At 40.0% G+C, this 130,475-nt stretch overlaps 7 protein-coding genes across 15 annotated transcripts in view; 3 read left to right on the top strand and 4 right to left on the bottom strand.

Moving 5' to 3' along the window:
- The window catches only part of LOC124270487 (vacuolar protein sorting-associated protein 26B-like), a 20,625-nt gene extending 17,670 nt beyond the window's left edge, over window positions 1-2,955 (bottom strand). For both annotated transcript variants that reach the window (XM_046705490.1, XM_046705491.1), the window contains exon 1: window positions 2,894-2,955. In XM_046705490.1, coding sequence (XP_046561446.1) covers window positions 2,894-2,896 — 3 coding nt within the window. In that variant the 5' untranslated portion in view covers window positions 2,897-2,955. The remainder of the gene's footprint in view (window positions 1-2,893) is intronic.
- A 148-nt stretch (window positions 2,956-3,103) lies between these two features.
- On the top strand, window positions 3,104-8,111 carry LOC124270489 (U1 small nuclear ribonucleoprotein A-like). 3 transcript variants are annotated; one of them, XM_046705495.1, is made up of 7 exons: window positions 3,104-3,237; window positions 4,324-4,403; window positions 4,753-4,925; window positions 6,318-6,445; window positions 6,570-6,589; window positions 6,843-6,957; window positions 7,561-8,111. In XM_046705495.1, exons 2-7 carry the CDS (start codon window positions 4,340-4,342, stop codon window positions 7,718-7,720), a joined length of 660 nt encoding a protein of 219 aa, XP_046561451.1. In that variant the 5' UTR covers window positions 3,104-3,237; window positions 4,324-4,339; the 3' UTR covers window positions 7,721-8,111. The 3 variants fall into 3 exon arrangements, with proteins under 3 accessions (XP_046561451.1, XP_046561450.1, XP_046561449.1); XM_046705494.1 differs by having other exon boundaries at window positions 3,104-3,218; window positions 4,326-4,403; window positions 6,559-6,633; XM_046705493.1 differs by having other exon boundaries at window positions 3,108-3,237; window positions 6,559-6,633.
- Window positions 8,112-15,729: 7,618 nt separating this feature from the next.
- LOC124270490 (transcriptional activator protein Pur-alpha-like) lies at window positions 15,730-59,717 on the bottom strand. 6 transcript variants are annotated; one of them, XM_046705496.1, is made up of 9 exons: window positions 59,533-59,690; window positions 36,808-36,914; window positions 28,167-28,269; window positions 27,575-27,589; window positions 24,282-24,400; window positions 21,998-22,127; window positions 21,196-21,302; window positions 19,919-19,960; window positions 15,730-19,284 (listed from the first exon to the last, which is right to left on the bottom strand). In XM_046705496.1, exons 1-9 carry the CDS (start codon window positions 59,582-59,584, stop codon window positions 19,171-19,173), a joined length of 789 nt encoding a protein of 262 aa, XP_046561452.1. In that variant the 5' UTR covers window positions 59,585-59,690; the 3' UTR covers window positions 15,730-19,170. The 6 variants fall into 6 exon arrangements, with proteins under 6 accessions (XP_046561452.1, XP_046561453.1, XP_046561454.1 ...); XM_046705497.1 differs by having other exon boundaries at window positions 22,007-22,127; window positions 59,533-59,673; XM_046705498.1 differs by lacking the exon at window positions 27,575-27,589 and having other exon boundaries at window positions 59,533-59,711.
- Window positions 59,718-59,912: 195 nt separating this feature from the next.
- Window positions 59,913-72,854, top strand: LOC124270492. Its single transcript, XM_046705502.1, has 5 exons — window positions 59,913-59,962; window positions 69,831-70,206; window positions 70,750-71,081; window positions 71,286-71,526; window positions 71,769-72,854. Exons 1-5 carry the CDS (start codon window positions 59,958-59,960, stop codon window positions 72,081-72,083), a joined length of 1,269 nt encoding a protein of 422 aa, XP_046561458.1. The 5' UTR covers window positions 59,913-59,957; the 3' UTR covers window positions 72,084-72,854.
- A 9,986-nt stretch (window positions 72,855-82,840) lies between these two features.
- Window positions 82,841-110,057, top strand: LOC124270493 (SPRY domain-containing protein 3-like). Its single transcript, XM_046705503.1, is given in 13 exon segments — window positions 82,841-82,917; window positions 84,746-84,933; window positions 85,244-85,359; window positions 85,798-85,885; window positions 92,286-92,349; window positions 92,352-92,441; window positions 97,450-97,635; window positions 98,184-98,333; window positions 105,151-105,208; window positions 105,316-105,378; window positions 105,973-106,160; window positions 107,786-108,394; window positions 109,912-110,057. Coding segments are annotated over 11 exon segments (1,278 nt in total). The 5' UTR covers window positions 82,841-82,917; window positions 84,746-84,793; the 3' UTR covers window positions 107,921-108,394; window positions 109,912-110,057.
- LOC124270478 (galactose-specific cell agglutination protein gsf2-like) lies at window positions 109,866-111,897 on the bottom strand. Its single transcript, XM_046705477.1, has 2 exons — window positions 111,892-111,897; window positions 109,866-110,585 (listed from the first exon to the last, which is right to left on the bottom strand). The coding sequence occupies exons 1-2, from the start codon at window positions 111,895-111,897 to the stop codon at window positions 109,866-109,868; spliced, it is 726 nt and encodes a 241-aa protein (XP_046561433.1).
- A 12,301-nt stretch (window positions 111,898-124,198) lies between these two features.
- Window positions 124,199-125,949, bottom strand: LOC124270473 (beta-2 adrenergic receptor-like). The gene has a single exon (XM_046705474.1). It carries the CDS (start codon window positions 125,457-125,459, stop codon window positions 124,482-124,484), a length of 978 nt encoding a protein of 325 aa, XP_046561430.1. The 5' UTR covers window positions 125,460-125,949; the 3' UTR covers window positions 124,199-124,481.
- Between the last annotated feature and the right edge of the window lie 4,526 nt (window positions 125,950-130,475).

Consider the following 130,475-nt stretch of genomic DNA (forward strand, 5'->3'; position numbering starts at 1 on the left):
TGAACATAACATAATTTGTCGACTGATGATATCAATGTGGTAGTACCAAATTAAAACCCTGTATCCTACAGGTAAAATTGTAAATGTATACATGTGTTTCTTCTGTATTTCTGTGTAAAATACAATTTACTGCACATGCTCTAAGAAAGAGGATATTATTCCAGTATCACCTATCAACATGATCAAATGTGTTTCATAATGCAAACCAGTAGCAACTAGAACGCCTTGCATTCAAAAATTTAGTTTCAGGTTTTGACCTATCACTTTCATCTTCCTCCCACCTGAAAGTATGTGTGAAAAATGTCCAATCACTCTTGATTTTGCTTTGCATGAGGGGGAATGTGTAATTATGGGGAACAATTTGGTTGAAAAGGAAAAGACTAACATGCTGTTTGTAACAACCAACTTCCCTGCACGAGTACCACAACTAACATGGAGATGCACCTCAATATTGACTGACTGAGTTTGGTTTTACGCCTCTTTTAGCAATATTCCAGCGGGGTACACCAGAAATGGGCTTCACACATTGTACCCATGTGGGGATTCGAACCCGGGTCTTCGGCGTGACGAGCCAACGCTTTAACCACTAGGCTACCCCAACGCCCCTGCACCTCAATAGAAATCACTGGACAGTGATCATGGTGATAAATGGTAGAATTACACATCAGATGCATCAGATTTTAAATGAATAATAAAGATTTGATGAAACAAATAGGTAGGGTTTTTACATATATATTGAGTAGGGCTGCAACGAATACACTATGTGGCGAAGATGATATGTATCATGAATATTGGGTAACGAATACGAATAATTATTCATGAATACAATATTATAGTTAAGTGATTGATGTCCAATATGGAAGTTGGAACGCTCATGTTGACAGTTTTGATTTGTCACAGCAATAACCAGTGATCTCATGACACTCAAATTTGGTTATAATCGTTATAATCGACAGTACCATGTGCAGTCTTGGCAAACTAACATGACTTGTACTACTGCAATGCTAGTACATGTTCCATTCTTGCATATCTCGGGGCGGTGGGGTAGCCTAGTGGTTAAAGCGTTGGCTCGTCACGCCGAAGACCCGGGTTCGAATCCCCACATGGGTAGAATGTGTGAAGCCCATTTCTGGTGTTCCCCCCACCCCACCCCACCCCCCGTGATGTTGCTGGAATATTGCTAGAGGCGGCGTAAAACCAAACTCAGTCAGTCAGTTGCATATCTCACTTTGGAAAGGACATAAGGGTTCTAGTAAAACATGCTCCCTTAAAAAAATCGCAAATATTTGTTAATATTCGGTTCTGGTGACCATGAATAACTAATTGAATTCATGAAGGGCTACAGTTCGATTCACCGAATATGCGAGTGAATCGTTACAGCCTTAATATTGAGACAGAAATTTGTAGCAGCAAGAAAAAATCATGAAGCACCGACTGTGTGTCAACTTGATGAGTGAGGAAAATGACATGAAAGATGAAGATTGTGCTGTGACTCCTAAAACAAGCTACAGGAGGAATGGGACCTGGGGATCATACTCATGGGTGCTCATAAGGAGGTATTATACATTAATCATGTTAATACACTAGATAATCAATAGTATAATTCTCTATCACACTGACTAAAACCTGTTTCATTATTGGTTGATACATCTCGTTTCACAAATGTCAACTTTCAAAATTCCAGATCCCCTCCAGAATATTTAACATTTGTCATTAACAAACTCAATGTCCTTCTCAAATGATTCTAAACTGCATGGGGGCGATAGGGTAGCCCAGCGGTAAAGCGTTTGCTCATCACACCAGGTTCAATCCAACACATGGGTACAATGTACATGATGTGTGGAGCCCATTTCTGGTGTCCCCGTCGTGATATTGCTAGACTATTGCTAAAAGCAGCGTAAAACTAAACTCACTCGCTCACTAAACTGCATGATCATTTATTTGAGTACATTCATGGATGTTCATACATATGTAAGACATTTCTGTCAGCATGCTTAGACTATTTGTTACACAGGGATGTTTCTGTTTAATACCAGTTGATCATGGCCATGCATTGTGTGGATTAGAGGAAAATATCTTGCACAAATATTGATCCTGTTACTAGCGTAAGCAGCTATACTTCCTACTTTCTCGTGTTAACCAACGATTACCATAAACATGGGTAGCACAGTATGAAGAAGTCAACCAATGACCTGAATATCTCTAATTATGAATGAACTTGAAGAGGGTGGCAATATTTGCATTAAACTCTGTTGGAAAGCAGTCATATGTTAGTGTGAGAAGTACTACAGTTCTAACTATTGCATATTATCTGGATATGATATTACTGTCTACACGAGTGAATACACGATCTTTTCGATCACAAATGACAAGGCTTACACGAAATGAACACAAACCGTGTTACAGGAGTCGAACTCATGATGAACTGACTGGCTCCAAACTAAAATGCATACCGATGAATTGCAACACCCAGCATGTACATAGGATTGTTCAATGCAATCGTACCATCATTAGGCCATCTTCTAACACGGAAGATCATCATGAGCCTTGACCTAAGTCAGTAACGACAAAACACCCAACATTTCACACTTAATTTGTATTCTAAGCACCCAGAGTACATGTTGTTGCATACATATGCGCATGCTTTTAGTCCCTCGTGCTGGTAAGCATTGACAATGCCATTTTGATATCTGTAATATCGTCGACTGCAAGGCAATCACATGACCAAACACCACCTCCTTCACTCAACCTGACAAGCTCCGCAACCTCAGCTACGTTCAAAACAGCAACTGTCGTTAATCTAGCTCAACATACACATTTACAGGTATTATGTCATGCCTTCAGGGTGGTTATTTCGTAAGTTCTTTCGAAGATAAGTATATTAGAAACGTACCATTTTGCGAAGTGAGCCTCCCCCGTCCTCCTATCAAAATAATATGGCGGACGAAGTCACAGTCATCCGTGATCTTCAGAAATTATTAAATAAATTGAAAATATTATAACACTGAACGCTGTTTATGAACGTTTTGACTTTATGCGTATCATTATCAAATACTATTTTAAAATAACACGATAATACATGAATATTAATTAACCGGAAGTTTACGATATTTGGCGGAAGCTGCCATATTTTCAACTCATCACAACGTGAGAACAACGACATCGTTTGGTGAAATCGGCGGAATCCAACGCAAAGATCTCGTTTGGAGCTGGAATAGGTATTTGTTGTTTGTTAAAGGTATTTACATTAGTTGAATGTGGTTCTATTTCTTAATTTGTGTGCTGCAGTTTCAGAGTAAATCTACTAATGCTAGTATGTATAATGTATGTGACTTACCATACTAAGAGTTTCAAGACTAATAATGACACCATGATGCACTTAATAGACTGCAGTTTCACAGGGTGCAGTCTGAGTCTCTTTGGTGCAGTCTCCAGTATGGTTTCTGAAAAAGACAATTAAGGAAATTCGTCTTGAACCAAGGAAGAGACACACTCCTGTAAAATGACGCCGGCTAAAATGATCAGTGTTCAACTAACGATTATCTATCTCTGATCAAGGTTAGGGCACTTGCATGGATAACAACCATTACTTTGTTTGAGGAATTATATTCTAATCTACATCCTACCAATTGAATGGATGATGCTACACATGTTGCGATAACAATGTACAATAATCAACCTATTGGCTTCAGGTAAGACACTGTCACTTTAAACGATTAATAATCACTAGGGCTGCAACGAATCCACTGAGGCGAATATGATACATATCATGAATACTAGGTAATAAATATGAATATTGGCTAACGAATACAAGAAGTCTGCGGTTGGCGTATTTAGTGAAACAATAATAAAATACGTGATTTGACAGTTTTTACCACCTTGACAGCCCTTGTTTATGATGATGACAAGTGATCACATAACTTTACCACCTTGACAGCCCTTGAATATACTTGAATATATTAGAGTGTTGACTATTAACCTTACTGTCGTGGATATATGCCATTTACATAGCTTTTACTAACAAATTAATGTTAGCACTCATTTAAAAAAAATTTAAAGTGAATATTCGTTTCTAGTCATCAGGAATAATAAAATTGAATTCATGAAGGGATACAGCCAGGTACAAACATGGGGAAGGCTGTAGCTTTGTTAACCTTAGCTTGGAGAAACATTGCAACTAATGTCAATTCATACCGGCCATTTTCTACAGCATGTTCAGTGTCATTCAGTGCAAAAAAAAATGTACCTTCTGACCCATATGTAAAATATGTTTTATGGTATTGCCAATTTAGAATAGCAGTTGAATAATTTGTTCTACTTTGCAGAAAGCAATAGCACGATGTCTGTTCAGCCCAACCACACTGTGTACATCAACAACCTCAATGAAAAGATTAAAAAGGATGGTAAGTATTAAGATTACATGTAAAAAATATTAACAGTACCAAACATCATTAGTCTTCTGATGTGTTAAAGTAAAATTGGTACCATTCATTTTAAAAGTTTTTTTCTCCAAGGTATTTGCAATGAAGCAAATTGATAGTCAGTATTTATTTTCCCAGTTGATACAGATCTATGTTGTGTAGAGCACATACTACCTTCATATTCAGGGTACTCCATGTGTGATAGTGATGAGAATGTGATGGTCAAGTAATCCATCAATGATGGGTCAGAAATGTAAGGACAGCACCAGTGTTGCTGTGAATAGAATATGTCTGCATCCTTGACGAATTTAGTATATTTTCCTGATTTCAGAACTCAAGAAGTCCTTGTATGCCATCTTCTCCCAGTTTGGTCAAATCCTGGACATAGTGGCTCTGAAGACCCTGAAGATGAGAGGACAAGCCTTTGTGATTTTCAAAGATATCAACAGAGCTGCTAATGCTATGCGATCAATGCAGGGATTCCCCTTCTATGACAAACCCATGGTAAAAACAGTCACATGATCCAAATGATGACTTCTCACTTTGGTCAGGGAGAAGGGGTACTCTGCAAATGAATCCTGGAAATGAACCCCGGAATAAGCTGGACTGCAGACAACCTTTTGTCACAAATCAGTTTTGGCATGGATCCATCTTTACGTTTTTTTATTATTTGTGTTGAAACATATTGCAATTACCTTCTTCCCCAGGGGCGTAGCTACCATTATTTAAAAAAAAGGCCGGGCTTTCACATGATTGTTGCTTTAAAGGTTAGACAAGCCCTCAATACTATCTAACTAGCTTTCCAACCCATCGAGCTTACACGAAAAAATTGGCTTGCTAGGTTCCTGTTCACTTTATTCAAATAACACAGAACCTCAAATTTGCTTCTTCCAGAAAGTCCATTTGCCTTTGGTTACCAATCAGGTGTATCTGTGTTTAGTCTCTTTCACACGTGCTTGGGCCATCCTTTTATCAACTGCATTGGTCTTATTAAACTTTCCTAATGAAAGTTCAGGTTAATTCAAAGAATGTCATACTTTTTTTTCAAATTTAAATTAGCATTTTATGCATGATCACCAACTGAAATTCCTGTACACCAGATGTCACATGTGGGAAGCAGCACAGGTACTGAACCATGTCAGAGTAAACATGTGATAGCTGATCCAGCATTAGCAATGAGGGCTTAATTTGGTGCTGGTTATCAATAAATGCCAACAGCAAGAAAGGTTATACATCGCTATAATTATGTTGTGAGGATAAGAATTTACATGACTTCCGATGTTCATGATGTAAGAGCATCCTTGTCCTCACACTGAATCTTTGGCCCGCCTATCTGTTATATCTGGATATCAGTCTTTGTAGTGATAATTTCAAAGGTCCTCACAGTAAAAACGTGGGTCTTGTGAACTGTATTGTTCTCTAGATTTAATGAATAAAAAGGACCTCCATATTTCTTGTGAAGAACTTGATACAATGAAAATTGCCCAATATGTTAGTTCTGGACAGTTTACGCTGGATTGCCTTTCTTTATCATGTAAAAACCTGTCAATGAAATAAATTTTGTCTAATTGCACTAATATCATGAATGTCCAGATTTGTGTGAAGTGTTCAATGACAATACAGTGTTTTCAGTAGTAGAAGATAGACAGAATGTGTTTTTCTGTATACTGTTATTATTTAACAATATTTATTAGATTATTCATGTTCAATGTTCATCACTTATTTCTATGTAAAAGCTTTCATTTTGAAATTCTGAAATTTCACATGGCAATCATTTCATTTTAAGAGGCAGACTATAGTACTGACTCCCGGGCTTTAACAGTGACTGTTTAAGTTCCTAAAATAGGATCATAGTTCAATTGAAGTCTTGAATATGGGTTATCTCTCTTATTGCAGAGGATACAGTTTTCTAAGCGAGACTCCCATGTGATTGCGAAGATGAAGGGGACATACGTTGAAGAACCACGGAGGAAGAAAGATGACGATGAAGCCCCACGCAAAAAGAAAAAAACTCAACAAATGAAGTAAGTTTCAGCGTATCATATGTTACAGCATAATATTGCCACGTAAATATAGTCTCAGAAAATTCAGGTTTTGTCCATTTCTTCCTGAATTATTGAGTCTTGATGTGTTGCAGAGTTGCACCAGCCCAACCCCCAGCAGCACCTGTTGCCCAGCCAATGGCTCAGCCCCCCTATGCAACCTGTTGCAGGTGAGTACTGGAGAAAATATCACCACTTGCAGTATTCCCAAAAAAATATTTTCTATTTTGCTTTGGAATTTAATGTTGGGTGGATCCATGGGTTTGTTTGGGTGTTTTTATCAATAATTTATGTTGGGCTACTCTATTAACACTTAGTATAGAGGGATGAGAGCAATAGCTGTTTCTTATGTTTCTCACATTGTCCTTCGCTGTTGCAGCTGCTCCTGCTGCCCCATCCACTGCCATCCCGGAACAGCCCCCAAACCAGATTCTCTTCATCACAAACCTACCGGAGGAAACCAACGAAATGATGTTGTCCATGTTGTTCAATCAGTGAGTACTCACTTGAAGTCAGTCACATGTCAACAGTACGTTTTATATGTTATTATCCCCCGCAGTACGTTTTGCGGACGGACGGACGGAGTCCATTTTAATCCCCCCCCCGCAAAGCGTGCTGCGGGGGGTATTAAAATGGACTCCGTCCGTCCGTCCGTGCACATTTGTCTTTTCTGGAGCAGAACTCTAAAACCGTTCAATATGTCTTCACCAAACTTGGCACATAGATAGATCTGGTGGTGGACTGGTGCCTTTTGGTAGTTTTGGATTTCTGAATAAAATATTTTTGGCATTTCCATGGCAACAAGTTTGACATAGACTGAAATTGGTGATAGTGCTCCTTTCTGGAGCAGAACTTTAAAAACCTTTCAATACTCTCCTTCCACTTTTCTATATACACACCTAAATATTTGACATAATCATAACTCGTAGACATGATCATGAAGAGTATTTTGCCATTGCGGGGGATATTGATGACTTTGTCTTCTTGTGATATTTGTGACAGGATATACATGCAGCTTATAACTGTCTCAAGACAGTTATTGAAAATGATCAACACATCTTGGAACATATAAAACTGTTTTCCCACCTATTTTTCAGATTTCCTGGGTTCAAAGAAGTTCGTCTTGTCCCGGGCAGACACGACATTGCCTTCGTGGAATTTGAGACTGATGTTCAGGCTGGTGCTGCTAAAGAGGCTTTGCAAGGATTTAAGATTACACCAAGTAATGCTATGAAAATTTCATATGCTAAGAAGTAAAACATCTTGAATATTTGACACCATTCTGCAATGGGACAATGACCTTTCTGACAAGACTTTCTTGGATTGTTGCCTATGTGAATGTACATTCCCACATAAACCGGCTATATGGAGTGTTTCAAACCCTGACTGAGGAGTAGTCTGGGGTCAGACAAGTGGGTTGATGGATGTTATTTCTGTCTCCATTACAAGTGTGGAAGGATGTGAGGTTGGTATGTGAGAGGTACAGTACAGACATTTTACTTGTCTGTTGTCAGCATTGCACCTTGGTTGGCGTCTGCTGGCATTGCACACCCCGCCTTCAGATGCCAGCATTGCACTCCAGCTGACAACCAGATGTTTCATGTTATTTTATCATTTATCATCATCAATAAAACATTTTTCACAATTTTGTTTGACATTTTGTTATTAATCTCGGCTTCATGTGGCTTCTGTGGTCTAGCCCAGACTTGAATGTCTGCTTGGTGCTAAATAGTGTGACTCGCTGGCGTTTCTTTTTCAGAATGATAGTAAACTCTTAAGTGTGACACAGGACTGAGTGAAAGAAAAACAAAACTGAAATTAAACTTTCATTACCATGAAGTTACAATCTGAAAGGAATACACAAATGTGACAATCAACAATGCTGAAAAGTATGGCCACACAGTTCTGCAATAATGATTGTTGTGACTGTATGAATCGCCACTGATGATGGTAATGTTTCATTGAGGTTATGCAATAGGCGATGACCCCATTTTTATTTAAACCCATACATACTAGGGGTGGCTAAGCTTAACAGTGAGGTGCAGAACTGAATCCTGTCAATAAGAGGCCATCAATACTGAACTGCCTAGATGCCATTGCTCTTGAAAGTTGTCTGTTCAGGAAATGACATTCGTCACCATTTACGTGGGTAGAAGGTTTGCCAGGAGGACAGGGTGGTGGTTCGATGACCAGCCACCCACCCGTGAAGGTCCGGGTTAGAATAGATCCTCAGTAACCCATGCTTGTCACACGAGGCCACTAAAGGGATCGGGTGGCCAGGCTCGCTGACTGGATTGACACATGTCATCGGTTCCCAGTTGCGCAGATCGATGTTCATGCTGTTGATCACTGGATTGTCAGGTCCAGACTCGATTATTTAGACCGCCGCCATATAGCTCGAATGTTGCTGAGTGCAGCGTAAAACTAAACTCAGTCACTCACCAGCCAGCCATCATGTACAAAAAGTTCTTAGAAGGTGGTATTTGTTTCCATGCCAAGTGCAGGGCATTAAAGTGATAAAGGTAGTTGGTGTATAGTCCCTATACTGTGTTGAATGGGGCATCTATATAAAAGTGCAACTTGGTATCCTGGTGGGCTAGCGTTCTACAACCAGCATTAGTCAAGGCACCTACATACAACCACACATTATATCAGTGCAAGAATCTCGACAACTCTTCACTCACCTCGCCAAAATGTTTGGTTTGGGATTGTTTGTTTAACGCCGCACTCCGCAATATTACAGCTATAGGGCAGCGGTTTGTAAATAATCGAGTCTGGACCAGACAATCAGCAGAGGCATCGATCTACACAACTGGGATACGATGATGTGCCAACCAAGTCCTGACCACCCGATCCCGTTAGTCGCCTCTTACTGGGTTGCTGAAGACCAATTCTAACCCGGATCTTCACGGGTCTCGCCAACATGAAGTCTGAAAGGAGGTGGGGAAACTGACGGTGCCAAGTCTTGTGATTACTGGGATGTTCAGTGACTCCATGCATTGCAGCCATGGCAAACGTCAGAGACAAGCAAAACTTCAGAGGTATATGTTAAAGGTAGCGTTAAACCTGCCTCGTTCTGATTATTATGAGTGAGGGTATGAAACCCAGCGAGCTTGCCCTTGTCATGGCCAAACCATTCTTCAGAATATTCTTGCTCGTAAAAATACCTAAACCTTCAACCCTGGACAAACCCGACCGAGACTGACTCTCCCCGTGGCACCTCCACCCATCTAACCCTGGACAAACCCGACCGAGACTGACTCTCCCCGTGGCACCTCCACCCACCTAACCCTGGACAAACCCGACCGAGACTGACTCTCCCCGTGGCACCTCCACCCACCTATTCCTGGACAAACCCGACCGAGACTGACTCTCCCCGTGGCACCTCCACCCATCTATCCCTGGACAAACCCAACCGAGACTGACTCTCCCGTGGCACCCCCACCCATCTATCCCTGGACAAACCCAGCGAGACTGACTCTCCCGTGGCACCCCCACCCATCTAAACCTGGACAAACCCGACCGAGACTGGACTCTCTCCCGTGGCACCTCCACCCACCTAACCCTGGACAAACCCGACCGAGACTGACTCTCCCCGTGGCACCTCCACCCACCTAACCCTGGACAAACCCGACCGAGACTGACTCTCCCCGTGGCACCTCCACCCATCTATCCCTGGACAAACCCGACCGAGACTGACTCTCCCCGTGGCACCCCCACCCATCTATCCCTGAACAAACCCAACCGAGACTGACTCTCCCCGTGGCACCCCACCCATCTAAACCTGGACAAACCCGACCGAGACTGACTCTCCCCATTGCACTTCCCCAGACTGTTGGAACTACTATTCTCCGAAGAAATGTTCGCTATGGATACCTTATTTTATTCACGCCTGACTGTTATCAGCAGGGTGGAATTGGCAAAACTTCAAGATGTATCGTCTGAGAAGCATCCCTTTCCCTTTACTCGTGTGGCGAGTAAGCGACTACGACCTACCACCAAGGAAGCCACTGGATGGCGAAAACTGACTGCTATAGGTCAGGGCGGTAGGATCCAGGATCCATCAAGCCAACATTCTCGACCGTCACAATCTGAAGAGAACAAAGAGTCCTGCTACCTCTCTCGACCTATGACAAACCTACTGTTACTAACACATGCGCTGCACCAACTGGACTGCTACTAACACATGCTCTGCACCAACTGGAAGGACTCTGTCATATCTAGCAGAGATGTAGCGAGTGCTCATCAAGCGGTTTTCCCCGAAAGTAAGCCTTCCGGCAAATCACGAATACAAATTCTCAAATGCATTCATATTTAGGTGAATTGCATCTTTTTCAGAAGAGTTTAATTGTCCTATTTTTGATCATGCCGAAATAAACCAACAACAGTGATTTCGATGTCCAAAAGAAAGGTTGAAATAAGATTCTGCTTTGAGACAAAGATAATACATTAAAAGTCACCATTTTTCAACTATTAAAACAAGAAACAACTGTTATAGAGTGTGTAAAATTGTAAAAGAATCATTCCTGTGATTTCAGTTTTTTAAATATTTACTGCTGATTTGCATTAATGAAAAAAAGTAAAACGTGTCTTTGATATTGTGAAAAAGTGTTTAGAACATTTAAAATTATCTTTGTTAACATTTTTGCTTGCAAAGTAACATTTTTCCGTTTTCTGTTTACACACAGCAATATCAGTCGCCTAAACGCAGCAATATTCAAGCAGTATTGGCATCAATTTCACGTGTAGAATTATTCTATAGAGTATAAAGATAGTCTAGAATGCATAATATGATACACAAGTACAAGAAATATGCCACGATTAACAGCTGAAGAGAGAGAAAGAGCCATTGGGATGGTGCAGATGGGGTCGACATACAGTGCTGTTGCCAACGCCCTCAGATGCCACCGTATCATGGTTATAAGACATATTCAGCGCTACAGACAGACTATGGTCACCGTAGACAGACCAAGAAGTGGACGTCCACGCATCACAACGCCAGCTGAAGATAGGTACCTCCGTCAATAAGGAAGGAGGGTAACGTTTCCTTTGGCGTTTAGTGTAGAGGATGTGATTTGGATGGGACAAGGGGTGATTTGCAAAGGCAAACGTGAAAGAAACCAGTTTCTGTTTTTTCGTATGCAGGACTTCTCGCAGAACATACATGTATATCACCGGGAGTGCTCAGCATACGTGAAATTGTTCGGGCACAAAATGTGTGTGGTGGGTAGGGAGATCATCGAAGTCATAGCAGGAGCAACTGTTCCTGTCTGAAAGCCTACCATAGTCACAAATCCCGAGTCAATGTTCACTACTGAATTTGTTTTATGGATTTTGATGGATTGAGCAAATGTATGTCATGCAACAGTGTCACAAATCCACAAATATATTATAGCTCAATGTAACACGTCATTTCAAAAAAGAAAATACCCAGTTTGGACTATCCTCGTGTAAAGGGAAAATAGCTTTGACAATTGTATGACTGAATCACATTAAGTTAGTGATGACACCAGGTGTTCGCGAAGGTTCATTCTAACCCGGACCTTCACGGGTATCTTCGTATATGCATGTATTTGGGTTGCTTGTAGTAGTGACACAAGCAAGGCAAGGCTGGAAGAAAAGCCTGGTTGTACACTTGATAAACCAATAATGGCAAATCATGTTCTTTTGGTGGTGTGTAACTTATTTTGAAACAAAACGTGGCATATTAACATTCAAATTCAGAATCTGCAACATGTTGCAATTTATTGCTTCTGTTATTGACTTTGATATCCTTTTTTTATACATCACGTCATGGAACTATTCTCAGCATATTTAACATGATCATTTCATGAATTCTTTTCTGCCTCTTCAATTCGTCACAAATTAAACAAATATCAACTTCTTAAAATATCATTTCCATCACCATTGCTGACACACCTATGGGCATGCATTTGAAATGAAATAGTTAAGGGCAATGACATTAAGTGCAAAAATGATGCCTTGAACAAACTTGGATTTTCTTAAAGTCATTAGCATTCACGTGACGTTCACGCCCGTTGTATTGTGGCAGTGAGTTTAGATTTACGCCGCTTTTAGCAATATTCCAGCAATATCACGGCTGGGGACACCAGAAATGGGCTTCACACAATGTATCCATGTGGGGAATCAAACCCCGGATCTTCGGCGTGACGAGCGAACGCTTTAACCACGAGGCTGCCCCGCTGTCCCACCGCCCCAGTATTGTGGTAGAATGCAATTCATGTTGCAATTCATCATTTAGCTTCAACATTTTGTAAACAATGTCATTTGTATATTTCATTTAATGCAAGAACTAATTATTTATTGTATTAATTTCCGATTAATTAAACGGTCATATTCGTTGACGTTTGTACAAAAATCAAATTTCTCATTTCAGGCTGCATAAGGGCGGGTGGGTGTGCATTCAAGTGTAACGGCTGGTTCATTTGCAGATGCCCTCACGGCTCATTGTGTGTGTGTATATATATCAGGCTATACACCATAAACAATGTTGGGTTTTGTAAACACATTTTTTGTGTATAACATTTTGCAATCAACAGACATCATAACATGTCATGTGTTCAAGTATCACACCTGCCTGTCTGTGTAATTACATAATGTGACAGAGACCGAACTCGGGCCATAAATCAATGCGTTTTGTTTATGGTGTATAGCCTGATTGGTGTTAAGTTCAAATTGCATGTGGTCACTGATCGCAGTTGTGTATTGAATGTCATTAGCAGACAGGCAGGCAGACACACAGGTGTCAATAAAACAAGACATTGAGTTTTATCTGTGACAACGACATATCTATATCACAGTTAGAAATTCTGTCAACGCTAAATAATGACATTGCTTTTAAGTATCGAACTGAGAAAGTGACTCGGTAAGAAGAACGTGTGGTGAAATAGACAAATGAAATTATATAAACAGTTTATTTACTGTCATAACATATAAAAAGCTCGCGCCTGTGAGATATCAACAAAACATTATGAAAATAGCTCACACCAAAGCCTTCACCGAGTATTCACCAGACAGCCCGCTTCCAAGTTGCGTGAACCTATTTCACTGCGCACATGCTATGAGCGCAGCCCAGCTGTTGAAACCAGTTTTCCTCCGAAATTTTCAGGGGAAAATTAGTGAATCGTTTGAACTCTGATTTCTCGCGGTTTTTTTCATCGCGTTATTTTTCAACTTTATAAGTTGAATTTGCATTTTTGATGATTTGTTTCGGTACGTCCATACCGAAAGGTATCAGAATCTGCAAAGTTGTGTTTTACGTTGCATGTGACCTTTAACAGACGTAAACATTTGCATATTCCTGCGGTGAAGCAAAATGAAGTGTATGGCTGGACATTGGACATTCGGTCTACTCCCATTTGTGAGAACTCCCAGTTGTGAGACAGTGGAGTAGGTAATTAGCAAAGAAAACACACCTTACTCCCCTATCTGACATAATGGATTAACCCCAGCTAATTATGGATTAGCTATTTAAGTGAATCTTGTGGAGGTAACTTAATGAAACTCTAAAAGATAAAGTAATTAACCTACTCAGATAAATGGCTTTAAAAAATAAACATTTTGTGTAGGTAACTTCGTGATCATTTGAAAGAGAAATTAATTTACCTACTCAGATTTACATGTTTGAAATATCTAGCAATAACTGTTGTAACTATAATTAATCCAAATGTATTTATTAACCTTTGACTGCTCTTTCCGATCACCATTATGGCAGGCCTTCAACAAGTAGAATATATCACCAGTTCACGATAATCTTTTTCAGTATTTCAGTTTCTATTGAAAACAATAAATGCTCTTCAACGAACAATGTCTTCTGTGTTAATTAACTCATTAATGAACTATGCATCCTGCGGGTACTCTTCAGCAACAGGGCTGTTCCCACTTTCATCGTAAAGATGGGGAAGCACCACCTGTGTGCACTGAACCATTAATTAATGTGTCTCACAACTTGGAGTTCTCACAACTTGGAGGACACCGGACATTCCATAGATGCACCAGCTGAATATGCATTGGTTATTCACGAGATGTCAATCATGGATGACCATCCCATTTAAGTCGTGAGTGTTGACTGTACATAATGTCTTCAAACGGATGTTCGGTCTTGATAAAAAGTATTATGTCCGTTCATTTTCACTTTCAGGATACTGATCGACACTGATTTTCAGTTACGGTAGTCGTGGTTTTGCCCAGGATTTATTTATGGTTTCAGGAAAAGGTTTTTAAGAGTACCTGATAGCTGAAGTCATTACGTGCTGTTCAAATAAAAATGTTAGAATGGCCGTTTGGTCACTGAAGCATTGATTTGTGGAACAGGTTCAAGTTATCACAGACATACCAGTCCAATAACACCATAAAAGGACAGTGTTTCGTCAAAGGGTTATGCCAAGTATGCTTTTGGTTACGTCCACTTGACACGGGAAGGCAACGCGGGTTACGACTAAACGTGCTGGCCGTCCCACTATAACATAGTAGTTTTATGTCATGGGATAAAGTGTTGGGGACCAAAGGGGGCACTTGGTGTTTGACGACCTTCAAATAATGAACACTGTTGTGGTCTTGCTAGTCATCCAAAGGTTTTACATTTAGAGACTAATGATCCAGGCTGTATTATCAATTAAAACAGCTAATAGAATTCCAGTCTAAATGTTCAGCCATATTAAATGTAATTGTTCAATGTGCTGGATTATTTCATAGCCATGGCAGTATGTGGTATGGGCAATAACAAATGTTTCTCAGGTATTTCAATTCTTCACACTTGCAGAAGGTCTTCACTGAAAACTGCATGTAAATTTACAGGATTTTGACATCTAATCTGTTTGCATGACCATGAGTTGAGTTGGGCCAAAGGTCACATCGGCATTTTTCCAGGCACATAGTGACGAGAATAAGTCTGCTTTAATAAACTATGACCATGAGTAGTTTAAAATTTGCTAATTGAATCTCCTCAAAGTAATGGCCAAAACCATATTTTCAATATTTACAAAGTTATTTCTACTTATCTCAGAAATAGAATATTCACGCCGTATTGTCTTCTGTTGTATATTTTCAGTTTGTTTACTTCTGCTATGACCTCAATTTGAAGATGCAAATAGCCCAGAAACATCCAGGTAAGCTCAAGATCCCCGTGGATCTCCTTGTTTAGCTTCCTCTGTCCACAGTTCATCACTTAAACAATTTGACTTTTTCTGACCTGATGTCTGATGTCATAATCACTGATTACGAGTCCACATATGACAAACAACTGATCATGTCAACAGTATAGATTTAATGGTTGCACAACAATTTGAGAACATCTTTTCCATGTTAAGTAAAAGTACTGTACATTTTAAACTGCAATTACAACCTTGAATACCTCTAAGAACCTACCTAAAAAAATAACTTCTTTGGGCTTCTTTGGACTCTCCCCTCAACAGAGAACATGGTGGTACAAGCTAATGTATGAAATAGCCGGCTATAGTATAACAAAGTTTGCTTGTGTGTATTACAGCCTAGCTCAGGGAAAGGCAATAGGTGATAAGAGGCTAGCTCAATATTTGCCTCTTATAATGGACCAATGGCTGAAACACTGGTACATGCCTTTCTATGGCTAACCAGTGAATTCTTTCTGGTTAGAGTCTTAATGTCAACTAACCAGTTCTCATCAGATCACACAGTGCTTTTTGTTGCATAACCAGTTATACCGAGTGGCAATTTAGGTGACTTAAACAACTCTTTTTAGATCAACTGGTATGGAAAATTGATTGCCTTGTTCAGAAGAAAAACCAGTGCCCTTCAGCGCATCATTTACAGTGCTTTCAGCAAGTCATTTACACATCAAACTACAAAAGGAAGCACACTGAAAACCAAGAAGGATGTGGTATTGTGCAGGTTGGCCAACTGATGATGAATACTGGATAGTGTTGACATTCTGAGCAATATGACCACGAACAAGGAAAATGGCGTATACTAGCTGTATCAGGGAGGAGATGGTTAACAAGTCCAGGCCAGCCAACAGGCAGGCAGGTGATAAGTTTTAACACCTGGTAGCTACTAATCACAGAGCTTAGTAAGAGCATTAACAGTAGGTAAGGTATAACAGTCTAAAGGTCACAGTCTTGGTATTAACAACAAGAAGCCCAAAATATTTTTTTTTTGTTTTGGAGGCATGCAACATAACGAGAACAATGATAAGAGTTTGAATCAATAATAATATCTATAGAAGTGCAATAATTCATACATCAACATAAATAAACTCTTCAATTCGAAGACTTGAAAGGCTCTAAGCAATAACAGAGAAACAATTTATTTCTCTGGTTTCATAAATACTGTGTATTATCAATACATTAATTTACAACTAGTGATAAACAAAACGTTAAAATAATAGTAGTAGTTAAAACATGAGGATATTGGGGACACTGTTTGATCCTGGCAGAATGAGTCTAAAGGAAGCTACCATGATTGTGTGAGTGATACAGAGGTAGGATGAGCAAGATAATCAGCAATGCTGGTAGGGACAGAGAGGACTAGGCAACAACAGGGTGCCCTGCTCAAGCAGAAACAGTCAACATTACTATGTGCCTGGCACCATGTTGTATCTAATAACTGTTTCAGGTTATATTTCAGCTGTCAACCAACTCAACCAGTTGTCTTGCCCATCTAACCACTTGCCACTGGGATGTTGGCCCTATGCATTGTCTAGGATGGGGGACGGGGGTAGATGGGCGAGTGGACATGGGGATCAACACTCCCCAGGCTGGGGCTAAAAGAGGGGAGGATGGAGACCCACTTGTGATTTCTGTTTAATTTTCATTGCTTAATTTTCATCAGTATCACAATTTGATAATCCATGGTTATTTACATGCATGTTATCAGGTTGTCAATGATGTTATTATATTCTTTCTCCTTGAAGGCTTATGTTGATCTCATTTTTTTTGGAGTATTTTTAAAGACTTTTTTCCACCGGACAAGTATTTTGAGGATGATCTCCAACGTTAGACATTCTGCTAGGCCTATCAGGTTGGCCTCAAGGACCTTGCTCGGGACATTTTCGTCACCACCGCACTCAGAAAGCGAGCCAGAAACAAAACAGGAACATACATACATACCGTAGTCGAGAACAAGACCATACCAAAGTCCACAGGGTCAATCAACATAGTGGATGCTACCAGATACCATGTACACTGACAACAATAAATATTGCAACCAATTATCCACTAGCAAAACCATGTGAAAGAATATCAACACCTGAATGTAATGTGCCAACCAATCTATATCCAGTCAACAATGGATGACTGAGCTCTGCAGCTGTGACAGGCGAGAAGGCAGGCAGGCAAGCAGGTGGATGGATGAATGGATGGACGGACGGATAGACAGATCCACATCTGCTGCCAGCATACAACCGAACAGAGCTACATCCAACAAGCACTGACTGATGCACTGGCAGCGGACATCAGCATCTGGCTGACCGGCCATCCATACCTCCCCTAGTCAACAAACTGACCAATGCTTGTGTTTACACTATTTAGCCACAGCTCCCATCAAAGCAATGGTTCAGTCAGTAAAAGAGGGAGTGTTGTGATAGCCTCTATCCAGCAAGCCAACTGCCACGTTCTTTACATCTAGCAACAAATCATATCAAGTGTTTATAGCTTCCCATATATTAAGTCTCATTCTGTCTGTGTACAATAATTTACAAATCCCAATCCATCGTTCAACAACAACAAAGTAACAGGGTTGCTAAGAGCATAACAAGCATTAAACCTTGTCGTCCATAACCACACTATTTAAAACCAAGTATTACTACATAACTGTAGATACTCAAACAATGATGGGAAGATAACTCTCCTCGTAAGTCAGTCACCATTGACCAGTCCAAGTTGCAATGACCGGACAGATAGACAGAGCTGGTTGCCAGCCTGGTAGCGACAAAGGAAATGTGCTTAATAATCACCTTGAGTCCTACATGGATGATTTGGTATCAAACATAAAAAAACCACACCTGAAAACATGAGCATGACAATGGGCAGTGTAGGCAAATGATGAATGATCTCGCTGCAAGCCTTTTTGCCAACTAGGCACTCAATATGTTACAGCTTGGCTTGCCAAAAGTCAAACACCGTTAGTTGTTTCAGTGGGATGTCATTGTCATATGGCTTCTGACAGCAAAGGTTGAACCTTCAGCGGTGGTTAGAAGGTAGCCATATTCTTAGTTGTACTTGCTATCATCTCCAGGTGAATGGCTGCCTGTCCTGGTGGTCCAATAGACAGCCCATTGCCTTCAACTCTTCTTGGACTGAGATACCACTGCCGTTTATGTTGTTACTGCCGCCGACCTATCCATTTCTCTGTTGCTGCAGCTGCTGATGCTGTTGTTGCTGATGATGCTTCACGTTACTTCTAGTGGACACCAAATTAGAGCCAATCTTGACAGCATAAAAAACTTTATGAATGCATTATCAACAAATAGTGTGCTGTGGACCCCTGTTAAACTGTTCATGCCGCAAGTCCTCCTGCTCTCAGTAGTAAGAAAGGTCCACAAACGAACGACATACATACACATGACGTGTGCCGGTGCTGGCTAGATCTCTAGCCTGTACAGTAGTCTCTTGGACACTGACAATGACGGCTGACATGACCAAGCACATTCCCTCTGTCACACTGGTTGGTTAGCTGTTGAAGAGTGTAGCCACTACAAGCGCCATGTTGGCTTATTGGCTACCCTCCTTCTTCCCAGATTTGTCAACAAACTCAGACAGGGTGTCTCGAAACCTCGCCCAGGAGCGCTCTGGAATGGTGATGGCAGTGCGGAAATTGTTTCTCACCTAAAACAGAAAAAGTAAAACTGATGCATCATAGAAAGAGATTCTGTCATGGAGTGCACATATAAAAGATGAAAGGCTGCATGGTAGGTAAACATCAAGTTCCTGAAAATACTCACAAGCCTTCATTACAATTGGTGAACTAAAATCATAATGGGCATTTCTGAAATCAAAAACACAAATGACAGCTTCCATTTACCTTGTGAACTGTAGCAATTAATCCTTTGCAAGTGATATCTATCATACAATGTGAATGTGTAGAGCAACATCAAACTTAAAACAGAGCATGTGTGCATGAGATGTGTGAAAGTGAACACCTTGATGAACAACATGTAATGTGTTCTGTAGGAAAGAAGTAGTTCCTGTGATCATGCAAAGCAGGGAAGGGTACTGGGTCAAGTACAGGTGGAAGGAATATGAGAGTTAGTCTGTGACTAATGTGTACTGCTATCTACAGAGGACACTACATCAGCTTCCCTTCCTATGTTCCACTGGAGTATGTCCTAGCCACAACTCACTGCCAGGGTGTGAAACTGTTTGAACACCAGAAACCTGTGTGTGCATGTCAGCTAAGATGCATGATGAGACAACTAGAGGTAATAGACAGAGAGAAACAACCCAAATATGGCCTGGTTACCTGAGGGCTTGACCTAGACATGTAATTCCGATCAGGGACAACCTGAAATGAGATTAACAGCTTTTAGCACTCGGTCACAGACTGTGTCTAACTGAGTCCGCATGTTAGCATCATCACCTAGGCTATGTAAGTTGCCCACTGGCATAACATTAGTTGGGACTGTTGGCTATTAGGGGTTTCGTATCATAGCTGACATGTATACACTGGCTGTGTAGTGGTGCTACCACCAGCTCGTGTTCAGCACATGTAGAGCTAAATGGACCATGTGGACAAAGCAAACATATGACCGAGCTTATGTCAGGAGCAATACAGCAGAATTTTGGAAACAAAAACAACTAAATGAGATGGACTTTCATGCATCTAATAATACTGGCACCGTACACAAAGGCCCAACAATGATGATGAAGACAGCCATAAAATGGTGATGATATGATACGACTTGCAATGATGTATGATGATACTCAGATAGCATGACTCGCTGCATAGTGACCACAAAAATCATCAACAGGCATCAACACATGACTACAGTATAGGACATAAAGAATGAACAACCTTTACTGCAATCTATTATCTTCAAGTATATAATTCACATAATCCCTATATTAAAGGGTAACAACATTACTTGATTAGATCATTATTTTTAGTCTTCAAAGATTTCTTGGCCACGATCCAAGAGGTACTACTGATGGATAAAAATCATCAATATCTCTATTTGCAATAGAGGTAGTGTCTTGAGTAAATCTTAACCACGGCCATTATTAAACAGTGGGGGCTTGAAATAAGCACTTTGAAAAGAGAACAAAAGAAAATATTTTACTATTGAGATTTTAGATTAGCATCACCTGTAAAACAAATGACTGACTAAAAGTCAGGAAGTTAAAGAAGAAATTCCCATATAAATTTAAATAAAGAATCGTGAAAAGAATGGATAGATAGATAGATTGATACTGCATTAAAATAATGATCAGTGGAAGCATCTGGACTTCAACATAGACTTTATTAACCTTAGTTCACGTTGTTATTTCTGCTGTATATTTTATTATTCACTCATCTTTTTCTGATTTTATGGTCTGCCAATGACCAAGTCCTTCATTTAACAGTTTCCATTCTTTGTCATGACTGTGAACAAACAATAAAATGCCCAGGCTCACTGTACCAAGCCTTCATTACAGCCAAGAATATTCTAGCAGACCCCATCGTGACCACACCAGCCAGCCAGATTGCCATGAGCATGTAAGCTTGTCAGAATGTGGTAGGGATCTGTGGACGTTTCTTACCTCTGATACACGCATGTACACCCCTCGTCGGTTGGAGCCAACATCAAAATAGAACATTTTGTTTTCTACTCGCATAGACCGTGACTCTGGCAGCTCACTCTGAGGTTCTGCAAGGAAAAACCACTTTGATTTGACAAACACTGTGGGACAAAAGCATCCTTATGTCAAATAACGGACATTTCAAGTAGTCATGGTTGAAATGTGCATTTAAAGTCAGAATACCCAATTGTCATTATGCCGAAATAGATTCTTTTTATGGTGCCCCAGAACCAAGACTTTTATAGCATTAGTTAACATAAAACATTGGGCAGCGGAGAGGCAATACCCAATCTCGCCAGCATACACCTTCCAAAAAATACAGATTATTCTTATACAACTAACGAGATCCATGACATTAGACTATATATAATAGTGATTCTTTACTGAACACAAACCTGAAATATTACTTCCATGCTTTAATTGACACCAGTTAGTAACTCAAGTCATTCAACAACAATAGAAATACAGCAGGATAGAAAGGGGTTATTAATGTTAGAAAAGGATTACTATTGAGAAAGTAAGACACTGAGCTACAGTTAAAGAAATTGTTTACTATTTTAATGATACTAATTTAACATATATATTACATAGATAGATAAATCTATCAGGAACAGAAAACAAAGCCATCTAAAAGTTCAGTTACTTATATCAACATCATTAAGTGTTACCCTAGCCAAAGAAATGAAACATAAATAGTTAGTGAGGTTACTGGCGGAACTGTTGTGAGTTGGGAGGTACCTGTGTCACAGGAATGATCTCTTACCCTCCTCACCTTGATCGTCAGTACCGTACTCATCCAGGAGCTCAGTGAGTGCATCACGGAACTCAATCATGCCTTGGGCAGGGATCGCTATTTGCGACCGTGGACCTCCACGAGGAATTGTTTGTGAAACCTACAATGCAGACAAGATAGGGTATGAATTGTGAAGCAAGAGGCAATGGATATACCGCATATTACCGTCTATAAGCCGACCCCATAGATAAAGCCAACCCCCAAACTTGACACTTAAAATCAGTGTCAAAATGGTATGTTTCGTACATAAGCCAATCACCTGCGATGGGGTCCTAATCCTGGCAAACACAGACCACTGGCAGTTACCAATAATTATAACTTTGGTCCACATTATTCAAAGAATTCACAATCATATTGCGTCTACTCACGCATCGAAATGAGGTGAGGTGAAATTGGGTTTTACGTCGTGCTTGAGAATATTTCGCTCATATGACAACGTGCAAGCGTGTGTATGTGTATGTGCGGCTGCTTGTACTAGCCCAGACTTAAGCTGGGTTTATAGTGCTAGCCCACTGAGATACCATGCCGCAGTGAAGCATGAATACCCCACTAAGACAACATTATACTGACTCCGAGCCGACCAGTCCTTGTTGTACCCATTAATGCCGAGTGCCAGGCAGGAACCAACAAGTACCATATTTTAACGTCTTTTGGTATGACGCGGTCGGGGATCGAACCCGCGACCTTCCGCTCCCCGGGCGGACGCTCTAACCACTACACCACGGAGGCGGTTCGCATCGAAATGAAGTGTAGTTGACAGCAAATGGAAAATATATTTTGTTTCGCTAAATATCATACTTATTGTAGCTGGACGATCACATGTCAACAAACTGGCTTGCTTATTTTACCCCATTCCATGTGTGTACAACTTCCGCTTACCACGTTCGTTAGGGTACATTTTTTCGCTCCAACCGCGATAGCCAATTTCATATGTTATCAATAATCACGAACTGATTACCGCCTCGTTTTCCATGGACTGCTAGCTTACAGTAACATCGGTAAAAATGTGTGAATTTAAATGGCTTGCATATTTTACCCTATTCCATGTGCGTACAACTTCTGTTTACCACGTTCACGAGGGTCCGTATAACCTTAGTGTTGATTATATATATTTTAATCTATAGAACAAAAACTGTAATTAAAATTACGCAATGCTAGGATATATTTCTTTGGGTTAAATAAAAGTGTTCTGTATTATATTTTACTGATGACTGCGTCAGAATTCATCCCGTTATATTATTGTGCATGTTTGAACTTGATCGCCGGGAAATGTGCAGTGTTCACGAATGGTGTTTCAAAGTAACAGGACATTGGGTCCTGTAAGTTTCAGATATCTGTCTGACCCACTGAAAATTTACAGGACCCATAGAATAAAATTAAAAACACATTTCAGATTTAACATTTCTCATAATTGGCATTGAAATTATTAACACACATAAGATTTATAAACAGCAAACAAGTGTCACATGTCACATATAACAACTTCAGTCAAAGTCATTGTGAAATATACAGTCAGACACTGGGGCTGGCGGGTTGTAGACTTCTATCGGACCGTTGCGAATCTGCCGGATTTGTCAGAGGGTTAGACACTATTCGTGAACACGTTACGTGTGCCCAGCTGATTACTATTTCCGGCTCAAAACACACGGTAATCGTAATCCCTGCAAATATTACAATGCCCAGCAAAAACAACTTAAAAGGTAAATAATCTTGTCTAGTGATGTTTAATTGCAAATTTGACATCTTTACTGACAAAGTTGTCTTCTGTTTTTACGTGATACGATGTTTTCTTACCCCTGGAAAAAAGTTTGACGAAAGCGTAACTCATAGATAAGCCGACCCCCTTCTACAGACTGCTTTTTTTTTTATCCTCAAAATTTGGCTTATAGACGGTAATATACGGTATATGAGTAAACACCATATGTAATTATGCATCTCAAAGTCAGATCAGCTTCCATAGCATCATGTTAGTGAAATAACTCCATTTCTTTCACATCATGGATCAAACTGAAATCACAGTTGTCTAGTAAGTGTACAGAGGGGTGAAGCAGAGAGTCGAGTAGCTGATTATTCTGTCACCAATTAAGGTACTAACCATGCTTATACCCATTGTGGACAAATGATCCCTTTTTAAATCAATAGGAAATTGATCTTATCAAAATCTTCAATTGCAAATATTCCAGATTCCAAGTGTATACACAAAAATCAATTTCTAAATTGTCTGTAAACAATAATGTATATAGTTCATGCTCACCCTGAGGAAGCGGCCTCGTTGGTTCTCCTTGAGGTCAAGGTAGTATCTCTTGTTGTCCTTGACAATCATTTCACTCTTGAGCTTGCCATCTTCAGGCGGGTTCTCTGTGTTTGAAGGGCCTGAAACATATACAGACACCTCCAAATTACATCACTGTTATATCACAGATAAGACCTTCTTGTCTGGTGCTTCTAAATACCTTAATCCTCATGTCAAGTTTGGCAGGATTCTCACTACCAGTATTGACATCCTTAATAAAATTGTTACATGAATCAAGGATGATAAACATGAAACTTATTAAACAAAATGCAGAGATAGTGTTTACCTCATGCCATGTAACCCTTCTTTCCTCAGGACCTGATGTATATTTTCTAGATTTAATTTCTAAATTTCTTCTCATCACAAAATTAATTATCTTAAATGTCTGACAAGAACATTTTCAAACATTAGGTTTCATAGAAATATGTACCCAGTATTTGTGCTCCTGTGCAAATCTTTCCTTTCACAAGTAGAAAACAACCTATTAACTAGCCTTAGTCAAATCAGATTTAGTCATGATACATAATTGTTTGTTCTCCAATGACAAATGATACCTTAACATAAATTTTGCAGATGAAAAGGAAAAGTACCACAGCCCTTAAAGTGTGTGAAAACAGATTTTACACAAAACACATCTGCTTGTCATTATGAGATTTAAAATTTGTTAATGTCTGACCAGTATGTCTGACATTTCGGGAATAGTTTACAAACACAAACTCATTCTAAAACAAGAATAGATCTATAAGAGCAGTTGAATATTTGTGGAAGAAGTGTCTAAGCATTTTGTGATATATACTAAATATCTTCTTCAGATATCTAATCAAACTCTACAAAGGAATGTGCAATAATGTCCACAACCACAATGTACATCATCTACAAAGATGAAGGATTATGTATTGGCGTAAATAAGCATGCACAGACACCCAACAAAATGCTAGTATAATAGTCCGCCGCTGCTAGCACTGTCAAGAGTATGCTTGGGTAGGTGTGAGAAACAACAGTGGAAGAAGGGGAGCAGTATCTAGACAAGCATGCTTGGTGATGGTGTCTGGCCACAATACTGTCATGTCACCAGTGTCTCCAGCACGGGGGTCAGGCAGTGTCCTCCACATCACCCCCCCAGCTTACAACTACATGGGACTCCTGTTATAGTCAGCTCAAAGGACCAGTGGGAAATCTCACACTGGCGTTTGGGGGTTTGGCTACAATATTAAGCAACTAATATTATTTTCAGTCCATGCCCAAAAGTTCCTGTCTACCAGAACATACTTGGCTCTCATTTCTTTTAGAATTATTATATGGGTTATCATAAGTTAATCTTTACTAGACCTTACCAGAACTTTAACAGATTTTGTATTTTGCCAATTGATAAAATCACCAACTGAATTTTTAGTATTATCATTTATTAAGTATGACATTCCTTAAAAAACAGATAAAAATATGAGTGGTTACTAAACAGAAAATTTAGAAAAATTATAGTAATGAAAGTCTGAGGTAACAAGAGTCACTTGTGGTTGTATAAACGTCCCTTTTAGTCTTGATTTGTTCACTTTAGATTAAATTTTTAAGCTGGGCAGAAATATGAAAGAAAATAAAGGTCATGTGGTCTCATGGTAAACTGCAAATTTTAATTTAGTTTGGGCTCCTCACTAAAATACAAGATCTGTTTTTGAAGGTACCACGTGCAGAAGCCTTGGATCCTGAGTTTGAGATGTGGAAAGCTATCAAGTTAGTACTAATTTTACTGTAGCATTTCACCACAAACCATTTAAGGTTCTATTTGACCGTGCTGTAGCTCAAGTGTACACCTGGACATGTGCCAATACTGGACCAGCAATGGTAACCTGGATCTGGAGAAAACAACGTATGAGACAGGAATCTCTTCAAGGAGGTTGGAGATAAAATGAAATCTCATTAAAAGTCAGATCTTAGTTCTTGGTATTACTAAACAAAGACCTGAGGACATCCAGTGACAGGTCAGGTCAGAACAATCATAGCATTGCTTACCACACAGGAAAGTAAAAGTCAGTATAGGTGTTCTAATTACACAACCATGAAAAGGTTAACTTACAGTACAAAGTTACATGTGTATGATTGACTCACTAGACAATTTTTAAAAAAGGACCTTTTCAATAGGGCAAGGGAAGTACTGCAAAACATTGATAGCCATCTATTAGGCATTCTAGAATTTCTTCTGTTCTGATTTCAAAGTTTGAATGGGGTAGTCAAAAATGGAAGTCACCAATATAAGGATAGTGCTGTAAAGCTTGGGAAAACTGCTTTCTGATTGGCGGAAGTTGACTTCTTGTCAGTCATTTCATTGGTTGGTAGAAGTTTGTGAAAGGTTGTACTGACATGACCCATAATAGAATGTCCTCATATCAATAGTAGTAGGAACAAAGATCAGATTGTGATGAGATAGAGATAAAGAGGGAATTTCTGTCCATAGACGACTATTTTGTAAAAAAAATATTAAATGACTTAATGTTCAAGTGTTGTTTTTTTAGGAACCAAATTTATATCATATACGGATGATCTTATAAGCCATATGTCCTTCCTATGTCCAACAGGAACAGGTCAATAGAATAATTCCAGACAAAAAAGAAAAAGGTTACTGCAAATATGCATATCTACACATAATCATATCTTTGTTAATATTTAGATGACAGCAATGTTAGTAACGGCATCCATAAAAAATTAAAAATGAATAAAATATATAGACCTGAAAGCTGTTTATCTTATTTTTTTTTTCTACTTCCAATCATTAATATTTTTGTCTGGATTGTAATACTGCAAGCATCAAACTGTGTTAATATAGGAAAAGCACAGATGTCAGCATACATTGTTTTCCCAGTGGGTGCAAGACATTGCAAGATTAGCCTGTAACTACAATGTTAGTAAGGAGGTGGAAGGAGTGAACACAACATAGTTCTTCCATGTTTGTTACAACACTGCCTCTGGTTGCTCTGCATTTGAACTGATAACAAATACACACACTCAGAGAAGTCTACAGCTCAACAGAGCTAGCCAAACTCAAAACATTACATTGTCGCAATTCGGTTTCAGGTGCAAACATTCTCAGGTAAAACACAAAGGTGAGTATGGGACAATTTTCCCCAATTTCGAAAGTAAAACCAAGCTGCATACAGCCAGTAGCGAGTAGCAAGGACGGAGTGGATGGAGTTAACGGTGACCACGTTGTAGTGAAGATAACATATGGTAGAGAGATATCATAGCAATTTGGTAGTACTTACTCTCATCATTCGCATCTGGAACAAACATGAAAGATTGATTGTACTCAGACAGCCAGGACAGTAACACAAGGTAACCAAGACGACCACAACAAGCAATGCATGTCGGTCGTCCTTACACATAGCACTGGGCAATCTGTTGAGATGTGCGGTCACACCGTTAGATCAATAGTCCACTTTTCTTACTCAAGCCAGAGAATGTATACACATGCAAATTTGGCAACTTTGGATAGCAGCCTGTAACATCAACCCTTTCTTGTCGACAAAACATATGTAAATCCCAGTCTATATTTATGGTTAGCTTGAATTGCAATCTGAAAGTAAGAGAAATGCTCTGCAAAGTATCATTTTTCATTGGTTTAAGAAACCAATCATGAAAAATCAGTGTGGTCTGCCATAGAATATAGCTTAGGTGCTTTTGTTTTTCACCAGTCAATCCACAACAAAACAAATAAGGTTAATCCTTACCTACATATTCCACATGAGAAGGTTTGAAGAACATTTCAATCTAAAAAAACATTAGGGCCACAACTTTAAAACACTAAAACATTTGGACTTGGATGTTGATTTGTGTCCTGTACAAGCTGCAACCCACCTAATGATGCATAATGTTCTGTGAACTCCGTGAGATAGTCGCGGAACTCTGCAGCTGAGGACATTGCCAGTAGCAGACGACTCTTCTTGCCACCAGCACCAACCTAGAAGAAAATGCTCATCATCAATCTGGTAAAGAAAGCATAACGTTACAAACTACAGATGATCTTGCTTGAGCCAGGCACTGTGACTGACAGAGGAAACAATACTGGCCCAGGCACAACTGATGTAAATACACAATGATGATTTTGTTTTAAACATATTTTATTCACCAACGTGAAAGAGATTGGGGACAAGTTATCCAACTTAAAATATCTGCTCCCTGATATTTACATAAATGCATTTTCAATATCATACATCTTTGGAAGGAATAGAAAGAAAGTACAGGAAAGTTAGAGAGAGGAAGGGACAGGGCTCATGTGATCACTCAAAAACATTTTGATTGATAAATAAAATTTGTCCTATCTGGACTTCAGTGTAAGTAAACTTAGGCTCAGTATTATTCATTACACTGCTATACTGACTAACAAATCCTACAGTCCGTTTGAGTCAGAAACGGACCAATGAATTGCAAATTTTATCATTGCACAAAATTGCCACATAAATATAAATAGTACACATGTTTAGCATTTACTAATACCCAACAGCATTCTTATATTTGAAAATTTTCCAGACTCCACCAAAAAATGTTGTTTAAGAAACTATCATCATTGAAAACGCAAAAGTTGTTATGTTTCTCGGCGGGGTGAAACCGCAGAAACGGAACAGCCACTATCTCGTCGTGCACGGAATACACATGCCTGATGAAAAATGAAGTTGAATGCTGAAGCGAAACAGTTCATGATTAAAGTGTACGATTTTTTCCGTGCTGAAGCCAAAAGGGGCAAACCATTTTATGCCATTAATAAATTCCGTAAGCGGGCAGCAAAAGCTTTAGGAGTATCAGCAAGGGTACTGATAAATGTTCTGGAACACAAACATTGTGAGGGTGATGCGAAGCAGGTAGGGGTCGTGTCAACATCACACAAATTAAAACATTTGGACATCTTCCAAAAGAACCTTGTAAGGCAGTCTATCAAAAAGCTCTATTCTGAAAACAAATACATGTTGCTGAAAATTTTAAAAAAGCATTTGAAGCAAGAACACAACCTCAGAGTATCAAAGTACACACTCTGGCGACTCTTACACTCTTTCGGGTATCGTTATAAGAAAATTTCGGGGGATAATAGGTCAGTACTCTGTGAACGCCCTGATATCGTTCGCTTGAGAAATAATTTTCTTAGGGTTATAAAGAAGAAGTGCGAGGAAGGGTTCGAGCCAGTGTACTTGGACAAGACCTGGGTCAATGCCTCGCACACTGCCAGCAGTCAGTGGGTACCCGATGGGGGTGATAAGGGGTCACGTAGAAAGCTGCCTCTAGGGAAAGGAGAGAGACTAATCATTCTCCATGCTGGTTGCTCCAGCAAAGGCTTTCTCCCAGGCTGCGACTTGGTATGCAGGGCAAAGTCCACAGATAACAGAGACTACCATTCCGAGATGAATGGTGCGGTTTTCCTCGATTGGGTTAAAAACAAGTTGGTACCAGCTCTACCTGAGAAGTCTTTTATCGTAATGGACAATGCCCCATACCACAGCGTGCAGGACCCCGACAGTAAAGCCCCGACATCGAACAGTCGAAAAGGTGATATGATATCATGGCTCGACAAATTTCAGATCGCACGGCCTTCAAAGGCAATGACGCCTCAGCTATATGAGATCATAAAACCCCACAAAGGTGAACCTTTCTACAAAGTTGACAGTTACATAAAAAGTAAGGGTCATGATATTCTGCGACTTCCACCCTATCACTGTGACGTTAACCCCATTGAAATGATATGGGGTATTGTCAAAGGAGATGTTGCCAGATCAAACACAACTTTTAGATTACGTGACGTAGAGGTTTTGGTTAAGGAATCCCTTAACAAAATCATGACTGAAACTTGGCAAAACTGTGTCAACAAGGTAGCTAACGTCATTGAACAAGGTTACTGGTCTCGGGATGGCTTACAACAGGCAGCTGTGGCACCACTTGTCATCCCTTTAAGTCGTGACTATGACACTACGACGGACGAGGAACCGACACGTCTCCCGGAATAGATTTTGAGAAGTCCCCCGCCATGACTGGCTGTTCCGTTTCTGCGGTTTCACCCCGCCGCAACAGATAACACCTTTTGCATTTTCAATGATGATAGTTTCTTAAACAACTTTTTGGGTGGAGTCTGGAAAATGTTCAAATATAAGAAAGCTGTTGGGTATTAGTAAATGATAAACATGTGTACTATTTATATTTATGTGGCAATTTTGTACAATGATAAAATTTGCAATTCATCGGTCCGTTTCTTACTCAAATGGACTGTAGTAGAAGGTCGCAGCTGCTAACCTTTTGAACTGATCAATCAGGACACAGCTTACCAAATGTAAAATGTAACATTCGCACATACCATTTGAACTTTTACGTTGAAAATGTTTGTACTTGATCGATTTTGAATCCTATTTTCCCCACGATTGCTTCCGAGTGATACACATGGAGGACGCCATTATTCACAACAGTGAGTAAACAGTCGTTAAAAATTGTGGTTTTTTTCAATATTCCAGGATGTCATTTTGCGGAAATATAAGATTACATAAATCATGTCATCAGAAACCCCTAAGTGTATATACTGCAGGATCCGCTGTGTTTTATGCGGATTTTCGTTTGCCGACAGATCAGTGTCAGCGACCAGGGAAGAGAAAATCCATTTAGTAAGTCCTGCCAAACCCTAACGATTAGCCGTTGTCTAATTGGTTAAATCCTTTCATCTGTCTTGCGTTGGACTGGACGGTCATAGGTCGCTCAAAGGTTAGCTGACGCAACCTTCTAATAGGGTTTGTTATAGCAGGGTAACGACGTACTGAGCCAAAGTTCACGACAGATATGGACCTCCAAGTAACATTAACAATGTCATATGAGTCAAATTTTACAAATTTAACATTAATGTCTCTTTTCGAATGTTATACAGTTTAAATTCTAACAGGAAGTGATGCACATTTTCACATGCATTACCGTAGTAACAAGCAGCAGAATCTTTATGTTGATATAGGTCATAGTTTAGTTGACTAGTCATATACTGTAAACGTATTATATTTCGCGCAGGTTTTATTTTCTCGCTTTTCGCGCAAAACATTTTAGCGCGAAAATTTATACACCGCGAATAAACCTGTCATTCATTCAGTCTAGCCACGCTCGCCCCTGAGTTGTTACCATAACACATCACGTTTGAAGACAGAAATCAACGGGAATCTTAAATTGACGACTGATCATACTTAACTGTCGCTGTAATGGATTTCCCAAAACATAATTAAATAATGAGCCAAATCCCATTGCCGAATTAGCGAAAACAGCAATGTGTTTTGTGGCCGCCATGGAAATTGGTCACATGACATGGTTTGATACAAAACAGATTACCGTGAAACGACTCGGAAAGAAATAATACAGCAGTATTTTATTTATTCATTAAGATTTTATTCACCAGCACATCATGAAGCGAATAGTCACTAACACTCAATCATCTCATTCACAACAACCCGGCTTGTTTGAAATCACAGAGAGCTTCATATACAGTATAAGTTAATTCGTCAAATCGTCAGAATTCGGAACATAAGACTGATGTGTTTTTCATCTCTTCCGGGAGTAAACGGATTACTGTGTACAAGTATATCGCACAGATAGGGATTTCCTGTGAGTAAGCAATAAACGCCGCCTGACAGGTTAAGCCACTCTGTTTGTTTTCACTGCTATTAGTGGCGGCCAAAGAGACAGCTGGCAGTTCCGGCAATTACTGATTGCGCGAATAATTGACCGCGCGAAGTAGTCTAAACTGTCAATTCCGCGAAAATTGCACCACGCGAAAATAAGTACGTTTACAGTATCTCAACTGTGTGTATAATATCAAAGTTTCTAATTCCAAACAAGGATCATGATGGAGCTATAGGTTGCTCACACTTTAATATGACTTGAAGCTTTGTAATAAAGGCTGATTTCCTTCGGTATCAGTAATATTATTCCATAATCTTATAGTTGATGGAAAAAAGAAATCAAGTAGATCTTGATCCTACATTATCTGGAGTTATATCTTTTAAAGTACATAGGAGCTAAATCGTTTTGAATTTTATAAAATAGACAAAGTTTTCTTCTTTTCATTCGTTCATCCAGTGTTTCCTATCCTGTCTCATAACAGAATTTGTCATGATGCTATCTAGGAAGACCCGCAACTATTCTGGCAGCTTCTAACTGAACTGAAGTTTCTCAAAGTTTTCTTTCTGTTCTACAGAACAGCCATCCCATAATACACAAGCATATTCAAAGTGTGTTCTGATAAATATCTTAACAATATAGTTGACTGCATTTCTGTTAAGTAAATATTTCAATTTTCTCATTGATCATATAAGTTTTGAGCAAGATAATTTGATTAGTATGACAAGACCATTAGCTTCAAATTTCATTCTGAGATGTTTATAATTGTTTACCACACTGATTTGCTTTCCATATAAAAATCGTTTGAATTCTTCAGTTTCATCAATCATGGAAAACAACCCTTCTGTTCTTTTCAGGATTATGTGAAACCAACCAGTCTTTGCTCCAGTTATATAGAAATGTCTAAATTGGCATTTGGAGAAGTTTCGATTTCTGTAGTACATTTTGATGATTTTCCAAATGAAGTGTCATTTCCACGAAGTCTTGTTACACAATCTAAGCAATATCGTTAACATAAACCACAAATAAAACTGGTCCCAATACTGATCCAGGTGCATCTGTTGTCAATACACAATACTGCTTCAGTAAATGCTGCAGTAAATGCACCGAACACTGGTCCATACATGAAATACATGTACATTTAGGAAATATAAATGTCTTTATTCATCATGAACTATGTTAAACTGTCAAAATCAAACTGTTAAAACTGAGACCTAACTGTGTAAAATAAGTCGTACATAGATCTGGTAAGGGCTGTCTAACAGGAGTACCACCATTCGACTCAGCTGTAATTGAAGCCATGTTGGAAGTGTAGTTTCAGGTGACATGCGAGTGTTGTGTACTACGTCATGCATGTTGTACTCAGGCACAAATATAGGTTGTAAATTTCTGTTTGTTGATTGCAGTCATGGTATGTTCCAAAACTAAAGGAAACATGGATCTTGATTTCTTACCCGAGTTTTAAAAATTACTAATGTAATAAAATAATGTGGACAGTCCGACACATAGATGTTTCTTTAAACATTTACAAACAATCAGTTTAGTACAAACGCACTGCCAATTCACGAATACTCATATATTGAATTACGGGATATACATGTTTAAGCAAATTGCTGCTGAGAGTAAATGAACAGTTAAAGAGTGGGTTGCCACTTCTGACTAGAATTGGGAAATTCAGAACTGTGGTACAGGTGGACTTTTAAGCTGGTCATATTACCTGTTATGACCAATTCAATTGACTCAAATAAGTAGAAACCAAAATACTTCCACACCAGACTTCTCACTTTTTCCTCGAAAACTTAACGTTATTTTGATCAGTCATAATTTTGCTGATATATTCTAATATTTTTTTTTAAGTATGAAGTTAATAAAGTGACTATTTAGTAGTTTTTACTCATCCTGTTGTGGACCTTCTCGCTAGCGGACAGGGCACATTTGGAATTACTGAGATTTTCATGGAATGTTCCATAACAAAAAAGATCCATATTCTTTTATATTTCAACATTTATAAACTACATTCAATTTAACTTTCATCTTTATTTGCCTTATCATTTCTTGGTACTTCTATCATCTAACATATCAATAGGTCACATTCTATTTTCACGACCATGTATCTGGTTTTAAATGCCAATGCAACATTTCAAAACTACCGACTGTAAACACGAACAACCAGTTGAAGACTGACGTAGGCATTGTTTCATTTTCACTTTCTGTCTCTTGTTCAAGGTATTTTTAACCAATTAATAAATGACAAATAAGGAACACTGTTTTCAGAAATTTGCTTTAATAAAAGTATGATTTCTGAAAATTACAGAGCTAGTAGTCATCCAGTAAAATGTTACTGGCACATTGCATTTTGTCTGCACAAGTCAACGCCACCCTGAAATGACTGGTGTCTGCGTAATCACCGAATGTAGGATGTCGACATAAATGAAGACATTGGGTGCAATGTTTTATGAGATATTGCGTTTACATAAGTTTGAAAAGTGGTCAAAGTGTCATGGTGATCTTGAAGATAAGGTCAAGGTCACCCAAATCAACCAGTGTCTGCATAATTCCCCATTGTAGACTGTCGCCAAATTTGAAGACATTGGGTACAAAAAAGAATCAGGACGTATGAACGGATGGAGGAATGCTGCTGAATGCACAGTCCCCCGTTTCTTTAGTTATATTAACAATTTAAAAAAAGAGCCAGCTTTGCCTCAAGTTGTGAACATGGGTAATCTGTTCATGATTGCTATAAAAATGAGTAAGTTGGTACGAGTGAGGGAGTGAGTTGAGTTTTAAGCCGCACTCAGCAATATTCCAGCTATATGGCGGCGGTCTGCAAATAATCAAGTCTGGACCAGACAATCCAGCGATCAACAGCATGAGTATCGAAAGTTGGTACGACATCTGATTAGTTCACTGAAATTAATGAAAACAAGCATTGTCACTAAGGTGACATAATCCCCCGCTGCAAATTATCAAATCAAACTTAACAAAATAAAATAATGAAAGTGAAGGTTGTAATTTAAGATGAAGTTAAATGTCAACAAAAACATGACCAGTCAACCTCTCTTGATATCTTGCTCTGTAGTTGTTCAAACAAACAAATATTTTCAAGACTCAATTTGACCTGGACATGAATGTCTTCGTGTATGAAATATGCAAAAAATAGTAATAAAGAAATTGCTTATTGAAAAACATTCAAGGGAAGTCTTGAAAGTCTATGAAGAAAATGCAGTGAACAGTTCTTGAGATATCTCGCTGACAATCTTAACATGCAGTTTAACATGCTGAAATCTTCAAAGTGTCGCCGTGACATTGAAAATTATGTGAAGGTCACCAAAATCAACTGGATGAAGCTTGGTGTCTAATATGAAGAAAATCCAGTGAACGGTTCTTGAGGTATCTTGCTGACAAGGGTAAAACGTTAAAGTCCCCTTGTGACCTTGAAATGAAGGTCAAGGTCACCGAACCTGACTGGGACCTTTCTTTTACTGTGATGAACCTAGGTACCAATATGAAAGAATCCAATCGGCGGTTCTTAAGATATTCCAATTTGTAAGTACGGACGTATGTACGTACAGACGGGGCCTAATACTATATCCCCCGCTTCGCGCTAAATGCGCGGCGGGGGATAAACAATAATCGATGTTTATTATGATATCTTGCCATAAACATGTATTACTTTGTACTTTGCAAGCAAACATCTTATCATGTTAATCGTACCCCAGTTGAGTAGATCGATGATCACTGGATTGTTTGGTCCATACTCAATTATTTACAGACCGCCACCATATAGCTGGAATATTGCTGAGTGCGGTGTAAAACTAAACCATCTCACACACTTTTCATGTTGAGTTCCTTTTTCATACCATTTGACAACTGGACTTCGTAGAAAGTGCAGTATCCGAGTAAAAGACTTGTATGACAATACTCTTGAAGATTAACTTCAATATGTATGAGTAACATTAGAATAAATAAAATCTACTAGTCTGTCTCAGTCATCTCATTTGTAACAAGGCAACAAAGTCATCAACATCCCCCGCAATGCTAAAATACTTCCCATGATGATGAATATGTCTACTACTTACGATTATGTCAAATGTTTTGGGGGGATACAGCAAAGTTGAAGGAGAGCATTGAAAGGTTTTAAGTTCTACTCCAGAAAGGAGCACCACCACCAAATTCAGTCCAAGCCAAACTTGTTGCCATGGAAATGCCAAAAATATGCCATTCAGAAATAAAATAAAAACCTACCAAAAGTTACCAGTTCCCTACTAGACCTATCCATGTGCCATGCCAAATTTGGTGAAGAAATATTGTACGGTTTTAAATTTCTGCTCTGGAAAAGAGCACTACCACCAAATTAAGTTGAAGTCAAACTTGTTGCCATGGAAATGCAAAAAATATTTTAAGCAAATTCCAAAACTACCAATAGGCACCAGTAAAAGAAATAGTAAACGGAAAAGATCTCTGGAAAAGATCAATGCCACCAAATTAAGTCTTAGTTAAACTTGTTGCCATGGAAACACAAAAAATAGTTTATTAGAGTTCCAAAACTACCAAAGGGCACCAGTACAGCACCAGATCTATTTATGTGCCAAATTTGGTGAAGAAATATTGAAGAGTTTTAAAGTTCTGCTCATGAAAAGACGAATGTATATGAATGTACATGAATGTACATGAATGTACAAGAATGTGCACGGATGGATGGACAAAGTCCATTTTAATACCCCCCGCAAAATGCGTTGAGGGGGATAAAAAGGCAACAATGCTGTCAAGTAAAACAAAATATGCTCTCACAAATTTTCCCAAATCATTCAATATACACTGGAACCAAAGAACACTGTGCAGGAAGAGAAATATAAAATTAATAACTTACCTCAGCCACTTTGATAAAGCGACCTCGTCTGTTCTGTTTGACATCCAGGTAAAATCTCTTTGACTGGATGTGTAAAGTTCTTGTGGCAAGTTCCTGCTCACCAGATCCTGAAATTGTATGGAAATATATTCAGACTTCAGAATAACAAAATAGTTATACGGTTCCTATATGACACCATGTGTATCCATCTTACAATATGCAAGCATTTTAACCTCCCTGCAATGCAATAATTCCATGTGTTATATATTTTCACTGTGATGATGCTATCCGTTTAATGCTATCACCCTGCTCCCATCATCTTGGGGGTAATGGACAACTTACTGGCAGTGAATGTTAACATAAAGGGTTCCTTAGTTCAGAATATTGGTAATTAGGGATGTCACGATACTTAAGTTTCATGAATCTATACGTATCACGATACCCATGTCACGATTCGATACATATCACGATACCATTTTTTGCGGCATTATTGCGTACATTTAGTCACATTTTGAACATTGATATTTCATATTTTATAATTCTCCACGAAAAGATCAACATTTTTATTCTCAGAGATTAAAAAGTTCTAATTTCCCATCTTTGTGCATGAAAAATAATCATTCATAACTGTCAGTGTCATAACATAAAAAAACATGATACAATTGCAAAATGAAACGATACATAAACATATTTAAACTGATACTTTCAAAACTAAATATCAATACTGTTTTGAATGTTTTGATACTTGTATCGTCTAAGAAAAAGTATTGATGTATCGAGGCAACCCTATTGGTAATGGTTCCCATGACTCAGAAAGTCACTAAAGTGCCAGAGCAGTAAAGTAGACTTGCAAAGAAGAATATGTTTTCTGTTTGAGACTCATATCAAAGAAAAGTAAGAAACACAAACCTATGTGTTTTCAACATGGGAAGGTTAGGATAGCTTTTTACTTGTTTATCATACAAATACTTCATGCAATACTTGTTTTTGTAGGTAAAAGGTAATACACGACTGAGGTTTTGGCTGACACAGTGAAACCTGGGGAAAGAATAGACTGGGCAAGTAAAAGTGAGTCCAAAACTTCACTAAAGAGGTCACTGCTGTGAAAATTTTTGAACTTTCTAATGAACCACATACCTTCAACCACTTCTGAGATCTAAAGGTTACACTGCCTCTCTAATCAAGCCTTTAACAGCAAAAAAGTAAAACTTTATACACTGGAAGAGGTCTGAACATGAACATGTGAACACTCCTTAGAGGTTACTATGAAATTCAAGCAATGTCCAAGATGATGGTCAATATCAATGATGGGTCCATTTATTTTCTGTCATATTTTGCCATAAACTATGGTCAAGATCATGCTTTTGAAAACATCACACAAAGAGAAAGGGTCAAGTTTCTTCATATTTGAAGACCACACTGTGTTTAAGATAATATTTTGTGAAGTAAACACTTTAAAATCAGTCTTGTCTGAAGATGTTCATGTAGCAATATGATCACAAGCAGCATGACTAACGAAACTTACAATACTGGACACAACCCGTAGGTTCCAAACTTGTCATGGCAGTACTGTATCAGAGAAATGGAATTCAGACCGAAAGAAAACACCAAAATGCTATCCAAAGAACACAAATTTGAATTTATTTAAGACACAATGATTCAGATGCCCACTCATAACAGCCCACATTGCTTTATCAAACAAATAGGACCACTTCTGTCAAATTTTGATCATGCATACAACAACTTTTCTGCTACAACAGAATTAATGCCCGCAAAAAACATAAACAGCTTAAACTTGTCTTCTGTAAAATGTTCAGTAGCTTTTAGTCTTTTGATCATGTTAATATTGACTATCAACTGAACTTATCCAGGCTTTGTCCCTGTGCTTAAAGTCTGGAATACAAAGAGTATCCAGATATTAATGACTGAGATATATAGTGAGGAGAGTGGTAAATATTCTTACATAGGTCCATGCAAAGCTATTCTTTGAAAAAATAATAATTTGTCATTATCATGTGTATTAACATTAACGCACTTCATTCAGGTGTAACAATTTGAGCACAACGGGATCTATACTGATGACAAGATATGAAGGAGCAGCTATAAATATGACGAAATGAAGCACATAAAATGTATATGCCTTCCTAGAAAACAGGAAACTCTTTCAGTGTTCGTCAATATAGCGAACAAAACAGATTTAGAGGGTCTCAAGGACTATTGGACCTCCATGTCCCTACTGGGCTAAATTTACTGTGTTTTCTTGTCAGTAAGGAAAGTCTTTGCAGGCTGGACATTCTCCCCTCCAGGTAGCACACTTAAAATGTGTGACAGAGGGCCAATTTGTAATATAATTGAGCTTTCTCATGAGTACATTGCACATTTTTTCATAACAACTTTTTAGAGCTAATTCTTGCTCCTTCATCAGGTGAACGCTTTCTCATATCTGGATTAACTTTGTGTTTAGAACAAATGCTTATATTTTTCACAAAACAAGTAAAACTGAATGGATTAGTCAGTTCTTTTATCTATATTTTTGGACCAAACATATGTAGGGATACTTTGTACTGTTAATCTGGAAAATGTACATTAATACAAGAAACAACTATCGATCTTGCATGTGTATTATGACAATACAAAAACAGAATTACTATAGACACCTCTCATGCACACCACTCGTTAAACCTGGCTAAACCTATACCTGAATGTCCCAAACTTTTGCACTGGAAAAATTATAAACTTTACGAAATCAGGGGACATCTAACAAAATCTATCCTTGTGTTTATTTCAGTGATGCAAAATGGCAAAAGTCTGCTGTCATTTGTCAGTTCATCAAATGTTAACGGCCCTAGGAAGGGGCCTAGCAGAAATTCTGACCTCCAGGAGGGTGGGAGGAAAGTATTTTGACATTGTTACCATTCAGGCCAGTACACATTTCAGTTTACGTAGCATTAAAAATGGTTATGCCCAAATGCAGGCAGCTTTAAATACACAGTTTACTGAGAAAGCGTAATCCAAAATATAGCATATGATACAGTGCAACTTTGAGACAAATAATCGGATGCCTGAGGGAAGTGACCTTGACCTTTAATTTCTGCCAAAACAGTAAAATTCACACAGAAAGTGAAAGCACATATTATGTTACATAAACTATCAGTTGTATACTGACATGCTGAATAAACTGTCAGTTGTATACTGACATGCTGAATAAACTGTCAGTTGTATACTGACATGCTGAATAAACTGTCAGTTGTATACTGACATGCTGGATAAATTGTCAGTTGTATACTGACATGCTGAATAAACTGTCAGTTGTATACTGACATGCTGAATAAACTATCAGTTGTATACTGACATGCTGAATAAACTGTCAGTTGTATACTGACATGCTGAATAAACTATCAGTTGTATACTGACATGCTGAATAAACTCTCAAAATTGCATTATGCACCTGTCTTTCAATGTTTCAACAATCTCGACAAATTCAAAGTTAAGAAGCAAGTACTATAAATGTATCATAACATCATGAATAAAAGCACACATGAAGATCCGGGTTAGAATTGATCTTCAGTAACCCATGCTTGTCGTAAAAGGCGACTAACTGGGTCGGGTGGTCAGACTAGCTGACTTGGTTGACACATGTCATTAAATCCCAATTGCATTTATGGATGCTCATGAAGTTGATAACTGGATTGTCCGTTCCCAACTCGATTATTTACAGATCGCCACCATATAGTTGCAATATTGCCGAGTGTGGTGTTTAAAGTTGAAATTTACTTTAAATGTTTTGTTGGAAAAAAAACATTCAAGAGAAGTCTTGAAAGTTTATGAAGAAATTCCAGTGAACAGTTCTTGAGATATCTCGCTGACAATCTTAACATGCAGGTTAACATGCTGAAATATTCAAAGTGGCGCTGTGACCTTGAAAATTATGTGAAGGTCACCATAATCGACTAGGTCCTGCGCCTTTCCTAGATGAAGCTTTGTGTCGAATATGAAGGAAATCCAGTGAACAGTTCTTGAGATATCTCGCTGACAAGGGTAAAACGTTTAAGTCCCCTTGTGACCTTGAAATGAAGGTCAAGGTCACCAAACCTGACTGGGACTGTACGCATACTGTAATGAACCCAGGTACTGAATATGAAAAGAATCTAGTCAACGGTTCTTAAGATATTCCAATTCATACGTACATAGTATGGACGGAGCCTAATACTATATCCCCTGCATCGCGCTAAACGTGCGGTGGGGGGTAATCAAAGGTCATTCAAAAAATGCTCATGTGATTGAGCACAATTTAACAAGAATCTATCAAAACACTGCACTAACGAAATAAAATAAGTTGCTATCTATAACAAGAAAAAATTGTGTCCAGGGACATGGATGCCCCCGCTGCTGTAGGAAGAGTTCCCTACACTGAGTGTGCTCTGGTGATTAATTTCTACTAAATAAATATCATGGTTGATCATAACATAAATATATCCAAAGTGTCCAAGGTAAATACTTATTTGTAAATGTATGTCACAATGAACTTACCACAGTACAATTAAACCTATATCATGAAGGTTCATGGTACAAGGGTAAATAAACTAGCAAAAGCAATATCACTGTGGAGGCAAGAGAAAGCGAACCAATTCAAGTTCAAACATCTGTAGAAGTGACAAAATTAAGAAACTGGATGCACACCTTAAGAGTCCCAATGAAACACACATAAATTAGAAGGCCAATTCTTGGAGCAGCTTTTGTGGAGAAGTGGATAGACTTCATCCCCTATAACACCATATTCAGACAGAAATTCAACAAAATTTATGCAAGTTCAAATGTCTCTTAACATACAAAAAAAATTTATAAAATACAAAAACAAAATATGAGATGCACACCTTTAGAGTCTCTATAAAAGACATATGTAAGCTAAATGAGTTTTGTGCAGTGGTTTTTGAGGAGAAGTGGATAAAGTACACCCCCTGTTGTATGGGACGAACTGGATGAATAGAACCAAATTCAACTAAGTTCAAACATCTGTAGAAGTGACAAAATTAAGAAATTGGATGAACAAGGTATGAGATGCACACCTTTAGAGTTCCAATGAAACACACGTAGAAGCTCAATCAATTCTGTTGAGCAGCTTTTGTGGAGAAGTGGATAGACTTCACCCCCTACAACACTATATTCAGAGAGAAATTCAACAAAATTTATCTAAGTTCAAACAGCATAAAAATTGGAAAAATAAATAAAATACAAAATCAAAATATGAGATGCACACCTTTAGAGTCCCTATAAAGCACATGTGTAATCTAAATGAATTCCATAAAGTAGTTTTTGAGGAGAAGTGGATAACGTACACCCCCTGTTGGATGGAACAAACACTGGCTGAATAGAACAAAATTCAACTAAGTTCAAACATCTTTAAAATTGACAAAATTAAGAAATTGAATAAAAAATTATGAAATGCACACCTTTAGAGTCTCTACAAAAGACATGTAGAAGTTCATTCAATTCTGTTGAGCAGTTTTTGTGGAGAAGTGGATAGACTTCATCCCCTATTACACTATCATCATAGAGAAATTCAGCAAAATGTACCTAAGTTCAAATGTCTCTAAACTTACAAAAACAACCAATAAAATAAAAAAAACAAAATATCAGATGCACACCATTAGAGTCCCAAGAAAGCCCATGTATAAGTTCATTGAATTCCACAGAGCGGTTATGGTGGAGAAGTGGATAGAATACATTCCCTGTTTCGTAGTACGGACGGACACTGAGGGTAACCCTATATGCCCCAGCCATATATGGCGGGGGCATAAAAAATATTATTATTGCACTTTACATCTTCTAAAAGTCCACTCAAACAAGTGTTTGCCACTGATATGTCAATGTCCCCGCCGCTAAAGAATGGAATATCTATATTTCCTACTTTTTATTTTTGGATCACGTACAAGATGTCAGCATAATCACCCAATGTAGGCTGTCAACATACTTGAAAACATTGGGTGCAATGTTTTATGAGATATCGCCTTTAAAAAGCGGTCAAAGTGTCATGGTGACCTTGAAAATAAGGTCAAGGTCACCCAAATCAACTGGTGTCTGCATAATCTCCCAATGTAGGCTGTCACCAAATTTGAAGACATTGGGTACAACAGTTCATGAGATATCGCGTTAACAAGAATCGGAACGTACGGACGGATGCCGCTGAATACATAGTCCCCCGTTCCACTTTGCGGCAGGGGACAATAAGGCTAAAGCTCCTGTTATTGTCTACCCAAGCTTTTTTCGTTCCCTATTTGAACTGATACGTTTGTTGTTGTTTTTTGTGAAAAGTAACAAATGTCCAGCATTGAGAGTGTTATTTTAGAGTAGAATCATGACAATGAGGGTGTGTGCATAGTCAACATTCTTGTAGTATCTACTTTCTTCCTTCATGAATGTATTAAAACTGTATATACATCCTAATGTTTGGTGAAATCATGAAAGTGATCAACACTCTGTCAAATCACTGTTGTTTCCCTCACCCAGATCCAAATCTAACCACAGATCACTAGAAACCAACTTATGCCGTAACATTCTGAACCATTTTATCATGAATGCAATAGTTTGGTTGGTATTGGATGATAATAAGTCCATCAAACATTTTGACAAATACCACAGTACCGTACAAAAATATATTTTAAATAATAATTTAGTTAAGAGAGACACAAAAAAGACAAAAGTTGCTGGACTTTCAAATTAGATTTTTTCATCAAACAGTATACACCAAATTGGAACCACAACATTTGTACAATAGATACATGCATAATGAAAACTGTAAATTTCACCATGGTGAATTCTTAAGAAATGTTAGTGATACCAGACTAGTGGGACTCACGTTTGCGAGAAAATTGCAAGTCCAAATTTCAATACTGCTGACATATAGTTCTGTGAAATCATATGTGAAGTGATCATTCCGATTCACGATTATTTACAGCAACCATGATCAGATTATCAACATATCACCTGAAAATGGTTACGAATGTGGTGAAGGGTTTTTGATGCCATGAAACTCCAAAGAGAAAATATTGGGGTTTTTATGTTACGGTCAATCCTTCTAAAGTGTTAACCATTCAAATATACCTTTCATTTTCATATCGAACAACAACTTTTGATGACTTATCTATGCAAGTTGTTGCAGATAAATGTCAAGATGTTTAACCAGAGCTACAGATAACGTTTTGGGTCAAGTCCTCGCTTGTGTTCATCTCAATTCGGTGTACTAATCATGCTAATTTTCCTTCGAGTAAGCAAATAAATTGTACCCACCTCACTCAAACTCAATTGAGTATTTGGCCATTTTCCATTAATTGTAAAAATATAATACAGTTCAAATGTTGGTTTACATTTTTGTTATTCATATTTGATCTGTAATATGTGAAACCAGTGTTTGCCATGACGCAGAAAACCTGCATATCTGACTCCCAAAATGTTCATGACTCCCTTTCATGACAAGGAGTCATGATGACTAGTAAATTTTTATGCATGGATGCATGCTTATGACACCAGGGGGTCATGATTACACCTAAATCTTTATGCCTAGGGCAAACACTGTGTGAAACTATAAGAAAGACCGCAAGTTGCCAAGTTCATGTGCTGAAATTGAACCTCTCAATAGACCTCAGTTATTTTATCTGTTTTTGTGTGCATGCATGCAAGATCCAATTTATTGAGCATTTACAAAAATTCAAGCGTACTTGTATGCAATCGACTTATTTGGATATTACGTTTTCATAAAAATATTTGCGTACTTTATGCAGATATCCAGCTGATCTGTACCTCTGTTAACACAACTCTAGTTGGGAATATAGTAACCTGTGTTTATAACAAACACACTTTCAAAGAAATGATAGATACAACAATTTCCTTATTTAGTCCAGACCATTTGCTCTGTCTTTATCTTACCAAATTGATGGATATAACACACAACTGGGAATACAACTGACAGACATGGTGAACTCACTTTGTGGTAGCTTGTGTTCTCTGTCAACTACAATGTTTATGTTTAAAACAATCTGTTATTCTTGTGTTGCTCACATGACGCCAATAAAAACTTTGGTGGTCAAGCTCAGTTGTTCAAAGAGGCAAGAAACAATTTAGGCAAGTGATTAAATATATTCAGTTTTGAAACCTTGTCCTTAATTTACTTTGAAGTGGGTATATTTACTATAATCTGTGACGATTAGAGTTAGTAAATTTAGTATTGATAAAGTTAAGATAGCAGACAAACCTCAAACTTGTCACAAATAGTGGAATGTACACCTGTATAAAGCTTTCAAGCTCAAATACAATACATGCTGAGCATTTGTATGGTGATGTATGAACTTAATGATTAAACTGTGTATTTTTATATATTCAGTTTAACCTAATGTGTCTAATTCATTGTATTGTGCAGTGTATTATGGATACTGATAATTCCACCAAACATGTTCATTATACCCATCCCATTAAGAAAGAAGTATAAACATGGAGGTGTTTCAAAATTATTTATAAATAATATATGCCAAAGTAACTAAAAACAGTTAATATATCCTTCTGTTTTATTATCTCACTAAGACAACATTTTCACGAGCACAGCCATAGTTAAAAAACACTAGATTGAAATTAAGCAATTAAGTCTTCATTACGTATTAGAAAACAAAGGCATAATGAATGGCCTTTCATATGAACAAAATCCAGTGGCTAAACCCCTAACACCATTCATTTGTATCTAAATGTTTTAATCTAGCTATTTGATTGGGCATTCAAATAATATTCCTGCTAAACCCATCATAAAACATCGTAAAAGAGGGCATATAAATGGTGTCATTTGCAGCATCAAATTTACTTAAATGAAGATGTTAACAACTAATTAATTTGGTCGTTCAGTTCCATGTATTTTGTGTACACACAATTTTGTAAAAATAATGAGCTGAAATGAAATATCAATGCACATATTGGTGTTCAAAATGGGTATGTGTAATTATGTTACATTTCCCCCATGTAACGATGACTTCTGTGTCTCGAAACCGCATATATATTTGTTTGGCTCAGTGAAGCACCAGGGAGGCATACCCAGGGAACCTGGCTTGCACATGCTGTTCATTATGAAACTATATAATGCTGGAGTTTTAGTATTGATGATTTAGAACATTATAACAAAAGTATTCTGATTTGGTTAAGATCATTTATCTTACATCAAAACTTTTCTTGACATAAACAGTAAATCATTCAATCACTGTACATACAGTTTTAAGAGTCACTGCCCAAAGCCAGTTCCTCATTCTGTTTTGAATGAAAAGTGCATATGATAAAGCGCACACTTGCGTTATTTATAAAGTCAAGACATGGTCACATGACTGGATGAAAGATGTCTGAGAGTCAAAATCTATTTAACGATCAACGGTTATTACCTGTAGGATATGGTCATGATTACTTTTGCAAGTGGAGCTGTCTCAGTGTCGGGCTAAGTATGAGAACCACTTCCAAAACTAATCCTGTCTTTGAGGACCATATCAAACTTCAAACAAAGACTCCTTTAAAATACATGGTCAACTTATTTCCACCCAATACGCAGAAGCATAGATGCTGAACGGTTTGTTTTTAATGGTTTTTTTGCAAGTTTGCTTCTATTTGATTATGTGCATTCAAAGTAACTACTGGAGGGTGAACAGTTGAAAACTGTTAGAGGATGACTGTTCAATATTCAGAGAACATCTATGTCAGTTACATTTGAGTAACTGGAGGTTTTCATTATGAGCTTGACCAATCTTCAACTAACATTCATCTGACTTTGTTTCAAAAAGTAAAATTAAAGGTCCTTGAAAGTTTGCTACAGTCATAGTTTGCTGTATTTCCATAATGTTGACTGCTTGCTATGTTTGGTGATTATGTCATGCATGAATATTGAGTTTTGGAATCTTCAAAATAATTGAATGCAAGAGAGTTAATTCTTTGTCGTTTTTCACATGAACCTATAACTCTCACTGAGTACCTGCAGGCTTTAAATAGTTTCTAAACATATTACCGGTAAAACATACACAATTTTAGAAGTTCAAACTCAGTCATATTTACTGTTATGTAAGAAACTTACTAGCACTACAGTACAAAAATTAGAATAGTTGGACATACAGTCAAATCCCGATGAGTCGAATCTCTGGGGACCAAGTAATAAATTCGACTTATCGATGTATTCGAGACATAGGTATGTCTATGAGGGTAGAAAAAAAGATGATCCAGTTCTTCTCGAGTCATCGTGTGTATTTATGAGTCGCATTCGTGTAACCAGTATTCAAATAATGACAACTAAAACAGGGAATGGTCGGGACCGACAGGTACTTCGAGTTATGCATAATATTCGAGACACTGGCATTCGACTCATCGGGATTTGACTGTATATTCCAGTAGGTTTTGTTATGGTTATTAACTTGGTTCTTAAATCTTTGTCGATTCACTACATGGGTACAATGTGTGAAGCCCATTTCTGATGTCCCCTGCTGTGATATTGCTGGAATATTCCTAAAAATGGTGTAAAACTGAACTCACTCACTTACATCTTTGTGTCCACAAACTAAACATAGTTCTACTATTGTTAAAGCATGCGGAACACAAACATTATCAGACAATCCACTAAACAGTAGACTTTAAAAAAGTACAACCATTTACATTATCATGGTGATAATTAAGACTACAAATTATTCTTAACTGAACTGTTTAATGGAAAAATTTAAGAAGAAATTTAAGTTGATAATTTCTTCATGTCTCTGCTTTTTCTCCATCTTTCAACAGAGTGGACTACAAAAAGTACAACCATTTATTAAATCTATAACAGATACACATCTATGCAGGTTTAATTACTGCTGACCATTTGGCATCAAGTGCTGTACCTTTGTTTATAATTTTTACAACTTCCTTATCTTTCTATAGTATATGTTGGCGAGTTTTGTGACCTAACTGATATTTGCATATAACAGTGGGTTCTACAAATATTATTCACTGAGCAGTAACAGAAGCATTCTAAAACTGTTCATTGCTAATCAAGCTAATAAACCCCAAAGAAATACATTTACAGAGATGCGAAGCCTAATCATGTTGATAGAATCTTTGGAAAAATCAGTGAAAAAGAGTGATGTTGACAGTACCATAAGTCAGATTCTGGCTGGAACATTTCTGTTAAGCCTAAATATAAGTTAACACAGGTTCAAAGCTCCAGTCATTCATCCAAAAAATCATCTTGTGACACAAATCAACTTTTTCAGAAAGACAATATGGTGTTTTAAGTTCTGAAGTAATATTGGTGTTAATAAAATGAGTTCACTGTTTTCACCCTCAAAGATCAATCAACAAATGATTTTAGTGTGCTTTAGCACAATCATCAATCAGAGGCCTCGTAGTAACATTTAACATTTCTATCACTGTTGACCGGAGTTCCCTAAGGACAGCATCAGAGTTCATGTCTCTAAGTTCCTCTAGAAATATACATCTACAAAAACCTCCATACTGTGGACAAAACATCTGATCAAAATCCAAGCAAACAGCCTGAAATTCATCGGTGAGAGATCATAAAATATTGTTGCTACTTAGTGGTGGTCCGATTAATTGAAATAATCGAAGATTGGTCGCAATGACAAAACGACCAAGCAATCAATCATGTTTTCTCATAATCGAACACAATCAATTTTGGAACACTTGTTTGCAATAACAATATTTTTCACAAGGTTGGTTTTGTCTGTTAGATTTCATTAGCACTACAAGCTCTTCCAATTCATGATAGAATTTATTTTAAAGACTCCATGAAATTCATGTTCCTAACATGCTAGTCATCCTTTCAAGACGTGAAATTTGCCAATGCATTTTGTGCAATTTGCAAAGAAAACGAAAGAACTACATGGTTTTTTTCTTTATCTTTTGTGCATTAACAAACATAACCAGGAAAATTTGATAAATGACGCTAACCAATTATTTTCGATGATTGATCGGTTGTAATGAACTAATCATCAATTATGAGATTTAAACCAATTCCCAACACTATTGCTGCTACAGTAAGGCACCAACTGACACTGAAACTGAACCTGAAGCTATAACCAAACCTTCCATCATTCAAGATTGGACAGAAAACACAGAAATACTACGGCACTACTAAATTAAATATTCATGTTAAGTACTATGTAGTGCTGAGGGCATTCAGTTGTGAATGGAATTTGGGTCAATACTAATGCACTTATAAGATACATTTAGTTCATTTCTGAGTGAAAGTTGAGTTGAGATGGGTTAAAGAATTCCAGATATTCCTAGATAGTATTTCAGCGTCCAAGAGGTCATATCAACCACAACAGTGGACAGGTGACAAGTTGTAACACAAAAATACACAATAATTACGTTTTACTTTCATACTTCAAAATGATATACACATTCCAACTGAAAATGAAACCATTTAGAATCGAGAATAAACTGTAAATTGACCTTCACATTTGCCACAGTGCTATACTTCGAGTCTGTAGTATCTTTTAAAGCCCAAATCCTACCGAATACAGTACAACCAAAAATTATTGAGAATTTAAAGATTGTAATTATTTTTTAAAATTTCACTCATTACTCACGTATTAAATGTGAATATCAGCAGAACATAACTCCAGATTCAAAGACAGGTGAACAGTTAGTATTTTGTCAAGTCACCATGGGCAGCCATGCAGGCTTCAATGCGGCAGGGCATACTACTGATCACAGAAGTTAGAAAGTCGTGGTCCATGCTGTCCCAATATCGGACCACCTCTTCTTTCATTTCAGCAATATTTGTCAGATTTTTCTTATTGACACTTTCCTTCACAAGTCCCCAAACATTTTCTATTGGATTTAGGTCAGGGCTATAGCTTGGCCAATCTAATAATGTCATATTTTGGGTTCGAAACCAGGCCTGTGAATGCTTTGAACGATGTTTTGGGTCGTTGTTCTGCTAGAAAATCCAAACATTTCCATAGAACATGTGAGCAGATGGAAGTAAATGTCCCTCGACAATATCTGTGTACCGCTCACTGTTCATATTCCCTTCAAATACACAGAGGGGCGTTGCCCCTAACACAGATATGCCACCCCACACGAAAAATTTCGGACTGTACTTTGGGCGCTGATACAAAGGTTTTTCAGTTTGTTTGGTCCAGAATTTCAGTGTATTAGGAAACAGCCACACAGAACTTTCATCTGAGAAAATCACATTGTCCCAGTTAAAATTTCTATGCTGTAAGCACCAGTTCAACCTTCGCTCCTTTTGTTCAGGTTTCATGATCGGTGATGGAATTCCTCGACTTTTCTGCCAACCCATTGCATGCAGCTCAGTTCTAATTGTCTCCTTACAGACAGCCACAGTTCCTCTATCAAACATATCCAGCCTTAAGTTTTCTAAACTCCTTCGTTTGTTTTTAGAAACAAGAATACCAAGCCACCTCCTGTCACCGACAGTTAATTTTCTGGGCCTACCTGCACCTCCCTGGTGCTCAATGCCATATCCATTTGCAATATTTTTCAAAACACGATAAACAGTGGACAAAGGGATGCCTGTTCTACTTGAAATCACTTTAGCTGATCTGATGTCCTTGTTATAATACCCTAAAATCAACTTCCTCTTCTCTAAATCATCCATACTGAGGATCACTGAAAATGTCGTCTGCTAGCAAGTAAACAAAGGGGGATAACTTATCACAAACTAATGAAAAAGGATTAACGGAGTTGACTCTCTTGAATGAAACCAAGCACTTGATAGCTTTTCAAGGTTGTTTATACTAGAAATCCAATTAAACATATTCCTAAAATTCTCAATAATTTCTGGTCATGCTATAATTATGTGCACTCAGTGATACATATTTTTAAAGTTTTCACTTAGAGCAGGATGCCCCCTTAAATATGCCCTATCATCTTACCAACTGGGTGAATTTGTACTTACAACAATAGGTACTGGACAAGTGGGAAGATCCCCAATAAACCACCTGCGTCCCTAGCTCTCATTGCACACAATGAATTCCTGTCAGGGATTAATCTTGACATCTTCAATGTTGTCAGCCACCCAAATGAGCAGACAGAAAAGCCCTCAATTCAGACAAAAAACAACTGCAATGGAAGCAGGCAGATTGGACACTACGCAATTGCTGAAATTGCCCAATATGGGGAATCCCCTCAGTAGTGGAATTTTTCATTTAGGGACTGATTTCACCTGTCATTTCTTATTAGTGGCTCAACAATACAGTGACACTGAAGTGTATCTCTATAAAAGGCCCATACAATGCACTGATTTACAATCCATGTATTGCCATACATTCGATGAATTATATTGGCATAAAGAAATGTAAATAACAGAAACTGTTCAACAACCAGATTCTAGTATTTCCTAGTTAGCATATGTAATAGCATAACATTCCCAGTACCCTCTACCATATGTTTCTGCTATACAGTATCCTATCTGTTATCTCTGAAATTACAACAACCAAAAAAAATTAATGATTTGGGGTTGTGCATCAACACCAAAAAGAAAGGATTAAGTTACCAACTTAAGAAAGAGAAGTAATGTATCAGGATCCAATTTGTCTACCAATAATAGACCTGGATACTTATTCTATCATGATCCCGCTGTACTACTACATTTGCTTGGCAAATAAAAAAACAGCAATTGAACAAATATTTGACATACCTAAGCTTGGTATAACTATAAGAAAGAATGTGATATCCCTTGTTACAAATCAGGTGAAAAGAAGCCCCAAAATGTTCTTACAAAAAGGATCAGATTTAGAGTGTGGGAAGCAAAAAGGTTATTTCATCTTTAAAAAAGGAACAAAATTTATCAGCCTTCACAAGAGTGTGTGATTTCACATTCTTCAACAAGGACCATAAGCATCAAGAACTGCCTGCACATACGGTATGAGGTCTAGCATTGTCATGTTGAAACTTGGATAAGTTTTGCTCCGTCACCCTACTCTTCCAGACCAAATCAGACAATCTCTTGCAAAGACTCATGAAAAAGTTAGCAGCAAAATGTTCATGGGAACATAAGTACATGTTGGCTCTCCCATCAGCTCAAGGTAGTGTGAATCCGACAGGGATTACCAAGCATGACTGACATGACTTAAGTGGCATTAAGCAATTTTTATGTTGTAGAGGACACCGTTGTACAGGTGATGTTGTAGAGGACACTGTTGTACATCCTTAAAACCCAATGGTAAGGCATGACGGGTTAGGATAAGTCCTCAGAAACTCTTTGGTGGCTTTGGTTTAGTCCAAATGCACTGGCTGGTCACACTCAGTGACTTGGTCGATGGCTTGTCACCATACCCTGATGGCACAGATCATTGTTTACAATATTAAAATCACTGGATTGTCTGGGCACAGAACGGATTATTACAGGCCACCAACATACAACTGCCATACTGAGGAGTGTGGTGCTAAACACACAGGCAAAACACCTTTGATGCAATGACATAGCGATTTTGTCAGATCCCGAGCAGACAATCTGAATAGGGCCTCAACAAATCCACCATAAGGCGAATAAGATACATATCACAAATAGGGGTAATGAATATGAATATTCGGTAATGAATACAACAGCAAGTCAGTAGTTGATGGATATATTATTCATTATATTCACTGAAACTATAACAAAATAATTCTTGGACATGTTTTGACCATGTTGACGGTGCTACTGTATCATGACAATAACCAGTGACAACATTACTGCCAAACTGATCATATGAGTGTTGACTATTATAAAGCCCAGCTTGGCTATATTACATTTTGCATACATTGCTCTGATAAATAACACCCAAATTAAAGTTTAAATACTCTGTTTAAAAAACAGATCCTATTACATTCCAAGTCAGTAAATTAGCAGGGGTCTGTTACCTTTGAAAACTAGACAAACTTCCGGAATGTGCACTAATCAAGTACAGTCATCCCTTGCAATAACGCTCTTCGCGATACCGCGGATTCGGTTAAACCGCGGGGTAATCCGTGGCTGCCATAAAAAAGTTGCCCAGTGATCACACATATTCACGTCATCGAAAAAAGCACATCAACAAATCCGCTGTTGAGCTCTGGTTAATCACGTTGTAAACTAGTGAAATTCAGTGCAGATTACAATTAACAGTGTTTATCGTACATATCCATGGTTTTTCACATGCTTAAAACATGTAGGTTTTTTTTCAATAATAAAAGATGAACAGCGAAACATCGTAATAACTTTATCATAAAGTACTTACGTTTGCTATGATGGAACACATCGCGTAATTGTGCGGATAAACACCGCCATCCGAGAATGTATGATGTCAGAAAACACATTATATTTGATTAAATTCAATCCCATTTTCATTCATTAAAACTGTTTACAATAACAACGGAGAAACCGTGAGTGAAATGGCATTACCTCATTCCATACAACACCCGCTTACCACATTCGTGAGGGTCCGTTTTTCGAGCCTACCGCCATAGCACCAATTTCACATTTTTCTCAGCAATCACAAACAGATTACAGCCTTGTCATCCATTGACTCCAAGACCTGCGTTATTGACTCTTTGAAGTCATATTTGACAATTAATTGCCAACATTTTGTTTTTACAACCAAAGTGGCACGTACGGCGGGAAGTCAGCGGTGACTTGTCAAACTGTCTCCTACGTAAAATGTATCCAGCCAGGTAACCCAAAGTGCTTAGCAATGCTAATTATTATGTTAAATATGTTCACAGAAAACATGCATTATACTTATACGATAGCAATATATAAGATCTGTTAAAATAACTGCTTGACATATAAATTATTCTGATAATGGAATAGAAATTCTTTGATGTTATATTTTCGGATCATTTTTAACTGAATCACCGGTACATTGGACCAAAACATCGATCTGTGCCCAGCTGATTGCTATTTCCGGCTTAGTGGAATAACAGGTAGCATGACAGGAACAACAATTGAATTATCATGTCTTGTGATGTTTGATTGCAAGTTTCATGTACATACATCTATTTTCATTTACAAATTTTTGGGTTTTTTCACCTCTAACAATACGATATAGTTTTGACTGGGCACAATACATGAAATAGCAGTTTTGTTATGTCCATGGAAAATACGATCTTACTTGGCCTTTGTTCCGCGTTATGTAATTGTTACTATAACGCGGGTGTCTAATAACGCGGGGTGGGGCATCCGTGGACCCCAAGACCCACGTTATGGCGAGGGATGACTGTACTTGCATCACAACACTAAAAGCCATCCACAATGATACATGTACAAGACTAGTGAACTTATGCCATTGTAAAGATATGGACAGCAGAGTTTAAGCGTGGCAGTGGTAGCCTTGAAGAAGACCCTTGTCCTGTAATGTCAGCAACATCAGAAATGGTCCAGTAAATCCAAGATATGGCATTGACTGAGCATCATACTGCAAACTTCACCTTCAACATGAATGGTATCCCAACACGAGCTGAATTCGACGTTCTGGTGATTTCGACGATTGCATTGGTCTCGCTATACCGGGTGAGTACGTATGCGATCGGAGTGCACAAACAGTTTTACTGGTAGGGCGGGTGCCCAGTCGCTGTCGTGAGAAGTTTTATTGACAAATGGAAATCGGGAAGTAAAGTTATATAAAAAGCAAACAAACATCAATATTATTTACCCGAAATCATTAATACCACTTCAGATGCAAAATCAGTTGCCTTATAACAAAAAATAGCAAGCAATTCAGTAAGATCAGTCGTCTGCTGGTGACAGGCAATATATAAATAGGAATCCACATGATCACAACACTCCCTCACAGTGCGGAGCAAAAAATATGGCTCATCGTCGAAAACCCATACAAAATACCCGGATGTTACGAGCGGCTACTGTTTCGCCGATACGATGTCATCAACGCTATTTTTGTAGGAAACACTTGATATTTTTGTGTGAAATAGATGAATATATCCTTTATCACTCGAGGTTAGTAAAATAAAAACTTTAAATGATATTACAGATAAAAATTACGTTTTTGTCTTACATTGTCGAAAACCCCTGACACAGGGATATTCCAGAAGGTAACAGCATATGTTGCACTTTGGAGACAATTTCAGGATAAAATTAAGATCACAAGAAGTCAGAAGCTCAGAAAAGGTGTGCTCTCCCATTAGGAAAATACTTCAATACACAAGTGTAGCTCTCAACTCAATCAGTACCTCCCTCATTATCCTGATCAGGCGCTGTTAGACTTCAGTCTGTTCCCAAATATGGAAACAACTCTGGTTGGAACCAATTCAGACTTGAACAATGGCATGGAAAGTGGACTTCTGTGAAAGTTGGATAAAACATCTCAAACCAAAAGCATATCAATGTGAAAGGGAATTGTGTAGAAAAACATTTAATTTTAATGTCTTAACTAAGGTCAGCTGTATATAAGACTCAGAACTTATCAATCACCCTCACCCTCAAAGTTTTCCATTGTAACTAATTGAAAAAACAGCATACTTTACATACAATAAAACTTATAAAAAAGGAAAAACAACCCCTCAAGAACAAATCTAAATTCAAGATTTCTGTTATCACAACCATAACATTTCCTTTTAGGGCTTTAATACATAGAAAATAGACTGTGCATGAACAAACAATGTCACCAACGGTCAAAACTGAAGCTCCCAATATATCGCAATATGTATCTGAATCACAATATGTTACAATACAATTTATTTGCCAATACACAGCCCTAATATTCTCTAATCCTTTCACTGTTTAATATAAGTGTTTTATGACCCCAATATAGGCATTAAGAAAAGTCTGCCAATGTGAACGGGAAGATTTCCAGTGATTTCGAAAGACATGCACAAGGCACTAATTCATTCATAATTGTTAAAAAATGGCACTCAAGTAGCGCAAGGTGTCTACATGCAAAGAAGTTTCATACCTACAAAATTTACCATCACTGACAAATCTGCCTATTTGCCTCCAGCTTTGTTTAACCCATGAATATATACAGGTGATATAGGTTAGAACTGATCTTAGTAGCCCATACTTGTCGTAAAAGGCGACTACCTGGATCAGGGGTCAGACTCGCTGACTTGGTTGACACATGTGATTGTATCTCAATTGTGTAGATCGATGCTCATGATGTTGATCACTTGATTGTCTGGTCAAGACTCGATTATTTACAGACTGCTGCCATATAGCTGGAATAATGCTGAGTGTGGCATAAAACTAAACTCACTCACTCCAGCTTTGTTTACCGGTATGCTACAAGTATTCATACAAAAATGGTTAAGGTTTTTTCACTCCTCTTGAAACATTCTGATGCATAACTCATTGGAGTTACATCATGCATTTCTCAGCACTATTTACAGCAATTCTAGTTTCACCACACGCTTTATGGTCCTAAGTCCATGGACTATCATCCACACTAACAAACTTTGTTCAAGAAAATCAGAAATTCTGAAAACAATCTTGAATCAATGTTTGGAAAAACTATAATACAAAATATCTTCCAATATTGTTCTTTGTAATCAAAAGCTTTTAAGAGTTTCCATTCACCTTTTTGCACTTGCAATCTTCCTATTTTGCTCATGAAAATTATTTGTTCACATGTCACTGCCAAACTACAACAATTAGACTATAAATGTGTAAAGGTAGGGCATTTTGTAGATATGTATCCATTTTCTGACGAGGCTAATTTCAAGGCATTCAAACTATGCTGTTTACAGCTGGTGTGATCTGTTGATCAGTCCACACAATTTAAATAAAATATATATAACAATAATAATATATATAACAATAATAATATGTATAAGACAGCTGTAGGTTAGTTTGTTGGCAGCACAATATGTATGGATGATTGCATAGCATAAAATATTTTTTCAGCAGCAATCATCTTTAGTTATGTTATTAAGGCTAACAGCAATTATCATTGTCACAGGCCCATAAAGAAAGATTCCTTCCCAATCACTGATTTACAGTGGTCCCTCTTCCATTGGCCTTATTTCATACAATATTTACTAAAACTATCTTCTTCTCATCAATCACCTCTATGTATGTATGTTTTCCATTAACTCTGAAAGTGGACTCTTGATAGTAAACAAAATCAGGTGGTAGTTTCAATGGGTCTCTGTCTTTCTATCCAAAACCTGTACATGATTTTGTTTGCGAACTCTTGTCTATTGTAGATCTTCCAAAGACACTTACAGTATCGATTTAAATGGCTGAAATGTCCACTATTCTTAAAAACAGGATTTACGAGTATGCAGCCCTAACTACCCCATGCCTCTTGAGATTTTAGGTCAGAATTCTGAACATCCCCAGTACCTGTTGCTTGTGACTACTACAGAGATGGTCACACTCTGTAGTGCCGCTCATAACAAGTCACTGAGTAAGTGAGCGAGTTTAGTTTTACGCCGCATTCAGCAACATTCCTGCTATATGGTGGCGGTCTGCAAATAATCGAGTCTGGACCAGACAATCCAGTGATCAACAGCATGAGCATTGATCTGCGCAATTGGGAACCGATGACATGGGTCAACCAAGTCAGCGAGCCTGACCACCCGATCCCGTTAGTCGCCTCTTACGACAAGCAACAAGTCACTGAAATTTGATATTTATGCTGGTTGCTCATACTTTCACTCGCCACTCTGACTGGTCAAGACCGGCATTTTACAATAACAATATGTCACAGGACTAGGCTCCAACCAAAGGCACCATTCCACACCATACTTCCCTAAAAACAGATAAAGCATTTCCTTCAATAACACAAACTATCAGACCTCGGGGAAGCTACCATATAATTTATTCCAATTTTTTTTTATGTATTAAGATTACAATATTAAATTAAAAAGTTTGAATGAATAAATGCAATGTTGCATTAAATCGACTCTCACGCCCTCTACCGGCCAAACATTATTTCAAGCGAACACCATAGAGTTATGGCCCTTGGAGCACTGTTTATGAATATCCTATTCCTATGCACAACTTGTGATTGAAACCAGTTCAGCAAACACCATATGAGACAGTTTTCGATGTACAGAGCAATTGTTTACATTCCATATATGTCAAGTGTTCTGTTTTCAAGTTGTTCGCCTCAAAGTTTCAATTATCGATTTCAGGCAAGTCATATGGGATAAGTCTTTTATTGCATCAACAGGAAGCTAAAGTGTGTACATATGCCCCAGTATATATCATATAGGCCAAAATATTGTCGAAAATGTGCGACACTGTGCCTTTAAGATACCTATCCTGTGTTGCTACTCCTGACCAACGATGCCAGTATCAGCTTTTTCTTATCTGCATGAGAGGCTTACGTCATTCAACATCCAGCATTCTTTTTAACAAAATACAAACAAAACATTTTGTCAATCTAAGGCATGCCATTTTATAATAGTAACTGGTATATGCTCATTCATCACACAAGAGATGGTTAGGTCATTTGTAAAAGCTTGAGTATATCTTCCAGCAGCTTTTAGCAATATTGTACCACTGGTATACTGTATTTCCCTATGAGGACACCAAAAATGGGCTAATTTGGGAAATCGAACCCTTGTACTTGGCATGGCTACAGAAAAAATTTGACCAGTAGGCTGCCAGACAGCTTGCTAAACACAGGATATACATATCTTGGAATTGATGCTGACAGAACTGTGTGTGCAAAAACAAATGCAAAATATGAATGAAAGTTGCATCACTAGCCCACACAAAGTGTGCAATACATAGGACCAGATTTATTAAACACAAATGAATATCTAAGATCTTTCTTAATATCAACAAAAAAGAATGCAAAGAACTGACTCATCATACTCGTCACTGGTGAGTTTCTTACTAATTAAGTCATCTCAGTGGAGGCTGTTTTCATAAACAAGTCCACAACAAATGTAACCTTCTATGAATAGAATCTACAAGAAATATGAGTTATATGAAAAATACCAAACCAATGAAGCTTCATCTTATCAAAGTGCAAGTATTAAAATGATATTTGATGCTACTTACAGTCACTGCTACTGTCTAAAAACTACTTCCTCTACAACCACCTGTTCCCTTGAGTTTCTCATGGTGTCATGGTTATAGGAAACAGACTGACTCTCTATTTCCTTATTTTAAAAAAAACCTTCTTTCTACCTACAATGTATCAAAAGCTACATCTGTACCTACGCTAACAGTGCTGCATGTAGCGTATTTATCTATGGGGAATCACTATTTAGAGCTACCAAAACAAACCTGACCTAGAAAAATTGACAGCTTGCACTTCCGATGAGAAGGCAACCATAGTTGTCAGTTCAACTACCAAAGTAATCAGTTCGAAAATAATAACCGCTTCGTGAAGGGTATTTGCTTTGGCAGGTTGTCCGCTTTATTCATTGATGTCAGATAGAAAGCAACAAGTGATAATTAGGTTTCTGCAGACGAACTTATATTCAGGAACTGATGCCGTGCTCGCCATGTTGAATTTCAGCTGACCATAGAAAATATCAATACAAGGCTTCTGCGATCGCTTATTTTCGACGTGATCTGTAAATTAGGAAGCTGAGGACAAGAGTAGAACCATATGAATGAATAATGTACCCTAAGAAACCTTTTACTCGTGCAGGTAAACGCAAAATGACAGCATTTTCTCAAGGAAACGCTGACCCGACCAGTGGACAGAAGAAAACATGGACCCTGTCAAACCGAAACGCAGTCATTGACAGCGCATAATGGTGAGCAAAATGTAATGCCATTAACATATCGTATCAGCACTTATATTTAAAAAAGAAATTCACATAAAATTGTACCTTGAGCTTGCGACTGTTGCTGCTCGTCACCACTCAGCTCCCGATCCGACATGGTGCAACCCGTCCTGAGCAAGCCTCCTTCTAACACTTCATGAATAATTCATGAGGTCATACACGTATCTCGTGCGCTGTCAAACGAGTTTGAGATTTTTGTTTCGAAGGCGTACGTTCAACCTTGCAAACTTAGGAATGTGACAGGGAAATGAATATTTTTCAATGCAAAATTAATTTGGTTAACCCTTTCCTGTCGGAGAGCTCTATTTTCTCTCCATACCTTGTTCAGGTGGTTATCTAGTTCGAGGTCGATGTTTAGGTACTCGGAGAAATATTCTGATTGGTCACGCGCTTTGACCCGTTACGTCACAGAGGTCACAGTTTGTTTTCAAAATAGTGCATCCACGAGGAATATTGACAGGTCGAACCTAATGAGGTATGTTCATATCAGCTATCTTTAGAATTGTGTGTGTTAATCAAACAATAATAATAACACACATAGTCCCACACATATACATGTACTACCTCATATCAAAATTCTCGACAAATCTATGTTTTCTATATCAAGACGCAACTGTACAATGTCAGAATGTGGCAAGCAAAATGTTCACTCATACTTATTCTAATGTAAATCACGAGGTGCAAATTAAAATGTCTTATACGTCTATCAGAATTAATGAAACTAGTCATATGATCATAAAGGCACATACACAATACTATGCATTAACAAGGAAATACTTTGGGTTGGGTCTTTTGTTGTTTTTGTTTGTTTATTTTATTTTATTTATTTTTGTACTCTTTTTATGGGGACTGACTGACTGACTGAGTTTAGTTTTACGCCGCTTTTAGCAATATTCCAGCAATAATCGACATAATCGACGGCGGGGACACCAGAAATGGGCTTAACACATTGTGCCCATGTGGGGAATCGAACCCGGGTCTTCGGCGTGACGAGCGGACGCTTTAACCACTAGGCTACCCCACCGCCCCTTTTATGGGGGAGGAAGGGGGTTGGTTTATTTTATTTTAATTGTTTTTCTAAGGTTTTGTAGTAATTACATAGCGATTATACTCCACGAAAGCGAATTTCTTCTGACGTACAAACAATAGATATTGTTCATTGTAATAGCGAGCATAAAGTGGTGATTATGAGATCCCAGGGTGCTTATTTCGAGAGTGAAAGGTGTACACGTACTTGCGAGTTATAAGTCATAATAAGAGGCGTTTCCGTCATGCGTGCGAGTTAATGTCTAACACACGAAGAGAAGGTGAGATCGTCGAATGACATATGTTATTATAGTCACTGCCTAATATATTATCTGTGGGGAAATTGTAAATAATAATCCCATGTAAGACTAATATGAGAACAATATTACTACCTAAAAATCTTCAACTTCTGTCGTTATCTGAATATGACAGATATTAGTGCTTTCACATATCAGTAACACCTTGGATAGGATTTCTTTGTTTCCTATATGAATTTCTCTAATTTATATCGGCGTTGGTTTGCATTACATTAATATTTGAACATATATGATTTTCATAAGTTGCGTTTGATTTTTAATCTCCTTTCGGTTGGAAAAACGGAGGATATAGCGATCAGCTTGTCCGTCCGCCTGCCAATCGTCCGTGTACCGTTTCCTGGTCAGAGCTCATAAATAGTCAAATAATTCTTGTTTAAACATTGCTGTACAGTTTAGTGTAGTGAGGAACGGGTGCCTTTCGATGATTTAGAACTTTTATTTTTTAAATTTTATTTATGTTTTCATGATAAAAACAAGTTAGACCCATACTGAAAAAGAGGGTAATTTTTCTTAGTGTTGGTTTCCGGAGCCGAACTTCAAAACCGTTGAAAAGTAGATTTATCCGCAAAATTTAGGGTAGCCCAGTTTACACCGACTCGGACTGAGATTCGGGGAGGTGCAAAATGTCATTAACCTCTGCAACTGTTGTGATGTAGTACGACCGTATTGCTTCGAGAGATAATTTCCTGGTCCCGATCCACAAAACGTTCGTAGCGCTACGACATTCGTAAGCCTATGATAAACTATAGGGTTACGACCGCTTTGTGGATTGGGACTCTGATTTACAAGTGCTTCTTATGAAAGTAATGTAAGTAATATCAACCAATGTTTTTACGTTACTAACGAAGCAGATATTCTCGTTATAACGACTTTGTAAAATGCGAAAGGTTTAATTTATTCTGGTATACTAACGATTTGAATGAAATCATACTTACAAACTGATCCTCGTAATTACTAGGTTGTTTTTGTCTTTTTAAATGACAATGTAAAATAGTGCAACGGCATCCAGAGTTGTTAAATGATAGCCTGTGTAGATTTTAATTTAAACCATAAAGATAATCTCAAAAACTTTATACATGTTATTTACACAATATACCGGTTCTTAGAAAATATATTGCAATACCTATCGTTTGAAAAGCGTACAGCGATATACCGGTATACCGGTAATACCATGCAGTCCTAATTTTGATGCAATGATATAAAGAATACAACCACAATTTTTTATGCAGTGGTATAACGAGTAGAACCGTAAACACTGGATTTTGAAAGCCTAACATGCCGGACGAACATTTTTAGGTTTTGTTACATCCACCTTCCCACTTTTCATAGATTTAGAAATAAGGAGAAGCGTTATATTTTAGTTTTTATTGGATATGCGTGTACATGCATACATATATATTGCTGGTTGGATGCAAGGGGTTTTGTTTTATAAAAAGATTTAGTTGTTTGAATTTTTGGGTTTGTTTTTTTTAATTACAAACCATATGTCCTTGTGATTTCGAACCAATATACAAGTTCCGATCAGAAATGTTTAGAATCAAACTGTTTTAAAATAAAAAAATTCAACAAATTTCCCTTAGTCTCATGGCGTTCTTACAATTTCATAAATTCCCAAGACAGCAAAATCAGAATTATAATTTTTTTTATTAAAACAATTTAGAAGGGAATACGGTTTTTTAAATAATGAATTAGTGTTCTACTGAGGATTTCTGAAATGCGTTCATCGTTATCTTTTCGTATATGTAACAGCACTTGTGTTAAGGTCAAGGTCAATAGAACAACAAGTTTCAGTTGAAAACAGACAAGTGACAGTAACATGCCATTTACAAATCGTTTACAGCGAATGGCGTTTAGCGCAGCGTATAGTCCGTGGCGGTTCTGCCCGAAGGTCACCGGTTCAAGTCCCAGTCGCATGTCCATCATGAATGTAATTTGCTAGTCTGAAGCTATAATTGTTGTAGGGGTATCAATACATATATTCAAGTACAGAAAGTCAGCTGCTCTAAATTGACAAGAATTTTGGAGGTTCGACTAAATAAATACATGTATTACATTTGTGGAGGATAATATATTTGTCAGTGTGACAACGCATGGGATTAAATCCTTGAGAACTGGATGTGTTATTATTGGCTGATAATCTTTATAGGAATACATCTAGTAGCACAGCAAGTTTGAGATTAGTTCTGGTTTCAAAATCAATATATTGTTGGGGGAACTAAACTGCGAAATATCTGTATGGAACGCAGAAAGCACACTGCGCAGGAAGCTGAAAAGATTATGTAAATCTGTAGCTCAGCGTGTTCATGTCAGGGAGAGACGATTTTATTCTAATTGTCTGCAACAGACTTTAACTCAGTGACCATAAGAACAGGAGATCTTTAGAGGGAATGTTTACCCATACTGTGAGTTGTATGTCTTTTTGAGATGGAGATGCCAAAATCGAAATTATTATTCAAATGTCGAGTATGTTTAATTACCATCCGCACTCAATCAGAAACTGTTATACTTTTGTGATGGATACATAGATGTCTTATAAAATTTGTACCGTAATATTACTATTTACATACAAGGACATAATTATCAGAGCTGCATTATCGATTCCTATGTACATATAGATATCAACAGTCGCAAATTAAATTTCTCTGACGCATATTAGATTTATTTGATTGTTGTTTAACGCCATACCGAGACATATTCCAGCTGTATGACGGACCAGATACTCCAGTGACTGACGTCATGAGCGTCGATCTACGGAACTGGGATACGATGACATGTATAATAATAATACTGGAAATTTATATAGCGCTAAATCCAACCACTAAGTGGGTGCTCAAAGCGCTACAAAATAATAATAATGATGTTTGAATAGAGTTAATCTGACCTCCAGACCTCGATTTCTCGAAACAATCTTAAAATCTCAATTTTGAGAAAAAGCAGCAAAATGCATTTCCCGAAATAAACAGTAATCGATATTTAACTCAAATTTAGTAGACAATTTGAGATTGATAGATAAATTACTTTAGCTTTTTGCAATTAACTTTTTTTAGTGAAACGCGAATGAGTTAGAATCTCAGCAATTTTACTGTTACAAATTCTTAAACTTATTTTGAAATTTGAGTATAAACGTAAGTTTGTTTCCAGAAACCATGAACCGTTTACTTTAGAATTATGTGGGTGTTCCTAAGCTGTAACGATGACGTCACTGGGCGATTGCTCGCCTTTCAAAGTACCACACGTCAGGGCATGGGCAGCTTAGGTCTTAGCACTATATGAAAGCCATCAAGGTATATACTGTCACTAACGGGGTCTTAGCACTATATAAAATGACTTTTTATATAGGCAAGACCCCGTTAGTGACAGTATATACCTTGATGGCAGTTTTTGGCGTTACAAGCCCCTGTGATTATACACACCACATAAAAGATCAACATGACGTTTTGACGTCAACTGTATTGTGACGCACTAAACAATGTAAACAATGTTGTATGTATTATGTCAAATACGGCCTTTAGATTACATCAACAGTGTTTGTGTGCGCGTGGAATAATATATACGTGCTTCGCATGAGGTTTTATTACCCACATACTTAGAAATATCCGCGTTTATAAAAATCGTACGCGCGCTGGGCAAATAGCAGTTCACGCCTAGCAATGTATTGTTTACGTCACCCGAACAACATTGTTGACGTAAGGTCGAAATGACGTCAGAACTCGCAATATTTCATGTATTTCACTTGCTCAGGAATATTACAACCAACCATCCGTAAAATCACCATGACACACATGCTCGTATAATTTCTATAATGAATAGCATCATCGATCCGACAAACAAGTCTGATAAAGTGAATGTCACACACACTTCGATCCCTTCCGTAACATTCGAGATAAATTATTATTTCTTTGTGTTTTCTTTGTTTTTGTTCTTTTTGCGTTCCTTTTTTGTCATGGGATTGCTTCTACACGCAATGCTGCAGAATATTTGCCACTATATAACATGTGGGTGGATTTACTCATTGTGGTAATACGCGGTTCTTACAGTGAGAGACTGTCACCTTGGTGTAGTGGGCCAGAGCATGTGCCGGGAGAAGGGAGGTGGTTCGATCCCCGACCACGCCATACAACAAGACGTTACATGATGATGGTTGGTCCCTGCCTGGCGCTCGGTATTAGGGGAATTAATCCATGTTAACCTGCAGTCTGGTATCTCTATAAAAGCACTATAAAACGAGCATTAGTTCGGGCAACTACTACCGCGCTCCTCACTGGGTATGTGCAATAATCGCTGTTAAAATCAACGTTACGTCACTTCCTTCAGTGGCATGAAAACACCTCTGAAACTACAGTCATCCTAGAAATGGCATTGAGAAAGATGAAAAAATGGCAAACGGTCCGTATAATCCCAATTTAACTCCTTTAGGATTCGATTACACTTTCGGCTAATAATCTGTATGCATTACCTAATATATTATAATTGTATATATGATAACTAGGTTTGGATGTACGTGGAATTATGTCCAGGAGTTTTCCAGATTGTAAGGTTTGTTATTTGATGACCTTTGTAACATGATGTTAGGTGGACGTAATGGTCGTCAATCATTGGTCGAGCACGTTGGCGACGTTGCCTTCGACTCACAGACGGCAGAGCACGTTGGTGACGTTGTCTTCGAACCACAGATATCATAACACGTTGGTGACGTTGTCTTCGACCCATAGATGGCATAACACGTTGGTGACGTTGTCTTCGATCCACAGATGGCATAACACATTGGCGACGTTGTCTTCGATTCACAGATGGCATAACACATTGGCGACGTTGTCTTCGATTCACAGATGGCATAACACGTTGGAGACGTTGCCTTCGATTCACAGATGGCATAACACGTTGGAGACGTTGTCTTCGACCCATAGATGGCATAACACGTTGGTGACGTTGCCTTCGATCCACAGATGGCATAACACATTGGCGACGTTGTCTTCGACCTACAGATGGCATAACACGTTGGAGACGTTGCCTTCGATTCACAGATGGCAGAAAGCGCTGGCGATGCAGCGGCGAATGTGCAACATTTCCTGACCATGACCGGTGTAGGGGCGTCATGGTGTGTGTTGCGGTGTCAAACATGGCCAACTGATTTGGTAGTTGCCAATGGACATCTGACTGGCCATTTTGACAAGTTAACGAACTTCTGCGTCCTGATGTTGTTCAATTCGCTGAAATTATCAGCAGATATTTGAACTGCAAGATGAAAATGCCAGCTCACACCATTCGCTGGTCATCAACAATTGTCTCCTACAGCCCACTGGAGTTTCATGACGTTCAGAACATCTCAAGGATGTTCTCGTGCGGAGAATATACTTCATAGACCTTGTACCTACAAACGTGGTCATAGTTAGGTAGATCTCGGGTGGGAAACGGGAGGGCACACAAGAGTATCAGCAGTATACCATCAAGGCATCGTATCGCCCTGTATGATGGACACCAGATATTGATCTGTACGCCTGAAATACACTTTACAGACATGTATCCTCGTTACGCCGTCACTGTCATGTTATCTGTTGGGCTTTTTTTGTCGGTAGAATTTTTAAGAACGTTTATCCAAACGTTACTCAAAAAAGATATATACTATCCTTTATGCATTTTGTATAATTTGTGATCGCGGTGAGTGGCCGTTTTAGAGAGGTGAGGTGTCTGAGACGACAAAGTACGATGTGCAGAATTAGATCCAACTGGCGTGCCAGAAACCAATGACTCGAGTTTTCTGTTTGCTCTAGCCGTAGAATTAAATATAATATCCAAACTTGTTATGCCGCTGTGTGATCAAGTGATCGTTAAGTGCGAAATCAGCAAATCTCTCCAAGGGTGAGTGAGTGAGTCCCCAAGCGCAGCATCCTCGATTGTCCAGTGCATCTTATTGTGATTGTTTTAATGCCATACTTGATAATCAATAGGATCGTTACGTGAAAGATCAATAGCTGGAGAAAACCTTTACTAATAATTGCTCCCTATGTTTAACGTTATTAAAATGAATAAACATTCAAGCACACTGTGTGTTAAACAACACCTGGTAATGTTACTAAAGTACTGTTGGAAATAGAAAAAAACTGTTTTTTCACATATATATCTACAATTTATGAAGTTAAAATTTGAAAGTGTGAAATATCTGTGAAACTAAGTTCGGCCTAACTACAGTCTCAGTGGTAGGGAGATAGGAAACGTGAAAAAAGGACTTTACTGAGGAGAGATTAGTGCAGAAATGAGCAATGCGTGTTTTTTCTAAGTCCAAAGCAACTATTTAGAACAGACCATGGCTTTATGCAAATTAGTAAGCGATGATATTGTATTTCAAAGGACACTTTTTAAATGTCTATTTTGAAACTAGACTTAGCTTCATTATAAACGATAGCTGACGTAAAAAATAATAACTTTCATGCTGAAACTATTAAGTATGTAGCTACCATGGAGTCTCACTGTCACTATAAAAAGAAACAGGTAGGAGAGGTCGTCTCAAAAGCAAAACCAGGACGGGTGTCGCAGACGGTGGTTGGGGTCGTACTGGGGGATGGAGATATCACCTACGATAAGATAATCCTTTAGGGGAATTAAACTGGTGGAAGTAAACGGCATGTCTTAACAATTAACAAATAATATCCAGTCCTGTCGATCTTGGGGTGGTCTTGCCACCTATATATTTTGAGACATTTAATACGATAGTTTGATTTAAGCTTTTCTATGGGTATCATATTCTTTTACACATCTCAACATAAACGTTATGAAAGACACGTAAGATGATAATCAATAGATGAGACATATTCAATACACATGAAAAAAGCATAAAACATCTTTGAGATGACCCCTTGTGCCTGTAGGCAGCACGTGCATTTCATGCAAGGTGAGTCGACGATCCGTCGTCATACCTGATTGAGCGACCTAATTGCCATCTATAGTCTGATCTATTGTTTTCAGCAGCTATTCGTATTTTTTCTAAGTTTTGCCCTATTTTACGAGTTAACATGCACTTCTGGATATCCTATTACGCATCCCACTGAACGCCCAGTTAGGCCGATGTGGGTTATTTCGACATGTGCTATTTGCAGTTGTGTAAAGTTTAGGGATACAGAGTAACAGCCTAAAAACAGTTTTTTTCTATTTCCGACAGTACTTTAGTGATACAACACTGCCAAAGCACCACCTCCTCCTCCCTCCACGCACCCCAGTCTGGTAGTGGTGACAGCTACCCTGTGATCTGTGACGGTGTACAAAGGAATTATATCCCCGCGGGAAGAAGTTGTAAAGCCCTGGCTAAGTTGGCAGAATTAATCTGGTGATCAGAACCCACCGAAACAACAACTCCAATGTGTAAAGCATAGTTCCAGGTACACAGCAAGTCATAACCCATAATGCTTGAAGTGTGCCTCCACAGGTGTTCGCTAATACTTGAACTCGTTAAGTCGCTTAGCATGTGTTGGCTCTTCGGCCGTATGTGTGCAGATATCAGTGAGTAGTGTGTTGCCTTGTTCGTACATATATACATCATATTGCAGACACAATATCGATCGAGAGTGGTGACTTCGGTCACATTCAGTAGGTATGTAACATGCTCTCTTCACAGACGTGTAATATAATCTGCCGTAGGCTGGTCTCGTATGTCATGAACTGAGTATATACTGTGCTGTGCTGAGGGCTCCGTTCATGTGTGTATGGTGGCTGACATCGCCATTGACGCATTGGACGGAAACATGTTATCCCGTACTTGTGTGGTAACAGTCAGCGGCATTTACGGCACAGAGCAACGTCAATATATAGCATGGTATCCATCTTAGAGATGAGGAGCTTCTTGACATCAAGTTGTCCACACATGGGGAGGTTATTATTCCCTGAACAAACGTATTCAGACCGGGAATGCTCATAACGGAAGAGTTATAAGAGACACAGGACATCAACTGCAGTCAACGTGTTTCCTGAAACCGGAAGTGACGTTCTAAAATCAGAAGTGTTCAATGGAATATTTCGCTATGGGAGCTAGAGAATACGATATTCTTTGTTGAGGCATTATACAATATACATGTATATTCTAACCTCGAAAATGAAGATATAGGATGCTTATAGGTACATTCCTATTCAAAGATGGTCAGTCGGACGCTTCTTGGATGTAACTGTTTAGTTTCTCAAGTAAAACATCAAGTGATGTATCGGGTGAAACACAACGTAGTAGGTATGACTTTGGCCCGATAGAGTAGCATATGAGATAATGCAGGTTTGTGACATCTGTCATGTCATCTTGGAAGGGTAAACTGAAGACGCGCAATGCCTCTGGTTAGAATTGGCCCTGTGCAACACATGCTTGTCGTAAAGGGTATCTGTGATGTGGGGAGAGGTGACAAATAGATGGTCAGGCTCGCTAAACACTGTATTGTGTGGTCCGACTCGATTAGTTACAGACCTCCTTGATACAGCAAGAATAATCCTGAATGTGGTGTTAAACAACATTGTAAACCAAAAGTCCCTGTGTTCTTTAATCTGATTAATACATGCGTATTAATACATGCAAACATCGCTCACACCATTGTGTTGATACGTCGTCAGCTGTGATGACATCCTTCAAATCATATTGTGTTGTAAAGTCCGAATGACGTCACAAATGAGCAGTTCAAGATGCTACCATGGGAGACAGCCGAAACGGCCGGCAGATGACATTGCACTGCTGTACCCGTACTCTATGTCAATGAGTGCAGACACAAACACGTGTATTGACCTTTTGGTTTACTTTTGTGTTTACAATGTCGATAAACATCATGTGTTGGCCAATTTCCGGGTGTTATTGAGTATTTGAAGCACGGGAATTTTTCATTTGAAACCGCCGGCTGACGCCGTCGGTTCCAAATGAATTCCCGTGCTTCAAATACTCAATAACACCAGAAATTGGCCAACACATGATGTCTATCTCCTAAAACAAACAGCAAAGTGAAGGCCTGACCCTATCATCATCCTCCCTGTCTCCAGGTTTGACCTCGCAGCAGCAATAGCAGTGGCGTCCTCCTCGAGCACCGACAACGGGATGCACCAGTACCTCAATGGCTCAACGGTCACGTGCAAGTACTCCGCGGAGTTCCGGGGATTGGTCTATAAGGTTAACCCACATGACCTATCGTGCGTGTACAAACGCATGTTCGAGATGTGCGCCACGAACGCACTGCGTGACCTTGAGGTAAATGAGTGGCTTCACAAAATGGGGGCTGATTTTGGAGGGCCAGAGCGGATGTGTGCGTCACCGGTGGAAACAGAGAGGCGTCATGTTGCGTCGAGATTAGCATTGATGCAGAGCAACTCCTTGGGCGTTCTCAGCCTATATCCTGCCGAGGCCAACAAGCAAACGAAAGTAGGTATTCCTTCACAGTAACAGAAGGTGTATATAAATATACAATGAAGGTTCTGACATCAATTTTGTTATTTAACTGATGCTCCTAACGTACATCTCCATGATCACAAGCCCTACTGCAGGCCGCCGCCATACTTCTCTTTTCGGATTCACTCAGTCATTAAACTATTTTCGTTTCTTGAATGCAGACTCTCCCCACCTTTGATGGTTTTGAAGTATTTGGCAGGTTTTCAACAGTTAGGCTTCGTTCGGTCATACAAACAAAACCATCTCGAGTTAAGATCGCTATACAGATCGCTATACAGATCGCTGTGGTTCGGGGTCTGCTACAGGAGTAATTGGTTGCCCTGCAACATCTTTGCATTTTCTTAGCCCAGTAATATGATACTACAATGTGACATTGGGTAACAAACACATGGTGGACCATACGAGCATGGACTGCCAATTCACCGAGCTTAGACTCCCTTTAATGCACTGTGCATTACGTCAACCCTTGTGAATGGAGTAATACAACTATGTATACGTGTGTGTTTATGTTTTCAGCACATTCAGGGATGGGAGACTTGTCGGCGACCGCATTCCTCCTCCTCGCTCCCCGAACACCGATTTATGGTGGCAGACGTCTCCAGAAAAGAAACACATCGCAGTCAGTCTGCGCTGGGAAAACTGGAATGTGGCGGGAAAGATGAACGTCTACGCCCCATTCGTGCTACCAGTGTGCAGTGTAGGAAAGCCACGTCGTCTGAGGTGATTAGCAATAAACAAGAGACATCACAAACCTCGAGCACGTACACCTTCAACCTTGGCACCACGCCGCAGATCAGCTACCGGTTCCTCCACCACAACGATCTCGACTGCTACATGGAACAATACAGGTCTGTATGATCAAAGACCATATGATTGACCCATCTTAACTTTACTTATTGGCTAAAGGTTGATAATGAAATGATACTCGGTATTGTCTATGTATGGTGACATGCTCTGTTTTCTCTGACTCGAGTCTCCTGAAAGCCGCCCCTACAGACCGACGTATATCGGTATTAGGTACTATGTGCTAAACAGTTTCTCTTCGATTGCAGGGAGCAGTATACGTACAAGCGCTTGGCTGTGTTAAGACCCAACGTGAACGAGATGCGCCCGTACCAGATGACCCTCCCTGTATCCCCGCTCCTGCGGTGTTTTGATATGTTTGGGTGTATCCAGCCACCCCCGGGCTGCGGGCCCCGAATGAGCCTCAGTCGCCTTCAGGCCGCCGGAAGCACCCCTCCAGGCCGGACTTCGCCCAAGAAGCAGATTCGGAAGAAGGTGGTGAAGTCGTCGGTGAGAATAAACGTACTGGCGTTTCTTTCTCTGTCCTTGATGAACTTAGGTGATGAATAGCGTCAAAATATCTCAGCTGAATGAAAACTCAGCCTTTCTTTACAGGTCTTGATTATCTGAATATACAGCATTTTGACGTCAGCTACATATGTCCTTTGTCTGGTTAGACGTCCAGTGATTGATACGTTTCATTGCTGTTTATTGTCAGTACATGGTGACATGCTCTGTTTCTCTGACTTCAGTCTCCCGAAAGCCGCCCCTACAGACAGACGTCCAACGTGCTGGCAGCCGAAAATGGCGTCCTCAAGATGGAATTCCAGGGGCAACCACTACCACAGGTTCTGCCTCCAGCAACAACTCAAGCGCTGACTAGCGGCCGGAAGTCCTCCACTAGCGTATACAGCGACCCTTGTCTGTCGTCTGTCTCTGTCGGCAACATCAAAATCCCCATCATCAGCCGCACCAGGCCCACCATTCCCAGCAATGCCCATGGCACCATCTACGCCTCTTCCACTGAGACCCCGACATACGTCGTCTCATACCACAAGAACAAATGATTTTTGGCATTGTTTCGGTGCAAATCTGTTCCGACCAAGACCTCTACATACGAGGCTGAGACAGGGGTTCGTTGTGGTTGGTCCACGAACTTTATCCGTCTCTACGGGAGGTAACTGCTGAGAAATATCAAGATATGCTGCATGGCCGTGCACGTTTGAGATCCACATCTACATCTGGGAACAGCTAATGCGTATGTAAAGTATAAGAACAACCATCAACAAGTTGTGAAACTCCTGTTCAACATGCATGACATTATCAACGGAATGTCCTGTTTCAGTGTACTCGTGAGAAGACGTGCAAATAGGTAGTCAAGCATGTCATCATTCCTTATAGGGATACTCTGGCATACTGTAGTAACCATGCCGGCGCTCGCTGTTGGAGCGGCAACCGTGAGGGTATGAGGTGTCATCTTGAGGTATTGGCTGTCCTTTAGTATACATCTTTTCCCTGATATGTACCTTGAAGAAGCGGTATACATGTGTTGACGATCTGGTGTAATTACTTGATGTTCTTATTGTATGTGCCCCTGTTTCTTCATAAGGGTTATTTTCTTGCAATGTTATATGAGTAAAGCCACACTTCCATCAGGTGAGAGAAGCGCTGTGAGGCAACACCTTCGAACAGTGGATGCTGGAACAAAAAACAGCGTGGTATCTAAATTTGTCCACCACGTCAGGTTAACGATGTAGGGGAACTTTGTTTTCAGCAGTAGTGTAGTTCAACACCAGTGATGAGAATGTTCGTTGGGATTAAATGAGTTCCATGCAACACGTGGTGTTCCTCGGAGCGTGTTACTGTACCCCAACACATTGATACTTATACCCATCTGTTTCTGAATTTCTAATGTTTGTGTACAGATGGACAAAGTGTGGTCAGTAGCTTCAGAACAATGCGCAGTGACCATCTCCCAGCAGTGACCTGTCTCGACTGACGTGCAATCGACGACGAAGGTCCGCGTTAACTCTCACTGGTTGTCTGTACTAGGCCTAGGTCCGACTGAATTTAGATGAAGAAGAAGAACAACCACATCAACAACACTGGTTACTATCGCTTCATTTACGTCTTAAACCCCATTCCAGATCACACTGTAATCTGACCAGTCCAACGACGGTCAGCCGCGGCTATAATCTCGGCCTAAGAAGGCTGATGCCGACCAGCTTACCAGACCACAGTAGGGACACAGTGGAGAGCGTAATCCCCATCATCCCTTGATAATCAGTTTTTCCTGGCTGTTTCCGGATGTCCTGCGTTGTGTTGTGCGTCATACTGGGTTTGGTAGGACAATATGACCTCAGGCTTACCTTCAGGCCCAGTGCATCAAAATAGACCTCGATCAAATTGTGAACCTGTTTCACAAAGCCCGGTAAAGCCTAGGGGTTAGGACAGTTGTAAAGCTAGGACTGACTGCAGTGTGTATGGAACGGCCAAACTGGATGCCTCAAGAAGTCATGGCGCTAAAACACTAACTAATAGTTTCAATGTGGATATGACTTTAGAGTGTAAGTTTCAATGTGCCCATCTATGGTATATTTACCTGTAAAAAGCGCAACAGCACGGGCCCAGGAAAGCAATACGCACGCAAGTATTGTTTTACCCCGCTTTTAGCAATATTCTAGCAATATCAGGACGGGGGACACCAGAAATGGTCTTCACACATTGTACCCATGTGGGGAATTGAACCCGGGTCTTCTGCGTGACGAGCGAACGTTTTAACCACTAGGCTACCCCACCGCCCCCTTGTAAATGGATGGGATAGTTGGGGTCGGTGGGGTTGACAATTGCTCAGATCAGTCACTGGATTGTCTGGTCCGGACAATCTGCATACCGCCGGCATAGAGCGGGAATATTGCTGAGGGTGGCGTTAAACTTTAAAACATATTTTAATATCTTGACTTAAAATAGACTTATAAAAGTATGATTCTTCCACTGACAGAATAGATCGAGTGTGTCCCGTACTCAGTTAGGTGGTTCAAATCGGTTCATGTACAGTACAGTCTTATATTTAGATGAAAGACCGACAACTCGGCTGTGATTATATCACTGCTGACACTATTCCCATCACTGGTGTGTCTGGTCCAGACTAGATGTTGCAAGGTAGAGGTGAAGCCCATTTCTGGTATCCCCTTTCGTTATATTGCTGGAATATTGCTTAAAGCGGTGTAAAAAAATAAATTCGCTCACTCACTCACTCACTTGTTGGATTGTATAACACATCATTACTCACAGGATAGATTTCGATTTTAATTGTTATACAAGTTTGAATGTGATCTAAGAAAGAGTATGTTATCATTACAGAGATTACAAGAGTTTATGGATGATCAACTTCTTAGTTTTGACAATGGTAACGTTTCGGTATAGATTCTTCTACCGTTTTCAAGCATATCACGGTATAAGAATCTATACCGAAACGTCGCCATTGTCAAAATAGAGAAGTTGATCATCTATAAACTATTGTCATCTCCATACCACCAACTTCTAGAATGCCACTCAATCAAACTGTTATCATTACACCCTAAAAGGAATACAGTAGTCCACAATCAGTTACGGCTTATGTTTGATGACTCTTCTCAAAATGATCCTTTTAGATTGATCCCGAGGAGAGGCACACACCCACTTCCTTCTTTTCGTTAGCATACTAAACATGTACCCATTATCGACCATACCTACTGCAAACGTATTTTAAAACTATGACTAACATGCCACTTTGTAGTTCTTTTTCTCCTGAAACATCCGATTTTATCTTGGAACACTTGGCTGACACATGTCATCGTATCGCAATTGCGTAAATCGATGCTCATGCTGTTGATCACTGGATTGTCTGGTCCAGACTCGATTATTTCCAGACCTCCGCCATATAGCTGGAATATTGCTGAGTGTAAACTACACTCATTCAATCACTATATTGGAACTTGTACCATTGTGTAAGTACACACTGTGTTTGTGGCATGACGTCAAACAAAAATGTACACGGACATATACACCACTGATATGCATCAGCCACAAGGGTGGAATGTGTGTGTGTGCGTGCGTGTGTGTGTAAGAGAGAGAGAGAGATTTGGGTAATATGACATTATTCCAGTTATGTAACTGCCGAGTTAATTGATGCTGGTGGAAATCCCCCAAATTGCTGTAGGTTTCGGTGGTTTACAACTTGGGGTGAAACCCATGACAAAGGGTATATACTGGGCTGACAAAGGGTATATACTGGGCTGACAAACCCATGACAAAGGGTTTATACTGGGCTGACAAACCCAGAAACTTCGAATTCGGTTCAATGGTTCCTGGCGTGTCCAAGGGACGCAACTCTGACTCGCAAATGGCAGCGCCTTTGGCGACTGGGCCAAGCTAGGAAATGGGTTATAGAATATTTTATGTAATGATTGCATTTAGTGGCTTCTGAAAGAATCAGGTGTACCACTGAGTCGATGAGGTACGTCGATGCTGAATAAAGATTAACATTGACATTGGTTATCAAAAGGTGGAACTAAATTTAGGGTTCTTGTCATTCTTTAGAGAAAACGTTTTATATATAGCTTCCCAATAGTCGGACTCTATTGATCATCTTGGACGATATATATAGCTGCACCCACAGATGTGAGGCCCCTGTACAGCGCACTGAAGTATCTGAGTAGTGCTGCAGTTGCAACGCCACGCCGAAGACGTATAGCAACGTAAAACATGGGAAGTTTGTGATTGTTGATTTATTATAGATATGCTGGGATGGAGACGACCCTGCCAGGGAGGGAGCTGTATAGAAATAAAAACACCCTACTGGGCCATGGTGATTAAATGACAAGCCAAGTGGTTGATTAAATGACAGCATTGGTGTCAGTAAACTTGGTCACACAGTGACATCATCCCATTAATACGTTGGTGTGGTGTCTTAAGATTGTCACCCGTGAAGATCCGGGTCAGTAACCCATGCTTGTCGTAAGAGGCGACCAATGGGATAGGGTAGTCAGGTTCACCGACTTGGTTGACACATGTCATCGTATCCCAATTGCGTAGATCGATGCTAATGCTGTTGATCACTGGATTGTCTGGACCAGACTCGATTAAGTAGAATATTGCTGAGTGCGGCGTAAAACTAAACTCACTTACTCTTAAGATTGTCCATTCGCACAGGCCTTATAACTACATTTATCCAGCCTCATGGAAGAATGTCGAGTTTTGATTGGTTCACGTGACTCTGATAAAATACCATGTACACCCGTCACGATCCGCGAGTAGGGGAGTACAAAAGTCATATTATCCCGCCACGACTCGGTGACCACGCGAAGTGAGAAAAGCGTGCATCGCCAAGCCTTTAGTGACGTGAGCTGCATTGAGGTCAATCGATCAGCTGTTGTCAACATGGCATCTCACATAAATAAAAACAAGTCGATTCGATGCGTATTGTTTTCTTTTGATTTAGTAAAAACATTCGGCTAGATAAATGCGTTATCACATCGTGTCTTGGGAAATATGGGGTTTTATCAGTCCCGAGTAAGGTTGTATTCGCCTCCGGCTCGGGGAATACAACCTTACTCGGGACTGATAAAACCCCGTATTTCCCTCGACACGATGTGATAACTTATAGTATTAAATAGGACTGACAGTCACATTCGTAGACATGCTCTTGATGTCATCATGTATTTAAAACCCGTGCTGAGAATCGAACCTAGGCTTCTCTGTTACGAGCTGGCGATGTTCGCACCAACCTACCACTGTTCTGTCTGGTTCTGTTGAAGTAGTGAACGCCGCCAGTGCTGTCGTGGTTCCGAAGGTGTTGAGAAATCGATCCCCGTGGCTCGAGGAGTTTCATTTTACAACTGTTACGCAACGTCCAGCGAAGCCAGGTGTCAAGTGTACGTGTGTGTGATTGTAAGTCTCTATAAATAGCAACATCGTCACTGCTATAATTAACTCAGAGGGCGTGACCTCCAAGTAGATTGGTTCATGTAATGTTATAAATAATTATAGCTGTTGCCAAATTATCACCTGGAGTGTTTTCTGTTGAATGTAATTAAAGTCCTAATTTTCTCTCAATTTGACGTCATAAATGAAGACAATGGTGATGATCACTTTAAATAGATATATTCAACACCTCTGTTCCAGTGGCGTTGTCAAGTGTCTCTCGCCGATTCACGCATAGCCTGTCCCCCAGTTGGCTGCACCACGCAGAATACGCATCAGCCAGCTAGAACCAGTCAAACTCGTGACGGATGGCAAAATGTTTATCAGCTATTACCCGATCTTTCAATCAAGCAATACTGTCACGAGCATAGCGAAAGCAGGTTGCTGGCTACACACGCATATCGGCTTTCTGTCGAAGTTCCCACAATTAAGTCACTAGCTTGCCATAGCCTTTGTAGTTCAGAGTTTGAGATCTTACTTGCAGCATTTTTGACTGAGTGCCATACACAGGTCGTATTTCTACGCTGAGGAATAATAAGAGAATAACAAACGAGATAATACGGATTATCTGCCCTTAGTGAATCAGTGGTGTTAATCCCGAGCCTGTGGCCAGTGTGTTACAGTATATTCACTGGGGGCAGATTGGCCGAAAATACCACTTTCCAGATTGTTATTCATTACTCATCGAAATTTTAAGAAAAAAATTGAAATAACGTTTAACATGTCAACCACACAGAGAGTGAGTGAGTTGGGATTTACGCCGATTTTAACAATATTCCAGCAATATCACGCGGCGGAGGACCCCCAGTCTACGTAAACTTAGACTCAGCATTATTCGTTACTTTTCTATACTATATCCGTATGGCATTGTAACGAATAATACTGAGCCTAGGTTTACTTAGACTGGGGGACCCCAGAAATAAGCGTCACACATTGTAGCCATGTGGGGATTAGAACCCGGGCCTTCGGCGTGACGAGCGAACGCTCTAAAGCATACAGAAAAAAGTGAATATTTGGGATGTCATGAACGTACGATAACGTTATACTGCATACTGGTTTTTCAACAGTGAAGCGTTGAATGGCTTCAAATGACCAGTCAGCATCGAATCACTAAAATGCTCATGTAAACATATCTGATAGTTATTACGAGCGTTCCCTCCTCTTGACCTCTGTACATCTCATCTAAACACATCACTTAATCTCTGTACATCTCAATCTGTAATACTATCTCACTGGCTTCCTGTACATACTATATATTCTGCTTGTATCATATTCTGTCATTCACCTGATGAAGGGACAAGAAGTAGCCCAGAAACGTCGTGTTGTAATATTAAAGAAGTTGTAAATCCATACAATACGTTGTTGTGTTACCTCCCAACTTCTAAATGCCCATCAAGCATATGTTTCTTCTTAGGCTCTTATCCAGAAATCCAAGGGACCAAATATTGTTTTAGAGAAGAGTTTGGTTTGAAACATGCCCAAAAATGAACCGTGGCGTTTTTTCTTCTTTTTTTTTTTTTTTTTTTTTAGGTGGTGAAGAAATGAATTGTGTGTTTTGTTGAAAATAAACAAGCGTCAAATTGTTTGTGCTAGTAGTAAAAATAGATATATTTATGGTGCTCAGAAAGATATTGTTTACTGGATACAGCTGGGGAATAAATTCTTCTCAAGAATATTTCCTCCCCACCCCCGATATACAGAAGGAAACTGATGCTCGTTTACGTATATGAAATATCCACTATTCCAGGACAACAAATGATTTGGAAACTGATATACCTCGCTGATGCTGATGTCAGCAGTTTCTAATCCTCAATTATCCATTATATTGAATCTCCATACCGTTATGGTAAATATTATATACACTCACCAAAATATCACTTTTCATTAGTCGCCAAGAACAGCTTATAGTCAGGTTTACACTGAACTGGTACTCAGAGTAGAGATCCTATCAGTCGAGGCTATACATGCACCACACAGCCTGCACGCGGAAACAGCTGATTGAATCAGGAAGTACATGACTGGCGGTTCAGTTTATGCCTACGGGGTCTACATGTCCACCTTGATGCATGGTTGCCCGAGTCAGCCAGCACGGTGCCTGGCACGTGTACAGATATATGGCCTGTGTGTGTTACACACGGAACATTTCCAGTTATATCGTTCACTCAAATGAGTGTGTTACTGTTACTCCTTTTAAATATTTACCCTTGAAGAATATTTACCCTTGAGAATTCAACAAATGCAAAGAAAATAATGCTAACGGACAGATTTATTGACAGAATAATCTATACAAAGAAAGAACTATTGAGGAGGGAGCTAGTTCATAATGATACTTGTATTTTTTGTAAAAATATCTCAGAAGACATATTGCATGTATTTTTTTACTGTGATTTAGTTAAAAACTTTGGGAAAAATGTAGAACAATTTCTAAATACCCACCTCCAGTGTAATATCACATTTACAAAATTCACTATCATTTTTGGAGTGTGCTCAAACAATAAAATACTAAATCATATTATACTTCTTGCCAAAAGATTCATTTATGTTTCAAGTATAAATCAACAAGCACTTTCCCTTGAGGGATTTCTTAAGTTATTAAAAGATATATGTACAACTGAAAAAGATATAGCTAGGAAAAGCAATAGCTTAGATCCCTTTATAAGGAAGTGGAAACATTTCTGTACCTTACTATTTATTTTTTATATGTGCTAAGCATTGAACTATAATATCAGCTGTATTTCCAGACCCCACTCACTACAATCACACTATTCAACCTTATCCCTCCAATTTTATATTTTATATGCCCTCTACAGAAACTTTAATGATATCTTATGCACCTATATATTTGTTATAAACTTACAAAACACCATTGATGTTATATATATATATATAATTAAATGCCAACGGATAGACTATCCAAGAAGTGTCCAATTTCCACCTCTGTTGCAATTTCAGGCACCAAATACACCCATGAAGATCCGGGTTAGAACTGATCTTCAGTAGCCCATGCCTGTCGTAAGAGGCGACTAACGGGATCGGGTGGTCAGGCTCGCTGACTTGGTTGACAGATGTCATCGTATCTCATATGCGTAGATCGATACTCATGCTATTGATCACTGAATTGTCTGGTCCAGACTCGATTATTTACCATATAGCTTTAATATTGCTGAATGTGGCGTGAAACCAATCTTTGAAACATTTGTATCTGGGAATAGAGTTATTTTCTTAATGCCTCGTAAATATGTGTTAGAGTTGCTCATTTTCAACATTTGTATCTGGGAAAAAATATATTTTCTACATGTTCATCGAACTACATTACACAATTGCAAATATAACTTCCCAGTTCCCCCCAGCCACTGAGAACTGATTTACACGCTAATGTCTCACCACAGTTATTCTCTTAGTTTTGTGGAAGAAATGATTTGTGAATGTTTCGTTGTTGCCAGTGTAGAAGTGATAAACAAATGGCAACAGCATTGCATCTGTCACAGATTTTGTGTTCTTGTATATATAATTTTGTGAATTATTTGATTTACTTGAATGGGTAACATCAAGACTGGTTTCCACTTTAATTCATCTACTTTATCTACATTTCTTATTTATCAAGCCTATGCTTGATGCATGTGCGTGTGCGTCTGTGCTATATAAATGTAAATTGAGGTTACCAAACGTGAAACCCAAAGGAGGCATGTAGTCAAAGAGAAGAATGTAATTAAACCATACAGACAGTTTAGGTTGCATATACAAGCTGGTATGACCAAGACGATTATGGATTGACAACTTCTTTATATATATATAAACACAAACTACCAGTACCTTAGGAACACTCTTTGTTGGATAATAAATAAGATTATTTCTGTAATTCTGTGAAGTCGCATGCCCATGGGGCATCATATAAGGAATATAAAGTTTTAATTATGAATCTCTTGTAATAGAGAATAGTTTGTTCACAAATATGCCCAAAATGTAATGTTTGTTTGCAGGGGTTTAGAAATTACAAAATAGTTGAACTTCATACTGAAGAAATTGTTTATGGTGCTCAGTAAGTATATAGTTCGTTGGATGCAGCTTTGGAATAATATGTTTCTTAACATGTTCATAATTATACAAGCACCATATAATAACGTTTTCAAGGTAAGGTAGTTTCTGACATGTTTAATACATTTAACCAACATTTTATGACTCTCCAATATAGAAATAAATTACATACAAAGACATGCGTCTACTTTCACCAACGTATTAAACTGTAAAATATTTTATAGAGATAATCACTATTCTGTTCAAATATTTTCAAAATGCTATCTAGTACGTTCGTTCCTGAATGAATTCATTGTGAGTATTGGATTCCATAAACATTCTGCATGATAGATGCTGTGCAATAATTTGCCCTCTTTATTATTACTTATTGCATGAAAATGAAATAAATACCATAACATGTTTCCATATATTGACTCGAATATTATACAAACGTAAATAAATATGTGTTTGTATATTGTGCATACAAATTACATTACAAAAAGCCTTTCTGGTGTTATTTCTATGTGATCGAATGGTGAGCAGCATCTTTGTATTTATATAAGATTATTGATTCGACTATCAAATGCACTGTTTCCGAAGGTGGAATCAGAGAGATGCCATCACTAGGGGGGCGGGGAAATGTACTGCTATGTGTTTTGTTTGTTTTTTTTTTGGGGGAGGGGGCATTATATCAATACGTAAACGCATCACTATACTCAGTTTATAATTCACTCACAAGGGGTTGGGGCAATAGTGTATATGTGTTGTAATGACTACGGACAGTAATTAATATTTTCACACTCATTCATGACACATGCATAAATGATAGGGAAGCCCATCGGCGATGCTTCTTCTCTCTAGGGAATATACAGTCTGTGTTGCTGTACACGTGAACAGCAATATCGCCATCTCTTCCTACTGGGTACCCATTCAGTGATGGGTGGCCGGAAGCATATTTAGAACAGAGCATAGGGAGACAGTTAACCTGTGCTTCAATGTTCTACGCCATATATGGTCAGTATATTAGCGTTGGAGGATGATTATATGGTTTCATATTCCTGTAACATAACCGAGGGGTCACCAGAAATGGGCTTTACATATTGTACCATTGTGGGGAATCGAATTCGGGTCTTCTTCGGCGTGACGAACGGACGTTTCGACCATTATGCTAGCCCACCCTCACTTGGTCCGTTCTAAGACTGTTTCCTGCTCACATTGTTTATCGTTTATTATGAATGGTCTATATTTCAGTGGGGTGGTGAAAGAGTATAGCATAATCGATCTTAAAGTGCTTTCATTTCAGAGACTCACGGCAAGTCCAGTCGGTCCCTGCAGAACTACAGAGGGGTCGAGTGATACAGCATATTTATCTAACGTCTGGTTTATCTCGCGACCAACATGGCAATGAAAGAATAGATTTATTACACACGTAATGCTCAGATGTATTTCTGGAACTGGTCTCGGACAAGAATTTTAAATATGTCACATTCCTTATTCGCAGATTAACCGACCTCTTTCGTTTCTAAGACACAGTTGTATGGAATGGTATAGGTTAAGCATCTTCTAAAACGTAATATGCAGAAATGGCTATTAATACGACCATTCACAGAATGGGCTAATAGGAGCAAACAGTAACAACAATTTTGAACATCTGTCTATACTGGTTGCCCGACATTTTGGGGGAGGAACTGTCTAAATATGCACCGACAAACTCATATGATTCATGCCTAAGCGTGATAAGATAGTCTGGATAATCGAGCCAAATGACGGTGTAAAAGGATGCTGTATAATCGATGTTATCTAAATATAGCCCTTATCACTTTCCGGGTTGCAACACAACTGGTTACCTCCCTTAGATACTTCCGGTGGCAAAACAAACAGACAAAGTTCGAGAAGATAATGTGAAAATATACAGTATTTCAGGTAATCCGTGTTTCTGCACACCTAAATGGTATGATTTAGGTTATCGATGTTTGACATTTTGGGCCAATGATTGCTGATCACAGCTGTCTCAACTCATTGTGAAGCTTGAGCGATTGACAGAACTGCCCCTTCATCATTGTCAGTCATGCGTTGGCCGCATGTTTTGGTGGGTCATTACTGACATTCGGATATTGTTCATAACGGTGAGCTCAACATGCATAGTCACCGTGCTATCGAACTGCCTGCTTATTTGTTTTACTAATTTGGACCTAAAATATATCGGTAAGAGAATATTAAATAGTGAACTTTTACATAAAATTAGGTAGCTTTTGTCACGAACATGATCAAATCAGTCAGATGATAATACATTTCAATTCACATTCTTGAACCATTTTACTATGTTATGTGTTGTATTATATTTTTTATGCTACATCTTTTTATTGACAATTTCCTGGTTTGAAAAAAGTCGTTTATTGACAGGCTTTCGTGAGGAAGTTGACACTTGTCATGAATGGAACTTGAAATTTGCAATTTAAAAAGAAATGCTTAGAAGTTAGATGAGGTGAAAATACTGTTTCGACCAGCATCAAATTTTAGATGAACAAGATGACTAAATCACCTATTTTCTAACACCTGATCAGTTTTGGTCCCCAAACTGGGTTTCTGTGTAAAAACAGACATGTTATTTTTCTACACAATGCTTTCAGATCTGTATATTCAAACAGTAATTGTAAGTTTGAAACACAATTGTACTCTTGACACAAGCACCAAAATTCTGAATGATGGAATATTCTGATGGATTGTGCAGTAATTCATGTGGACCCAATGCAATACTGCAGATGACCCCAGTGTTGACAGGCCAAATGTGTGCACATTGGAATCACAACATTGATGATGCCATACCCCTCATTATAACATGACAAATCCCTTTGAATATACTGAATATGGGTGTTCACAGTTTACGTGTCAATTAAAAATAAGGTTAAAGAACTGAAGGCTCGGAATTCCTTGATGAATAAACCAAATCATGACTTACATTTATCACTTTATGCAGCAATGTCTGCATTAGTTGTTGGCTATGATCGGATTACTTTGGGCATGGCACACAATATAATTGACTTCCTTTGGGGTAAAAAAAACAATCTGATGTTTAGCAATAGCATTGACCAGGTGTATATTTTTGTTGTCACAAATATGATTTAGGAACATGCATCATTACATTGTTTGGTTAAATTGTTATGAAATACCTTCATATTTGGCCATAAGAATTAATGAAACCAGGATCTTTAGTGATCTTGACCTGCGAAAAGGGTTATTGCTAAAACGGCACCACAGAATGAAAGATACAGAATGTTGGTTCTTTCTGACGGTCTTCTCGCATACAACACAGTGGTGAGGCATTGTCAAGAATGATGTGTCATGGGTACATTCGTGCATTTTAAATACAGTTTCATTTTTACATTGAGTCCCGGCGATTTCATTTGAGTAAATGTACTTAAAACATCAAAGGTTGCGATGTTTTCATGCTAAATTGGGATGCCCTTTCCAATCACTGTAGGCAGAGTAGACATATTTATTTTGTAGACATTCTGCAATCCGATTATCAGCTAAGGTTGCAATGCTTTCATGCTAAATTGGGATGCCCTTTACATTAAATTCCAGTCACTGTCAGCAGAGTAGATGCATTTATTATGTTATTTATTTGTTGGTTCCCGTTTTCGCCATAAGATTTGTAGCTGTTTTCACCAAGTCGAAATATTGAAATTTTATTAACACAAACCTTAAATTGTTTTTGATTTTCTGTATGTGATGCCCTGTTTGTTTCCAGGGACAGACTTCACTGTGAGATTGCACAGATCTTTGATCTTACTCTTCCATGATGGAAGCTTTCCTGAGGAATCAGATCCTCAATGTGTGTCGTGTGCGACACCATCAACGCCTTCGTGATGCTCATTTGCCGGTCAGACGAAGAGAGCCTCGATATGATCGCCTTGGAGTGGAAGGGGAGATAATAAGGTCAGACTGAATCTTCCCTGAAAGTACAGTTTCACCTGAACATTTGTACCTATCAAAGTGGATAGTAACTTGGTTGTTCTTAGCGCTATAGTGATTGTGAGTTAGGTTGTCTTTGAATTGTGTGTTTCGAGAGATCACTCGTGGCGGCCATACCGGAAATGCCACAGTGGTCCTGAGTCCTAGTTGGCCCGGAAAGTGTATTCACCTCCCCTAAACAATGTGAATATCCAAAGATATTGAAGTCTGGTTGACTTGTTCTTGAGACATGTTTTCAGGGGTTTTATGCTGATTGTGCGTCTACTTATTTCAGTTTCATGCCCAATGACGGCAACAAAGTTGGTTTGTACATCGCAGCCTGTCCAATCTCACCTGAAGACAACTACTTTGAGATAGAAATCATTGATACAGGCTTGTTTGGAAACATAGGTATGGCTGATTATGTGGAGATTAATTTGCTGTATTAATATTATTGAGATGCTGGAGAAGTCCAATGAATCAATCTACTCAGTAAATATCTAAAACCTTTTTTGTTAAAAAGAAAAAAAATATATTGTTATGAAATCTGGATGAAAAGTATATAATTATACTTTCTAGTCTATGGGTACCGTTTTTGAAGCCCATTTCTGGTGTCCTCTGCCGTGATATTGCTGGAATATTGCTAAAACTGGCGTAAAACTAAACTCACTCACTCACTTTCTAGTGTAACAGTTACAAGGTACATCCAGGCAACAAATTGTAAATGGTAATGTTTGGTAATCCGGGTTTCAGGGTTAACTGTATAGCTGTGTTGATACAGTGCATCCTGTGCATGTAGCTTCTACCTGTAGTTGCACCAGATGCTGGATGTAGCTGATGTTGTTTCAGGTGTGGGACTGGTGCCGTGTCGCTACACTCTGGATGCTCAGCCTGGCTGGAAGCCATTCTCAGTGGGCTATCATGCTGATGATGGCAAGTAAGTAGCAACTGTGTAGAGCCATTTTCTTTGGGAAATCATCTGGGAACATTGATGGCCCGGTGTACATGGTCATTATCGTCTTGATTATCATTATCTAGGGGAACCAGGATGTAGTGCTTTTTCAGAAGAGATAACACAATAAGACAAATAGATTTGGCAACTGTCGACAAACATTGTTTGAAATTTTAAAGAAATTTCTTATCCTGACTCATGATCTTTTGCTTATCTCCCTTTCCCTTGCAAATGGTAGTGGAACACTTAAATCCCTTGAAGTTCCCGCAGCGGGCGTAAAAATACACTCACCCATGAGTTACCTCCCTTTTGCCATTTCCCACGCAAAGTCATGTGACCAGCCTTACTTGTCACTCTCTCCCTTTTCGCCCAACTTGGAGTTTGAACACTGGAGTCCCGTATCCGACAATATATCCTTTTTATTTAGGTCCTATTCTTCAAAATTACACTATGTATGGATTTGGCAATAACTACTATGTATTATATGTAAAAAAATTGTACAATTTTTTTTTGTATTTGTGTCATAATTTCATCGTTATGTAACTTTGTTTACATTTCATGAAATCTTGTAGTGTTTGCAGGCACAGGTTATCCGTACCTATGAGATCGGCGACTCAATCGACTTCCACGACTACTAGATAGTCTCCTGCAACGGTCACAGCAGGCCAGCTGTTTGACGAGCTACCACCAACTTCTCAACGGAGTGAAGTCCAGGCACACACCTCATCAGCGTTCGCAAATGCTTCTTCTACACTGCAGCAGCTTCAATCAACGCAGAACTTGATCCGGGTGAAATTATGAGACAATTCACCAACCAGATGATGGCCATGATGGAACGTAGGTTCGAGGAAGGCGAAGCCTCTCATCTACTGACATCGTGCGCAAACCTATGGGCCTGCGCGAATCTACGGACCTGTGCGAACCTACTCCTCATAGAACTATGTCTCAAGACTTCGTTGGCGAACGTATACCTTTGCGAAGGTCTCCACAGTCTGATGACTCTGTCATCTTGGAGGAGGATAGAAGACATGACATGCCTACTCACCGTTCTACATCTGCGAACCCTCAACATTCGAGAACATCACGGGATCCAATTCCTACACCAAGCCGTTCTAGATCGAGATCTCATATCTCTCACAGACGTTCGCGAAGTCACTCATCACGAGACAGAGGTTCGCGAAGAGAAGGCTCACATCACAGAAGTTCGCGAAGGGATACATCTAGGCAACAGAGGTTCGTGAAGAGTATGCTCACGTCACAGAGGTTCGCGAAGAGATGAATCCACAGATAGAGGTTCGCGAAGAGAGGAATCTCAAGATAGACGTTCGCGAAGGGAGGAATCTTCAGTTCGTGAAAGGATGGTGGAGGTTCGAGAAGGGATACAGGTTCGCAGAAGGATGATTCGCGGAGGCATAGCTCTACCGATCAGGAGATAATTGATGAATAACCAGACTTTGTCTTCCCGGACTCAGAGGTTACAGCTTGGATAGCCAATGGTTTGATCTTGGAGTCTCCTTCTAAGGATATAGATGAAGTCTACACTACACTATAAGATGCGTAATGACGGCTTTGACTCGGTGACTGTTCCTCCGATTGAACCTATATCCAAGGTACCTTGTAACATATGCACAGCTTTGAGAAAGCTGCAGACATCTACAAGGTTCGAGAACTCTCAGATCTACAGGCAGATAACAGCAACGCAAACATCTACAGGGTTCGCGAGCCCTAGGGTTAACAAACCCTTACATCAACAGGCAGGATGTTGAAGTCGACTCAACAAATAGATCTACAACATGTGCGATCTCTACAGTTTACAGCCTGCACAACTCTACAACATGCACAAACCTTATACCTGTATAGATTCAGTTTCAGACGACAACCTACTTGAAAGAATCCCTTCATCTATACAGATGCTGAGGTCTTATACCGGGTAAAAGATGGCCTGCGGATATTGTCGTTCACTCACTCACTCACTCCAACCCAACAGAGACGTACTGCATATACGCTGATGACTTCGACTCCAATATGATATCACCTATGAAGCCGATATCTCAAGTACTGGAGAACCTCAAGGCGACCTTTGTATAGGGCTTAAGGTTAACAACGCCTTCAAGAATCCTTGAACGGATGTACAGATGATATTATTAACACTCGTCACTCAGTGTGGGGGATTATGATTTTATATCCTATCAACTAGATTCGACATCGGTATTTCTTCAAGACCCATACAGACATACGTCTCGACAGCCTCCTTCGTCATGCTGGTTTATATTATCCACAATGGGAATACGTGATTTATATCACTGAACAAGATTTTACACTTGGAGCAACCCTTATTCAAGAGGTTTATATGAGCGGCGTAGAATTACGCACGCTTTTACTCAACCAACTAATTGCACCAGATTTTATGGAGGCCAACTTTCTACAACACCAGTGACATCATGCTTGAAGCTGATTGGTCCACGTCAGACAACGCCTCCCACTGACAGAGCAGGCACCAGCAAGTTTACTGACTTGTAAACAAACCCATGGTACGGGGAAATACTTCATCGGCAGCCTTGGAAACAGTATGTACCTACGGCCTGTTATCATCATGGGAATCTAATACATGTCTAGCCTTGACAGCAGTATAAACGATTTTTATTTTGGAAGCTGTCGCTGATAAAAGTCGGTATGAGTACCTGTCCCCTGCGATGCTACACTGGAGCCAGCTTTGCTATAAATAGACAACGCTTCGATGTATGCTGATCAACACAGATCGCCTGCGTATATAAGGGGAAGAATGATGTATCATCACTGCAATCAGAGGTTAGCACTTTCAATGGAACGTCCTACTGTTTGGAATATCGTCGGCTCTACGATTATTCATACGAATAACCAAGTCTATCGGCACCTATCTGCATCATCGAGGTCTACGCGGTGCCGGTTATCTGGACAACGACATACAGGTTCTTCAAAGTGCCAGTCATCTCAGACAGCAGCTGAACTTCACGATTAAGTTGCTCACGCAACTAGGATGGCTAGTGAACCTGATGAAGTTGGAGTTAGAATCAAACAAGATCTTCAATTCCTGGGAATACGAATTATCACAACACAGAATCGAATTGTGGTCCCAGAAGATCATTGGGTCAAGATACAAGCCATGATTCCACAAGCAGTCATCTCTCCGTTAACACTACGAACATGGCAAAGTCTACTCGGTTTACTAACCTCGGCGCAGGACTTGACTCGCACAGGAAAGTTACAACTAAGGCCGCTGCAACGTTTACTGACAAAACATCTGGACAGTGTCGACCCTATCTTGCTGCCAGACAATCTTAAGAGGTACCTACTTTAGTGGACCCACAGGTCGAACGTCTGCGGAGGGACCTACTTACAAGAGACGGCCTTCGACACACATCTCTACATAGACTCATCAATACAAGGTTGGGGTGCACATCTCAACAATCAAGTTGCATCAAGGAAGTGGTCCAAAACAGAGCAGCATCTTCACATCAATCTGCTGGAGATGAAAGCTGTGATCAACGCCTTACAACTATGGTCGAGCTCGCTGATCAACAGAATGCTGATGGTCCACACGGACAACTCTACAGTGGCATTCTCCATAAATCGGCAAGGATCTACAAGGTCACCAAGCCTTCTACAGCTCACATTCCAGTTGTTTCACATCATGGAGGAGGCAAACATCTGGATAAAGGCGCGTGTCACATACCAGGAGCCAAGAACATGCTTGCAGACGCTCTCTCCTGACCACTGCACCTGTCACCTACGGAATGGATGCTCCATCCAGAAGCATTTCAGCTCATCATAAGGGAAATTTGATCCCCATGCATAGACCTGTTTGCCAAGAGGTTCAACAAACAACTACAGATGTTGTTTTCTCACCAGTTCCAGATCCTCAAGCCTGGGCAACAGATGCACTGAACATATCATGGGAAGGACTAAACGCTTATGCGTTTCCACCACTGATATTACTACTGAAAGTACTGTTGAAGATCAAACAGCCATACTCGCCAGCGAGAATATGGTTCCTAGACCTAATAGAAGTCCAACAATCAAGTTACCAGATTGGCCAAACCTACTCATACATCAGCACACCAAGCAAGTCCACGGGGAACTCCAACACTGCTGTTCCAGCTACATGTGTGGACCGTATCAAAACATGTCTGAAGAAAAGAGGATACTCCGCCAGGGCAGCCAAGGCAGTAATGCTAGCGTTACGCAGAACTACTCTGCTGAAGTTTGAGACTTATGCAAGGCGGAAAGGCTTCATTGCTATCATTGAAAGCTACTCATCCTCAAGTGGCGGAATACCTGTGTCATCTTAGACAGACTAGACATCTGAAAGGTTCGACATTATCTACATACCTTGCTGCCATCAGTACAGTGATTACCATGGAAATCAAGTTGACGAAAGTACGAGAATTACTTGCTCTGCTGAGATCTTTTAAACTGGAGGACCAGCAAAAGAAGTTCAGAGCTCCGGCCTGGGATCTGAATGTAATTCTACGTCATCTTACAAGTGATGCCTACGAACCTCTAGACCAGACTACCCTCGAGCTGCTGACACAGAAGACACTGTTCCTGCTTGCGCTATCCACGGCAGTTCGGATATCAGAGATACATGCGCTGGACTTTGGTCGAACCAGATTCGACACGGGGCAACATGCTGCAGTTCATCTAGGACTTAGATGGGACTTCATTGCCAAGAACCAACTACCTGGTCAGCCAAATAGACAGTTCCACGTACCAGCGCTTTCTACAATCCTCTGACCAAAGGATATAGAGGACCTATCCTTGTGTCCGGTCAGAGCCCTGAAGATATATCTTCAAAAGACTTAAGACAAGGAGACGAAAATTCAAGCGCCTGTTCATCCCATTATCCACAGAGACATCAGCAGAAGTCTCAAGAACGATGATATCGTTCTGGATGAGAGCCGTCATATTGAGAGCCTATAAAGTAGCAGGACTAGAACCTCCTAGAGCTTCCAACCCACACGAAGTCAGAGCACTGGCGTGAACACTAGCTCTGCACGGAAATTGCTCTATATGAGCAATTATGGAGGGCTGCTTTTGGAAGTCGGACATGGTGTTTGCCAACAACTACCTCCGAGACATAGCCACTGAAGACGTCTCAGGCATCCACCCTTTTGGGCCTCTCGTTGTAGCACAGCAACTAACGGTTCCTCAAAGGCGCTGAGTTGGAAAATCTCACCCTTTATCACGTTGACTTGTTGATAACTTTTACTAAGGAAAAGTATTAGTTTGAAAGTCCATGTGCACAGTCTAGGACAGACTAGTATGAGTGATAAAAGATCCTGTACGGGTAAATATCTTACCTGTACGTGAAGGGGTCGCAACTCATTTATGATAAAGATCTTATCATAATCTATGGGCTGTTATAGATATCTAGTAATAAGAAGATACTAGTATATCTTAAGCCACATGAATCAAGATGATTCAACTTGTCTGAGATGGAAGTAAGACAAGAAAATGGTCCCCCCGAGTTATAACGGAAGTTGGAAGAATAGGATCACGGAAATACCATTTTGCAGTTCCCATGGGGGGGATACAGGATGTATCTAAGGACAGCTGATGAATCCACGATGTGGCTTGACCCACCTCCAATCCTTCGGATTCCATAAGCAAAAGATCATAAGTCTGGATAAGAAGAAATATGTAATTTTTCAAGTAAAATTGATATTTTTATATATATCCTGACTCATGACGAGAAGCCCTCCCAACCTGCCCGCTGGAAACACTTTGGATTTCACAGCAGATCCAAGTGCATGGGCAGAAAAATCAGGAGAGAGTGACAAGTAAGGCTGGTCACATGACTGTTTGCGCGGGAAAGGGCAAAAGGGAGGTAACTCGTGGGTGAGTGTATTTTTACGTCCGCTTCAGGAACTTCAAAGGATTCAAGTGTTCCACTACCATTCACAAGGAAAAGGGAGATAAGCAAAAGATCATGAGTCAGGATAAGTATAAAAATATCAAATTACATACTTGTAATGATAATTTTCATAAGTAACATTAGAAGTGTTCAGGTACAAAAATATATTAGTAATTCTTTACTGCACTGTTAGAAATGTTTGAAAATTGAACAAAGGCACATTCCAGGCCACAAGTTCGGATAGCAAAATAGATCTGTGAGTTCCTGAATATACCTCAGTGAGTATGAAGCTGCTTCATGCAATAAACATGTCGATGTATGGAAAGGGTGGTGACATGCTCTTGGTGGAGAGAGAAAGAGTGCTACACATGTTTGGTTCTTTGTCAACTGTGATGCTGTGCACGTAAACATACCTATTTAATCAACTGAAGATATTAAACTCCTGAATCCTGTCTGTCAAGAATTCGGACTAAGAACAATGTATATTTTCAGACTATACAAGGCATGTGGCTTTGGGAAGGCGTTTGGCCCAAAGTGCCACGTAGGCGACCGCATCGCAGCGGCTGTGGCATCAAGTACAGCATCAGCGACATTGAGTCTGGGAGTCCACTCACAGCCAAGGTGTTCTTCACACGTAATGGGAAGGAGGTAGGCCTGTTATGTCTTACTGTCCTTGAGGTTTAGATGTTGGGATAGTGTCAGTATGTATGTGGTATTGCTGTCAGTGTCAGCATTGTTTGTAGGGTGCATGGTTAGTATCGTATATAGTGTTAGTATGCCTTTAGTGTCAGTATCTATGTGGTATTGGTGTCAGCATTGTTTGTAGGATGCATGGTTAGTATCGTTATATAGTGTTAGTATGCCTTTAGTGTCAGTATCTATGTGGTATTGGTGTCAGCATTGTTTGTAGGGTGCATGGTTAGTATCGTTATATAGTGTTAGTATGCCTTTAGTGTCAGTATCTATGTGGTATTGGTGTCAGCATTGTTTGTAGGGTGCATGGTTAGTATCGTTATATAGTGTTAGTATGCCTTTAGTGTCAGTATGTATGTGGTATTGGTGTCAGCATTGTTTGTAGGGTGCATGGTCAGTATCGTTATATAGTGTTAGTATGCCTTTAGTGTCAGTATCTATGTGGTATTGGTGTCAGCATTGTTTGTAGGGTGCATGGTTAGTATCGTTATATAGTGTTAGTATGCCTTTAGTGTCAGTATGTATGTGGTATTGGTGTCAGCATTGTTTGTAGGGTGCATGGTTAGATCGTTATATAGTGTTAGTATGCCTTTAGTGTCAGTATCTATGTGGTATTGGTGTCAGCATTGTTTGTAGGGTGCATGGTTAGTATTGTTATATAGTGTTAGTATGCCTTTAGTGTCAGTATCTATGTGGTATTGGTGTCAGCATTGTTTGTAGGATGCATGGTCAGTATCGTTATATAGTGTTAGTATGCCTTTAGTGTCAGTATGTATGTGGTATTGGTGTCAGTGTCAGCATTGTTTGTAGGGTGCATGGTTAGTATCATTATATAGTGTTAGTATGCCTTTAGTGTCAGTATGTATGTGGTATTGGTGGCATTGGTGTCAGCATGGTCAGTAGTGTTAGTATGCCTTTAGTGTCCGTATGCATGTGGTATTGGTGTCAGCATTGTTTGTAAGTGCATAGTTAGTATATATAGTGTTAGTATGCCTTTAGTGTCAGTATGTATGTGGTATTGGTGTCAGCATTGTTTGTAGGGTGCATGGTTAGTATCGTTATATAGTGTTAGTATGCCTTTAGTGTCAGTATGTATGTGGTATTGGTGTCAGCATTGTTTGTAGGGTGCATGGTTAGTATCGTTATATAGTGTTAGTATGCCTTTAGTGTCAGCATGTATGTGGTATTGGTGTCAGCATTGTTTGTAGGATGCATGGTTAGTATCGTTATATAGTGTTAGTATGCCTTTAGTGTCAGTATGTATGTATGTGGTATTGGTGTCAGCATTGTTTGTAGGGTGCATGGTTAGTATCGTTATATAGTGTTAGTATGCCTTTAGTGTCAGTATGTATGTGGTATTGGTGTCAGCATTGTTTGTAGGGTGCATGGTTATATATCGTTATATAGTGTTAGTATGCCTTTAGTGTCAGTATGTATGTGGTATTGGTGTCAGCATTGTTTGTAGGGTGCATGGTCAGTATCGATTATATAGTGTTAGTATGCCTTTAGTGTCAGTATCTATGTGGTATTGGTGTCAGCATTGTTTGTAGGGTGCATGGTTAGTATCGTTATATAGTGTTAGTATGCCTTTAGTGTCAGTATGTATGTGGTATTGGTGTCAGCATTGTTTGTAGGGTGCATGGTTAGTATCGTTATATAGTGTTAGTATGCCTTTAGTGTCAGTATCTATGTGGTATTGGTGTCAGCATTGTTTGTAGGGTGCATGGTTAGTATCGTTATATAGTGTTAGTATGCCTTTAGTGTCAGTATCTATGTGGTATTGGTGTCAGCATTGTTTGTAGGATGCATGGTCAGTATCGTTATATAGTGTTAGTATGCCTTTAGTGTCAGTATGTATGTGGTATTGGTGTCAGTGTCAGCATTGTTTGTAGGGTGCATGGTTAGTATCGTTATATAGTGTTAGTATGCCTTTAGTGTCAGTATGTATGTGGTATTGGTGTCAGCATTGTTTGTAGGGTGCATGGTTAGTATCGTTATATAGTGTTAGTATGCCTTTAGTGTCAGTATGTATGTGGTATTGGTGTCAGCATTGTTTGTAGGGTGCATGGTTAGTATCGTTATATAGTGTTAGTATGCCTTTAGTGTCAGTATGTATGTGGTATTGGTGTCAGCATTGTTTGTAGGGTGCATGGTTAGTATCGTTATATAGTGTTAGTATGCCTTTAGTGTCAGTATGTATGTGGTATTGGTGTCAGCATTGTTTGTAGGTGGATGCATGGTTAGTATCGTTTATATAGTGTTAGTATGCCTTTAGTGTCAGTATCTATGTGGTATTGGTGTCAGCATTGTTTGTAGGGTGCATGGTTAGTATCGTTATATAGTGTTAGTATGCCTTTAGTGTCAGTATCTATGTGGTATTGGTGTCAGCATTGTTTGTAGGGTGCATGGTTAGTATCGTTATATAGTGTTAGTATGCCTTTAGTGTCAGTATGTATGTGGTATTGGTGTCAGCATTGTTTGTAGGGTGCATGGTCAGTATCGTTATATAGTGTTAGTATGCCTTTAGTGTCAGTATCTATGTGGTATTGGTGTCAGCATTGTTTGTAGGTGCATGGTTAGTATCGTTATATAGTGTTAGTATGCCTTTAGTGTCAGTATCTATGTGGTATTGGTGTCAGCATTGTTTGTAGGGTGCATGGTTAGTATCGTTATATAGTGTTAGTATGCCTTTAGTGTCAGTATGTATGTGGTATTGGTGTCAGCATTGTTTGTAGGGTGCATGGTTAGTATCGTTATATAGTGTTAGTATGCCTTTAGTGTCAGTATCTATGTGGTATTGGTGTCAGCATTGTTTGTAGGGTGCATGGTTAGTATTAGTTATATAGTGTTAGTATGCCTTTAGTGTCAGTATGTATGTGGTATTGGTGTCAGCATTGTTTGTAGGGTGCATGGTTAGTATCGGTGCATATATAGTGTTAGTATGCCTTTAGTGTCAGTATGTATGTGGTATTGGTGTCAGCATTGTTTGTAGGATGCATGGTTAGTATCGTTATATAGTGTTAGTATGCCTTTAGTGTCAGTATGTATGTGGTATTGGTGTCAGCATTGTTTGTAGGGTGCATGGTCAGTATCGTTATATAGTGTTAGTATGCCTTTAGTGTCAGTATGTATGTGGTATTGGTGTCAGCATTGTTTGTAGGGTGCATGGTTAGTATCGTTATATAGTGTTAGTATGCCTTTAGTGTCAGTATGTATGTTATTGGTGTCAGCATTGTTTGTAGGGTGCATGGTCAGTATCGTTATATAGTGTTAGTATGCCTTTAGTGTCAGTATGTATGTGGTATTGGTGTCAGCATTGTTTGTAGGGTGCATGGTTAGTATCGTTATATAGTGTTAGTATGCCTTTAGTGTCAGTATGTATGTGGTATTGGTGTCAGCATTGTTTGTAGGGTGCATGGTCAGTATCGTTATATAGTGTTAGTATGCCTTTAGTGTCAGTATGTATGTGGTATTGGTGTCAGCATTGTTTGTAGGGTGCATGGTTAGTATCGTTATATAGTGTTAGTATGCCTTTAGTGTCAGTATCTATGTGGTATTGGTGTCAGCATTGTTTGTAGGGTGCATGGTCAGTATCGTTATATAGTGTTAGTATGCCTTTAGTGTCAGTATCTTGTTAGGGTTTGGAGCCTTATAGTGTCAGCTTCTTTCTAGTTTTTTAATGTTCTGATAATATCAGAAGATTGCAGTGTTTGTGCTGTGTTAGTGTTTTGTAGGTTTAGTGTCGTTGTATAAGCATCTGTTTAGTGTTAGTGTGTTTGTAGTGTTCCATTGTTAGCGCCATTGTAGTTTTACTCTCTTTGTTATGTTAGTGTTTTTGAAGTGTAAGTGTCTTTATAGTGTTAGGAACTTTATAATGTGAGTATCATTGTGGTGTTAGTGCCCTTGCAATGTTGGTCCCTCTGTAGTGTTATCAACTTTGTAATTTCAGCTGTTTTTGTGTAAATGTCATTGAAGTGTTAGCATCTTGTAGTGTTAGCAGTGTTAGTAACTCTTTTTGTGGTGTTTTCGATATTGTGAGTGAGTGAGTTGAGTTTCTCTACGACATTCATGGGTTACTGAAGATCAATTTCTAATGTCTTTCAGTGGCATTTAGAAGTTGTACATTGATGTCCAAGATATTTTTATGGATTAAACTTCTTTTTAATTTGCGTGGGACCTCTTGATTAACTTTTAATGAACTTTAGATAAAAGAAAAAACGAGTCTACTATTCTTTTTGGAAAGCCTGCTATCAAGTAACCTTTGTGTAATTAGCAGTTGTTGTGTATTGACAATTCAACTTTCAACTCTATTATTTACCATGAATTTTCATCATTATGTAATTAACTCTTCAAACTCTTCAAAATCACTTATACAGTACTCTCCCTAGTGTACTGTGATGTCACTTGCATTGTGACGTCATAGCGACGACGTCATAGTCCTTACTGCCAGTTCACCTGATGAAGGGACCTGGAATGGTCTCGAAACGTCGTGAGAGAAATTAAAAAGAAGTTTAATCCATAAAAATATCTTGGACATCAATATTCTAACCTGGACCTTCACGGGTATTTTGATTTTGTGGGGTTGGGGCAGTGGGGTAGCGTTTGTTCGTCATGCCAAGGCCTGGGTTCGATTCCCCACATGGGTACAATGTGTGAAGCCCATTTCTTGTGTCCCTGATGTGATATTGCTGGAATATTGCTGAAAGCAGCGAAAAACACAACTCACACACTCACACATTTTTTGGTGCAAGTCTCATTGTACTGTTCTCATATTTCTAATGTCATAGTATTTTTTATGGCAATGTCCATAGTTTAGGTGATGCAGTTTTTGGTCAAGTGGTCATCATCACTGTCACTGTTATCTGGAGGCCTATTAATATCTTTGTGGTGTTAGTGCTTGTTTATTTGTCTTATGGCTGATCTTGGGCATTACCGATACATGTGTCTGTGTGTTCCTCTACAGCTGGGCACGGTGGCAGTGCCCTTACCTCCAGGGGGTTTATACCCGGCAGTAGGGCTGCACTCGGAGGGTGAGGAGGTGAAGTTGACGCTTGACTCTGAATGGACATCGGAGGAGTGTATGCTGATGGCAGTGGACAGCGGGGAAGAGGAATGGACACGCCTACACGACATTAAGTTGAACGGCACGGTCAGTCTTCTGCTTCAACATATCCTTTCAATGAATGTTAAAATTATATCAAACCTCTCTTATTTGGTTTACACTAGATTCACATTTTCAGCTGACCGGTCTTTTTTCCATGTGCATAATGTGTCCATTGTAGACTTTCACATTTTCTGTATCTCCTGTGAATCCCAAAGGATTTGATGTTGAGACTTTGTATGGTTGATCCCGACAACACTGTCGGCCAAAATGTTCACAAAAGTCTGGCTCTATCATGATGTAAGTTGGAAGTTTAGTTTGCTTTCACTCATTTGAAACATCAATGAAATTGAGGAAAATGTCATTAAATCAGGTTCCTAAATGGTATTTTTCTTGTTGGTTTGATTCTGGGAATGGGTAAAGTTTGTCAGAACTGTCGTTTGGATAGTTAGACATTCAGCAATTCCTACTGGCACCATTGACCAGGGCCCGTTTCACAAAATGATCGTAACGTTTCGATTGTCGTAACTCTTATGGTTTACCATATAATTATGTCAGTCATAGCACTGTGTTCAGCTTTGTGTCTCCTGTTACAGATCCTGGAGTATGGTGGTCGGGGGAAGTGCATCAACGATGTTGGGCTGGCCCAGGCGAGATGTCCACTTGACACGACCTTCCACTACTTTGAGCTGGAGATCGTAGACCCAGGGGAGAACTGCTACATTGCTATCGGGGTGGCCAGGAGGGTAAGCAACCTTTCACAGCCCCTTCAGTTGCATAACTTTATCTTACAGACTATTCTTTTTAATGATGTTTAAGGTAATTGTATCTGAGACAGTTTCAGTACTGGGACACTGAGACAAAATGCTGCTGTATTTATAGGTTCAGGGGTTGATTTCTGTCCTTGTAAAGCTGTAATGAAACACATTGTCATATTTTGAAATATCACTACGATACATTAAATCTGACCTGTTCTCTGTCAGGTGAGATTGAATATTTTTTAACTTATCCTATCTCACAATTTCCACTTCTCTCTCTTGCTTCGACGCTGAGTGGAACGAATGAGAACTTTTCCTGTAGGCCTCTCTTGTCCATACGCCCGTGTTCCCCAGGATGCCCTCCTTATAGGACAGGTCCCTAGTCCCAGGCTAAGCGTGCAGCACGTTCCCCTGTCTACCCACACGTGACTACCTCAGAGTGATCATTCCTCTTCTTGTCGCTCCACTGTGTGGACGTATTGTGAGAGTTCTCAGCTTTCCTTACATATATCATGGGTAGTTGACTCTAAGGATCGTAATTTTGCGCACACTGTAACAATATTTACTTCCTCGGATCCCACTCGTCATGTGTGGGTTGTACTGACCTGTGTTCCTGAATGTTCTCCCTTATCAAGGACGTTTTTAGAGCATATAGACATGCTTGGCTCCCGTTGGCTGGCAGACAGAGCTCGTTACACTTCAACAGTTGATCACCCGACAAACCTCCGCTTTCAACGACCAGTATTAACTGCTCGTTGTCCGGAGATTCCCATGTTGGATGGTGATGATTTTATTGGCGCATCATCAGATGTCTACTCGTCGTTCCCGCCTCATCAAACCGCTGTGTTGCCAGCTGACTCACACAGCCGATCAACATCGTCAAATCGCCGAACCGATTCACCACACCAAATCGGTTCGCTATACCGAATGGATTCACCAGACCGAACCGTTTCGCCGCGGCGCATGTGGATTACGACATCGACTCAATTCGCCATAATATTGAGACTGTTATCGCCGAAACGGTTCACGTCATCGATTCGATTCACAGCACCGAAACGACTCGCCTCGCCGTAACGGCTCTCTTCACCGAAACGATTCACCTCGGCCGGACATTTCACCTCGCCTCACCGGTTCATCTGATCGTTCTAGATCACTCCATCAGCTGAGATCATTTAAACGTTTCGGATTACCGAACCAATCCAGATCACAGTCACAATCCAGCTCACAACGCCGATCCAGATCACGGACTGATTCAGATCACATCAATGTTCCGGCTCACCACCCTGAACCGATTTACCAGCCCGACTCGTACCGTTTCACCCGGCCGAACCACTTCCTATCGCCGAACCAGTTCATTTGGTCGTTCAAGATCACTGAATTGTCAGCATTCATTGAACTGTCAGCATTCGTCAATAATCCATTCCTCGGACCTTGCCAGCAATTGAGCTTATTCATGAATTGGGCGATTCACCACTCATGTTATTTCCAACACGGCGCTTCTTACCAGCCTATCAGAGCCTATCAATGGTAGTATCAATGTGTCTGGGATGCCTCCCAAGACACTTAACCCACATCGAACCTCGTCTTTATTTTCATGGTTCGGGATATGCCAGTCGCCTATAAGATGCAGGAATTGTTTTGGTTGATTCGACACACATGATCGCATGGTTCGCCGACCACCTACAGCTACCTAGAGCAAGATACTAGATGTTCTATTGATTACATTCAACATGAAGGATCGGGACTTGTCAACATTGGTTTTCCAAATCCTCAATGAGGTTTGGGAACTTGCATCTAGATTAGGGCCAAATTTGTCAATCCTAGTTTTGAGGGCATTTGTGAGGCGCTGAATTCCTCATTATGAAGTGGCAAGCTCTAAGCACGACAATTTGATTTGTTTATCCGGTTTACCTTTCAGGCTTGTGAGGCGTTTAATGTTTTTAGTCACATAACCTATCCCACCTTGTACCCCTTTTTCGGCTGGTTGAACAGAGGTAGTAGCTATGTGCTTCACCATGCCGAATCGATTTATATGTGATGTCAGTAGCACAGTCATCTAGACATATCACTCTCGGCACTTGACGGTCTGATGATCCCAGTTCTCAAGAGTCCTCCGTGACCGGGGCTCATCTTATTCCAGACTTAATCTACCATCCGATCTTCACCTTTGATGAATGATTCAGTTCAACGAATCTACCCTTCGGTGTAGATATCCGTTCTCCAACCACCCGATAGGGCATTACTAGATAAGATTGCTAGCCAGGAATACTTTACCACGCTTCACTGAGTCTTGTTACTACAGACTACTCGTATCAGCGTGTTTGTGTATCGCTGGGTGCAATTATTGCAGATGGTTCGTCATTTTCAGCTCCCTTTATTTTACATGATAAGCAAGTTTCTTAACAGATAACAGATGGGTCAAGTTTTGCGCATAGTACCAGCAGTGATGTTTTGTCAAATAGCCAGCATAGCTCTGCCCGGAATTTATGGGTTGCGACTCGCCCGGTTAACCAAAGACCTTGTTGTCCGTATTTTTGTCACTCGTGTGTAACGTTTGCAAAAGGCGGACTACTGTTTGTTTGATGATTAGAGTGACTATGAAGTGCCCTTGCAGACTTGTCTTGGTCCCACAAAATTGGATATCAAGTCCAGCCTCTAAATGCTAGTAACAATGAACGGTGCCATTCCCGGTAAGAGTGATTGTGTCGGGATTTTGACAGCCAGTCAAGAGAGACTGCTTATCAAGGGTGACAGACAGAAACACCCGTGAATGGTTTGACTTTTCCTGGGGTTACTCGGTTTTCTACACTAGTTCAAGCACTGAGTTCAGAGGTCACTGCAGTTATGCAAGGACTGTCACCAGGCAGTGATCTACTACCTTTATCACTCCACCTGGCGAACCATCATTTTCTTCGGCCAACCGAAACATTTGTGAGGTCGCCGATCGTACGAATTTCTTCAATTCATTTACAAAGTGAACGTTCCTGTAGATTGACTGACAATCTCCATGCGCCGAACATACTACATTCAGCGGACCGTTAGAACTGACATAGTAGCTCGACTTATTAAACGTTCTTATCTCAGGAGATATCTCTTTGTCAGAGGCAAGAGTTATTAGACCTCTCATTTCCCTCAACCTGCGAGACGCCTATCTTCATATCCCGATACATCTAGACTATCGGAAGTATCTTCGATTTACTTTCAAGGGGCGTCATTGATACCAATGGAGGGTCCTGCTGTTTGGCATATGTACGGCCCCGTGGCTTTTTACTCAGATACCCAATCTGATAACAAGCTACCTGCATTGTCGAGGCGTGACATTCTAGAACTATATTGACGACTGTGTTCAAGCCCAGCAGGATCCATTCGTCCTTCCTCTCCACAGGCAGTTCATCATCAAGTTGCTCGCGCAATTAGGATGGCTGCTGAATTCGGAGAAATCGGAGGTAACACTGACCCGGTGATTTCTTTTTATTGGGACAATATTCAACATGACAGGTCATGATGTTTGTGCCCCAGGAGAGGTGGGACAAGATTCAGTGCAACGCAGCACTAGTGCTGGTCCAACCCACAATCTTTTGCCAGTGGCAAAAGTTACTAGTGTGGTTGATGTTGGCACAAGAGCTGACTTACAGGGGCCAGCTGCAGCTTAGCCCTCTTCAGATGTTTCTGTGCCCATACATCCGGGACGACAACCCTAGGGAGTTGATTCGTCTTCCGCACAACTACATTCAGTCTTTTGTTGGGGGCTCAACAAGTGGAATGTTTGCGTTGGAGTCTCTATGGTGCACTTCATACCGACTCAACACCTGTTCGTCGACGCATCTTTCAAGGTGGGGAGCTCACTTTCTCCATTAAATGGACTATCAGAAAAAATGGTCATCAGGAGAAAGGGCCTTCATATCAACGAATCAGCACTGTTGTTCTCGCCGTTCGGCATTGGGCAGTTGAACTATGGTTCACTCATATACTGATTCAATCAGACATTTCGATGGTAATTTTGTACATAAACCATCAGGGGTCGACACGATCAGCAGCTCTGCTTCAGTTGATGTTTCGAATTTATCATCTGATAGGTTCACTCAACACAGTGGCCAGAGCCCGACACATTCCCAGGATGAGGAATGTCATTGCCGATGCCCTGTCACGTCTCAAACGCCTGTCACTCATGGAGTGGAAACAACTGCCTCTGATATTCCAATCGAAGATCTACCTATTATCATGACCAGAGGTAGACCTGTTCGCCACTCGGGACAACCATCAGCTTCTGCGCAGATGATCACCAGTTGCGATCGTTTCTGCTTTGTGTACAATCTGAATAAAATTCTGAATTTTATTTCTGATTTGTGTCTTCGATTCTTCTGGGACTTCGATTTCTCCTCTCAATTGAATTTGAGACTCTGGAGAGTCGCCACCTCACTTACTGTCGTCTGCTCTGTGGAGTAATTACATCAGTGAAGTGAGTCATTCCAGAAGTGTTACACTTCTTAGCGTTCATGCTCCTAAGTGCCTATACACATCTATGTGATCTTACTGTGGTAAGTAGTGGAAGTCATAAGATGATGTTGTGGTACTGAAGCGTTAAAATTGTGAGATTTCCGATTCAATTACCCTTTCACCCTCCTCGGGACGGTGTCTGTGGGGTTTGTTTCGAAGCAGGGGCTGGCCTGATACTAGTCATTAGACTTTTATTACGGGGGTACCTTGGAAATCGTGGTAATGCGACCGATTACACTCGCTAAGCTGCGTCCCTTCACTTTCGTGAAGGTAGTGACTGAACACCACATTGCTTGGGAGTCCCGGTCCCTTTGGAGCAATTGCGCTTGCTGACCTCTACTCCACGGAGCAATCACGTCAGTATAGTGAGTCCTTTCCGATTTCCTTATGGATTTCGTAGCGTTCAAGCTCCTAAGTACCGTAGCACATCGTTGTGACCTAACTGTGGTAAGTAGTGGAAGTCATGAGCGTTAAACTTGTGAGTTTTCCGATTCAGTTTCCTTTTCCCCTCTTCGTGATGGGGTCTAGGGGGCTGTCTCGAAGCAGGTAAGAGCCCGATTACTAGTTGTAATTACGGGGGTACTCTGATAAATCGTGGTGAAGCAAGGTGACTTGCCTAGTTGTGTTTTCTTGCGTATGCGAGGGTTGCTGCCGAAAACCACATCACTCAGGAGCACCCTCTCCTTGGGAGCGATGATGCCTAGTACGCCAAGAGGTTCAGGAGAACCCATCACTAGTATAGGTACTATGCTAGTCGGATCCTGCGGCTGAACACCACATTGCTCAGGAGCACCCTCTCCTTGGGAGCGATGATGCCAAGTAAGCCAAGGGGTTCAGGAGAACCCATCACTAGTATAGATACTATGCTAGTCGGATCCTGCGGCTCAGGAACACCACATTGCTCAGGAGCACCCTCTCCTTGAGGAGCATGATGCCAAAAGTAAGCCAAGATGAAAAACCCATCACCAAGTGGGAGCGATGATGCCAAGTAAGCCAAGGGGTTCAGGAGAACCCATCACTAGTATAGATACTATGCTAGTCGGATCCTGCGGCCGAACACCACATTGCTCAGGAGCACCCTCTCCTTGGGAGCGATGATGCCAAGTAAGCCAAGAGGTTCAGAAAAACCCATCACTACATCACTAGTCACATTGCTCAGGAGCACCCTCTCCTTGGGGAGCGATGATGCCAAGTAAGCCAAGGGGTTCAGGAGAACCCATCACTAGTATAGATACTATGCTAGTCGGATCCTGCGGCCGAACACCACATTGCTCAGGAGCACCCTCTCCTTGGGAGCGATGATGCCAAGTAAGCCAAGAGGTTCAGAAAAACCCATCACTACATCACTAGGATAGGTACTATGCTAGTCGGATCCTGCGGCCGAACACCACATTGCTCAGGAGCACCCTCTCCTTGGGAGCGATGATGCCAAGTAAGCCAAGGGGTTCAGGAGAACCCATCACTAGTATAGATACTATGCTGGTTGGATCCAGCGGCCGAACAGCACATTGCTAGGAGCACCCACTCCTTGGGAGCGATGATGCCAAGTAAACCAAGGGGTTCAGGAGAACCCATCACTAGTATAGGTACTATGCTAGTCGGATCCGGCCTCCCTTGTTCATTGCTATCTACGGTTGTCATTAGCCTATACAGTATATACTGTCAGTGCCTTTTGACTTAGGGTAATCTGTGACCCGCCGTCCAACCGTGGGATAAGTGCAAATCGTGAGATAGGATAAGTTTAAAAAATTTAAAATTTTAATATAAATTGTATATTTATATACTTATCCTATCTCACGAGATGGATGCGAAACCCAGCCTCCCCTCTACTCAGATTACGATGGTTATGTATACTGTCATTGGCTCCAAGAAGAGAATGATCACTCTGAGGTAGTCACATGGGTAGACAGGGGAACGTGCTGCACGCTTAGCCGGGGACTATGGACCTGTCCTCTAAGGAGAGCAGCCTGGGGAACACGGGCGTATGGACAAGAGAGTCCTACAGGAAAAGTTCTCATTCGTTCCACTCAGCGTCGAAGCAAGAGAGAGAAGTGGAAATTGTGAGATAGGATAAGTATATTAAATATACAATTGATATTAAAATTTTCAAGTGGCCTAAATAAAATATGATCAGATTTGTAAACTTCAGTAATACTATGAATGAAACATAACAAAAATTACAACTTTTTTTTAACCTTGTATTCTTTCTGTCAGTGAGTCATCAAACTTCATTTATGGTTGTAATATCTGGGAATGTTACATTGCAAAATTTGAACCAGTGTGAGTGAAATGTGTCATTGTGTTTCAGAACTATCCACGTCATCGACATCCAGGCTGGAACCGTGGGTCTATAGCATACCATGCAGGTGAGTTACAGGAACCATCAGTATACATCATACCCTACAATATAGATTCTTATATGTAGCATTATAACTTTCAAACTGGGATAAAATTATGTGATGTTTAATTTCAGATGATGGGAAAATCTTTGTTGGATCTGGAATTGGAGATCCTTTTGGCCCAAGATGCCACAAAGGTATGACACTGTTGTATCCCTGTTATCCTCCTACCTGTTTGGGGGTAATGCCTTTGTGTAACAAAAGTCCTATGGAATAGTGGATAGATTACAGCTCTCTGTTGATATTGTGTTATGTAAACACTGTAAAAGTATTGAGGATGAAATCCATATTGTCTATATTTGTAACCGCTATGAGGATATGCGTCGGCGTTACATTCCGAAAACGGTCCATGGATATTATTATTCACTCCGCAGCATATGTACATCATCCGACAATAACATCATAAATATTTTTGTCAAGTTCTTAGAACATGTTTGTTCTGCTCCTGTTAGCGTTGTTGTATGAAAATGGTAACCAAAATCACTATTGTACCACCTTGTACGATGGGTCGTATGGCCTTTATACAAAATAAACCCTTCTTCTTCTTCTTCTTTCTTCTTCCTTCTTTCTTCTTTCTTCTTCTTCTTCTTCTTCTTTCTTCTTCCTTCTTCTTTCTTCTTCCTTCTTTCTTCTTTCTTCTTCTTCAGGGCAGTAAGGAATTTACCCATTTATTACATGTTTTGCTGCAAAACGTGAGATGCATCTCCTTATGTGATGGTATGATTGTGCAGGTGACATCATGGGATGTGGAATCTACTTCCCCAATGACTACGACAGCGAGGCAGACAGTGATCTATCACCAGAAGATCCAGAAGACGACATTTCACTTGAGAATGATGAGTTGTCTTCAGACTCGGAGGAGGAGGAGGAGGAGGAGGGCTGGGCCCGCCACCCAGAGGACGTAGGAACTAAAGTTCAGGTAGATATGAACCAGATGTGAACCAGATAGGATCGTATAGATAAATGTATAACAGATAGGACAGTATTGGTAGAACCAGAGATGGCAGTATGGGTAGACATGAACCAGAGATGGCAGTATGGGTAGATATGAACCAGAGATGGCAGTATGGGTAGATATGAACCAGAGATGGCAGTATGGGTAGATATGAACCAGAGAGGACAGTATTGGTATAGCCACAGATGGCAGTATGGGTAGATATGAACCAGAGAGGACAGTATGGGTAGATATGAACCAGAGAGGGCAGTATTGGTAGAACCAGAGAGGGCAGTATGGGTAGACATGAACCAGAGATGGCAGTATGGGTAGATATAAACCAGAGAGTACAGTATTGGTAGAACCAGAGAGGGCAGTATGGGTAGATATGAACCAGAGAGGACAGTATTGGTAGAACCAGAGATGGCAGTATGGGTAGATATGAACCAGAGAGGACAGTATTGGTAGAACCAGAGATGGCAGTATGGGTAGACATGAACCAGAGAGGACAGTATTGGTAGAACCAGAGATGGCAGTATGGGTAGACATGAACCAGGGAGGACAGTATTGGTAGAACCAGAGATGGCAGTATGGGAGATGGCAGTATGGGTACAGTATTGTACCAGAGATGGCAGTATGGGTAGACATGAACCAGAGAGGGCAGTATGGGTAGATATGAACCAGAGAGGGCAGTATTGGTAGAACCAGAGAGGGCAGTATGGGTAGACATGAACCAGAGATGGCAGTATGGGTAGATATAAACCAGAGAGTACAGTATTGGTAGAACCAGAGGGCAGTATGGGTATGAACCAGAGAGTACAGTATTGGTAGAACCAGAGATGGCAGATATATGGGTAGATATGAACCAGAGAGGGCAGTACAGTATGAACCAGAGATGGCAGTATGGTAGAACCAGAGATGGCAGTATGGGTAGAGTATGAACCAGAGGAGGTAGAACCAGCAGTATGGGTAGACATGAACCAGGGAGGACAGTATTGGTAGAACCAGAGATGGCAGTATGGGTAGACATGAACCAGGGAGAGGACAGTATTGGTAGAACCAGAGATCACAGTATGGGTAGACATGAACCAGGGAGGACAGTATGGGTAGATATGTACCAGAGATGGCAGTATGGGTAGATATGTACCAGAGATGGCAGTATGGTTAGATATGAACCAGAGATGGCAGCGTGGGTAGATATGTACCAGAGAGGGCAGTATGGGTAGATATGTACCAGGGAGGACAGTATTGGTAGATATGTACCAGGGAGGACAGTATAGGTAGTTATGTACCAGGAAGGACAGTATGGGTAGATATGTACCAGAGAGGGCAGTATGGATAGTTATGTACCAGGGAGGACAGTACTGGTAGATGGCAGGAAGTTTGATGTGGGAAGATATGTACTATAGAGAACCCTATAGTGAAAAATGTACAAGGTAGAGTGGCCATGGTAGTGTGAATGAGGGGATATATCTTTTCAGCAAGTAGCTGTCTAAATATTCTAATAAGTTTATTCTAAGATAAACAATAACAATTGATTGATACATCACTCTCAGTAATTTTGAAATCGTTGTTTTCTCCGAAATATTGAGTTACCTCCCTTGTTGCAGGTATTCTTCACAAGGAATGGCAAGATGGTTGGGAAGAGACAGGTGGCAATACCACGAAGGGGATTCTACCCAACAATAGGAATGCTGAGTAGCTGTGAGAAAGTGCGAGTTGACCTTCGACCCCTCACTGGTTGACCTTCACCTACATTAGATGTACAGAGAATGCAAGATATGATGGTTGTTTGGAAGCCAAATTTGTGAAAAAAATCCGGTTTTCCCGAGGCTTATCTTTGGTTGACCAACATGTTCATCACATAGACATAAAGGGCACGAGAGAAAGTAGTTTGCAGGGGTGATTCATATCAGTGTGAGTGTCTTTCTGGTGACATCAGTCAAACCTAGATCTGGTCAGTACAAAGCTGATGTAGTTATTATACTTACGATTGTGTGATTGTGCCTGCTGCTGCACTGGTAGCTACACTGATAGTGCCTACTGCTGCACAGGTAGTTATACTGATAGTGCCTGCTGCTACACTGGTAGCTCCACTGATAGTGTCTGCTGCTACACCGGTAGCTACACTGATAGTGCCTGCTGCTGCACAGGTAGTTATACTGATAGTGCCTGCTGCTACACTGGTAGCTCCACTGATAGTGTCTGCTGCTACACTGGTAGCTCCACTGATAGTGTCTGCTGCTGCACAGGTAGTTATACTGATAGTGCCTGCTGCTACACTGGTAGCTCCACTGATAGTGTCTGCTGCTGCACAGGTAGTTATACTGATAGTGCCTGCTGCTACACTGGTAGCTCCACTGATAGTGTCTGCTGCTACACCGGTATCTACACTGATAGTGTCTGCTGCTACACCGGTATCTACACTGATAGTGTCTGCTGCTACACTGGTAGCTCCACTGATAGTGTCTGCTGCTACACTGGTAGCTCCACTGATAGTGTCTGCTGCTACACCGGTAGCTCCACTGATAGTGTCTGCTGCTGCACAGGTAGTTATACTGATAGTGCCTGCTGCTACACTGGTAGCTCCACTGATAGTGTCTGCTGCTACACCGGTAGCTCCACTGATAGTGTCTGCTGCTGCACAGGTAGTTATACTGATAGTGCCTGCTGCTACACTGGTAGCTACACTGAGCTCCACTGGTATCTACACTGATAGTGTCTGCTGCTACGGTATCTACACTTCGATAGTGTCTGCTGCTACACTGGTAGCTACACTGATATGTCTGCTGCTACACTGATAGTGTCTGCTGCTACACCGGTATCTACACTGATAGTGTCTGCTGCTACACTGATACACTGGTATCTACACTGATAGTGTCTGTCTGCTGCTACACTGGTAGCTCCACTGATAGTGTCTGGCTATCTACACTGATAGTGTCTGCTGCTGCACAGGTAGTTATACTGATAGTGTCTGCTGCTACAACAGGTATCTACACTGATAGTGTCTGCTGCTACACCGGTATCTACACTGATAGTGTCTGCTGCTATACTGGTATCTACACTGATAGTGTCTGCTGCTACACCGGTATCTACACTGATAGTGTCTGCTGCTACACTGGTAGCTACACTGATAGTGTCTGCTGCTACACCGGTAGCTCCACTGATAGTGTCTGCTGCTACACTGGTAGCTCCACTGATAGTGTCTGCTGCTACACCAGTATCTACACTGATAGTGCCTGCTGCTACACTGGTAGCTGCCACTGATAGTGTCTGCTGCTGCTGTATCTACACTGGCTAGCTGGTATCACTGATAGTGTCTGCTGCTGCTACACCGATAGTGTCTGCTGCACACGGTATCTACACTGATAGTGTCTGCTGCTACACGGTATGCTACACTGATAGTGTCTGCTGCTACACCGGTAGCTATACTGATAGTGTCTGCTGCTACACCGGTAGCTCCACTGATAGTGTCTGCTGCTACACTGGTAGCTACACTGATAGTGTCTGCTGCTGAACAGGTAGCTCCACTGATAGTGTCTGCTGCTACACCGGTAGCTACACTGATAGTGTCTGCTGCTACACTGGTAGCTCCACTGATAGTGTCTGCTGCTACACTGGTAGCTCCACTGATAGTGTCTGCTGCTACACCGGTAGCTACACTGATAGTGTCTGCTGCTACACTGGTAGCTATACTGATAGTGTCTGCTGCTGCATAGTGTCTGCTGCTGCACAGGTAGCTCCACAGATAGTGTCTGCTGCTACACTGGTAGCTATACTGATAGTGTCTGCTGCTACACCGGTAGCTCCACTGATAGTGTCTGCTGCTACACCGGTAGCTCCACTGATAGTGTCTGCTGCTACACTGGTATCTACACTGATAGTGTCTGCTGCTGCACAGGTAGTTATACTGATAGTGTCTGCTGCTACACTGGTAGCTCCACTGATAGTGTCTGCTGCTACACCGGTAGCTCCACTGATAGTGTCTGCTGCTACACCAGTAGCTCCACTGATAGTGTCTGCTGCTACACCGGTAGCTCCACTGATAGTGTCTGTTGCTACACCGGTAGCTATACTGATAGTGTCTGCTGCTGCACTGGTAGCTACACTGATAGTGTCTGCTGCTACACTGGTAGCTACACTGATAGTGTCTGCTGCTACACCGGTATCTACACTGATAGTGTCTGCTGCTACACTGGTAGCTACACTGATAGTGTCTGCTGCTACACCGGTAGCTACACTGATAGTGTCTGCTGCTACACTGATAGTGTCTGCTGCTACACTGGTAGCTCCACTGATAGTGTCTGCTGCTACACTGGTATCTACACTGATAGTGTCTGCTGCTGCACTGGTAGCTCCACTGAGTACACTGAAAGTGTCTTCAAGTTCCAGTAGTTGTAAGTGTACCAACTGTGTAATGGAAAGAGAAATTGTCCACCTAGATATGTCAAAAGTGTTTCCAGAATCTTACCATGAACTCAAGCAGACTTAACTTACTTTGGAATCCTGATAGAAGCTCTATCTCGAAACTAGTAGGTATCAGTCTAGGTTTGACAAATGTCTTGTACCGTGATCTATGTCTCCCCCCCCCCATGTTGGCCATTATGCTGCTCAAAATGTTTGTGTTCTAATGTGTTTGTTCTTTTAGTTGTTTTTTTGTTCCAATGGTGACGGTATTATTTGTGTTGCCGAGCAACAGGATGATGGCAATGGTTAAGTTTTCCCCTATTTCCGGTGCTCATCTTTCCAATAACACTGCATAAACTGTTATTTAACTTGCAGTTTCTGCCTGACTTTCTCTGTGATTTATGTGTGTTACCATGGTTACTTATTTATTGTAGTGTATAAACATAGTTTAACATTACTAATACTTACCTAGTTTATTTGTGTGTTATGTATTCATTTCAGATGAGTTATTATGTTTGAATAATGTTTTTGTTGTTTCTTATAATTGTGTGTATATAAGGCATCGAAAACAATGTTGTTGTTCATAAACTGTCTCTAGTGTATTGGTTCTGCGTTTATGACCTAATCTTTCAAGTGAAAATACTCAGCTTTAGTGTGACAAGCTAACAAGCCCATGACAATGACAGAACATTTGGCCCAGTGGTCTCACTAAGCATAAGGACTCGCTGGGATCCTCTGATATACCCTGACCACCACCAGTTTGTTAACATCACTGATCCACAATGTCATATGAGTGACTCAGATACTGTTAAGTGCTAGAGTTTAATCTTTGAGCTACAACATTCTGTTTTCATGCCTTCTCGCTGAATTATGGGTAGTTGATGTACATGTGTTTTATTATGTGTTTTTACGAACAAGTGGTTTGTAGTAACCTATTGACCAAAACCCTTGACTTAAAGTGAAAAATGTTAGCATAAATATATCTGTTATGGTGCTTTGATACCCCAAATATTCAGGTTTTAGAGGAATATCAACATTTATTATTGTTCGATTGTAGTGGCAAAGATATTTTAATATTTTGTCATGTTAATATTTAGAAAGACTATCCAGTCAATGTCTTATTCCCCTTGAATATAACATTTTTAGCTGTTAATCATTTGAGATAACAAAAGCTTTCTTTAGCTGGTAGGCCATGGTGTTAGCCATGCTACATGTATTATTCATAGTTATGTGTTTACATTGGAGGCACGGGGAAATGCTCAGATATAAGAAGTGTAAATATGTAAACAACCAAGTGATTTGTAACTACCGCCATTTTTTAAAAATCTTCAGGATTATGAACCGTCTCATCTTAAAGTTCTGAAATCTTGAATCCAATTTGTGAAGACGTCCTTTTACTATTTCTGAGTTTCTTAATTAATTTCAGCCTTGATGAATTGCATCAGACCAGCTAAGCTTTGATAGCTTTGTAACCCTTTGACCTTTTTTGACACTCCCTGCAAAGTTTTCATAACCTTATTATTTATCTCTCAACCACTGACCCTGTGGTTCTGGAAACAAACATCTGTATGCCAAGTGATGAAAAGTGGATGCAGGTGATTGTGTATAGTCTATACTGAAACCTGAATTACAGTACTGTATATATCTCAGTCAGCTCACCCTAGATGAAGCCTTTTACATACTGACCCCTGTCTACATGCATTCCGTGTGGTACTAGGTTGGTAACACTGAAAGAGTCTGTATCCTCAGTATGCAACACAAATATATGCACTATTCCTGGGACCTTCACAGAGACTGTGTGCTGCATGAATGAGACGGGCAGCTGTGTGTGGAATAACTGGTGCATGTTCTGGTTGTGATTTCAATGTTACTTTTGAATGGTCACATGATTATTGACATGTGACTTGTCATGTGATTTACACTTGCCATGTGATTCTTATTGTGTAACTTGTCATGTGGTGTGTCATGTGACTTGTGTTTCTCATGTGATTATTGATCCTTGATTGTCTTTACAGCTGAGGCAGTAGATCTCTCATTGTGGTCATGTGACAATCACCTATGTTTCAAGATGGCTGCCGTGGAAGCCATATTGATTCTTGATCTCTGGTCAGTAAGTCATCAAGGATCAGTTCAACTACCGGTGCTTATGTGATTTCTGCACTGCGCTTTCCCCAGTTGAAGTGACGCCTCATCTACAGGATACTGTTTGTATAAAACATAATTGAACATTAGTGAAGCCTCAATCATCGAAGAAAGTTTTTTTACCAACTCTGTTTTCTTAAGTAGCATGCCAAGAAACTTTACACGTCCTTTGTCAAACGCTCTTCATTGTTCTGCCTTGTGGTGTTTGTGGATCAGCATTATCTTTATCTAGCATTGAATGACACAAATAGACGTTTATATATACTTAATTCCAACCTCTCATTTAAAAGAACAATGGTGAACCAACTCACTCAAAATAGCTAGTTACTCTGAACTACCAATTAGTCAATATTTACACAAAACAGCCTCTAGGGTTGTTAGAAGGATCATTATTGTCATGAGTGAACATGTATCATTCATTCGTCATCATCAACATAATCATCAATACATTGGAGATGGAATGAAAGTAAGGACAGCAAGTCAAGGTTCATTCTGTTCAGTGTGCTACTTCACTGTTACCTGTGCACAGAGAACCAGCTGTTATCAGTGTCTCTATGAACAGTTTGGTTGAATCAGTTAGACCTTTGGAGCTACCATGGTCTTAGTGCTAAGATGGTTTTGTGGACTTATCAAGTAAAATAGGGACTAATAACTACAATGGTATTCTTCCCGGTGGACTTGCATCTAAGTCAGGTGTTTTGGGTTGTTTTTTTTCATTTTTATGTTTTACTTATAAAAATCAGTTATAATGAAGTCCAGGTCAGACTGAAAGGATTTTCTCTAAGTGAACACCAGAACAGCTTGCTGATCATTTCGGTAGATGGCTGTCTGAGGAGCAGGTGTATGTAGGTGTATATAAACAGGTGTGCTGTGTGATTGTTGTGTGGGACAAGGAGATGATGTTGTTCATTCACTGTTGTCATGCTTATGTCACCTCTTCAAAATAACGCAAGTATTATCAAGTGTATAGTTTACTGCCTTCAAAGGTGGAGTCGGATGAAGACAGTTTGAAAGAAAAATGTACATTTATTCAAGATATTAACATGTTAATGTAGTGTTTAGCAATATTTGGGCTGAATACAAGATTAAGTCTCTGTGAATTCATCAACTTCTTTGACTTATATGTTTTTCATGTGTCAGTTATTTTGTGTACCATGAATGAGAGAGACATTAGATTAATGGTGATATGTTTGGTTCCAATGTTGCATGTTCTACCAGTTCTTCATCTGTTACTCGTTGTTACTGTGTTATGTATATATCTTGTACATATGCTAATTTCAAGCTGAGTTGTGCATAATTACATTTTGTTGCTGACCTTGTGCTTGACATTGGTATTGTTTGGGGGAGAAAGGGGGATAACTGTTTGCTGTGGTTTTAAGGTGGGGATAACTCTTGTATTTCATGATATTCATGAAGTGGTTATTTGTGCCTCGTGAGTCGCGACAGACAGGTCTTCTCATGCTTTAATCAACACCTCAACCAACTGGTTCCCTGTCCTGAGGTCGGCATCATGTACTACAGGAGATTATTTAAGTCTGATCGAAGTGTCTTAGCTTTAACTTAAAGACGTGGTATAATTTGGTTATTGACATATCTTTCTAAGTTCCAGCTTTGTTTGTTTGGAACAGTTTAAGGTTTTGATAATTTATCTGTGCTGACAGATAGTATTATGCCTCAGAGCATCTGCCAATTATCTGTATGACGTGAACAATGGTAATCTTCATTTATGTGAATTGTTAATTCAGTATCCATATTAATAAATTTGAATTGCCATAAAAAAAATCAGCTACACATCATTATGTCAATGTACAATGCCATACCTATTTAACACTTCTCTTGCAACCACATCTGTAAAAATGATCTTGCCTGATACCATGGAAACACAAACCTGTGTTTGCTGGCATCCAATTTTTTGGTTTTTCTTTGTTTCCTTTAGAATCTTCATTTAAAAGCTCATCACCATATATACATGAAAATAATACTGATGTGACATGTAATTTTGACTCGCTTGTTTGAAAGCTTTTTTGATAAAAAGCTGTACAGACAGTTTTTGAACACCAATGTTTCCTAATTAAACATGAAAGTGAGGGCATCTCGTCACTATATGTTTTATAATTTACATTTAGTGGGTTGTTGGATTCAGATACTACAATACGACACCAGGAGCCCCTTAGCCTACACTATGTATGTTAATGGCTATTTTTTGCATTGAAAGTGACAGAGACACTAAAACAAGTTGTTTCCAAAGAACTTTAATGAGTTAATGGTGGTCTGTGTGCATCAGGTGGCATTTGCTGATGGACTTCTGTCTCAGCAGTGTCAGATGTATGTGAACATATCAGTATGATGACATCTAGGACATTAGTCAGTACATTTTGATTACTACTTTGAGCTATTTTTGAAACAGACTTGTATAAACGTATTGAGTGATGTTGGTTAAAGGACGTTATTAATGCCCTACATCTTCCTACTGTCGGTATATATTTTATGAGTCATTTGATAGCACCACTGATGGTAGAGTCATTCTTGATTTGACACTTGTGTACGTCATCTGACTCTGCTTCTTCTGTTGTTGTGGTTCAACAACAGAGAGTGAGATGAAGTTTTTGTGGGGACGACCAGCTCCTGTTGCTGTGGTACAACAGAACAAAGGTCTGATGTTGTTATGCCTGTACTACCTGAGTGTCAGGACACGTTGTTATCAATTGGAATGCCAGCACATACTATATGAGTACAAGAGATTTAATAAAGCTGCTTTCTAAGAAATGTTTTTATGTTTTGTTTTCTGTTGCTGTTCAGAAATGCATACCGGTTACTATGAGTCACTTGTATGACAAGCGTGTGTCGTGGGAGTGCTCTGCTCTCCTTGGGGGCGGTCGGGTAGCCTAGTGGTTAACGCTGGAATATTGCTAAAAACGGCGTAAAACTAAACGCACTAATTTCTCTCCTTTTGGAGGACCCACATTGGCTACAGTGGATCATTTTGGATTGAAAACTCCAACTGATGCCACGCTCTCCACTTACCTTCAATTACTGTACAAACAAAATCACTTCTTAGAGGAATAAACAAAACGCTTTCGTTCTCGGTCACGAGAAGGCATTTTCTTCTGTATCGTAACACTTGTTCTTACTAGGACTTAGTCTTTTCCTGAGGACACCTTTAAGCCAGATGATTCAACAATCAAACACATCACATGATTCAACCACGGAGGAAGAGTTTACATGAACTATTAGAGCGTGCAGGTTATAAGGAACGAGTACCAAAACTGGAGAATATCACACTCTCCCGTCATACACACACTCTCCCGTCATACACATAACACTGAATCCTCCCTCAAAGTTCCTTTATGCTAATCTATGGCAGGTGTTTCATTTGAAAAGCCCATACTCAGACGCAAACCGAAATGGCTTGAATAAGGACAATATCAACAAGTGTATGTTGAATATCAGTTTGTACATACACTGGGCTGCTGCCGGCATTTGTCACATCAACGCTCCAGCTGACCACAACACAGGGCTTCACTAGGTACACATGACCTTGCGGCAAGGCAGATATATTTATGGAGACGCACAAAGCTCCTTCCTGCCACGTCCTACGACAGGTGAAGATTTCTTGCGATCTTGTTAAAAAGCCCAGTCACGAGGATGTACAGAGAGACGGCTAGAATTAGACATCTGTGTAATGTCAGCAGTCAGATGTTGAATATCTGGTCATTACAGATAAGATGTGGTTGGTTGGTTCGTTGTTTAACACCGCACTCAGCAATATTACAGCAATATGGCGGCGGTCTGTAAATAATCGAGTCTGGACCAGACAATCCAGTGATCAACAGCATGAACATCGATCTACGCAAGTGGGATACGATAACATGTGTCAGCACAGAAGCCCTTTGTGGGTGAGATTTGTTTTACGTGGCTTTAAACAATAATCCGGCAAAACAAGACGACTGAGAATGCACTTCCCGGATTGTATGTCTAAATGTTTAGGACTTCGGCTCCTGCTGCCCTCAGTGTGACACTCGCCAACTTGGTGAAGCTTTAAATCCAAACAAGACAAAACCTTTAACTGGTTAGGTTAACTGCAATTATTGATCTAACTGACCAGTTTAGACTGCGATGTTGCTGGAACCTTGTTATATAAACTGCTTTTAGTATGCATTCTGATCTATCAGATGTAATTGAGACGTTGTCTGCAAAATGAGCGGGGTTCCGAGGCCTGTTGGTTATGTGAAGATGTTGATCTGCATTAGAGTCGATGATTGCGACAAAGCATGATGATAGTTATGTGAAGATGTTGATCTGCATTAAAGTCGATGATAGCGACAAAGCATGATGATAGTTATGTGAAGATGTTGATCTGCATTAGAGTCGATGATTGCGACAAAGCATGATGATAGTTATGTGAAGATGTTGATCTGCATTAGAGTCGATGATTGTGACAAAGCATGATGATAGTTATGTGAAGATGTTGATCTGCATTAGAGTCGATGATTGCGACAAAGCATGATGATGGTTATGTGAAGATGTTGATCTGCATTAGAGTCGATGATAGCGACAAAGCATGATGATGGTTATGTGAAGATGTTGATCTGCATTAGAGTCGATGATAGCGACAAAGCATGATGATAGTTATGTGAAGATGTTGATCTGCATTAAAGTCGATGATAGCGACAAAGCATGATGATAGTTATGTGAAGATGTTGATCTGCATTAGAGTCGATGATTGCGACAAAGCATGATGATAGTTATGTGAAGATGTTGATCTGCATTAGAGTCGATGATTGCGACAAAGCATGATGATAGTTATGTGAAGATGTTGATCTGCATTAGAGCCGATGATCAGCGACAAAGCATGATGATGGTTATGTGAAGATGTTGATCTGCATTAGAGTCGATGATAGCGACAAAGCATGATGATGGTTATGTGAAGATGTTGATCTGCATTAGAGTCGATGATAGCGACAAAGCATGATGATGGTTATGTGAAGATGTTGATCTGCATTAGAGTTGATGATTGCGACAAAGCATGATGATGGTTATGTGAAGATGTTGATCTGCATTAGAGTCGATGATTGTGACAAAGCATGATGATGGTTATGTGAAGATGTTGATCTGCATTAGAGTCGATGATAGCGACAAAGCATGATGATGGTTATGTGAAGATGTTGATCTGCATTAGAGTCGATGATAGCGACAAAGCATGATGATGGTTATGTGAAGATGTTGATCTGCATTAGAGTCGATGATAGCGACAAAGCATGATGATGGTTATGTGAAGATGTTGATCTGCATTAGAGTTCGATGATAGCCATGGCTAGCATGATGATGGTTATGTGAAGATGTTGATCTGCATTAGAGCGATGATTGCGACAAAGCATGATGATGGTTATGTGAAGATGTTGATCTGCATTAGAGTCATGATTGCGACAAAGCATGATGATGGTTATGTGAAGATGTTGATCTGCATTAGAGTCGATGATTGAAGCTGACAAAGCATGATGATGGTTATGTGAAGATGTTGATCTGCATTAGAGTCGATGATATGCTTGACAAAAGCATGATGATGGTTATGTGAAGATGTTGATCTGCATTAGAGTCGATGATAGCGACAAAGCATGATGATGGTTATGTGAAGATGTTGATCTGCATTAGAGTTGATGATTGCGACAAAGCATGATGATGGTTATGTGAAGATGTTGATCTGCATTAGAGTCGATGATTGTGACAAAGCATGATGATGGTTATGTGAAGATGTTGATCTGCATTAGAGTCATTATAGCGACAAAGCATGATGATGGTTATGTGAAGATGTTGATCTGCATTAGAGTGGATGATTGCGACAAAGCATGATGATGGTTATGTGAAGATGTTGATCTGCATTAGAGTCGATGATTGCGACAAAGCATGATGATGGTTATGTGAAGATGTTGATCTGCATTAGAGTCGATGATAGCGACAAAGCATGATGATGGTTATGTGAAGATGTTGATCTGCATTAGAGTCGATGATTGTGACAAAGCATGATGATGGTTATGTGAAGATGTTGATCTGCATTAGAGTCGATGATTGCGACAAAGCATGATGATGGTTATGTGAAGATGTTGATCTGCATTAGAGTATGATAGTCACAAAGCATGATGGTTATGAAGATGTTGATCTGCATTAGAGTCGATGATGACAAAGCATGATGATGATGGTTATGTGAAGATGTTGATCTGCATTAGAGTCGATGATAGCGACAAAGCATGATGATGGTTATGTGAAGATGTTGATCTGCATTAGAGTCATTATAGCGACAAAGCATGATGATGGTTATGTGAAGATGTTGATCTGCATTAGAGTGATGATGTTATGTGAAGATGCATGTTGATCTGCAGTCGATGATTGTGACAAAGCATGATGATGGTTATGTGAAGATGTTGATCTGCATTAGAGTCGATGATTAGCGACAAAGCATGATGATGGTTATGTGAAGATGTTGATCTGCATTAGAGTCGATGATATATTGCGATGAAAGCATGATGATGGTTATGTGAAGATGTTGATCTGCATTAGAGTCATGATAGATGACAAAGCATGATGATGGTTATGTGAAGATGTTGATCTGCATTAGAGTCATGTGAAGATGTTGATCTGCATTAGAGTCGATGATTGTGACAAAGCATGATGATGGTTATGTGAAGATGTTGATCTGCATTAGAGTCGATGATTGCGACAAAGCATGATGATGGTTATGTGAAGATGTTGATCTGCATTAGAGTCGATGATAGCGACAAAGCATGATGATGGTTATGTGAAGATGTTGATCTGCATTAGAGTCGATGATGACAAAGCATGATGATGGTTATGTGAAGATGTTGATCTGCATTAGAGTCGTGATGATAGCGACAAAGCATGATGATGGTTATGTGAAGATGTTGATCTGCATTAGAGTCGATGATAGCTTACAAAAAGCATGATGATGGTTATGTGAAGATGTTGATCTGCATTAGAGTTGATGATTGCGACAAAGCATGATGATGGTTATGTGAAGATGTTGATCTGCATTAGAGTCGATGATTGTGACAAAGCATGATGATGGTTATGTGAAGATGTTGATCTGCATTAGAGTCGATATAGCGACAAAGCATGATGATGGTTATGTGAAGATGTTGATCTGCATTAGAGTTGATGATAGCGACAAAGCATGATGATGGTTATGTGAAGATGTTGATCTGCATTAGAGTCGATGATTGTGACAAAGCATGATGATGGTTATGTGAAGATGTTGATCTGCATTAGAGTCGATGATAGCGACAAAGCATGATGATGGTTATGTGAAGATGTTGATCTGCATTAGTGTCGATGATTGTGACAAAGCATGATGATGGTTATGTGAAGATGTTGATCTGCATTAGAGTCATTATAGCGACAAAGCATGATGATGGTTATGTGAAGATGTTGATCTGCATTAGAGTCATGATGAAGCATGCATGATGATGGTTATGTGAAGATGTTGATCTGCATTAGAGTCGATGATTGCGACAAAGCATGATGATGGTTATGTGAAGATGTTGATCTGCATTAGAGTCATTATAGCGACAAAGCATGATGATGGTTATGTGAAGATGTTGATCTGCATTAGAGTCATTATAGCGACAAAGCATGATGATGGTTATATGAAGATGTTGATCTGCATTAGAGTCATGTGAAGATGTTGATCTGCATTAGAGTCGATGATTGTGACAAAGCATGATGATGGTTATGTGAAGATGTTGATCTGCATTAGTGTCGATGATTGCGACAAAGCATGATGATGGTTATGTGAAGATGTTGATCTGCATTAGAGTCTATGATAGCGACAAAGCATGATGATGGTTATGTGAAGATGTTGATCTGCATTAGAGTCATTATAGCGACAAAGCATGATGATGGTTATGTGAAGATGTTGATCTGCATTAGAGTCATGTGAAGATGTTGATCTGCATTAGAGTCGATGATTGTGACAAAGCATGATGATGGTTATGTGAAGATGTTGATCTGCATTAGTGTCGATGATTGCGACAAAGCATGATGATGGTTATGTGAAGATGTGGTTATGTGATGTTGATCTGCATTAGTGTCGATGATTGCGACAAAGCATGATGATGGTTATGTGAAGATGTTGATCTGCATTAGAGTCGATGTCGATGATTGACAAAGCATGATGATGGTTATGTGAAGATGTTGATCTGCATTAGAGTCGATGATTGCGACAAAGCATGATGATGGTTATGTGAAGATGTTGATCTGCATTAGAGTCGATGATTCGACAAAGCATGATGATGGTTATGTGAAGATGTTGATCTGCATTAGAGTCGATGATAGCGACAAAGAATGATGATGATTATGTGAAGATGTTGATCTGCATTAGAGTCGATGATAGCGACAAAGCATGATGATGGTTATGTGAAGATGTTGATCTGCATTAGAGTCATGTGAAGATGTTGATCTGCATTAGAGTGGATGATTGTGACAAAGCATGATGATGGTTATGTCTGAGCCCTAAAGTGGGGTCAAGGAGGGGTATTATTTGCATTTTTATTTCTTTAGCTAGGTACTGAGCAATAATCCAGCAAATATGACGGCAGCTCGTAAATAATGGTGTCTGGGCCAGAAAATCCAGTGATTGTGTTAGCATCCTCTCACGCCGTCGAAATACAACACGCAATATAGAAATCCCCTTGGTCTAGTACCCGAGCCATTCGGTTGCCTGACGACCAACAGTTGCAAGTGACTCTGCCACGGGAACAGTCACTTAATGGTTCCAAGTGGACCCTGTTCACCTGTCTATATAACAAGACTATGAACGTGTTCTCCCTCCTTATGTCATACATGTGATACAACGGACTGTCGTTTTAATACTGTGGAGCAAGCCATTTGCTATCTCTCTCGACAACAGATTCTACGTTGTATGGTTTATTTGTTCTTTTACACCGCACTCAGCAATATTCTAGCTATATTGTGGCGGTCTGTAAATATTCTAGTCTGGACCAGACAATCCAGTGATCAACGTCATGAGCATCGATCTACTCAACTGGGATACGTGACATGTGTCAACAAATCTGCGAGCCTGACCACCCAATCCCGTTAGTCGCCTCTTACTACAAGCATGGGTTACTGAAGAACAATTCTAACCCGGATTTTTACGGGTCCAACCGGAAGTGATGCTGGAGGAGTACTTGAAATCCATCCATTCGGGTATGTGGCAGAGGTGCCAGAGGTCGACATCAGAAGTTGGGATGAAAGCAAACGTAGGGAGGATCCTGGCACGAAAAAGGGAAGCAACACAAACCAACAAATTCACACACTGGGTCGTCCAAGCCAACCCGCTGTAGTCTTTTCTTGTAGTTACGAATGTGAGTACTCTCAGTACATAACAACATACCAGCTCATATCAGAATCTGTATAAAGCACTTGAGATCTTGACAACATCGTAAAACAGTCGATATACATACTACGGTAACATGAGTCAAAACGAAAACCATTTAACTCAGGGGATTTTCAGTTGAACATATCTTAAGTTTGCGATATTATACTCATGCCAATAATGGTTATCAAAAAAAAACTCTGGTGAAGATTCGGGTTAGAATTGGTCTTCAGTAATCCATGCTTGTCGTAAGAGGCGACTAACGGGATCGGGTGGTCGGGCTCGTTCACTAGTTTGATGCATGTCATCGTATGCTGCGTGCGTCAGTCACTTGGTAATCTGGTTCAGTCTCGACTCTTAACAGACCATTGTTATACAGCTGGGAAAATACAGACTGCGGCCTTAAACAACATCCAAGACACGCCCTCTTCCTTGTACCACATGATACAACGTTGGCAACCTAAAACCATGTCTGCTTGGTGGGGTGGCCTAGTGGTCCAAGCGTTCGCTCGTCACGCCGATTCCCCACATGGGTACATCTCGACATGGCAGTTAAAATGTTGAAGAGAAGTTCGAAATGACACAGGTCTTAAATAATCACGATTTTGGTCAAATACGTGAACCCGGGTTCTGAGCATGCTTAGGTCATAACTGTTAAACGACTCCGGGAAGCACCTTTGTATGGCGCGCTCCGCCCAACTTACGGTTCTGTACCGGCGGTCTGGTAGTTTAGTGGTTAAAGCTCGTCAAGACAAAGACCCGGGTCCGATTGTAGACATGGCGACAGTGTGTGAAGCCCATTTCTGCTGTGTGCCACCGTGATATTGCGGGAATAGTGCTAAAACTGTACTCCCACAATGGTTCTTTCCACCGCTGGACCACCGCATGTAGAGTAGAGTACCATGTTGCTGTCATATCATGGCGTATGACGCTGTTGTTGGAGATCGACAACAAAGTCTTTGCAGAGTTGTCACTTAGCTGGTTTTTAAATTTTTATGTAGATGTTGATTCCATTGTATGCATACGTGTTAGGGCCACAGTCTGAAATATTTTATCATCTCCCGTAGACTACGTAGAAAATACTAACATATTCGTAGAAGATACTTTCATCGACGTAGTAGATACTTTCATCTCAAGTGTTGATTTCTCCTGAGGTCATATCAAACAGACCGGGAGCTATTGTCGATTACTCGCGAATATACGGTTACAAAGTTGATTATTCGGTAAAAGTTGAACATTTACTAAGTAGAGTATAATATCCACGCACATGGGAGTATATTCTACATATATGTACGTATTATCTACCTAGAAGGAAGTATCTTCTACGTACATATCAATATTATCTACCTAGATGAAAGTATCTTCTACGTACATATCAATATTATCTACCTAGATGAAAGTATCTTCTACATATAATATATGTTAGTATTATCTACGTTTATTACCTACGAGGGCGAAAATATCGGGGTTCATATTTTTCATACGATGCCCTACGGCAAAATATCATTTTGTCATGGTGACGTGACGTCATGAATAATGCTATGACGTCACGTTTCTTCTATGACGTTGCGTTCTACACAGGCGACGGCAGGTAGCTAGCCTATGTTTGAAAGTAGATTTGGGTGTATTTTTCGGTAATAAACAGAATATTATATTCGTGCCCATATCATACTATGTTTACGACACTCGTGTCTAAATATTGGTATATATCCCTCGCTCTCGCTCGGGAAATACCAACATTTAGGCACTCGTGTCGTAAACATAGTATGACATGGGCACTCATATAATATCCTCTCTATATGTTAGAAAACATTTACTATCGATACGTTTCCTAGCTTTAAGTGAAACAGATCTTCACAAAAGTGAGTGAGTTTAGTTTTACGCCGCTTTTAGCAATATTCCAGAAATATCGCGTCGGGAGACACCAGAAATGGGCTTCACACATTGTACCCATGTGGGGAATCGAACCCGTATCTCTTTACAAAAGAACATCAGAACAGCATGCATCAGGTGCCAGTTATTAAACGTTCACAACATACAAACACGTCTGTCGCACTAGCTGAAACACATGATATTTTTGCAAAGAAATAATAGGTCTATAAATGGTGGCCCCCAAGGGGGCATGGTTCTAACCCATATATGTCTTGTAGTTTCATATGATAAAATACAATGCATTGGACAGTCTCATTCTAGGAGCTTAGGTCAGATGTACAATGGACAGATGAAAGTTTAATGTATGACCCACCGATAGTATCAATGTTACTGCAGTAACCGCTCACGCCATCTATATGTCACATCCCGTATTTTCAGTTCGCGGGCAATGGATGTACACATCTAGATCACCTCTATCATCCACTCACTTGTCCGTTCTAAGTGATGTCAGATTTCTCGGACTGTTGACTGATGGTCTTCAAGCGAGGTCGTTGCTCACGCATAGCAAACGACCGTGGACACAGCAGACGACCACACGCGCGACGGAATTCCGGCTTCTGCCATGCGTAAATGAAGGGGTTTACAATGCTGTGTGCTACCCCAACAAACACCAAACAGTTGCCCACGAAGGAAACAGTGGGGTTAAAGTTGATGACTTGCATGAAGGTCGTGACGCTGAAGGGCAGCCAGCACGCTGTGAAGGCCACGGTGACGATCCCCATCATGACACTAGAACGGACTTCGATCCGGTGAACTAGGACTCTGTTCGTGGGTCGAATCCGCTTCTTTCGCTCCCATGCTACCTTGAATATGATCCCGTACATAATGAAGCATGGTATTGTCTGAGACCACGTGGTGAGGGCAGATAAGTACAGTTGGGCGGGTGTGACCACCAGTTCGTATATACAGGCTGTCCCGTCGGTCCAGTTGTTGACGCCGAGGAAGGGAAGGGCTCCAACGACGACGCCGTACACCCATGGGATGCTGATCATGATAGCAGTGTTGCGGGGTGACATGATGACGTTGTGTTTGAAGGGGGCGGTGATGGCGATGTAGCGGTCGATGGTGCAGAAGGTGACGCTGAGTTGAGAGGAGAGCGTGAACACTGAGATCGTCTGGAACTGCAGCAGACATGTGACAAGATGGCGGCTCATTTCGGGGACGTAGAACGAAGCGATCTGATACCCCATGGCGAGACCCGTGAGAAGATCCGACATGGCGAGGTTGATGATGAACCTGTTGGTAGCGCGCCGCATGTCCATGTAGCGCACAAATGCAACGATGACCATGAGGTTGCCAATTGACGCAACAACCATCACAATGGCCTGCAGCGTTGTAAACACAATCACAACTGTTTGGTAGTCAATGTTGGGACCGCTGGAAGTGGTTTCACTTGCTATCTCTTTTGTCGCCATTCTCGAATAAGAACACCCTTTAACGGCACCAAAATTGTCACGTCATATGAAGAAATTGTTCGTGTAACTGTGTTTTACTTGGTTCTGCTACCGCTGCTCACTTGTAATCATAGATCACAGATGAGATCACAAACTGCTACGATTTGCACAGTTTGATTTCAAATACACAATTGAGACACAATCGGTAAACGGTTCTCCGCATACCTGTACAACAATTACTTACATGGCAATATCACAAATGGCACTGATGTGATAATTCCCCACTATCAGAAAGGACAAATGCTCTCTTGATTTTGCACATCAAGCTCCAAGCCTTGAAGGGTGTGTTCTGTTGGCGTGATCCGAAGAATTATAAGTCATGTGTAAGTGCTTGGTATATACAGTAATCCTCGAGAGCAGACATCTAGCAATATCTGAAACAAACATGAACACGATAAAACATGACTTCTTCTCTAAGATACTGTCAGTACTGGATGATGGTTTGTTTATGTTTACAACACGTTTCTCGTACTGTAGGGGCGGCGGGGTAGCCTAGTGGTTAAAGCATCGGCTCTTCACGCCGAGGACCCGGGTTCGATTCACCACCTGGGTACAATGTGTGAAGCATATTTCTGGTGTCCCCTGCCGTGATATTGCTGGAATATTGCTAAAAGCGGCGTAAAACCATAATCACTCAGCTACTCACTCTCGTGCTGTAATTACATCATTGATTAATTATGCTGGAAAGGAACTTCACCTGGAACAGTTAGTATTACGAGTAGGGGTAGCATGTTAGGACTACCACCAAACTTTCTGGAATATTAGCAGCTCTTGAGCTACTTAAACTCCACTCGTCCAACTCGGTTTTGCATCTCTTATTAACCTTTACCTAGAACCATGTCGGGGAGTTTCTCTGATAATGTCTCTGTCACAACGGTCTCGAAAACACTCGAACCTGTAACAGAAACTCTAGTGGTTGACAGGGGCGGTGGGGTAGCCTAGTGGTTAAAGCGTTGGCTCGTCACGCCGAAGACCCGGGTTCGAATCCCCACATGGGTACATTGTGTGAAGCCCATTTCTGGTGTCCCCCGCCGTGATGTTGGTGGAATATTGCTAAAAGCGGCGTAAAACCAAACTCACTCACTCACTCACTCTAGTGGTTGACAGTCCTGGGTTAGGCAAGTGGTTAAAGTGTTCGCTCGTCATGCAACAGACGTAGGTTCGATTATACGTGGGTACTATGCTGTCTAGCTGTCTCCAACATATATTTCATGAAGTGTACCTAGATCTCCGGGAAATTACTCTTGCAGGGTGTCATGAAGAGTCGTAAGCGACCTAAGACACATGGCAAAACTGTCTAATGTTAACCCGACCAGTGCCAGCATGGCTAATTTTAACCAATTTCCACCAATGTGGACAAGACAAGTCAAGACTTATTTAGACTCACTAACTTCCACTAGGAATCATCTACTGCTATGTTACCTCGGTGTCGTCGCCGATGGACGTGATCCTGCTGGCTGACAGTGAAGCCTCGCACCTGTTCTGATGCCTGCCTATGTTGCTGTAACAGTGTAACTCCTTATAGTGTTTGTCATCTACTCCTATGTTACCTGGTGTCGTCGCCAATGAACGTGATCCTGCTGGCTGACAATGAAGCCTCACACCTGTTCTGATACCTGCCTATGTTACTGTAACAGTGTAACTCCTTATAGTGTTTGTCATGGTCAGAGATCCTCAACACGCCGACCCGGCTCTGTGAACATGGCGCACCCATGTCTTTATTGCTAAACCCTTATAAAGTTATGGGTTTATCGTAATTTTATTACTTGTAAATATACAGGAACAATCTTGACATATGACAAGTTCCTAGTTACTACCATGCAACCTGGAGCTATGTCCTACCCCAGCTGACTAGCATATGTTTAGAAACATCAATATATCAGTGTTAATATTTCATTCATTCCTTATAAATTGACTCCACTACTGCCGACTCATTCACTATATGTTCAGTATATGCTCTATGTTAATGGCGATTTGTGGTTGTTCATTTTATAGACTGCAACCAAGACGAGGGGCCATCAAAAGGTAGTGAGCCTCACCAAGAAAATGATACAAATGCATCTCTTTTTATGTTTTATTTTTCTACATATTATCTGTCAACCTAAAGCAAATTGTTTTTTGCTATTTTGTTTGATTTTTTAACTTGTTACACCCCAAAACGCAAAATCCGCAATATATTACAGCACAAACCCCAGGAAACAAAATATGCAAGAAACATTTTATGTGTTTGAGATAAGTAGAAGTCCGCTAGAATCCAACTTAGATATTAAAGTGCATAAAAGCAATTTGAAACTACAATCGCTTGTTAAAGTGCACCCACCCCACCCACTCCTTCATGTGTTCAGCCCCCGTCTAAATCTAAATCAAGCAATCCAAATCTTGGAATGGTGATTATGACAGGAAATCATCCAATACCATACTGAACATATTTTATATTACATTATCTGAGGGCATACCATTATCCAAGAGGTGTGAAATGTTGGATATGGCTTAGCTAATGATTCCTTCAAAATAGAATGAAAGTTTTTCAATCATCGTGACAATATTCATCAGGTACTCACACAGGTAGAAGGCTGACTTGTGTTGTCAATATACATCAGGTACCTGCACAGATAGAAGGCTGACATGTGTTGACAAGATACATCAGGTACCTGTGCAGGTAGAAGGCTAGCATGTGTTGTCAATATACATCAGGTACCTGTGCAGGTAGAAGGTTGACATGTGTTGTCAATATACACCAGGTACCTGCACAGATAGATGGCTGACATGTGTTGTCAATATACATCAGGTACCTGCACAGATAGATGGCTGACATGTGTTGTCAATATACATCAGGTATCTGTGCATGTAGAAGGTTGACATGTGTTGTCAATATACATCAGGTGCTTCCACAGGTAGAAGGCTGACATGTGTTGTCAATATACATCAGGTACCTGTGCATGTAGAAGGTTGACATGTGTTGTCAATATACATCAGGTGCCTCCACAGGTAGAAGGCTGACATGTGTTGTCAATATACATCAGGTACCTGTGCATGTAGAAGGTTGACATATGTTGTCAATATACATCAGGTGCCTCCACAGGTAGAAGGCTGACATGTGTTGTCAAATGTGGTGACAATATACATCAGGTACCTGTGCAGGTAGAAGGCTGACATGTGTTGTCAATATACATCAGGTATCTGTGCATGTAGAAGGCTGACATGTGTTGTCAATATACATCAGGTACCTCCACAGGTAGATGGCTGACATGTGTTGCCAATATACATCAGGTACCTGTGCATGTAGAAGGTTGACATATGTTGTCAATATACATCAGGTGCCTCCACAGGTAGAAGGCTGACATGTGTTGTCAATATACATCAGGTACCTCCACAGGTAGAAGGCTGACATGTGTTGTCAATATACATCAGGTACCTGCACAGATAAAAGGCTGACATGTGGTGACAATATACATCAGGTACCTGTGCAGGTAGAAGGCTGACATGTGTTGTCAATATACATCAGGTACCTGTGCATGTAGAAGGTTGACATGTGTTGTCAATATACATCAGGTACCTCCACAGGTAGATGGCTGACATGTGTTGCCAATATACATCAGGTACCTGTGCATGTAGAAGGTTGACATATGTTGTCAATATACATCAGGTGCCTCCACAGGTAGAAGGCTGACATGTGTTGTCAATATACATCAGGTACCTCCACAGGTAGAAGGCTGACATGTGTTGTCAATATACATCAGGTACCTGCACAGATAAAAGGCTGACATGTGGTGACAAATATACATCAGGTACCTGTGCAGGTAGAAGGCTGACATGTGTTGTCAATATACATCAGGTATCTGTGCATGTAGAAGGTTGACATGTGTTGTCAATATACATCAGGTACCTCCACAGGTAGATGGCTGACATGTGTTGCCAATATACACATCTGTGCAGGTAGAAGGTTGACATATGTTGTCAATATACATCAGGTGCCTCCACAGGTAGAAGGCTGACATGTGTTGTCAATATACATCAGGTACCTCCACAGGTAGAAGGCTGACATGTGTTGTCAATATACATCAGGTACCTGCACAGATAAAAGGCTGACATGTGGTGACAATATACATCAGGTACCTGTGCAGGTAGAAGGCTGACATGTGTTGTCAATATACATCAGGTACCTGCACAGGTAGATGGCTGACATGTGTTGTCAATATACATCAGGTACCTGCACAGGTAGAAGGCTGACATGTGTTGTCAATATACATCAGGTACCTGTGCATGTAGAAGGTTGACATATGTTGTCAATATACATCATGTGCCTCCACAGGTAGAAGGCTTACATGTGTTGTCAATATACATCAGGTACCTCCACAGGTAGATGGATGACATGTATTGCCAATATACACCAGCTACCTGTGCAGGTAGAAGGCTTACATGTGTTGACAATATACATCAGGTACCTCCACAGGTAGAAGGCTAACATGTTTTGTCAACAAACATCAGGTACCTGTGCAGGTAGAAGGCTAACATGTGTTGCCAACATACATCAGGTATCTGTGCATGTAGAAGGCTGACATGTGTTGACAATATACATCAGGTATCTGTGCATGTAGAAGGTTGACATGTGTTGTCAATATACATCAGGTACCTGCACAGATAGATGGCTGACATGTGTTGTCAATATACATCAGGTATTTGTGCATGTAAAGGCTGACATGTGTTGTCAATATACATCAGGTATTTGTGCATGTAGAAGGTTGACATGTGTTGTCAATATACATCAGGTACCTGCACAGATAGATGGCTGACATGTGTTGTCAATATACATCAGGTATCTGTGCAGGTAGAAGGCTAGCATGTGTTGTCAAAATACATCCGGTACCTGCACAGATAAAAGGCTGACATGTGTGGACAATATACATCAGGTACCTCCACAGGTAGATGGCTGACATGTGTTGTCAATATACATCAGGTACCTCAACAGGTAGATGG

Source organism: Haliotis rubra, unplaced genomic scaffold (assembly GCF_003918875.1).
Source record: "Haliotis rubra isolate DU_JTF1 unplaced genomic scaffold, ASM391887v1 Scf152, whole genome shotgun sequence".
Classification (NCBI taxonomy): Eukaryota; Metazoa; Mollusca; class Gastropoda; order Lepetellida; family Haliotidae; genus Haliotis; species Haliotis rubra.

Excerpts from the sequence above, each read along its gene's own strand:
- LOC124270490 (XM_046705496.1), bottom strand. The coding sequence starts at position 59,584 with ATGTCGGATCGGGAGCTGAGTGGTGACGAGCAGCAACAGTCGCAAGCT. Across the intron at positions 28,270-36,807 it reads GCTTTATCAAAGTGGCTGAG|GTTGGTGCTGGTGGCAAGAA; the intron begins GTAAGTTATTAA and ends ATTTTCTTCTAG. Across the intron at positions 19,961-21,195 it reads TGTACATGCGTGTATCAGAG|GTTGTCCCTGATCGGAATTA; the intron begins GTAAGAAACGTC and ends ATCTCATTTCAG.
- LOC124270492 (XM_046705502.1), top strand. Across the intron at positions 70,207-70,749 it reads AGGCCAACAAGCAAACGAAA|CACATTCAGGGATGGGAGAC; the intron begins GTAGGTATTCCT and ends TTATGTTTTCAG. Across the intron at positions 71,082-71,285 it reads TGCTACATGGAACAATACAG|GGAGCAGTATACGTACAAGC; the intron begins GTCTGTATGATC and ends CTTCGATTGCAG.
- LOC124270489 (XM_046705495.1), top strand. The coding sequence starts at position 4,340 with ATGTCTGTTCAGCCCAACCACACTGTGTACATCAACAACCTCAATGAA. Across the intron at positions 4,926-6,317 it reads CCTTCTATGACAAACCCATG|AGGATACAGTTTTCTAAGCG; the intron begins GTAAAAACAGTC and ends CTCTTATTGCAG. Across the intron at positions 6,958-7,560 it reads TTGTCCATGTTGTTCAATCA|ATTTCCTGGGTTCAAAGAAG; the intron begins GTGAGTACTCAC and ends CCTATTTTTCAG.
- LOC124270473 (XM_046705474.1), bottom strand. The coding sequence starts at position 125,459 with ATGGCGACAAAAGAGATAGCAAGTGAAACCACTTCCAGCGGTCCCAAC.